This window comes from Cetorhinus maximus, chromosome 36 (genome assembly GCF_964194155.1).
Source record: "Cetorhinus maximus chromosome 36, sCetMax3.hap1.1, whole genome shotgun sequence".
NCBI classification, from domain to species: domain Eukaryota; kingdom Metazoa; phylum Chordata; class Chondrichthyes; order Lamniformes; family Cetorhinidae; genus Cetorhinus; species Cetorhinus maximus.
In genome coordinates this window covers 6,604,629-6,712,128 of record NC_135914.1, presented here as the reverse complement: position 1 = coordinate 6,712,128, position 107,500 = coordinate 6,604,629, and the positions used below count along the sequence as shown (strand labels likewise).

Genomic DNA, 107,500 nt, shown 5'->3' with positions numbered 1-107,500 from the left:
AGTGAGAAAAATAAGACATTGGTGTCCCTGGGGGTGAAATTCAGAGAGCAAAACAAGTTACGAGTGTGAGAAGGGTAGATATGAGGGGTCCTTTAAGAGGTGGCCTTGTAGAAGTAAACAGGATGGTCAATATTGTGGGACTGGTGGATTCAGATGATCACGATCATAGAAACTTATAGCACAGAAAGAGGCCTCTGCTGGCTCTTTGAAATAGTCACGCCCATCCCCACACCTCCATTTTATGTCTATAACCCTCTAAGTTCCTCATCACAAGAACACAGGAGGGCCACTCAGCCCATCGAGCCTGCCCCGCCATTCAATACGGTCCTGGCTGATCTCGGGCTTCAACTCCCACTTTCCCCGCTCGCTCCCCGCCCACATCCCTTCATACCCTGAGAGACACCAAAAACCTGCCTATCCCCAGCCTGAAATGTATTCAACGATGGAGCATCCACCAACCCTCTGGGGTAGAGAACTCCAAAGATTCACAACCCTCTGAGTGAAGTAATTTCTCCTCATCTCAGTCCTAAACGATCGGCCCCCTTACCCTGAGACTGTGCCCTCCCACTCGCCCCCCCCCACCCCCCGTTTTAGATTCCCAGACCAGCGGGAACAATCTCTCAGCGTCCACCCTGTCAAACCCCCTTCAGAATCTTAAACAAAAACAGAAATACCTGGAAAAACTCAGCAGGTCTGGCAGCATCGGCGGAGAGGGACACAGTTAACGTTTCCAGTCCGAATGACCCTTCAATTCTGTTGAAGGGTCATTCGGACTCGAAACGTTAACTGTGTCCCTCCCCGCCGATGCTGCCAGACCTGCTGAGTTTTTCCAGGTATTTCTGTTTTTGTCTTGGATTTCCAGCATCCGCAGTTTTTTTTGCTTTTTTCCCTTCAGAATCTTGTAGGTTTCAATGAGATCATCTTTCATTCTTCTAAACTCCAGAGAATATAAGCCCAATTTGCTCAGCCTCTCATCATAGGACACACCCCTCATCCCAGGGACCAATCTAGTGAACCTTCACTGTACTGCCTCCAATGCAAATCTATCCTTTCTTACATCTGGAGACCAAAACTGCCTTCACTTCAGATCCTTGTCATGACCGTATAATTTACATAATATTTTTCTGATTTATTGTAAAGTAGGTTTATGGAAGGTTGTGTTTTGTGCCTGTGTGTAAGTTAATTACATTTTGTAGCCAACCAGACTGCAAGTTGAAGAAATAAGGTGTAAAAGTGTCTTTAAAATGCTAAGCAGGCAAACATGTTTGGGTCCTTAGCATTTACGATGTGAAGAGATTTTGCATTTTTAGATGGATGAAGGGGGATTTGGATTTCAAAGGGATTTTAGGTTGTTGACAAATAGCCAGACAAGCAAGCTAAGAGATGTGTTTATTTTCCCTAAGGGTCACTGACAATATCTAGTGACAGCCTGGAGGTTTTTATGTTGCGAGGGAGATACAGTTTCGAAGGCTTATGAAACAATAGAATTGACATATTATGAAGAGAGAAAAACGTTTATAAAGAAGAATGAGGCTTTGTGTCAGGAGAAGGCATTGTGAGATCTAACAGAAGTGTGTGAAGTAGTCTTAATTAAGCCTCCAGCATTTGTGCAAACGTCTGCTGTCTACTGCAACTGAAGCTGGAGAGAGCCACTTTGAGTTCCACGGTCCAGAGTATTGTGTTAATTTGCTTGATCTGTTTTAAAGTCTAAAATCTATTTTTGGACCATTGCCTGAAAGGGGGTGTAACTGGGAGTCAGGTTAATTAGGAATTTTAGGAGCTGTTGTAGTAGCAATTTGTAGTCCTATGTATGTGCTTGAAATCTTTTCTTTTGTTAATAAATCTTTTAATTTAGGGTTTTAAAAAAATCTCTAAAAGTCTTGGTGGCCTTATTACTACCGAATTCAGGGCTCGCATCTCCAAATAAATACAAATTGCAAAACCATTGTGATAGCGGGATTGAGTTCCCCTCGTGGATTTGATCTGCCTGGCACACGTCATCTACCGCGTTATAACATCCTTCACCCCCTTTCCAAACCTCATGAATGTGATCCATGGGATCGGCTTCCAATAGCTTTTTCAGGTGGAGCGTTCCAGATCCCAACAATACCCCGAGTGGGAAAATAAAATCTCTTTGTCGCCCCCCTGCCTCTGGACCTTTTTTTGCTGGTTAATTTGCAAATGAATTCCTTCAAATTAAGGAACAAAAGGGGGACCTAGGTAAAAATTAACGTCAAATTTTGGACTGATATCAGGAAATTTTTCAAAGTAGTGAACAAAATGGACTCTTTGAGTCCCGAAGAAGAGTCATATTGGACCTGAAACGTTAAAACACTCTGTTTCTCTCTCTCTGCAGATGCTGCCAGACCTGGGTTGAGTTTTTCCAGCAATTGGACTACTGGGGATGGGTGAAATCCCCGGAATTATTTAATTGGTGGCGGGGCAGTTGTTGAGGCTTTCTGGAACGTTGGGCTAAGATTGGCGGCATGGCCTTTCTGTTCCTGTTTGTCTTGTCTAGAGTCCGCAGGTCACACGGGTCTGCTACCCACAGCAGAGGGGCACCAGAGTGTCTTACATTAATGGACCAGAAACCCAAAGAGTCAGGCTGAACGATCGATGGGTTCAAATGTACTTCCGGGAGGGAAATCTACCGCCCTTAGCAAGCCTGACCTACGTGTAACTCCAGACCTACGGCCATGTGGTTGACCCTTAAATGCCTGGAACCTGCGGGGGCTCACCACCACCTTCTCAAGGGCAATTAGGGACGGGCAATGAACGATGGTTTCATGGTCACCACCACTGTGATTCCACATCTATTAATTGGATTTTAAAGCCACCGTGGACCCAGGGCTCTGGAGAAGAGTCATACTGGACTCGAAACGTTAACTCTCTTTCTCTCTCCGCGGACGCTGAGTTTTTTCAACGTTTTCTGTCCTTATTCCCAAGAGCCTGGGCCTCGGGGATTATGAGTCCATTGGAGATGACCACAATGTCGCCCCCTTCCCCAGTTGGATTGTGTGTTTGCAATGGATAAACACATGGTGGCACCCTCTGCTCAGAGAGGAAACCAATCGCAGGATTCTTCACGATTCCTGACCTCGTAGCGAGGGAGGAAACACCGGACTGAATAACGGAGATCGTACTAATGAACGTTACCTTAATCGATGAGCGGCTAGGCCTGGTCTGGAGCGTCATGCGCAATCCTGGGCCCCAGCACTTTAGCGAGGGTGTCGAGGCCCTGGGGGAGGCTGCGGAGGGAGATTTACCCAGAATGGGGTCAGGGATGAGGGACTTCAGTTCACATGGAGAGACTGGGAGAAGCTGGGATTGTTCTCCCGGGAGCCGTGAAGGTGAAAGGGGGAGATTTGATCCGGGCGTTCCGAATTTCCAAGGCCTTTGGGATAGGAGGGAAGTGTGGCGGGGGAAATCAATAACCGGAGGACGTGTGATTAATATACTTAGCAAAACAGCCTGTCAGGCTGCTGAAATTAATACGACCCCTGTTTAAACAGATGCAGCGGTGCTCAGTTTCCAAAGTGAGGGACTTAAAATAGATTGCATTGAAAATGTAAATGCAGCCAATCTCTTTCCTTGGGACTTGGCAGAAAATAACTGCCCAAGCTGTCAGTTTGAAGGTTCTGGGTCCTGAGTCTAGAACTGGTCTTGGGTACATAATGCAGGCTGAGCCTGCACTGAGGGTGTGTCGCATGGAGGGAGGTGCTGTCCTTCACATCAGAGGAACATCTGCCTTGTTCAGCTAGATGGTAAAGATCCTGTGGCACGATTTGTAGGACAGCAGATATACTGACGTCCTGGACACCGCTTGTCCTTGATCTCATTATAGAGTCAGCCCTGGCTCAGGGACTCACCTCTCAGTCACAAGGTCAGGGGTCTGCGCACCAATTCAGACACTCGAACACAAAAAATCCAGGCTGACCCTCTGACAGGGTGATATTGAGGGAGCGCCAAACTGTCGGAGGGTCAGTGCCGAGGGAGCGCCGTGCTGTCGGAGGGTCAGTACTGAGGGAGCGCCGCACTGTCGGAGGGTCAGTACTGAGGGAGCGCCGCACTGTCGGAGGGTCAGTACTGAGGGAGCGCCGCACTGTCGGAGGGTCAGTACTGAGGGAGCGCCGCACTGTCGGAGGGTCAGTACTGAGGGAGCGCCGCACTGTCGGAGGGTCAGTACTGAGGGAGTGCCGCACTGTCGGAGGGTCAGCGCTGAGGGAGCGCCGCACTGTCGGAGGGTGAGTACTGAGGGAGCGCCGCACTGTCGGAGGGTCAGCACCGAGGGAGTGCTGCACTGTCAGAGGGTTTGAATGCAGATTTCAGCAGCCATGAATTTTGCCTTCCATTTCATCCCAGCGATACAGACTGCATTCAGGTGCTAGCGAAGTGAAACGAGAATATGAACATTACAGACAGCAAAGGCCAGATTAGCAATCCCATGCTCATGAAAGGCTGCAGCACCAAGATGAGTTCTCCCATCCAGTCCCCCATCCCAATCCCCACAGAGTGGGGAAAATAAACCTCAGCAAAAAGACGGAAAAAAACCTTCCAAATATTCACCAAAAACGGAAACTACTTGTATTCATAGAGGGCCTTTAGTGCAGTAAAGTCTCCCTCAGGGAACATTATCAGACAAAAACCTGACACTGATTAACAAAAAGGAGATATCGGAGACAGGTGAACAAAAGCTCGGTGAACGAGGTCAGTTTTAAGGAGCGTCTTAAAGGAGCAGAGAGAGAGAGAGAGAGAGAGAGAGCTGGAGAGATGTAGGGAGGGTGTTCCTGAGCTTCAGGCCCAGGCAGTTGAAGGTATAGCCACTTTGTCGGTATACCTGTGCTGGTAAGAGTTTGGCTGCTCACCTTCTGTGGTTCCGATGCTGAGTGCACTCCCAGTGAGGGATGGGTGTTTACCTCAGTGAGGGCCCAAAGGTACAAGCTCCAGGCCGCCCTCAATTAGCCGATCTCAACCTGCATTAAGCGTGCTATGGTCGCTGGTGTACTTCACCCAACCTCCTGTTCTTCATTGCGCAGTGGGGACTCGACCCTGCAGGCGTGACCAGATCAGCCACTCTCATCGCACCCACGGTGATACTCGATGGTCGAATAGCCTGGGCTCGAAGGAAGTTGAAAGGCCATAACAGCCGGGTGAGCTGTACCCCCAACAAGCAGCGAGCCCCACCGGGAGAGGTGAGGCTGTAAAATGCTAGCCGGAAGCTGACTGAGGCAGGGCAGAAACAGCGGCAGATACCCACACCCCCTCCCTGCCTCCTGGCCTCCCAACCAGCCAAGCCCCCCCCCAAGCTGACCGGTCCCATGCCCCAGGTTTTCCTGAGCTAGGAGGTATAGCTGCATTCAGACGCTGCGCTGCTGGGTGAGTAACTCATGGCAGCAAACGCCAGGAGATGGAAGCAGAGCTCACCCTGACTCTTGTCACTATGGCAACCCACTTTCACTGCAGATATTTCTGTGCATCACTTGCTTTTCCGTTCCGGGTTTCCTCCCCTATTTCCGTGAACCTCAAAGACGCAGACGGAGTCTGAATTGCCCAGTGTCCCAAACGTTCATGCGCCAGCCCTGGGATGGAGCGGCAGTTGGCTATTTGAACTTGGGGGGCATCGCGGTCAGGAACAATCCTCACCCAAGCAGCAAAGATGTGAATGATTCGTTCTGAAGCTGTGATTCATTGACAAAATGAATGGGATAACTATACTCTGTATCTAACCCCGTGCTGTACCTGTCCTGGGAGTGTTTGATGGGGACAGTGTAGAGGGAGCTTTACTCTGTATCTAACCCCGTGCTGTACCTGTCCTGGGAGTGTTTGATGGGGACAGTGTAGAGGGAGCTTTACTCTGTATCTAACCCCGTGCTGTACCTGTCCTGGGAGTGTTTGATGGGGATTAAATATTGGGCAGTTTATATATAAAAAATACCCAGGGGATGAAGAGGATGTGAGATTGAAAGAGTCTGGCTGAGACCCGGAACCTTTGTGCGGGGCGGCAGTTGCGGCCGAGGAGGGTTCGCGGGTCGGACCGGATGTGGTACCGGAAGTGGTGCGCGGACCCTGAGGGGGTGACGGAGCCGGGCCCCCGGTTGCTGCGGAAACGGGCGGGAGATGAGGCCTGGGGCAGGTAGAGAGGCCGGAGACCGGCTGTACCCCGGGGTGGGGAGAGGCTGGGCCTTCATCACCCGACAGTGCGGCGCTCCCTCAGTACTGACCCTCCGACAGTGCGGCGCTCCCTCAGCACTGACCCTCCGACAGTGCGGCGTTCCCTCAGCACTGATCCTCCGACAGTGCGGCGCTCCCTCAGTACTGACCCTCCGACAGTGCGGCGCTCCCTCAGCACTGACCCTCCGACAGTGCGGCGCTCCCTCAGCACTGACCCTCCGACAGTGCGGCGTTCCCTCAGCACTGACCCTCCGACAGTGCGGCGCTCCCTCAGCACTGACCCTCCGACAGTGCGGCGCTCCCTCAGCACTGACCCTCCGACAGTGCTGCGCTCCCTCAGTACTGACCCTCCGACAGTGCAGCCCTCCCTCAGTACTGACCCTCCGACAGTGCGGCGCTCCCTCAGTACTGACCCTCCGACAGTGCGGCGCTCCCTCAGTACTGACCCTCCGACAGTGCGGCCCTCCCTCAGTACTGACCCTCCGACAGGGCGGCGCTCTCTCAGCACTGACCCTCCGACAGTGCGGCGCTCCCTCAGTACTGACCCTCCGACAGTGCGGCGCTCCCTCAGCACTGACCCTCCGACAGTGCGGCGCTCCCTCAGCACTGACCCTCTGACAGTGCGGCACCCCCTCAGTACTGACCCTCCGACAGTGTGTTTTATGATTGCTCCTGTACTGTTGTAATATTGCAGTTCCCCCCACATGAGGAAATGTTTGATGCTCTCGCCTTCACTCCCGTGACAGAAACTCACCCAGGATCGTGCTTTGTCGTTGCAGAATAGTGGGCGTGATAATGCTGCCCGTTCAGAAGAGGAAGGCGCCGGCATCGCCTGGCTCACCGCAGAGGGCTAAAAGCGCCCGGACGGACGACCCCCCGGGCCTGCCCGCTGAACCTCCGGGCCGAGGAGGGGACCGTGGGAGGGGAGACTGTCGGAGCCGTGCCGCCCAGCTCTCCTCCTCGGGTGCACCGGCAGCTTCGGCCGGCTGGGACGTGCGGACGGAAGCACTGGCTCCTGAAGCTGAGCCTGGACCTGGGGCCGACGGCGAGGGCGAGGCAGCTCTGGAATGGCAGACTGGCAGCGCGGTGGGCCCCAGCCCATCGGACAACGCAGCGGAAGGCAGCAACGGTGAAACGGCAGAGTGGGTAGCAGCTCTGGTGGGACCACAAGATGATGCCACAGGGAACCAGTGGGCAGGTGAGAGCCATATGGTGTTTGAAAGAAAGGTTTGCATCTATATAGCGCCCTTCTCCATCTAGCAACACCTCCCAAAATGCTTTGCAACCAATGAGATACTTCTTTGAAGTAATGTCGGACAAGTGGCTGATCGTTGGAGTCAGCGACCTCCCACCTACAGCATTGACAAAGTGGCCACGCAGTCTGCTTTAGTGAAACTAAAGCAAAATACTGCGGAGGCCGGAAATTCCTTATAAAAACCGAGAGTTCTACAAATACTCAGCAGGTCAGACAGTACCTGTGGAGAGAGAAACAGAGCTAATGTTTCAGCTTTCGAACTTGCATCACAACATCTTTTTTAGTGACAAAACCAGAAAGTGCTGGAAAAACTCAGCAGGTCTGGCAGCATCTGTGGAGGGAGAAACAGAGTTAACGTTTCGAGTCCCTCTGAAGAAGAGTCATACGGACTCGAAACATTAACTCTGTTACTCTCTCCACAGATGCTGCCAGACCTGCTGAGTTTTCCCAGCTATTTCTGTTTTTGTTTCAGATTTCCAGCATCCGCTGTATTTTGCTTTTATCCTTTTTAGTGATGTTGGTTGAGGGATAAATAGTTGCCCAGGACTCTGGGGAGAACTCTCACCCCACGGTCTTCATCTTCCTGTTGTGCCCATGAGATCTTTTACATATACCTGTGATCGCAGAGGGCACCTCAGTTTAATTTCTCATCTCAAAGTTGGGTACCTCCAACACTGTGGTGCTCCTACATTCCGGTGCTCCCTCAGCACTGACCCTCCGACAGTGCGGCGCTCCCTCAGCACTGACCCTCCGATAGTGCGGCGCTCCCTCAGCACTGACCCTCCGACAGTGCGGCTGGCGCTCCCTCAGCACTGACCCTCCGACAGTGCGGCGCTCCCTCAGCACCGACCCTCCGACAGCGCGGTGCTCCCTCAGCACCGACCCTCTGACAGCACGGCGCTCCCTCAGCACTGACCCTCTGACAGTGCGGCGCTCCCTCAGTACTGACCCTCTGACAGTGCGGCGCTCCCTCAGTACTGACCCTCTGACAGTGTGGCGCTCCCTCAGCACTGACCCTCCGACAGTGCGGCGCTCCCTCGGTACTGACCCTCCGACAGTGCGGCGCTCTCTCGGTATTGACCCTCCGACAGTGCGGCGCTCCCTCAGCACTGACCTTCCGACAGTGCGGCGCTCCCTCAGCAGTGACCCTCCGACAGTGCGGCACTCCCTCGGTACTGACCCTCCGACAGTGCGGCGCTCCCTCAGCACTGACCCTCCGACAGTGCGGCACTCCCTCGGTACTGACCCTCCAACAGTGCGCCGCTCCCTCAGCACCGACCCTCCGACATTGCTTAAATCTCTGGAGTGGGGCTTGAACCCTTGACCTTCTGACTCTGAGGCGAGAGTGTTACCCACTGAGCCATGGCTGATAGTTTTACTGGCAGGAAAATCGGAAGACGGGTGAGGACCTGGGTGGGGGCAGCGTTGCTTCCAGTAACCCGTCTCCTCTGCATAAGTTGCAGCCGTCATCCAGCTGTATCCCTCCCCATGGGGACTGGTGGATAAGCAGCTTGAAGATGGCTTTGGTGAAGGAGTTGCTTTTGAAGCAGGTAGAGTCCTGGTCATTGGGGTGTTTGAGGGACAGATTCCAAAGTCGGCACTCTGGGTGGGTGGAGTGGTTGAAGGAGGTGACTCTATCCTCAGGGAGATTTTGTCTTGACTCTCTTTGTTGCCTGCCTGATTCGCAGCTCCTGCTGCCCTAAAGGCACACACCAGGAGGCTGAGGAGAGCAGCCTGACTGCCTCTCCATCCACGTGAGGGGAGTGACTTGTGTTGCTGCTCTCTGGGGAAGAGAACCTGAGTTTCTGCTGGATGGTCACACGGTGACGACTGACGTCTGTGGACACACTACTCCCAGTTAACCATTACTGAAGGAAGATTTTTGACAGGGCTGCCTCCAATGGCTCAGCTTTTGAAAGCATTGCCTTCCACTGGGCTGGAGTGACATTCCCAGATTCAGCAAGCATTTAGGAAGGTGAATCGAATGCTGTTTATTGCAAGAGGAATGAAATATAAAAGGAGGGATGTTTTTCCACAGTTAGTTTTGGTCTCCTTACTTAACGAAGGATATAATTGCCTTAGAAGCAGTTCACAGAAGGTTCACTTGACTAATGCCAGTGTTGAAGGGGGTTATCTTATGGGGAAAGGTTCGACCTGTATCCATTGGGGTTTAGAAGAGTGAGAGGTGATCTTATTGAAACATATAAGATCCCGAGGAGACTGGACAGGGTGGATGCTGAGAGGATGTTTCCCCTTGTGGGAGAGACGAGAATGAGGAGACACAGTTTAAATATGAGGGCTGTCCCGTTTAAGATGGTGATGAGGGGATATTTTTTTTCTCTGTGAGGGTCCTTAGTCTGTGGAATTCTCTTCCCCAGAGAGCAGGGGCGGCTGGGTCATTAAACGTTTTTAAAGCTGAGTTAGACGAATTTCCGACTGGCGAGGGAGTGGGAGGTTCTGGGCAGGCTAGGCAGGAAAGTGACGTTCAGGCCGCAATCAGATCAGCCCCGACCTTATCAAACAGTGGAGCAGGCTGGAGGGGCCGAATGGCCACCTTCTGCTAACTTTGTACGTTCATATATTTGTATTCCATAGCTGGCCTGCTTGCTCATCCCTCTCGGCCCAGCAGGACAGCAGCGCAAGCCTCTCCAGAGGCCCTGGTTAACCCTGACCCGGTTGGGAAGTGTTTGGATCGTGGGTCACAGTGGGGGTCAGGTCGGCTGTGATACGCCTCCAGGCCAAACGGCCTCCGTCTCTCACTCACCAGGCCCCAGGAGGATGCCTGCAATTAAATCCCAGCGCGTTTGGAAACGGAGGAGAAGGTTGGGAGATCTTGGAATTTTCCGATAGGTTACCGATTGATGTACCGATAACTGTTAACTGGCTCTGTTCTGTTCTTTTCAGGGAACCCATCCTCCATGAGGCAGGAGCTGGAAACACCTCCCGCGGTTACCAGTACCTCAGGGGCCCGGGCTTCCCCAGGCCCCAGTGAACAGCCCGGCCTCGCTGTAAGGCCAGAAGTGCCCTCCAGATCAGACAGGAGTCTCCCATCGCTGTCAGGGATGCCTGTCACGCATAAAGAAACCCCCAGTGACGACGAGAAGGACGAAGGAGATAGGAACCTGGTCATCACTATCGGTACGTCGCATGGGAGAAGGGACAGGGTTTGGTGCCATCGTAAACACCAGCTTTGCTTTACAGAGCACCCTTAACGCACCAAGGCAACCCAAGGCGCTTCACGGGAGTGTTATCCAATAAAAGTTGACACCGAGTGTCAGAACCCACATCAGGGGTGGGTAGCCAAAAGCTCGTTTTGACGAGCGTCTTAAAGGAGATTTGGGGAGGGGATTCCAGAGCCCAGACTGGCGAAAGCTCAGCTGCCAATCTTCCACAGGTTGACAAACAGTCTGCCCCTCCCTGTTGGAAAAACAACCCCTGGAGTTTCTCCATGGTGTGCTCTCGAGTCAGGGTGACTATCCCCCCCAATATCAAAAGGTTCCAAAAAGAACCTCTTATTTTGATTTTTGACCAGTTGCTCTCAGTTGCTCTGATGGGTGACGTGGACTTGAGGTGTTGGAGCGAGGGTAATTCCAATGTGAACCCACTCCTGAAAACCCACTCCCCGCTCTCCCCAAATACTGACCCACTCCCGGGGACCCCCCGTGCTAATGCTGACCAACTCCCCGGGGACCCCCTGTGTTAATGCTGACCCACTCCCCGGGGACCCCCGTGTTAATGCTGACCCACTCCCCGGGGACCCCCTGTGTTAATGCTGACCCACTCCCCGGGGACTCCCTGTGTTAATGCTGACCAACTCCCCGGGGACCCCCTGTGTTAATGCTGACCCACTCCCGGGGACCCCCCCCCTTAAATACTGACCCACTCCCGGGGACACCCCCCTTAAATACTGACCCACTCCCTGGGACCACCCCTTAAATACCGACCCACTCCCTGGGACCCCCCCCTTAAATACTGACCCACTCCCTGGGACCCCCCCCCCCCCCGTAAATACTGACCCACTCCCGGGGACCCCCTGTGTTAATGCTGACCCACTCCCGGGGACCCCCGTGTTAATACTGACCCACTCCCGGGGACCCCCGTGTTAATGCTGACCCACTCCCGGGGACCCCGTGTTAATGCTGACTCACTCCTGGGGACCCCCGTGTTAATGCTGACCCACTCCCCGGGACCCCCCTGTAAATACTGACCCACTCCCTGGGACCCCCCTGTAAATACTGACCCACTCCCGGGGACCCCCATGTAAATACTGACCCACTCCCGGGGACCCCCATGTAAATACTGACCCACTCCCAGGGACCCCCATGTAAATACTGACCCACTCCCGGGGACCCCCGTGTTAATACTGACCCACTCGCGGGGACCCCTTGTTAATGCTCACCCACTCCCGGGGACCCCCGTGTTAATGCTGACCCACTCCCGGGGACCCCCGTGTTAATGCTGACCCACTCCCGGGGACCCCCCTGTAAATGCTGACCCACTCCCGGGGACCCCCCTGTAAATGCTGACCCACTCCCGGGGACCCCAGTGTAAATGCTGACCCACTCCCTGGGACCCCCCGTGTTAATGCTGACCCACTCCCGGGGACCCCCCGTGTTAATGCTGACGCACTCCCATGGACCCCCTGTGTTAATGCTGACCCACTCCCGGGGACCCCCGTGTTAATGCTGACCCACTCCCAGGGACCCCCTGTGTTAATGCTGACCCACTCCCAGGGACCCCCTGTGTTAATGCTGACCCACTCCCGGGGACCCCCGTGTTAATGCTGACGCACTCCCGGGTACCCCCTGTAAATACTGACCCACTCCCGGGGACCCCCCATAAATACAGACCCACTCCCGGGGACCCCCGTGTTGATGCTGACCCACTCCCGGGGACCCCCGTGTTAATGCTGACACACTCCCGGGGACCCCCTGTAAATACTGACACACTCCCGTGGACCCCCCATAAATACTGACCCACTCGCGGGGACCCCCCCGTAAATACTGACCCACTCCCGGGGACCCCCATGTAAATACTGACCCGCTCCCGGGGACCCCCATGTAAACACTAACCCACTCCCGGGGACCCCCATGTAAATACTGACCCACTCCTGGGGACCCCCATGTAAATACTGACCCACTCCCGTGGACCCCCCTGTAAATACTGACCCACTCCCGGAGACCCCCCCCGTAAATACTGACACACTCCCGGGGACCCCCCCTGTAAATACTGACCCACTCCCTGGGACCCCCTGTAAATACTGACCCACTCCCGGGGACCCCCATGTAAATACTGACCCACTCCCGGGGACTCCCATGTAAATACTGACCCACTCCCTGGGACCCCCCCCCCCGTAAATACTGACACACTCCCGGGGACCCCCCCTGTAAATACTGACCCACTCCCTGGGACCCCCTGTAAATACTGACCCACTCCCGGGGACCCCCACGTAAATACTGACCCACTCCCGGGGACCCCCATGTAAATACTGACCCACTCCCGGGGACCCCCATGTAAATACTGACCCACTCCCGGGGACCCCCCTGTAAATACTGACCCACTCCCGGGGACCCCCCCGTAAATACTGACCCACTCCCGGGGACCCCCATGTCAATGCTGACTCACTCCAGGGGACCCCCTGTGTTAATGCTGACTCACTCCCGGGGACCCCCGTGTCAATGCTGACCCACTCCCGGGGACCCCCCCGTAAATACTGACCCACTCCCGGGGACCCCCCCGTAAATACTGACCCACTCGCGGGGACCCCTTGTTAATACTGACCCACTCCCGGGGACCCCCATGTAAATACTGACCCACTCCCGGGGACCCCCCTGTAAATACTGACCCACTCCCGGGGACCCCCCCGTAAATACTGACCCACTCCCGGGGACCCCCATGTCAATGCTGACTCACTCCAGGGGACCCCCTGTGTTAATGCTGACTCACTCCCGGGGACCCCCGTGTCAATGCTGACCCACTCCCGGGGACCCCCCCGTAAATACTGACCCACTCCCGGGGACCCCCCCGTAAATACTGACCCACTCGCGGGGACCCCTTGTTAATACTGACCCACTCCCGGGGACCCCCGTGTTAATGCTGATGCACTTTCGGGGACCCCCGTGTTAATGCTGACCCAGTCCCGGGGACCCCAGTGTTAATGCTGACCCACTCCCGTGGACCCCCCGTGTTAATGCTGACCCACTCCCAGGGACCCCCGTGTTAATGCTGACCCACTCCCGGGGACCCCCGTGTTAATGCTGACCCACTCCCAGGGACCCCCTGTGTTAATGCTGACCCACTCCCGGGGACCCCCGTGTTAATGCTGACCCACTCCCAGGGACCCCCTGTGTTAATGCTGACCCACTCCCGGGGACCCCCTGTGTTAATGCTGACCCACTCCCAGGGACCCCCGTGTTAATGCTGACCCACTCCCGGGGACCCCAGTGTTAATGCTGACCCACTCCCGGGGACCCCCTGTGTTAATGCTGATCCACTCCCGGGGACCCCAGTGTTAATGCTGATCCACTCCCGGGGACCCCCCTGTAAATACTGACCCACTCCTGGAGACCCCCCTGTAAATACTGACCCACTCCCCGGGACCCCCGTGTTAATGCTGACCCACTCCCGGGGACCCCCGTGTTAATACTGACCCACTCCCGGGGACCCCCCCGTAAACACTGACACACTCCCGGGGACCCCCCGTAAATACTGACCCACTCCTGGGGACCCCCCCGTAAATACTGACCCACTCCCGGGGACCCCCTGTGTTAATGCTGACCCACCGGGGACCCCAGTGTTAATGCTGACCCACTCCCGGGGACCCCCTGTGTTAATGCTGACCCACTCCCGGGGAACCCAGTGTTAATGCTGACCCACTCCTGGGGATCCCCGTGTTAATGCTGACCCACTCCCGGGGACCCCCTGTGTTAATGCTGACCCACTCCTGGGGACCCCCATGTTAATGCTGACCCACTCCCGGGGACCCCAGTGTTAATGCTGACCCACTCCTGGGGACCCCCGTGTTAATGCTGACCCACTCCCGGGGACCCCCTGTGTTAATGCTGACCCACTCCTGGGGACCCCCGTGTTAATGCTGACCCACTCCCGGGGACCCCAGTGTTAATGCTGACCCCTCCTGGGGACCCCCATGTTAATGCTGACCCACTCCCGGGGACCCCCGTGTTAATACTGACCCACTCCCGAGGATTGACTATAATTGATGGAAAACCTTGGGCTCCTCCATAAAACCAGGGGCTCGCTCCTGAATCCCCCTGTAAATAGTCGGCCATTTCGGACTGAGAGGAGGAGAGATTCCTTCACTCAGCGATGTGTTATGACCGACACAGTTGGTAAAGCTGAGTTATTTAAAAATCCCAGAGGGAAATTTTAGACAACTGTCATGACCTATAATTTTAAGTGTTATGTTTGCGGTGCGACTCTAAATTCAGGAATCAGACCACCAGTTCTCAAGGTTTTACATTATGCTAAAGGAAACATTTTATTAATTTACACAGATTAAAATATATATACGCATGGCTACAAATTGCCACTATCATAACTTTTAACAAACTCCCAAACTAATCTCCATTAAGGCAACAGCAACCCATAGACTTAACCAGACACCAGGCAAAGCATTTTCACCGTACAAATTCAAAATGAGGATTTTTCCACTTGGTTCCTGTGGGGAGAGGTGGAGGCCGACAGCTGCCTTTTGATCTCACATTGCCTCTGCTCTACACCGAGCGCTGCCCATTGAGTGTTAATTCTCATTGTATCAACAACCTCTGAACTAAACCTCTCTAACAATAAAACCCCTTTCATAGTACCAACTTTATTAGTAACATAAGCATATGGCTTGGTCTCTGCTAGAAAGGTGTCAGTTTTCACCCCACTTCTTAAATGCTTTATTCAAAAAATGCAAATGCACGCCATCTCCCTTACGTCCCAAAACCGGTACACATCAAAGCACCCAGACTAGCTGGCTTCAGTCCAATTAAGACACACCTGCAGACTAAACCTCTATTTTAAAAGAACGATATTTTCCAAAATATTATCTACATTAGTAGCTTCATGACAGACGAAGCACTCGCATAATAAGCGAATATAGGAGACGTGCAGTTTCTCTGGCCCTAGGAAGTTGAAGGTCTGAACTCTTTTGCACTTCTGCGAAGCAGTGACCTGAACCTCCCTCCTCCTCCTCCTCCTCCTCCTCCTCTTTTCCTGGTCCTGTCGTGACACCTGCCAATGAGACACCCAGTGAGCTGCTGTGGGGCTGTTTCTTCCTGGCTGGGGGAGCCTCAGGACAAAGAGTCGGCCGTTTCCGACCGAGACGAGGAGAGACTTCGTCGCTCCCAGGGTTGTGAATCTTTGGAATTCTTTATCCGCCAGGGCTGTGGATGGTCAGTCAGCAAGTATATTCGTGACTGAGATGGGGTAGATTTTTTGGCACCAGGGGAAATCAGTGGATTTTGGGAGCAGGTGGGAAGGCGAATTGAGGTTGTAGATCAGCCATGATCTAACTGACTGGGGGAGGCAATGGCCTAATCCTCCTATTTCCCCAAGTCTTGCTCAGGAATGTGAAACCCATGGTGCCCGCACTTCTTTACTTATTTATTTTTGCTGCGGTGCTTTGCAGAGGAGGGGGAGAGTGCGACAAAGAAGAGGAGGAAGAAGGTGCTGAAACGGGAGAGGAAGATGAAAGAGGGGAAGAGTGCAGAGGAAAGCCGGGCGGACTGTGACATCCAGCTGGACGACAGTTTTGAGCGAGCGCTGGAGGATGGGGCAAAGCACCACAACCTGACGGCCATCAACGTGCGCAACATCCTACACGTGAGTACCAGCCGCTACAATACTCTCCACGGCCAAACAGCCTGCCAACAACAACTGCTTGCATTTACGTAGCGCCTTTTAACGTAGCAAAGCATCCCAAGGCGCTTCACAGGAGCGTTAGGGGAAAAAAAATGTTTGGCACCGAGCCACTCGAGATATTGGGACGGGGTGGCCAAATGCTTGGTCACAGAGGGTCAGTTTTAAGGAGCATCTTAAAGGAGGAGAGAGCGCGAGAGGGACGGAGCGGTTTAGGAAGGGAATTCCAGAGCTCAGGGCCCAAACAGCTGAAGGCACGGCCGCCAGTGGTGGAGCGATGGAAATCTGGGGATGGGCAAGGGGCCGGAATTGGGTTAGAGGTGCTGGAGGAGGTGACAGAGATAGGGAGGGGTGTAGGGGCTGGAGGAGGTGACAGAGATAGGGAGGGGTGTAGGGGCTGGAGGAGGTGACAGAGATAGGGAGGGGTGTAGGGGCTGGTGGAGGTTACAGAGATAGGGAGGGTTGTAGGGGGCTGGAGGAGGTTACAGAGATAGGGAGGGTTGTAGGGGGCTGGAGGAGGTTACAGAGATAGGGAGGGGTGTAGGGTCTGGAGGAGGTTACAGAGATAGGGAGGGGTGTAAGGGCTGGAGGAGGTTACAGAGATAAGGAGGGGTGTAGGGGCTGGAGGAGGTTACAGGGATAGGGAGGGGTGTAGGTGCTGGAGGAGGTTACAGGGATAGGGAGGGGTGTAGGTGCTGGAGGAGGTTACAGAGATAGGGAGGGGTGTAGGGGCTGGAGGAGGTTACAGAGATAGGGAGGGGTGTAGGGGCTGGAGGAGGTTACAGAGATAGGGAGGGGTGTAGGGGCTGGAGGAGGTTACAGAGATAGGGAGGGGTGTAGGTGCTGGAGGAGGTTACAGAGATAGGGAGGGGTGTAGGTGCTAGAGGAGGTTACAGATATAGGGAGGGGTGTAGGGGCCGGAGGAGGTTACAGAGATAGGGAGGGGTGTAGGGGCTGGAGGAGATTACAGAGATAGGGAGGGGTGTAGGGGCTGGAGGATGTTACAGAGATAGGGAGGGATGTAGGGGCTGGAGGAGATTATAGAGATAGGGAGGGATGTAGGGGCTGGAGGAGATTACAGAGATAGGGAGGGGTGTAGGGGCTGGAGGAGGTTACAGGGATAGGGAGGGGTGTAGGGGCTGGAGGAGGTTACAGAGATAGGGAGGGGTGTAGGGGCTGGAGGAGGTTACAGAGATAGGGAGGGGTGTAGGTGCTGGAGGAGGTTACAGAGATAGGGAGGGGTGTAGGGGCTGGAGGAGGTTACAGAGATAGGGAGGGGTGTAGGGGCTGGAGGAGGTTACAGAGATAGGGGTGTAGGGGCTGGAAGAGGTTACAGAGATAGGGAGTGGTGTAGGGGCTGGAAGAGGTTACAGAGATAGGGAGGGATGTAGAGGCTGGAAGAGGTTACAGAGATAGGGAGGGATGTAGAGGCTGGAGGAGGTTACAAAGATAGGGAGGGATGTAGAGGCTGGAGGAGGTTACAGAGATAGGGAGGGATGTAGAGGCTGGAAGAGGTTACAGAGATAGGGAGGGATGTAGAGGCTGGAGGAGGTTACAGAGATAGGGAGGGATGTAGAGGCTGGAGGAGGTTACAGAGATAGGGAGGGGTGTAGGGGCTGGAGGAGGTTACAGAGATAGGGAGGGGTGTAGGGGCTGGAGGAGGTTACAGAGATAGGGAGGGGTGTAGGGGCTGGAGGAGGTTACAGAGATAGGGGTGTAGGGGCTGGAAGAGGTTACAGAGATAGGGAGGGATGTAGAGGCTGGAGGAGGTTACAGAGATAGGGAGGGGTGTAGGGGCTGGAGGAGGTTACAGAGATAGGGAGGGGTGTAGGGGCTGGAGGAGGTTACAGAGATAGGGAGGGATGTAGAGGCTGGAGGAGGTTACAGAGATAGGGAGGGCTCACGCTTTGACTGCTCAGTGGGATAATGGGGAGGCCTGTGTCCATTGAGCTCTACCCCAGCCAGAATCAGCAGAGTTGTGTTAAAAGGGAGGGGAAGGCATTAACGAAATGAGTCTGTTAATGATGTGACCTTTCTCTTGCAGGAGGTGATCACAAATGAGCATGTAGTGGCCATGATGAAAGCGGCCATCTTCGACACTGAGCAGCCACACCTGTTTGTGAGTGTCTCTGTGTGTGTGTCTGTCTGTGTGTGTGTCTGTCTGTGTGTGTGTGTCTGTCTGTGTGTGTGTGTCTGTCTGTGTGTGTGTGTCTGTCTGTGTCTGGGTGTGCCTATTGTGTGCACGTCTGTCCTCTGTTCTGGCTGAACGGGCACGAGCAGCAGGAGCCCTGCAAGCCGAGGCGGGCGGCCATGCTCTCCGAGGAGGCAAAGTCGATATATAAGGGGTGGGGGGGGGGAACATGGGCCTGCCATCCCGATGGTGAGGTTGTCACGTGATGGAGTTGTGTTGACATCAGGAGAGACAGGGTCTGCGATCTTGGTTATCTTTACTGTGCAGTTTTAACTTCACCTTTTCTTTTCAGGAACCCAAGATGACTCGCTCCAAACTCAAGGAGGTTGTCGAGAAAGGAGTGGTGAGTTATTTGTTTTTGCTGCTAGGCTTTTTTTAGAGTTTCTTTTTCTCTCCTGCCCCCTCACCCATCCTTCAAGTTTGAAAAGTGTAAGTCAGTGCATTTTACTCGGGTGATCTTTGGAATTGAAGTGTCTAACTGGGGTAGAGGAGTCACGGGTCCCAGATAGACTAACTGCTGAAAGTAGTGAGGTAGATTAACAGGCTTTTTAAAAAGTAAACCCTAAGCAATGTAAACAACGGGCAGGGGGGTGAGGGGGATAGAATTGAAAAGCAGAGAATTGATGTTACTCTTGTATCGAACCCGGGTTGGACCTCTTGGAGTATTGTGCATGGTTCTGGTTTCCCCGCTATACCAAGGACGTAGAGATGCTGGAGAGGGTGCTAAAGAGATTGAGAGGAATGATACCCAGAACTGACAGTTTTTGCCTCATATTGAACAGGCTGGGGCACTTTTCCCTGGGAAAGGGAAGGCTGAGGGGAGTGGGGGGGTGGTGATCTGACTGAGGCCTTGGAGATAATGAAGGGTTTGTGTGTGCGGTGTGCACACAAACGCATGCCTCTTTGTTCATGTCCTGACATTCAACTCTGGAGACTGGGTGTAGGAGTTCACCTCTGACTGGACTCACCCAGAGCTTGATTAATGTCGATTAGACGTGTGTCCATCGAAACAGCAGCTAATAGTATAATATATGCCTGTCACTTAGAAATGCTGGACTACCCAAGGCATTGTGTGGCGTTGCTGAGGATGTATTGTAGTGATGGGCATGGTTAGTATGTACATACATACGCATGTAAGAGTTAGGAGCAGGAGGAGGCCACTCGGCCCCTCGAGTCTGCTCCGCCATTCAATAAGATCATGGCTGATCTGGTTGTAACTTCAACTCCACATTCCCGCCAACCCCACCAATAACCTTTCATCCCTTTGCTTATCAAGAATCTATCCACCTCTGCCTTAAAAATATTCAAAGACTCCGCTCCCACCGCCTTTTGAGGAAGAGAGTTCCAAAGACTCACAATCTTCAGAGAAAAAATTTCACCTCATCTCGGTTTTAAGTGAGACATCCCTTATTTTTAAACAGTGACCCCACCTAGTTCTAGATTCTCCCACAAGAGGAAACATCCTCTCCACATCCACCCTGTCAGGATCTTACATGTTTCAATCAAGTCGCCTCTTACTCTAAACTCCAGTGGATACAAGCCTAATCTGTCCAACCTTTCCTCACAAGACAACCTGCCCATTCCAGGTATTAGTCTGGAAAACCTTCTCTGAACCGCTTCCAACACATTTACATCTTTCCTTAAATAAGGAGACCAATATTATACACAATATTCCAGATGTGGTCTCACTAGTGCTCTGTATAACTGAAGCATAACCTCCCTACTTTTGCATTCAATTCCCCTCGCAATAGATGATAATGTTCTATTAGCTTCCTAATGACCTGTTGTACCTGCATACTGATCTTTTGTGATTCACGCACTAGGACACCCAGATCCCTCTGCAGCTCAGAGCCCTGCAATCTCTCACTGCTTAGATAATAAGCTTTTTAATTCTTCCTGCCAAAATCTTCAATTTCACATTTTCACACATTATACTCCATTTGCCAGATCGTTGCCCACTCACTTAACTGATCTATATCTTTTTGTAGACTCCTTAATGTCCTCTTCACAACTTACTTTCCTACCTGTCTCTGTGTCATCAGTAAACCTGGCAATCATACCTTCAGTCCCTTCACCCAAGTCATTGATATAAATTGTCAACAGTCGGGGCTTCAGCACTGAACCCTGTGGCACACCACTCGTTACATCCTGCCAACCTGAAAAAGACCCATTGATGCCTCATTCATATGGAGAGCAAACCATTGTTACAAAGTGCCCTTGTCATAGGAACAGGAGGCCTTTTCCACCCCTCGAGCCTCTTCTGCCATTCAATCTCCTCGGGGCTGATTTACCCGCCTTGGTTCCCTACTCCTTAACCCCCTTACCCCACAAAAAAACCTACGCATGTTGGCTTTGACATTTACCATTGACAACCCCTGTCCCCTGTGACCAGCGTCAACAGTTTCCAGGGGGAGAGAGTTCCAGATTTCCACTCCCCCCTGTGTGTGAAGAAGTGCTTCCCGACACCACCCGTGGAGGGGCCTGGCTCTCTGTTCTGGGCTCTCTCTCTCTCTCTCTCTCTCTCTCTCCCTCTCTTGCTCTCTCTCTCTCTCTCTCTCTCTCTCCCCCCCGCCCCCACCTCACCAGAGGAAATAGTTTCTCTTTATCCGGTTGAATCCTTTAATCATCTTAAACACATCAATCAGATTACCCAGTAATCCGCTACCTCAAGGGAACACCAGCCTATTCTGTACAACCTGTCCTTGCAATTTAACCCTCTCAGCCCCAGGATCATTCTGGTGAATCTGCCCTGCGCTCCCTCCACGGCCAATACATCCTTCCTGGAGGCTCAGGGGCTGGAAGTGAATGCAGTCACTGCAGGTGGAGTGACAGATGGAATGCCCCACCCCGCACCCCCCACACAGTCATCTGACCAGGTCTTTGTGTAACTGTCACATAACTTCCAGTCCTTTTGTATTCCAGCCCCCGTGAAATAAAAGCCAAGGTTCCATTCGCTTTTTAAATTGTTTTTTGGACTGGGGGTTTCCACTTGGACCCCTCAAGCTCGCTCCCTCTCCTCTGTTCCTCGTTCCTCGTCAGTATAAAACAGAGCACTTAACATATTGCTGGGCCAAACTCTGTCCTGCGGGGGCTCAGAAATGTCCTGGTCGTGTGGGGTATCAGGAAACGGTTCCCCATTGGATATCCCGTGACTCCTGCTGGAAGTGGAAGTGAGTGCTTGCAGAGTGAGGGGATGATACCCCTCACGGTCATCTAGCCAGAACTTGTGCAAGAGGGTGGGGGGAGTGTGGGGCAGATGTGCAGAGCTGGACACAGTGAGGTCAGGAGTGAGGGAATGGGGTCTAAATATGTACCTCGCCTCGGTGTGACAGACAGTCATTGGTCTGACTTTATCCCTCTGCAGGTCCCCCCGACGTGGAATATCTCACCAATTAAGAAGAGCAAAGAGTCCAAGGTTTGTGAGATTGACTGTGTTTATTACAGCTTCATTACTGGATTTAGGGAGGCACTGACCAGCTGCCCACCCAGTACAGAATAATTTCAACAGAGGACAACGAGAACAAAAGGAAACTACCACAGTCACCAAGTGAGGGAGAGGGATCGAGTCTCAGTCACTGAGCGATGGAGAGGGATCACGTCTCAGTCACTGTGAGGGAGAGGGATCGAGTCTCAGTCACTGTGAGGGAGAGGGATCGAGTCTCAGTCACTGTGAGGGAGAGGGATCGAGTCTCAGTCACTGTGAGGGAGAGGGATCGAGTCTCAGTCACTGTGAGGGAGAGGGATCGAGTCTCAGTCACTGAGTGAGGGAGAGGGAACGAGTCTCAGTCACTGAGCGAGGGAGAGGGACCGTGTCTCAGCCACTGTGAGGGAGAGGGATCGAGTCTCAGTCATTGAGCGAGAGAGAGGGATCAAGTCTCAGTCACTGAGCGAGGGAGAAGGATCGAGTCTCAGTCATTGAGCAAGGGAGAGGGACCGTGTCTCAGTCACTGAGCGAGGGAGAGGGATCGAGTCTCAGTCACTGAGCGAGGGAGAGGGATCGAGTCTCAGTCACTGAGCGAGGGAGAGGGATTGAGTCTCAGTCACAGAGCGAGGGAGAGGGATCGAGTCTCAGTCACTGAGCGAGGGAGAGGGATCGAGTCTCATTCACTGAGCGAGGGAGAGGGATCGAGTCTCAGTCACTGAGTGAGGGAGAGGGATCGAGTCTCAGTCACTGAGTGAGGGAGAGGGATTGAGTCTCAGTCACTGCGAGGGAGAGGGATTGAGTCTCAGTCACTGCAAGGGAGAGGGATTGAGTCTCAGTCACTGTGAGGGAGAGGGATCGAGTCTCAGTCATTGTGAGGGAGAGGGATCGAGTCTCAGTCACTGAGGGAGAGGGATCGAGTCTCAGTCACTGTGAGGGAGAGGGATCGAGTCTCAGTCACTGTGAGGGAGAGGGATCGAGTCTCAGTCACTGTGAGGGAGAGGGATTGAGTCTCAGCCACTGAGTCAGGGAGAGGGATCGAGTCTCAGTCACTGAGCGAGGGAGAGGGATCGAGTCTCAGTCACTGAGCGAGAGAGAGGGATCGAGTCTCAGCCACTGAGCGAGAGAGAGGGATCGAGTCTCAGCCACTGAGCGAGGGAGAGGGATCGAGTCTCAGACACTGAGCGAGAGAGAGAGGGATTAAGTCTCAGTCACTGCGAGGGAGAGGGATCGAGTCTCAGTCACTGAGCGAGAGAGAGGGATCGAGTCTCAGTCACTGAGGGAGAGGGATCGAGTCTCAGTCACTGTGAGGGAGAGGGATTGAGTCTCAGTCACTGTGAGGGAGAGGGATTGAGTCTCAGTCACTGTGAGGGAGAGGGATCGAGTCTCTGTCACTGTGAGGGAGAGGGATCGAGTCTCTGTCACTGTGAGGGAGAGGGATCGAGTCTCAGTTACTGTGAGGGAGAGGGATTGAGTCTCAGTCACTGTGAGTGAGAGGGATCGAGTCTCAGTCACTGAACGAGGGAGAGGGATCGAGTCTCAGTCACTGAGGGAGAGGAATCGAGTCTCAGTCACTGTGAGGGAGAGGGATCGAGTCTCAGTCACTGAACGAGGGAAAGGGATCGAGTCTCAGTCACTGTGAGGGAGAGGGATTGAGTCTCAGTCACTGAGGGAGAGGGAATGAGTCTCAGTCACTGTGAGGGAAAGGGATTGAGTCTCAGTCACTGAACGAGGGAGAGGGATCGAGTCTCAGTCACTGTGAGGGAGAGGGATCGAGTCTCAGTCACTGAACGAGGGAGAGGGATTGAGTCTCAGTCACTGTGAGGGAGAGGAATAGAGTCTCAGCTACTGGGTGAGTGGGATGGAGTCTGAGTCACTGAGGGATGGAGTCTGAGTCACTGAGAGAGAGGGATGGAGTCTGAGTCATTGAGGGAGAGGGAGTGAGTCTGAGTCACTGAGGGAGAGGGAGTGAGTCTGAGTCACTGAGGGAGAGGGAGTGAGTCTGAGTCACTGAGGGAGAGGGAGTGAGTCTGAGTCACTGAGGGAGAGGGAGTGAGTCTGAGTCACTGAGGGAGAGGGAGTGAGTCTGAGTCACTGAGGGAGAGGAGTGAGTCTTGAGTCACTGAGGGAGAGGGAGTGAGTCTGAGTCACTGAGGAGAGGGAGTGAGTCTGAGTCACTGAGGGAGAGGGAGTGAGTCTGAGTCACTGAGGGAGAGGGAGTGAGTCTGAGTCACTGAGGGAGAGGGAGTGAGTCTGAGTCACTGAGGGAGAGGGAGTGAGTCTGAGTCACTGAGGGAGAGGGAGTGAGTCTGAGTCACTGAGGGAGAGGGAGTGAGTCTGAGTCACTGAGGGAGAGGGAGTGAGTCTGAGTCATTGAGGGCGAGCGAGTGAGTCTGAGTCACTGAGGGCGAGCGAGTGAGTCTGAGTCACTGAGGGCGAGCGAGTGAGTCTGAGTCACTGAGGGCGAGCGAGTGAGTCTGAGTCACTGAGGGCGAGCGAGTGAGTCTGAGTCACTGAGGGCGAGCGAGTGAGTCTGAGTCACTGAGGGCGAGCGAGTGAGTCTGAGTCACTGAGGGAGAGGGAGTGAGTCTGAGTCACTGAGGGAGAGGGAGTGAGTCTGAGTCACTGAGGGAGAGGGAGTGAGTCTGAGTCACTGAGGGAGAGGGAGTGAGTCTGAGTCACTGAGGGAGAGGGAGTGAGTCTGAGTCACTGAGGGAGAGGGAGTGAGTCTGAGTCACTGAGGGAGAGGGAGTGAGTCTGAGTCACTGAGGGAGAGGGAGTGAGTCTGAGTCACCGAGGGAGAGGGAGTGAGTCTGAGTCAGAGGGAGAGGGAGTGAGTCTGAGTCACCGAGGGAGAGGGAGTGAGTTTGAGTCACTGAGGGAGAGGGAGTGAGTCTGAGTCACTGAGGGAGAGGGAGTGAGTCTGAGTCACCGAGGGAGAGGGAGTGAGTTTGAGTCACCGAGGGAGAGGGAGTGAGTCTGAGTCACTGAGGGAGAGGGAGTGAGTCTGAGTCACTGAGGGAGAGGGAGTGAGTCTGAGTCACTGAGGGAGAGGGAGTGAGTCTGAGTCACTGAGGGAGAGGGAGTGAGTCTGAGTCACCGAGGGAGAGGGAGTGAGTCTGAGTCACTGAGGGAGAGGGAGTGAGTCTGAGTCACTGAGGGAGAGGGAGTGAGTCTGAGTCACTGAGGGAGAGGGAGTGAGTCTGAGTCACTGAGGGAGAGGGAGTGAGTCTGAGTCACTGAGGGAGAGGGAGTGAGTTTGAGTCACCGAGGGAGAGGGAGTGAGTTTGAGTCACCGAGGGAGAGATCCTCTGCTCCTTCTGAAATAGGATTGTGTGTCCTGCAGGCTCCACAGTTTATCGACATCCCTCTGGAGGAGGAAGATTCGTCTGATGAAGAGTACAGACCCGAGGAGGAGGAAGAAGATGAAACTACAGAAGAGGTAACTCCTCCTGTCACAGCCCCTCCCACCTGCAGCATGTTTGTGTGCACCCCCCCCAGCATGTTTGTGTTCACCCCCCCCCCAGCATGTTTGTGTGCACCCCCCAGCATGTTTGTGTGCACTCCCTCCTCAGCATGTTTGTGTGCACCCCCCCTCAGCATGTTTGTGTGCACCCCCCCCCCCCCCCCAGCATGTTTGTGTGCACCCCCCCCTCAGCATGTTTGTGTGCACCCCTCCCTCCTGCAGTATCCTGGTTGGGATTTGTGCATATGAGAGGCTGGATGGTGGCTCTTGGGCTGTTAGGGCACCTCTGTCACAGATTTCTTGCAGATTCGAGTGTACTGAATCTATAGAGGAAAACTGTTCTTGAGCTTGAGAGTGAGGTGTGTCCGGCCTGGGGAGAGGCCCTCCCTGGAAGCTGGTGTTGACTCCATTTTCTCCCAGCAAACCAGTGGTTGAGAAGAACATAGCAAACAGGAGAAGAATACAGCTCTTCAAAGCCCGCTCCACCGGTTGATAAGACCATGACTGATCCTTGCCTTCAACTCCACTCTCCCTCCCTATCCCCATGTCCCTCCATTCCCTCGGTATCCTAACATATCTCAACCTCAGTCTTGAACATACTCAATGACTGAGCCTCTAAAGCCCCCTCGTGTAGAGAATTGCAAAGATTCACCACCCTCTGGGTGAAAGAAATCTCTCCTCACCTTGGCATGCAATGGTCGAACCCTTATCCCTCTGATCCTAGACCCCCCCCAGTGATGGGGTAAGCAGTGTCTCAGCAGCTACCTTGTCAAAACCCTCTCCCAACCCTGTAGGTTTCAATGGGATGACATCATCTTCTAAAGGCCGGAGAGTTTCGGATCATGTACAGGTTGGGTAAACGCCTCAGGCGAGCAGGATAGATGGGGGACGTCTCCTTCCCTGAAGCACTAAGCTCCCTGCTTCTATCTCGGTGCTGAGCTAGCCGACCTCAGTCCTGCAACTTAAAGGATTTGAGGGGGAGAGGGCAGGGTGGGGGTAGGAGGGGTCAGTGTGATCTCAGTATGGGAGCGGGTTAAAACCAACCACAGTGCTTGCCGCTGATGACTATCCTGTTGACGCCGGCTGGCTGTGTGGAGAGGGGGAAGAGGGGATTCAAATTAAACTCAACTGTGATAGCCCCCATGGCCAAATAGCCTGCTTACTTGGGTAGGGTGCCTGGAGCTGGTGCGGGGAGGAGAATGTTTTCAGGAGAGGGAAAATGGAGGATGAAGATGGGAGAGGGATTTCCAAAAACTCTGGCTCCCTAAGTGCTCACAGGAAGAATATAAAATGGATCATTGTAGAAACAAAAAATAAGCAGGAGTTGAAAGAACCACAATTCATGAGTGGGAAGGGAAACAGTGCAGGTCAGTTTCTGAAAGATAGGGAATCAGGGTAATGTCCATCCTCCGTCAGATATACGACACTCGGTTTTTATCTCTGCAGCTTTGTTCAGTTTAGGAACCAGGATAGTTACCCCTTGTTGTAATTGAGGAATCTGCCTTGAGGAGGCGCTGTTTTCTTCCACCCTCAGAGGTGAACGATCAGAAAGGGGCATTCAGGGTATAGCTGGCTGGGATCCAGCGACAGGCAGAAGCTGCTGGCTGCCACCCCCCCCTCCTCCACCCACACCGCCTCCCGGTGTGTGTCATTGCTCTGCCTCTTTGTTCCCTTACTTTCCTCACCTTCCTGCTATCCACTTTCCATCTGTTACAGGGCTTCATGGAGAGCGACGCAGAGAGTACCACTTCCTCTCCTGCCGGAGGCCGCAGACCGAGGTCCAGGCAGGAGGCGTTGGAGACCGAGGAGGACAGTGCCTCTGCTGAGGTGAGTGGATTAACTTACAAAAGTTTTGACAACATAGAACAGGTGTCTCAGACCAGCTGCTCCCTGCCAGTGTTTCTGCTCAACACGAGCTCCCTCCCGCTGCCTCTTCATCTCCCCCCATCAACGTATCCTTCTATTCCTTTCTCCCTCATGTGTTTATCCAGCTTCCCCCCCTTCAATCCATCTCTGCGATTCACCTCGACCACTCACTGTGGGAGCGAATCCCACATTCCCCCCTACTCTTTGGGTAAAGAAGTTTCTCCTGAATTCTCCATTGGATTTATTGGTGACCATCAGTTATTGATGACCCCTAATCCTGGTTGGTCCTGCAAGTTGAAACGTCTGTCTGTCTGTGTGTGTCTGTCTGTGTGTGTCTGTCTGTGTGTGTGTGTGTCTGTGTGTGTGTCTGTCTGTGTGTGTGTCTGTCTGTCTGTGTGTGTGTCTGTCTGTGTGTGTGTCTGTCTGTGTGTGTGTCTGTCTGTGTGTGTGTCTGTCTGTGTGTGTGTCTGTCTGTGTGTGTGTGTCTGTCTGTGTGTGTGTGTCTGTCTGTGTGTGTGTGTCTGTCTGTGCCTGTGTCTGTCTATGCCTGTGTCTGTCTGTGCCTGCCTGTGTGTGCCTCTGTCCGCCCGCCTGTGTCTGTCTGTGTGTGTGTTTAATTTCTTGGCCCTTGTTTTTCTGTGTTTCAAAGAATTCGTTTCGGAGATATGCATGTTGCTGATAAGCTGTCATTTAATGGCCATCCACAGTTGCCCTTTGAGAAGGTGGTGGGTGAGCTGCCTTCTTGAGCCGCTGCAGTCCCTGTGGTGTAAGTACACCCACAGCGCTGTTAGGGAGGGAGTTCCAGGATTTTGACCCAGCGACAGTGAAGGAACGGCCGATATATTTCCAAGTCAGGGTGGTGAGGGGCTCGGAGGGGAACTTCCAGGTGGTGGTGTTCCCCATGTGTCTGCTGCCCTTGTCCTTCTAGGTGGTAGAGGTCGTGGGTTTGGAAGGTGCTGGCTAAGGAGCCTTGGTGAGTTGCTGCAGTGCATCTTGTAGATGGTACACACACTGCCGCTACTGTGCGTCGGTGGTGGAGGGAGTGAGTATTTAAGGCAGATGGGCTGCAGAACAAGGGGCTACTTTGTCCAGGCGGCTACTATTTTAGAGAATCTGCTGCTACTTTCTTGGCCATTTTTTGAGTGTAAACATTCTTTATGCAGCATGTGGAGACAGAGTCGGGAGGGCGACTTCAGAAAGTTGCTTCACAGCACAGCTTAGTGGCCAGAGCTGGCAACTGTACTGTTAGAGGTGTATTACTGTTTACATACAGGATTCCCATTTTCAATATTTACATTGACAAGCTCAGTGTTAAATGTTGTTAGAAGTATGACAAAGTATCGTAATAACAGGAGGTCTCTGGATATGATTTTTAACTCTCTGTGATCTCTCTCAGACATTACAGTTTTCAGGTTGAATCTCAGAATTTTAACAGCACAGAAGGAGGCCGTTCGGCCCGTCATGTCCAAACGAGCGTTATGACCTAGTGCCACCGGCCCTGCCTTTTTCCCCCGTACCCTCGCGCATTGCTTCTATTCAAATAATTATCTAATGCCCTCTTGAATGCCTGGATTGAACCTGCCTCCACCACACGTCCGGACAATGCATTCCAGACCCCAACCACTCGCTGTGTGGAAAAGTTTTTTTCCCCACGTCGCGTTTGCTTCTTATTCAAATCACTTTAAACCTCTGCCGTCTCGTTGTTGAAGCCCCGGAGATAAATTGGATGAGGATGACTGCAGGCTAAACAACCCTATTTTAAGGCCAAAGCTAAAGGCAAAGTACTGTGGATGGCTGGAAATCTGAAGCAAAGCTATGTTAAGGTTATGTGTTTTGGCCTTGTTTTTGTGAATCCGAAATAAATCCCTCCCTCTGCACTTGTAATGGCAACTGCCTATGTAAACATGTCACACTGTAATGATACCCTCCGGTCAATGGAGGCGCTGTTAAAGTCACCACTGGTGAAGGTGTGACGCTTACAAAGCCGGTTGCCATACCAATGTGGACGTAAAAATTTATAATGGCAAAAATATCAGCAGTGAGTGCAGAATAAGATTATTACAATACGTTATTAGAATGGTTCTTGGGCTGAGGGATGTCAGTCTTGTGGAGGGGTTGACGTTGTTTTCCTGAGCGCAGAGAAGGTTAAGAGGAGATTTGACGGAGACGTTTAAAATCGTGAGGTGTTTAGGTGAAGTAAACGAGGAGAAATTGCTGATGGGCTGATCACTAGAGGGCACAGACTTACGGTGTCTGGCGAAAAGAGCCAGAGGCGTCATGAGGAACAGCCTGACCACGGCGAGCGGCTAGGATTTGGAATGCGCTGTGTGATAAGAGTGAGGAATACAGATCCAACCGGAATCTGCAAAAGGCAACGGGATAAATACCTGAAGGGGAGAAACTTGCAGGAGCCTGGGGAAAGAGCCAGGGAGCGGCTCAAACCGGATTTCTCTCCGAAAGAGCTAGCGCCTGCTTAATGGGTAGAATGGCCTCCTGCGCTGTGCTATCCTGTGATATTGCAGGGATATAAAATAAGGCTTTTGAAAGGAAAAGCGGGTTCGGTTGGGTCGTGTTGCGTGACGTTTTGGTCTCCGTCGCTCCCATGTTTTTTTTAGCTCCCGGGTGCGTCCGAGAAGGAGAAGGGGGTCAGCCTGGCCGCGAGGCACCTCAGCGTGGAGACGGTTCCCATGGGGCCACCGCCGCTGCCGCCCAAAGCCAAACACAGGCCCACCAGGGACAGCAGCTTCATGGAAAAGCTTCATGCTGTGGACGAGGAACTGGCGTCGAACGAGGTCTGCATGGATTCCTACCAGGTACAGAGACCACTCCGTGCTCCCCGGGGGGGTATCAGCTTAATAACAGCAACAGTGCAACACTTATATATGCAGCACCATTAGGCTACTAAAATAACCCCAGGCGCTTCACAGGCTTGTACATCAGACAAACTCTGACGCTGAATCACACCAGGAAATATTAGGGACAGGTGACGAAAAGCTCCGAGACAGGTCAGTTTACAGGAATGTCTTTAAAGGAGGAGAGAGGGGGAGAGATTTAGAGAGGGAATCCCAGAGCTTGGGTACCCAGGTAGTCCCGGATCCCTCCCGGAGCCACAGCCCGCTCTCCCAGAGTTGGGCCCCCAGCCATCTTTGACTAAGTTCTCGCACACCCTCCACACCGGCAAGGAGAGAAACCTGCATTTCTACACCATCTTCCCACCATCCACTGGCGGAGGGATGGGAACCGGAGGATGTGCAAGTGGTTGGAATCGGCGGAGCGCAGAGATCTCGGAGGAGTTTGGCTAATCCCCCTCGAAGAGCTCCTGTGCCTCCCTTCTGCCATCGGGTGCCCATTCTCATTCACATACCCCTGTTACCTCTCCGCAAGACTGGGCTGTTCCTTCGGAGTAGGTGGCAGGGGTGACACTGCACTTGTGCTTGGATTGGCCCCGCTTGAAGCTGTTCCCCCCTCCCGGTACTCCCCTGCTCGCCATTCAAAGATCCTACTTAGCCTTTGTTCACTGTTGTGCTGATGATTAGATTTGAAGAATCGCTCCCACGGGTCTGGGTTAAAGGCACTCCCCCCCATGACCTGCTGGAAAGGTCTAAGCTGTGCCTCAGTAGGGAGCTCTCTCTCTCACCTCGAGTCAGAGGTTGTTGGTTCACGCACCCTTCTCTCCGGAGACGCGAGTGCACAAATTCAGGCTGACAGTCCAGCGCCGTACTGAGGGAGCCCTGCTCAGTCAGAGGGGCCGCCTGTCGGCTGAGCTGTTAAGCCGAGGCCCCTTCTGCCCTCTTGGATGTAAGATCCCATTGCACTATTTCAAAAAAAAAAGCTGGGAGGGTGGTGGGGGTGAATGTTCCCCAGTGTCCTGGGGCCAATACTTATCCCTCAACCAACGTTGCTTGATTGTGGGATCTTGCTGTGCGCAAATTGGTTGCTGATTTCCCTCTGTGACAACAGTGGCTGTGCTTTGAAAGCGCCGTGGGGAGAGCCCCCCGATGGTGGGAAGTCGGTGTAGAAATGCAGGTTTCTCTCCTTGCCGGTGTGGAGGGTGTGTGAGAACTCAGTCAAAGATGGCCGGGGGCCCAACTCTGGGAGAGCGAGCTGTGGCTCTGGGAGGGATCCGGGCCCCGTTACAGCGAGTTACAGGGGAGATTGGGCTGGGGGAGCGGGGAAGGATGAGAGACTGTCGTCTTCAGGTAAAGCCTATTGACCGCAGCGTTGCTCTGGCTTTCTTGTTAGTCCCTCGATGACCGTTTGATTGCGTACCGCACCCGATCAAAGTGGCCCCTCACCAACGTGTCCCTGGGGCTGCTGGAAGCGGAGCTGAAAGCGCCCGATACCACGGCGGACATGTACGATCAGGGCACACAGGACGATGTATACTGGCAGAGCTGGATGAAGGCTGTGATGAATGATCTGGATTACGAAGGTGAGCCTATGGGGATGAAGGTGACTTATCTTCTCTGTTTTCTTGCCTCCTTCTAGGAGTGAGCCCCTGCGAATACTCAGCGATTCCCTAGAAGACAGCACAGCTGCAGTCTGTAAAGTAGTGTGTACCTGATCACTTAACTACTGATGCCCATTGAAGCTCAGCGGAGTAGCTGTCTGCTCCTAGTCACAAAGTTGTGGGTTTGAACCCCACTTCAGAGACACATTATGGGCTGGCACTCCCTCAGTGCACTATTGAAGGAGCGCCGCACTGTCAGAGGGTCAGTACTGAGGGAGTGCCGCACTGTCGGAGGGTCAGCGCTGAGGGAGTGCCGCACTGTCGGAGGGTCAGTACTGAGGGAGCGCCGCACTGTCGGAGGGTCAGTACTGAGGGAGTGCCGCACTGTCGGAGGGTCAGTACTGAGGGAGTGCCGCACTGTCGGAGGGTCAGTACTGAGGGAGTGCCGCACTGTCCAGAGACAGTAACCTGAGGTGACGCTGTCAATGTGGGAGTGTGAGGGTGAAATTTGCTGACTGGAGAGGTTCTGATTTCTTCCCTTGTTCTTTGCACTGTTCCCTGTCTCCCGTCCCTGTCCAGATGATGAGGATGATCCTGAATACAACTTCCTGGAAGACCTCGATGAGCCGGACATGGAGGATTTTCGGAACGACCGGGCTGTGCAGATTACCAGTACGGAGAACTCGATGCCTTGTGTGGGGATTCGGGGAGAAGGGGGAAGTAATTCGGGGAGGATGTCAGGAAATTAGGGTATTGAGGGTGAGGGGTCAGGAAATAGGGGAATTGGGAGGAGGGGCAGGAAATGGGGTAATTGGGGTAGAGGCAGTAAATGGGGTAATTGGGGGAGAGGGCAGTAAATGGGGGAGGGGCATTACCCCCTCTACCCCACGGCCCCCCCCTTCTGGCCCCACCTCCCTTCCGGCACCCCCCCTTCCGATCCCCTCTCCACCCACTCCATCCTCTTCCTCCTTCCCTCCCCCCCATTCCCCCTCCTTCCCTCCCCCATTCTTCCTCCTTACCTCCCCCATTCTTCCTCCATCCCTCCCCCCATTCCTCCTCTTCCCTCCCCCCATTCTCCCTCCTTCCCTCCCCCCATTCTCCCTCCTTCCCTCCCCCCATTCTCCCTCCTTCCCTCCCCCCATTCTCCCTCCTTCCCTCCCCCCATTCCTCCTCTTCCCTCCCCCCATTCTCCCTCCTTCCCTCCCCCCCATTCCCCCTCCTTCCCTCCCCCCATTCCCCCTCCTTCCCTCCCCCCATTCCCCCTCCTTCCCTCCCCCCCATTCCCCCTCCTTCCCTCCCCCCATTCCCCCTCCTTCCCTCCCCCCAATTCCCCCTCCTTCCCTCCCCCCATTCTCCCTCCTTCCCTCCCCCCATTCTCCCTCCATCCCTCCCCCCCATTCCCCCTCCTTCCCTCCCCCCCCATTCCCCCTCCTTCCCTCCCCCATTCCCCCTCCTTCCCTCCCCCCCCATTCCCCCTCCTTCCCTCCCCCCATTCCCCCTCCTTCCCTCCCCCCATTCCCCCTCCTTCCCTCCCTCCTTTCCCCCCCACTCCCCCTCCATCCTCCTTTCCCCACCCCATTGTGATAACTGTGAGCAGGAATATGTTGGAGTTCAGTTTCTTTGAATTTGTGGATCAGTGGGATGCTGCAGGTTTGCTAATAGTCTTCCCTTTTCCACTGTCTCCCTCCAGAAAAGGAGGTGAATGAGCTTATGGAGGAATTGTTCGAGACGGTAAGTTTTGAAACCTGTTTTCCCTTATGATTTTCTTCCCTTTGTTTATCTCTGTGTGTCTCTCTGTGTGTCTCTCTGTCTGTCTCTCTGTGTGTCTCTCTGTGTGTCTCTCTGTGTGTCTCTCTGTGTGTCTCTCTGTGTGTCTCTCTCTGTGTGTCTCTCTCTGTGTGTCTCTCTCTGTGTGTCTCTCTCTCTCTGTGTGTCTCTCTCTGTCTGTGTGTCTCTCTGTCTGTCTCTCTCTGTCTGTCTCTCTCTGTGTGTCTCTCTCTGTGTGTCTCTCTCTCTCTGTGTGTCTCTCTCTGTCTGTGTGTCTCTCTCTGTCTGTGTGTCTCTCTGTGTGTCTCTCTGTGTGTCTCTCTCTGTGTGTCTCTCTCTGTGTGTCTCTCTCTGTGTGTCTCTCTCTGTCTGTGTCTCTCTCTGTCTGTGTCTCTCTGTGTCTCTCTCTGTGTGTCTCTCTCTGTGTGTCTCTCTCTGTGTGTCTCTCTCTGTGTGTGTCTCTCTCTCTCTCTGTCTCTCTCTCTCTGTCTCTCTCTCTGTCTCTCTCTCTCTGTCTCTCTCTCTCTCTGTCTCTCTCTCTGTGTCTTTCTCTCTGTGTGTCTCTCTCTGTCTGTGTCTCTCTGTGTGTCTCTCTCTGTGTGTCTCTCTCTGTGTGTCTCTCTCTGTGTGTCTCTCTCTGTGTGTCTCTCTCTGTGTGTCTCTCTCTGTGTGTGTCTCTCTGTGTGTCTCTCTCTGTGTGTCTCTCTCTGTGTGTCTCTCTCTGTGTGTCTCTCTCTGTGTGTGTCTCTCTGTGTGTGTCTCTCTGTGTGTCTCTCTGTGTGTCTCTGTGTGTGTCTCTGTGTGTGTCTCTCTCTGTGTGTGTCTCTCTCTCTCTGTGTCTCTCTCTGTGTGTCTCTCTCTGTGTGTCTCTCTCTGTGTGTGTCTCTCTCTGTGTGTGTCTCTCTCTGTGTGTGTCTCTCTCTGTGTGTGTCTCTCTCTGTGTGTGTCTCTCTCTGTGTGTCTGTCTCTCTCTGTGTGTCTGTCTCTCTCTGTGTGTCTGTCTCTCTCTGTGTGTCTGTCTCTCTCTGTGTGTCTGTCTCTCTGTGTGTCTGTCTCTCTGTGTGTCTGTCTCTCTGTGTGTCTGTCTCTCTGTCTGCCTCTCTGTCTGTGTCTCTCTGTCTCTCTCTCTCTAACTCTCTCTGTGTCTCTCTCTCTCACACACCCCCTCACCCCCGCTCACACTCTCTCTCTCGCGCGCGCTCTCAACGTGCCAACTCACATAGGGCTCCAGGTCTAACCCTGTTGCAGAGATTGATATACTGCTCTGCCTCACCACCACCTTCTCAAGGGGAAATTCGGGATGGGCAATAAACGCTGGCCTTGCCAGGGACCCACATATCACAAAAGACTAATTGGAAAACAAGCTTAGGTTAGCATCGAGTAGCTGATAAAATGATGGAAAGCGTCCTGAGGAATAGGCTGGAGGAATAAAAGAGAAGTTTTGCATTTTTAAAGTTCTTTCATGGGCTGTGGGCCTCGCTGGCTGGGCCAGTATTTATTGCCCATTCCTAATTGTCCCTTGAGAAGGTGGTGGGTGAGCTGCCTTCTTGAGCCGCTGCAGTCCCTGTGGTGTAGGTACACCCACTGTGCTGTTAGGGAGGGAGTTCCAGGATTTTGACCCAGCGACAGTGAAGGAACCACTGATGTAAGGTCAACGTTGGAATGGTGGGTGACTTAGAGGAGTACTTGCAGGTGATGCTGGAGTTGTCACCTTGCTTTATGCGGTGCCTCATCATGTCCCAGAGCGTCTCCTATCCAGCGGCTCACTGTTAGTGAGTGGCAGCACTCACCTTGGGGTTCAGAAGAACAGGATTCTGTCTTACAAACCACCACCACTTCTTTTCTCACTTTACGAAGCAAGACAGTAGAAGCCCTCGTGACAGAGCCCGCTCCTCTTTCAACTTTTGTCAAGTTGAAAAAAGGCGAATTAGAATGTTTTCTGAATCACTAATAGCTCAAGCGCAGATATTAAAAACTAGTCAAAGAAACAAATGGATTTTTGGCTTTTCGCCCAGGGAACTGATGGGAGTAGAAGAGGAGGCAATGATGCTTCATTTGTACAAAGCCTTGGTCAGATTCCCTCCCACCTCAGTAATTGTGTTATGTTGTACAGTGCACCTCCGCTGGCGGGAGGGTATCATTACATTGTGACATGTTTACATAGGCAGTTACCATTGTGAATGTGGATGGAGGAACTTACAATGGAAAAAATTGAAAGAATGCAGAGGGAGGATTTTTAATGCATTTTAAAATGAAGTGGCAGTTAACAATTAAAAGATGTTGGGTACATACACAGCTTCTTAACGTCTCACCGTGTTAGGTCACGCTCCTGTTGTCAACATTTCTTATTGAGGCTTCAGAATTATTGTTTAGAATGAAAATCCTGTGTGTAAACAGTAACGCTGTGGTGGCAGGCTCTGGACACTAGGCAGCACTGTGATACGAGTTTCTGAACTCTGTCTCAGCTTCTACATTTAAAAACAATGCTTGCGTTTGTCGGCAGAGTAGGAGAAATTTGATATCGCTTTTCTCTGTGACGTGGACTATCTAGGTTGCTCCTTTTGGGGGTGGGGTCGTGGGTTCTGACATTCTTGTTGTCTCTCTCTCTCTCTCTCTGTCTCTCTGTAGTTTCAGGATGAGATGGGTGTCCCAGATGTAGAGGAGGAAGGAGGAGATGACGATGCCCAGGAGCAGCTTCACAACACGTTTAATACCCCTCAGGCAATGCGGTAAGAACGAGTGGCGGGGTGGGAGTGGTTCCTTGTCATAACTCTCAACTTTGGAACACCGGTGTGCGACCCCTGCAAAATATGACGTGCAAACCCTCCTCTTCCTCACTCCACCATTCCTTTCCCTGTTCCTGGGGTGCAGGTTCCGTAGGCGCTGATCACCTTACCTTGCTCAGCTGACCAACTGGCTGACCTTGGCTCTGTGATGCACGTGAATGAGCGCTGACGATCACAGCCAAACCTAGCCTACCATCCCTCTTTGTTAATCCCAATAACTGTATGTTGAGGATCAATGAGACTGAAGCTAGCCTGTACCTTAAAACAGGTTTATTTCCAAGCAAAGTAAAGTCACAGACTCTCCCAGGCACCGAGCGAGCTGGTTTATACGCTCTTACAATGATTCCCTAATCCTTCCCCGACTGGGGGCAGTTGTGCTGAATGAGAAATTTAAAGCATGCATTTCATTGCAACACACAAGTTCAACATTAACGTCTCTCTCCCTCCTTTAAGATGCTCCTTAATTAAAACGTACCCTCTTTGACCAGGCTTTTGATCACCTGTTCTAGTATCTGTGTGGCTCGGTGTCATTTTTTTATGTTTTGATTCACACTCCTCCTGTGAAGCCCCTTGGGACATAACACTGTGTTAAATGTGCTATATAAATACAAGTAGTTGTTGTTGTTGTTTGAAGTGGTCTGCTGTTCTGAGTGGGCTGACCAATTTGCATTCAGGAAGCTCCCATCAATAGCAGGGTTCAGCATTTGACCTGCCGTTGGTCTGGCAGTGTCTGTGGAGATGCCACTATCAGCACCAGCTTGAGTCTTCGACATTACCATTAACACTGCCTTTGTCCTGTGTCCATGACATCACTGTCAAATTTCTCCATAGCTCCCACCTACCCCTGACCTCCTATTTTACTCCACCTGCCCCCCACCCCCTCTCTTAAACAGTATAAAATCCATCCCATTTCTACTTCTCTTTAGTCCTGAAGAAGAGTCATACGGACTCGAAACCTCAGCCCTCTTGCTCTCTCTGCAGGCGCTGCCAGACCTGCTGGGCTTTTCCAGCTTTTTCTGTGCTGATTTCAGATTTCCAGCATCGGCAGTGTTTTGCTTTTATCCGACCTGTTGCTGGTGTTGTTTGAGGAACAGCACGCCAGGAGATTGCCCTGCTCTTATCCCAGCAGAGGCCCGGGACCCTCAGCCACTCGCCTGGGTCGAGAGGTTTGCCCTGTGAGGGGAGACTGAGCAGAAAGGGGCCTTATGCCCTCTGGAGAATTTAGGACCGTTCCCCTCGGAGGAGAGAAAGTTGAGAGGAGATTTGATAGAGGTATTAAAAATCACGAGGGGTCTGTCCGGACAGAGTCGACAGGGAGAAACTGTTCCCCTTTGGCAGAAGGATCGAGAACGAGAGGGCCCAGGTTTAAGGTAATCGGTAAAAGAAGCAACGGCGACACGAGGAGAAACTTTTTAAACGCATCGAGTGGGTAAAGTCTGGAACTTTAAAGCCTGAGTGTGTGGCGGGAGGCAGGTTCAAAAGGCGATCGGATTATTATCCAAAAAGGAAGAACGTGCGAATGGTTATGGGGAAGAAGGTGGGGGAGAGCAGCAAGTGCAGTGCTCATTGGGAGAGCCAGTGCAGATGCGTTGGGCCGAATGGCCTCCCCTCTGTGATTCTCTATGAGAGTTTAGGAGAACGAGAGGCGCTCTCGTTGAAACCTGAGAGATGCTGAGACAGGGTAGAGGCAGACAGGCTGTTCCCTCTGGCTGGAGACTCCAGCACTAGGTGGGGTCACAGTCACAGGTTCAGGGAGATGAGAAATCTTTTCACTGGGAATGTGTTGTCAATCTTTGGAATCCTCTACCCCAGAGATACTCAGTTATTGAGTATATTCAAGGCTGAGATTGATAGATTTTGAGTTGCTGAAGGAACCTGGGATGTTGCAATTGAGATAGCCCGGCCGCGATTGTATTGAATAGCGGAACAGGCTCAAGGGGCTGAAGGGTTCACTCTGCTCCCGTGATGTTAAAGACAGTTATTGGTGAGAAGGCGTTGGGGAGTGGATGGAGACCTGAGGGCTGAGTGAGGTTGACGCTAAGCCTCTTATTTCAGAAATGAAGTAAGAATTTGATCCTATCGCCTCCTTCTATAATGGGACAGTGCAGCCCCAGCTCTAGCTGCTGCTGTTTGGGAGGGGAGGCACAGAAAATACTCGGACACCCCCTGTGCAGAGTCTGAGCAGTCAAAAGAGTGATAGCCGCAGACAGCACAGGCAGAACGAGTGACATGTCTTCATTGTCAGCCCGGTCGAGAGAGGGGGACGTGTGTGAGGTCGATAAGTTTTATAATAACCTTTGCGCTGCTGGATAATATAGGCCGTGTTTAAATGGCAACATTGAGGGTTAAACATACACGTTCAAAGGAAGGTCAGATTATCCCTGTCTCTGTCCCTGTCTCTCACCCCCTCTCACCGCGCCCCCTCTCGTTGCCCCTCTCGCCCCCTCTCGTTGCCCCTCTCGCCCCCTCTCGTTGCCCCTCTCGCCCCCTCTCGTTGCCCCTCTCGCCCCCTCTCGTTGCCCCTCTCGCCCCCTCTCGTTGCCCCTCTCGCCCCCTCTCGTTGCCCCTCTCGCCCCCTCTCGTTGCCCCTCTCGCCCCCTCTCGTTGCCCCTCTCGCCCCCTCTCGTTGCCCCTCTCGCCCCCTCTCGTTGCCCCTCTCGCCCCCTCTCGTTGCCCCTCTCGCCCCCTCTCGTTGCCCCTCTCGCCCCCTCTCGTTGCCCCTCTCGCCCCCTCTCGTTGCCCCTCTCGCCCCCTCTCGTTGCCCCTCTCGCCCCCTCTCGTTGCCCCTCTCGCCCCCTCTCGTTGCCCCTCTCGCCCCCTCTCGTTGCCCCTCTCGCCCCCTCTCGTTGCCCCTCTCGCCCCCTCTCGTTGCCCCTCTCGCCCCCCCTCGTTGCCCCTCTCGCCCCCTCTCGTTGCCCCTCTCGTTGCCCCTCTCGCCCCCTCTCGTTGCCCCTCTCGCCCCCTCTCGTTGCCCCTCTCGCCCCCTCTCGTTGCCCCTCTCGCCCCCTCTCGTTGCCCCTCTCGCCCCCTCTCGTTGCCCCCTCTCGCTGCCCCTCTCGCCCCCCCACTCACCGCCCCCCCCGCTCTCCCTCTTGCCCCCTCTCGCCCCCTCTCGTTGCCCCTCTCGCCGCCTCTCGTTGCCCCTCTCGCCCCCCCTCTCGCCCCCCCCTCTCGCCCCCCCTCTCGCTGCCCCTCTCGCCGCCCCTTTCGCCGCCCCTTTCGCCTCCCCTCTCGCCGCCCCTCTCGCCGCCCCTCTCGCCGCCCCTCTCGCCGCCCCTCTCGCCGCCCCTCTCGCCTCCCCTCTCGCCGCCCCTCTCGCCGCCCCTCTCGTTGCCCCTCTCGCTCCCTCTCGCTCCCTCTCGTTGCCCCTCTCGCTGCCCCTCTCGCCCCCTCTCGCCCCCTCTCGCTGCCCCTCTCGCTGCCCCTCTCGCTGCCCCTCTCGCTGCCCCTCTCGCCCCCTCTCGCTGCCCCTCTCGCCCCCTCTCGCTCCCTCTCGTTGCACCTCTCGCCCCCTCTCGCTGCCCCTCTCGCCCCCTTTCGCTGCCCCTCTCGCCCCCTTTCGCTGCCCCTCTCGCCCCCCTCTCGCCCCCCCTCTCGCCTCCTCTTGTTCCCTCTCGTTCCCTCTCGCCCCCCTCTCGCCGTCCCTCTCGCCGCCTCTCTCGCCCCCCCCTCTAGCCGCCCCCCTTGCCCCCCCTCACCCCCCCTCGCCCCCTCACCGCCCCTTGCAACGCCCCTTGTGCCCCCTCACGCCGCCCCTCTCACCCCCTCATGCCCGCTCGCTCACTGTCTTTCTTTCTCAGATATACTGTCTCAGCTTCTTTCTTGCCATTACCATCCTGTTTGCCTCTTGCTTTCCCTTCTGTGCGTTGCTCAGTGTCCTGGTCTCTCTCTGCCCTGGTCTCTCCCTGTCCCGGTCTCTCCCTGTCCCGGTCTCTCCCTGCCCCGGTCTCTCCCTGCCCCGGTCTCTCCCTGCCCCGGTCTCTCCCTGCCCCGGTCTCTCCCTGCCCCGGTCTCTCCCTGCCCCGGTCTCTCCCTGCCCCGGTCTCTCCCTGCCCCGGTCTCTCCCTGCCCCGGTCTCTCCCTGCCCCGGTCTCTCCCTGCCCCGGTCTCTCCCTGCCCCGGTCTCTCCCTGCCCCGGTCTCTCCCTGCCCCGGTCTCTCCCTGCCCCGGTCTCTCCCTGCCCCGGTCTCTCCCTGCCCCGGTCTCTCCCTGCCCCGGTCTCTCCCTGCCCCGGTCTCTCCCTGCCCCGGTCTCTCCCTGCCCCGGTCTCTCCCTGCCCCGGTCTCTCCCTGCCCCGGTCTCTCCCTGCCCCGGTCTCTCCCTGCCCCGGTCTCTCCCTGCCCCGGTCTCTCCCTGCCCCGGTCTCTCCCTGCCCCGGTCTCTCCCTGCCCCGGTCTCTCCCTGCCCCGGTCTCTCCCTGCCCCGGTCTCTCCCTGCCCCGGTCTCTCCCTGCCCCGGTCTCTCCCTGCCCCGGTCTCTCCCTGCCCCGGTCTCTCCCTGCCCCGGTCTCTCCCTGCCCCGGTCTCTCCCTGCCCCGGTCTCTCCCTGCCCCGGTCTCTCCCTGCCCCGGTCTCTCCCTGCCCCGGTCTCTCCCTGCCCCGGTCTCTCCCTGCCCCGGTCTCTCCCTGCCCCGGTCTCTCCCTGCCCCGGTCTCTCCCTGCCCCGGTCTCTCCCTGCCCCGGTCTCTCCCTGCCCCGGTCTCTCCCTGTCCTGGTCTTTTTCTGTTACTTTGTGCGTACGCTCAATCACACGTTCTCTCTCTTTTGCATGCTGTCTCACATTCTCTCTCTTTCCCTTCCCCCTCCTCTCTCCTGCACTCTCTCAAGTGCTGTCTTCCATCTGTTCACTGCAGAGTGAGCCCATTGAGGCCCCACATGAGGTTCCTGAGCTTGGCTTCCCTTTGTGTTTTTAATAGCCGCCCTGAACGTGACTGCCTGCCTGCTGGACTGTTGTCCTTGTTGACGGACCTGCTCAGAGTGCCCATTGATTAGGCTGTTCCCCCTGCACACAACCCCATAGCTTGTTAGCTGAGGCAGGCTCTCTGAGCAGACTGTCTGCAGTGGCACTGCTGCTGAGGCTTTCACGTGTCCCAGATCTGCCAATGTGGGTTGATTCCATCTGCTTTTACCAGCCTGTTCATGTGACCTCATTAAAAACATGCACCTCTGCATAACAGAACCAGGCTTGCTCAGTTCTGCAGCATCTTTCTAATGTTACAATCTGTTAGGGACCATTAACGTTTAACAAAGAAATTGAACATCCAGCAATTTACTGACAGAACTATGGCACAGAATTTCACACATTTAAACAAAAATAAACTTTATTGTCTATAAGAATTGAACAAAGCAAGTGCTGTTAACTTAACACTATAGCTTATAAAGATGTATGGTATAAAATTAGTTCTACTTTTTTACTCCTTCCCCCCCCCCCCCCCTCCTCTCAAGAGTCCCCTTAACTTATGATACCTTGAAGGTCCATTCCCTTTTCCTGGGACTAATCCAAGAGGTAAGCCACAGCCCTCCAGAATTTACTTTTATCCTCCTCTAGTAGTACAACTGTTCTTCCGAGGGAAGATTCCATTACTTTTTTTTTATTCACTCATTGGATGCGGGCTTCACTGGCTGGACCAGCATTTATTGCCCATCCCTAGTTGCCCTTGAGAAGGTGGTGGTGAGCTGCCTTCTTGAACCGCTGCAGCCCATGCGGTGTAGTTACACCCACAGTGCTGTTTGGAAAGGAGTTCCAGGATTTTGACCCAGCAACAGTGAAGGAATGGCTGATATATTTCCAAGTCAGGATGGTGAGTGACTTGGAGGAGAACTTCCAGGTGGTGGCGTTCCATCTATCTGTTGCCCTTGTCCTTCGAGATGGTAATGGTCATGGGTTTGGAATGTGCTGTCGAAGGAGTCTTGGTGAATTCCTGCAGTGCATCTACTAGATGGTGTACACACTGCTGCTACTGTGCATCGGTGGTGGACGGAGTGAATGTTTGTGGATGTGGTGCCAATCAAGTGGGGCTGCTTTGTCCTGGATGGTGTCGAGCTTCTTGAGTGTTGTTGGAGTTGCACTCATGCAGGCAAGTGGGGAATATTCCATCACACTCCTGACTTGTGCCTTGTAGATGGTGGACAGGCTTTGGGGAGTCAGGAGGCGAGTTACTCGTTGCACGATTCCTAGCCTCTGATTAGCATTTTGGCTAAGCGACCCTCCACCTTGTTCGGGTTGCCGGCAGATATCCAACTGTCTTCCCACAGCTTTCCATGGTGACTGTTTTCTGCAACAAGGTTCTGTGAGGACCACTGTAGATTCCTTCCACTTGCTACCAAGCTAGAGCCGACCTTCCAACTGCCTTTCCCTCAAGAAATGCAAACTGAACTGCCTGCTTCTGTCAGCAAACACACACAGATAAATTAAACGAAAGAACCTTCTACTCAAGGCTGCACCCTGATTCACTATCTCCATGGTAACATGGCATGCTTTGAGATGTTTCAACCAGAAATGCAAACAGATTATTTTACCTCCAATCCATCTCTTTGATTCTAACGGATATGAAGAATTTATATTTCTGTTGGGTGTAATTGCCCTCCATCCAGAATCTCAGGGCCTGCTTATCACGGTTTGATCTGGCAACTTTTTACATCATTTTAAATCTTCTATTGAATTGAGAGTCGGCCTTCTGGCTTCCTTACGAAACCGGGGGTGGGGGGGTCATTCATTTAAGTTTTACACCTATACCACTGACCTTGCAAGATAAAGCTTACCTTTTAAGTGAGCTAAACCCAGGCTTGTCTGAGTTGCATTTACGTCAGAGTTGCTTATCAGTTTCTCAGTCTGGTGTCCCCATTTGTTACAGTTTAAACTTTAAATCCTAAAGCCAAAAGTTATGTTCTAAAACATATGAATGATGAACCTAGACATTCACAACACTGACAACAGGTGATGGAAGCCTGCATCGAAACTTGTTTCAATCCCGGTTTTTACCTCTCTCAAAGTCTTCCTGGGGTAGTGGGCACACGCTGGTATCCTGGACAATGCACAATACTTTAGCAGTGAGACCCAGCCGGTGAATGTCGGGTGGGTGATCGACCATGGAGGGCATCACAGCCCACATTGATCTATGGCCCTGCTCCATATCTGTGTGGTTTATATCAGTGGGGCTGATGCGTGTCATTTGGGGAATTGTCACCCTGGATGGTCAGCCTCCTCTCTAGCACAGGGTCACTCAGACTGACTATAGGGCCTCCTCCCTGTCTCCCTCCCCCGGCTCTCGCACGCTCCCCGCTGCCTCTTGCACCCCCGCCTCCCGCGCCCTCGCGTGCGCTCGCTCTCCCCACCCTCGGGTAAAGGGATCCCATTCTGAGACACACAGACCTGAGTGTTTCTACTTTGCTCTGTGCTCGTTTCGCTAACCTCAACCGAAGCAGCACCAAGAGTGGTCTCCTCTCCTGTTAGGGCTTCCTGAGCCTTTGACTGACCCGTCGAATTCTCTCAGCTCTTGTATCTCTGAAGCGGGTGTGAGCCCCATCTCCTGACGTCGTCGTGTGGGTTTGGTGCTTGCTCTGAGTTTGATGTGGTCGGTTTCCTGGGTGATGCACAGTGACAGTCGGGAGATGCTGATTGTTTTCAGCTCCTGGACGTACCTGGTGACGGTGAGAAATCGCTGGAGGCTTCGAAAATGCTACGGCCTCAATATAAAATGTTCAAGAAAAATGGTGAGCCCTCTTATAATCGAGGGCCATAGGCACTTCCGAGTGGACTCCATTTTGTGTGGCAAAAGTAATGAAACTGCAGCTGTTAAAGTAGTTTGGAAGTTAAGGTGGGTTTAATTTTTTACCCCCCCCCACCTCACCTTTCTCCTTTGCTTCCTCACATTGTGTGAACAATGGGAAATCGAAAGGTTGTTGCTGGATGGGACGTGTTGTCTGTCCGTGTGATCTGAATGGCACTGCACGTGTTTTTTATTAAACCCCGGCGCAGGTTTGAGGAACCGCTGGCGAACATACTGACTGAGCAACACCGGACGGTGAAAGCCCAGATCGAGCAACTCCGGCAACGGAAAGCCAAGCACCAGGCGTCGGTCACAGAGGTCAAGCCCGCCGCCAGGAGGAGCCAGCAGCCGGAGACGCTGTTCCTGGACCAGCAGCAGAAACTGCAGCTTCAGCAGCAGATGCAGCAGGTAAATGGGCAGCCCAGGCTGCGTTCATCTGAGGCACCCAAGCCTCTGTCACCGCTTCATCGGTCTCCCCCCCCCCACCGACCCGGCTCACCCTGCCGCTGCTCGGTCCGGCTGGGCAAGTGCCAGTCACATTCCTTCCCGTTTTGAGGCAGAAGATATTCAACTGTGGAGGGCGTCCTTTCCTCACCGGAAATCCCTCGCTGAGCAGCGATCAGGAACGGGGACCCTGGCTGCCCCCTCCTCCTCTTAATTCCCCCCCGCCCCCTGCAGTTTAGGTGAACTATCCCAGTCACCCCGGTTCCTTTCTTCTCTAAAATCAGCTCATTGACCCTGGGGTTAATTCGGAGAGGGATTGTGAGGCTGTTTCTCCCCCCCACCCCCGGCTGCGGAGTCTAGAACACGGGGGCACGGTCTCAGGGTAAGGGGTCGGCCGTTTGGGACCCGAGATGAGGAGAAGTTTATTCACTGGGATGTTAGTGAATCTTTGCTGTTCTCTTACCCCAGAGGCTGTGGAAGCTCAGTCAGCGAGTGGATTCAAGGCTGGGATAGAGAGACTTTTAGACACTAAGGGGGCCAAGTGATAGTGCAGGAAGGTGGGGGGTGAAGCAGATGATTAGCCCGGGATAGTACTGAATGGCGGGTGAGGCTCGAGGGGCCAAACAGCCTGCCCCTGTTATATTTTTATGTTCCTGCAAGTCTTGGGGAAGCAGCTGGGAGGTTGGGTTAGCGGGTGTGTGGAGGTCACTGGAAATAGTGTGCTGAATCGAAGGGTAAAAGTCTTCTGCTGCTCCCGATCCTGATAGTTAAATGTCGGACCCTGGAGGCAAAGTCAACTTGTTCCCTTCTCCTCCCCCCTACCCCCCAGCCTGTCCTGTTCCCTTGGTAATGATCATGGTGCACATGAGGTCTGGAGGGGTGGGGGGTGAGGCAGGGTGCAGTGTTTTGGGCATCAGGAAACCATTCCCTTCAGGGCAACATTGTGAGATGGAAAAGAGGAAACTCATCTGTTTGGATCATGTGCGAGAGGAAAGTGCTTTGCCGCTGAATAATTTGTGTCCTATCAGATACTTGGGTCCTGTCAGCTTTGTGCAGCCCATATGGCGCACCCTCTGTCACCGATTGAACTATCTTGCCCCTCAGAAGCAAGTCGAGGAAGCAGGAGGTGGATGAAACTGGTTTGCGTTCTCTACGTTAACTGAGAAAGCATGGTGAGACTATCTGTTTCCCCCACTTCCTGCTGCCACCAGTCACCGCACCATGTAACACAGAAGCAGGCTGTCGGGCTCATCATGTCCGTCTCCGGCTGTTTGACAGAGTCATCCTATTAGTCCCACGTTACACCCCCCCCACAAATCTTTCATTTCAAGTATTTATCCGATTCCCCCCCTCTTTTGAAAGTTCCTATTGAATCTGCTTCCACCGCCCTTTCAGGCAGCGCCTTCCAGATCACAACAACTCGCTGTGTAAAAAAAAAAAAAATTCTCCTCCTCTCCCCCCGCCCCCCAACAACCCCCAGTCCTTTTGCCGATTCCCTTCAATCTGTGTCCCCTCTGGTTACCGACCCTCCTGGAAGACAGTTTCCCAATGGAAACAGTATTTCCTGCGTTGGAACCCCCGGTGATTTTTTGAAGGCTTCGATTAAATGAAATGTGCTGTCTTGTTATTGTCCCCCGCAGCACGTCCAGCTTCTCACCCAGGTCCACCTTCTCACCAGCATCAACTCGGGCCTCAGACAAGAGGCAGCGACGTCCAGGCTCTTCCTGGTGAGTGTTGGGGCTGAGCCCTGCCTTCGAAGTACGTGCCAAATAACCCTGGGAGTGACTCCGACGCCCTGTCTCACAGCACCGAGAGAGAATCGCGTAGAATTTTTGCAGCGCAGCAACAGGCTCCTGAGAGGGTTTTTAAATGTGGACAGAGAGAGAGAGAGAGAGAGAGATGTAGGACCCTGGGGAGAGGGCTGAAGGGTGGGTGGGAGAGGGGTCAGGGTGGTGAAACTTTTGGGAGTTGTGGCGGGGGGAGGGTCTAAAAGGCCATTGGAGATCCCAGATTTGGGGACAGGGAGTTTAAATTCAGTGTGTCGGAGTTTACTGAGGGTGGAGGCAATGGGTGGGCTAACAACAAACCGAATTTATATAGCGCCTTTGATGCAGGAAGGCTAGCAGACAAAATTTGACACCGGACCACGGTAAGATATTGGAGCAGTTTTCAAAGTGGGCGTGTGTTGGGAGCAGAATGAGGAGGAGAGAGGGGGCGGACAGGTTGTAGGGAGGAAATGCCGGAGCTCGGGGCCCCAGGCAGCTGGAGGCACGGCCGCCAGTGGTGGTGCGATGGGAATCGGGGAACGGGCAGGAGGAATTGGAGAAGCGCAGAGACCTACCGCCTGTCTTACTGCCACCTTCTGAGGCTCGGGGTCAAAGTTTATGTGATTTAAGCTCCTGTGAGGCACCTTGCTTAACGACACTTTCTAAGTGTTGGCTGCTGCACCAGATGAATCTGTGTACTATGTGCAGTTCTAGCCTCCACACTTAAAAAGAAGAATAGACTTGTGTTGGAGGCGGTACAGTGAAGGTTCTCTAGACTGGTCCCTGAGATGAGGGGGTCGTCCTACGACGAGAGGCTGAGTAAATTGGTTTTATATTCTCTGGAGTTCAGAAGAATGAGAGGTGATCTCATTGAAACCTACAAGATTCTGAGGGGGTTTGACAGGGTGGACACTGAGAGACTGTTCCCCCGGTCGGAGAATCTAAAACACCGGGGGGCACAGTCTCGGGGTAAGGGGGCCGATCGCTTAGGACTGAGATGAGGAGAAATTACTTCACTCAAAGGGTTGTGAATCTTTGGAATTCTCTACCTCAGAGGGTTGTGGATGCTCCATCGCTGAATACATTTAAGGCTGGGGACAGACAGACTTTAGCTCTCTCAGGGAGTCGAGGGATATGGGGAGGGTGGGAGAATGGAGTTGAAGCTCGAGATCAGCCAGGGTCGTATTGAATGGCGGGGCAGGCTCGAGGGGCTGTGGGGTCTACTCCTGCTCCTATTTCTGGTGTCCTGGTTGCCCAGGCAGTGTGAGAGCATGCAGCCAATCCTGTGTGTTGTGTGTGTGTGTGTGTTCCCCTTCAGAAAGAGCTGGACAGCTTTGCGGAGAAGGCCAGGGAGCTTTACTTGACCAAGGAGCTGGATTTCAGCTCCACGTTTTCGCCCTGCAACTTGAGAGAGGCGCTGGCGCTGGTCGAGGAGTTTGATAGCAGCGTTAAACCCCATGTGAAGATCCCTCCGCCAAAAGATGACCAGAAGATGAACAGACGATGTGAGTTGAGTGATTGTTCTCTGGAGGAACGCCTATGTTGATACAGCGCTCACCTACTCTCCCCACCGCCTCCCCGTCTCTCTCTCAAATCTCTCAGCACTCTGTGTGCGCCATGATTGTTGATGTATTATATCAAATTACAGAGTGTTCGTAGCCCAGCATGCTGCCGTTTATGTTCCACACCTGCCTGCCTCATTCCCCACCGCTCCGTCTCACCCTGTCAGCACAGCCGGCTGTTCCTCTCCCTAACTTCCCCTTAAATGCATCTCTTCCTTTTGTCACAACCAGTCTCTGTGGTAGTGAGTTCCACATTCAACCCACTCTCTGGGTCGAATGAAGGCAAATGTGGCAGCCATTTTGTACATAGCAAGATCCCACAAAGCAGTGGCGGCCAACAACTATTCCTAGTCAAGGCTGGGAGGAATCCACCCCCCCCACTTCCCTACCACCATCACCTCCCTCGCTCTCTCGTGCTGTCGCTCTCTCGCCCTCTCGCTCTCTCGCCCTCTCGCGCTGTCGCCCTCTCGCGCTGTCGCCCTCTCGCGCTGTCGCCCTCTCGCGCTGTCGCCCTCTCGCGCTGTCGCCCTCTCGCTGCCTCGCTCTCTCGCGCTGTCGCTCTCTCGCTGCCTCGCTCTCTCGCTCTCTCGCGCTGCCTCGCTCTCTCGCTGCCTCGCTCTCTCGCTGCCTCGCTCTCTCGCTGCCTCGCTCTCTCGCTGCCTCGCTCTCTCGCGCTGTCGCTCTCGCGCTGTCGCTCTCTCGCCCTGTCCCTCTCTCTCGCGCTGTCCCTCTCTCTCGCGCTGTCCCTCTCTCTCGCGCTGTCCCTCTCTCTCGCGCTGTCCCGCTCTCTCGCGCTGTCGCTCTCTCTCGCGCTGTCGCTCTCTCTCGCGCTGTCCCTCTCTCTCGCGCTGTCGCTCTCTCTCGCGCTGTCGCTCTCTCGCGCTGTCTCGCTCTCTCGCGCTGTCGCTCTCTCTCGCGCTGTCGCTCTCTCTCGCGCTGTCTCGCTCTCTCTCGCGCTGTCTCGCTCTCTCTCGCGCTGTCTCGCTCTCTCTCGCGCTGTCTCGCTCTCTCTCGCGCTGTCTCGCTCTCTCTCGCGCTGTCTCGCTCTCTCTCGCGCTGTCTCGCTCTCTCTCGCGCTGTCTCGCTCTCTCTCGCGCTGTCTCGCTCTCTCTCGCGCTGTCTCGCTCTCTCTCGCGCTGTCTCGCTCTCTCTCGCGCTGTCTCGCTCTCTCTCGCGCTGTCTCGCTCTCTCTCGCGCTGTCTCGCTCTCTCTCGTGTGCCGCCTCTTGCGCGCCCAGTTTCCAGTCCACTGACCACATTGCAGGAGAAACGTTCAGTTCCAATTGCTGGGCATGCAGTCACTTTACGATTTGTCGTCTGCTTATTGTCAGTTTTTAAGGGCATCTCCTTTTGTCGCACAGTTGACGAGTCCAATTATTTGCCAAAAGAAGTGGCGTGGATCCTGGCCACCAGGAAAGTCTTCATGTACCCGGAGCTCCTGCCACACTCTGTTCTGCAACCCAAACATCCAAAGGATAAAATTTGGTTCAGTAAAGGAGAAGACAAGTAGGTTCCTCGCGGTGCGACGGTACGCGGTACCTGCTAGCAAAGGGAGTTGGTGGGGTTCCTGTCTCTCTCACCCTGCCTGCTCCCCTGCCTCTTGCTGGGATACAGATCCCTGGGCAGCGATCAGCTGCCCCTGGCTGTCCCTCCAAATCTCTCCCCAGCCGTTCAGTTGGAAGGGGATGGGGATGGGTTAGTGGCTGAGACGGTGACTTTGAGCAGTATCCTTACAGATGGAGTTCAGTGTGGAAAGTGTGTGGCTCATCCCTGGTGCATCCTGAGAAGGATGGATGAGGTTATTTTCGAAATGACGAGAAGCTGGGAATTCTGGCAGAGCAGAGGGACTGAGGGGATGGGTACAGGATTCTCTAAAAGCTTCTAGGACAGATACAAAAACATAACACAGCAGAGCAGATTCACTAGAATGACCACCCCTTAATCTTCTATTCTTAAGGGAATATGAGCCTAGTCTAGTCTAGTCTTTGCAACCTGTCCTGGTAAATTAGCCCTTTAAGCTCCGGTATGTTTTGTATTCATTTTCGGAATGTAGGCATCACTGGCTAGACCAGAATTTATTGCCCATCCCTAATTGCCCCTTGAGAAGGTGGTGATGAGCTGCCTTCTAGAACCGCTGCAGACCTTGTGGTGTAGGTGCACCCACTGTGCTGTTAGGGAGGGAGTTCCAGGATTTTGACCCAGTGACAGGGTAGTGTCCTCAGCCCAACCATCTTCAGCTGCTTCATCAATGACTTTCCTTCCATCATAAGGCCAGAAGTGGGGATGTTCGCTGATGATTGCACAATGTTCAGCACCATTCGTGACTCCTCAGATACTGAAGCAGTCCATGTCCAAATGCAGCAAGACCTGGACAATATCCAGGCTTGGACTGACAAGTGGCAAGTAACATTCGCGCCACACAAATGCCAGGCAATGACCATCTCCAACAAGAGAGAATCCAACCATCGCCCCTTGACGTTCAATGGCATTACCATCACTGAATCCCCCACTATCAACATCCTGGGGGTTACCATTGACCAGAAACTGAACTGGTCCAGCCATATAAATACTGTGGCTACAAGAGCAGGTCAGAGGCTGGGAATCCTGCGGAGAGTAACTCACCTCCTGACTCCCCAAAGCCTGTCCACCATCTACAAGGCACAAGTCAGGAGTGTGATGGAATACTTTCCACTTGCCTGGAGGAGTGCAGCTCTCACAACACTCAAGAAGCTCGACACCATCCAGGACAAAGCAGCCCCGCTTGATTGGCACCACATCCACAAACATTCACTCCCTCCACCACTGACACACAGTGGCAGCAGTGTGTGTACCATTTACAAGATGCACTGCAGGAACTCACCAAGGCTCCTTAGACAGCACCTTCCAAACCCACGACTGCTACTATCTAGAAGGACAAGGGCAGCAGGTACACGGGGAACACCACCACCTGGAAGTTCCCCTCCAAGCCACTCACCACCCTGACTTGGAAATATATCGGCCGTCCCTTCACTGTCGCTGGGTCAAAATCCTGGAACTCCCTCCCTAACAGCACGGTGGGTGTACCTACACCACAGGGACTGCAGCGGCTCAAAAAGGCAGCTCACCACCACCTTCTCAAGGGGCAACTAGGGATGGGCAATAAATGCTGGGCCCAGCCAGTGATGCCCACATCCTTACAAGTGAATTTTTAAAAAAACGGAGCTTAAAGGGTTAATTTACCAGGACAGGTTGCGCAGACTAGACTTGTACTCCCTAGAGAATGGGAGATTAAGGGGTGATCTAATCGAGGGGTTTAAGATGATTAAAGGTTTCCATGGGGTCGACAGAGCGAAACTATTTCCCCTGCTGTTGGGGGGCAGAGTCTAGAACAAAATGGGGGGGCAGAACCTTCAAATTCGAGCCAGGCCGTTCAGGGGTGACGTCAGAAAGCACTTCACACACACAGGGGGGTGGAAACCTGGAACTCTTTCCCCCAGGAAAGCTGCTGAGGCCGGGGTTCGGGTTAATTAAATATATACAGATGGAGATGGATAGATTTTTTTGGGTGGGGGTGGGCGTGGGGGTGGCGGTGAGGCCATTACTGGCTTTGGGACCAACTTGGGTTGAAGGAGGCCATGATCTCATTGCACGATGGAGCAGACTCGAGCAACTCAATGATGCTTCCTCTGGTCAGGGTCAGACAGCCCTGTTCTGTACTTGTGATGGTCTGGGTCGAATTATTCCACCCCCTCCCCCACCCCTGGCCCCCTGTTATTCGGTAACCTGTTCTGTTTATCTCTCTCTGTTTCCTGGACTTTGCAGTTTGCTGGTCCTGGGCTTGAAGCACTTTGAGGGAACAGACTTCCCTAAGCCGCTGATCAGTCAGTACCTCATGCCCCCCAAGACCTACCATCAGCTGTCTGTCCGGATCAAGAATCTGAGTGTCAGCCGCGCTCCGGACAACGTGATCAAGGTGAGTGAGGTGTTCGGGGTGGGGGGGGTGGGGGGGGGGGTGCCTTTTCAGCCAGCGTCTTGGAATGGTCGCCGCCAGCAACAGACCCCAGCCTGCACCCTCCCCCGCAACCCCCATCCCTAACAGCACCTCCCGATGTCCTGGGTGGTGACTGAGAGAGCACGCTTGTGGATGTGGTGGGAGGATCGGGGCGACTGCTGGTGTGAGGCCCGCTGCACTTCAACCGCTCGCCGGCTGTGTTTGACCATAAGAGGGGCTCCAGCTAACCCTGGCTGCCCCCCCTCCTTGCAGCCTCCGTGATCAGTATCCACTGGAGGGGCCTCTGAGCTTTCGCCAGGAGCGGGAACCCCCCCTAGAATACTCCCCCTTCCCCAATGTCCCCTTTAACGTTTGAAGATGTCCCAGAATCGAACAATCTGTGACTCTGAGCCTCGTAAGGAGTTAGTCATTAGGCGCACGTGGCCAAACGCTTGGTCAGAGAGGTTGGTTTCAAGGAGGAGAGAGAGTCAGGTGTGGCTCACCACTGCCTTGAATACAACTGAGGGTCTCGCTCGGCCATTTCAGAGGGGCAGGTAAGAGCCAATCCCACTGCTGTGGGTCTGGAGTTACAGGTAGGCCAGACCGGGTAAGGACGGCAGAGTTCCCTCCCTTAAAGGACATTAGTGGACCAGATGGGTCTTTACAACAATCGGTGAGAGTTTCGTGGTCACCGTTACTGAGACTAGCTTTTTATTCCCGATCTATTTAATTAATTGAATTCAAATTCCCCCAGCTGCTGTGTTGGGTTTTGAACTCCTGTCTCTGAATCATTAACCTCAGCCTCTGGATTACCAGTTCAGTGACATAACCAACACATTAATGTCCCTCTGTGCCCAAGGCTTGGTTGTCAGCGATACAGATCGGGGCCATTGGAGGAGTGCAGGTATCCCAGAGGGTTGTGCGGCTGGAGGAGCTTGGGGCTGATGCCATGGTGGAGCTTAGAAAATGAGGATGAGGATTTTAAAAATGGAGGCCCTGGCAGACTGGGAGCTGAGGTGGGCCAGCGAGCACAGGGGATGTCGGGGGGTCCCGCTCCTGTTGTGAATCAGCAGCAGCAGCAGCACGGCTCGGAGTTTCCCAGGTTCTATCCATGGTCTGTGCCGAGGGGACAATCATCCTGAGCGTCCATGGGCTTGGGAAGGAGGCTGAGTGTGCAGCGTGACAATTCCCCAACCCCACATATTGAGGGGATGGACAGAGCAAGGCAAATGATCACCCGCTCAACAGTCACTGGCTGGGTTTAAATTTCAGGGCTGGAGGGGGTCACAGCGGAGGGGAAGGATTTGAACATCAGGATAAGGATTTTAAATTGAGCCGCTTTGGGGAGCGAGTGGTTCAGCCAAGGTTACTGATTGGCGCTCTGCTGTTGTGTGTTCTCCAGGATACCAGGGCGGGGAGTCAGACACTTCACTTTTTTTCTCTTGACAGCTTTACAAGAAGAGGAAGATGGTGCTGCCGATGCCAAGCCTGTTCACAGCCGTGCATCCTGAGGACAGGTGTCCGCCCATTGAGAGAGAGGAGAACAAGCTTCCCTTCTGGCTTCAGGTGAGCACTGAAATCATCCTCATCTTCATCAACCGGCGCCATTAAGGTGAAGGATATCGCTGTTAGGACTTAGCACACTGTCCCCATCAAACACTCCCCGGACAGGTACAGCATGGGGTTAGATACAGAGTAAAGCTCCCTCTACACCGTCCCCATCAAACACTCCCAGGACAGGTACAGCACGGGGTTAGATACAGAGTAAAGCTCCCTCTACACCGTCCCCATCAAACACTCCCAGGACAGGTACAGCACGGGGTTAGATACAGAGTAAAGCTCCCTCTACACTGTCCCCATCAAACACTCCCAGGACAGGTACAGCACGGGGTTAGATACAGAGTAAAGCTCCCTCTACACTGTCCCCATCAAACACTCCCAGGACAGGTACAGCACGGGGTTAGATACAGAGTAAAGCTCCCTCTACACTGTCCCCATCAAACACTCCCAGGACAGGTACAGCACGGGGTTAGATACAGAGTAAAGCTCCCTCTACACTGTCCCCATCAAACACTCCCAGGACAGGTACAGCACGGGGTTAGATACAGAGTAAAGCTCCCTCTACACCGTCCCCATCAAACACTCCCAGGACAGGTACAACACGGGGTTAGATACTGAGTAAAGCTCCCTCTACACTGTCCCCATCAAACACTCCCAGGACAGGTACAGCACGGGGTTAGATACAGAGTAAAGCTCCCTCTACACCGTCCCCATCAAACACTCCCAGGACAGGTACAGCACGGGGTTAGATACAGAGTAAAGCTCCCTCTACACCGTCCCCATCAAACACTCCCAGGACAGGTACAGCACGGGGTTAGATGCAGAGTAAAGCTCCCTCTACACCGTCCCCATCAAACACTCCCAGGACAGGTACAGCACGGGGTTAGATGCAGAGTAAAGCTCCCTCTACACTGTCCCCATCAAACACCCCCAGGACAGGTACAGCACGGGGTTAGATACAGAGTAAAGCTCCCTCTACACTGTCCCCATCAAACACTCCCAGGACAGGTACAGCACGGGGTTAGATACAGAGTAAAGCTCCCTCTACACTGTCCCCATCAAACACTCCCAGGACAGGTACAGCACGGGGTTAGATACAGAGTAAAGCTCCCTCTACACTGTCCCCATCAAACACTCCCAGGACAGGTACAGCACGGGGTTAGATACAGAGTAAAGCTCCCTCTACACCGTCCCCATCAAACACTCCCAGGACAGGTACAGCACGGGGTTAGATACAGAGTAAAGCTCCCTCTACACCGTCCCCATCAAACACTCCCAGGACAGGTACAGCACGGGGTTAGATACAGAGTAATGCTCCCTCTACACCATCCCCATCAAACACTCCCAGGACAGGTACAGCACGGGGTTAGATACAGAGTAAAGCTCCCTCTACACTGTCCCCATCAAACACTCCCAGGACAGGTACAGCATGGGGTTAGATACAGAGTAAAGCTCCCTCTACACCGTCCCCATCAAACACTCCCAGGACAGGTACAGCACGGGGTTAGATGCAGAGTAAAGCTCCCTCTACACTGTCCCCATCAAACACTCCCAGGACAGGTACAGCACGGGGTTAGATGCAGAGTAAAGCTCCCTCTACACTGTCCCCATCAAACACTCCCAGGACAGGTACAGCACGGGGTTAGATACAGAGTAAAGCTCCCTCTACACTGTCCCCATCAAACACTCCCAGGACAGGTACAGCACGGGGTTAGATACAGAGTAAAGCTCCCTCTACACTGTCCCCATCAAACACTCCCAGGACAGGTACAGCATGGGGTTAGATACAGAGTAAAGCTCCCTCTACACTGTCCCCATCAAACACTCCCAGGACAGGTACAGCACGGGGTTAGATACAGAGTAAAGCTCCCTCTACACTGTCCCCATCAAACACTCCCAGGACAGGTACAGCACGGGGTTAGATACAGAGTAAAGCTCCCTCTACACTGTTCCTGCTGTAATGTGCTGTGCCTGAAAGGGAGGTGGAATCCGATTGAACGGTGACTTGAAAAGAAAACTGGTTAATTATTAAAAAAGGAAACATTTACAGAGTGAGTGGGGAAAGCTGGTGTCACTGTGCAGCTCTCTCAACGAGCTGGCACGGAGCACGATGGGCTGAATGGCTTCATACTGTGTGTTTCTCTGACTCTTCTGCCTTGGGGAGTAATTCTGTCCTTGTCTTTTATTACAGAGGAGTTTACCGTCCATCTGCCGGTGGTTTGAGCAGAGTAAAGCCGAGGCCAGATGTGGCGGTGAGGAGCCAGCGGGCAGTACCGAAGCCGACACCAGCTGCCCGGACTCTGGGCTCCCTGAGGGAGCAGGGGGACCGGGGCCAGGGGGCAGTGGGCGGTCAGCGGCTGCCCCCCTGCTGATCCCCCAGGACCTGGCGCTGCTGCTGAAGCCCAAGGTCAGCCACCTGATGAAGAAGGAGTTACGCTGGCGCAAACGCAGGCCCTCGGCGGGCAAGCCGGTCCTGATTCACCCAGCGGTCAAGAAAGTGCCCTCCAAGCAGCCGGGACCCCTGCTGCCCCCCAAGCAAGGCGCTCGACCCCCTCCTCGCCTGATCCAACCCGCTCCTTCGGGCCTGTCGGTGCCCGTCATCCCCATCCCCCAGGCTCAGGGCGTCCCCCCCCTCAGCGTGAACAAGCCCCCCCCTCCCCCTTGGCTGAACCCCAGCTCCGCCGGCAGGAAACCCCGAGGCAGGCGGCCCGGGAGGAGTGACCCGAAGATCAGGCGCCCCCGCCCTGCCCTGCTCCCCGTCTCCATCCAGAGAGCCCCGGTCATCCTGACCGTGCCGGCCGGCGTGAAGCTGGTCAGCCTGACCAGCGGCTGCAACGTGATCGACGTCCCCGCCGGGCAGACCCTCCGCGTGGCCACCATGGTGGTGGGCCCCACCGCCTTCACTTGCCCCGTGCAGCCGCCCTCCGCCGGCTCCCCCGCCCACCCCGCCGCCCGCGACGCAGCCCCGCCCGGCCCAGCGGGACGCCAGACCCCGGGCGAGAGGGCTGCAGCCCCCGGCGACAACCCGCCCCCGGGCGGAGGCCCGTCTGACCCACGAGGCGCGGAGTCGGAGAGCAGAGTGGCATCCCCTCGCCGCGCTGATCCGGGGAGCGCCGCCGAACTGCCTGCGAAGAGTGAGGCTGCGGAGTGCGCCGGCCGGAGGGAGGGGGAGCGGGCGAAGGAATCCCCCAGCCCTCAACCCGAAAACGCGGGTGGAACTTGCAGCTCGGCCTCCGAGGAGCAGGCGGTGAAAACAGAGCCAGCAGAGGACATGGACACGGGGCCAAGTAAAGATCTGGCCACCCCCACCGGGGTCGCCGGGGAGAAGGAGCCGCCTGAAGACTTGGAGCAGCCACTGCCCGTGGACGAGACAGGGAAGGAGCCCCTCGGGTCGGAGAGCCCGTCAGGAACCCCTCATCGGGAGCCCCCGAGCACCGCTGAGAAGCCACAGGTCGTGCTGGGCCTCGGTCAGGAGCTGGACGTAGAAACACCCCTGGACAACCCGAGCCAACTGCTGCAGCCGCCTGACTCCGGAGCCCTGGCGGAGAAACCTTCTCCAGAGGGACGGGTATCAGCCACTGAGGGGGATGAAGAGGAATCGCCCAGCTCCTCTGGGCAGGCGAAGGCTGATGGGGAGCTTGCGGAGAGGCTTCCCGAGAAATCCGATGAGGCTATCAGTGCTGAGGAGTTGGCAGTGAGCCCGGAAGACCTGAAAACTCAGATGGACAAAGCAGATAAAGATGGACAGGAGGAGGATGATGATGAGGATTTTGATGACTTGACGCAGGATGAGGAAGACGAAGAAGTGTTATCATCAGCCTCGGAGGAGTCTGCACTCTCAGTCCCGGAGCTCCAGGTGAGAGGTTTGAAGGCAGAATGGATGTTGTTATGGGGGTGAAGCGTGTGTCCATCAGTGTTATGACCGACACAGTTGGTAAAGCTGAGTTATTTAAAAACCCCGGAGTAAAACTTTAAACAACTGTCATAACCTACATTTTTAAGTGGTATGTTTGAGATGCAGCTCTAAATTCGGGAATCAGACCACCAGTTCTCGAGAGGTTTTATATTAAACTAAATGAAACATTTTATTAATTTACACAAGTTAAATATATACACATGGCTACAAATTACTACTATCATAACTTCTAACAAATTCCCAAACTAATCTCCAATAAGGCGACAGCAACCCATAGACTTAACCAGACACCAGGCAAAGCATTTTCACCGTACGAATTCAAAATGTTCCTTTCACTTTGGTTCCTGTAGAGACAGTTGGAGGCTTACAGCTACTTTGACCTTACATAGCCTCTGCCCCACACACACAAAACTGCAATTGATTATAAATAAAAATAGCTGGAAAGACTCAGCGGGTCTGACAGCATCTGCGGAGAGGAACACAGTTAACGTTTCGAGTCCGTATGACTCTTCATCAGAACTGAGGAAATCTAGAAATGAGGTGAAATATAAGTTGGTTGGGAGGGGGGGAGGTGGGACAGGTAGAGCTGGATAGAGGGCCAGTGATAGGTGGAGATAACCAAAAGACGTCACAGACAAAAGGACAAAGAGGTGTTGACGGTGGTGATGTTATCTAAGGAATGTGCTAATGGTGACATTAAGGGTAGAAAGCAGGACGAGCAAGTGACAGATAGTCCTAGTGAGGGTGGGGTGGGGGGAAGGGATCGAAATAGGCTAAAAGGTGGAGATGAAACAGTGGATGGAAATACATTTAAAAATAATGGAAATAAGTGGGAAAAGAAAAATATATTGAAAAATATAAATTATTGGAAAAAGGGGGATCGGAAAGGGGGTGGGGATGGAGGAGAGAGTTCATGATCTGAAGTTGTTGAACTCAATATTCAGTCCGGAAGGCTGCAAAGTGCCTAGTCGGAAGATGAGGTGCTGTTCCTCCAGTTTGTGTTGATTATATCCCGCTCATCTCATTGAATGTAAATTCTCATTGTATCACCAGCCCCTTTGAACTCCACCTCTTCTAACAATAAAACCCCTTTCATTGTACCAATTTTATTAGTAATACAAACCTATTGCTTGGTCTCTGCTAGCTAGGTGCCAGATTTCACCCCACTTCTTGAATGCTCTATTCAAAAAATGCAAATGCCCTCCATCTCTCTTATATCTCAAAACTAGTGCACATCAAAGCACCCAGACTAGCCGGCTTTAATCCAGACTAAACCTCGGTTTTAAAAATAAAAATATTTCCCACCAATATTATATACACTAATAGCTTCATGACAATCAGGCAAAGTCCATCTCTGAGGTGGCGCATGTGTTTGGTGGATGGTGGAGATCCCACAGTGCTAGTTAAGGAAGTGTTAGGAGGTTTTCCCCAGAGTCTACATAACGCAGGTCACTTCACTGCTCACTCCACGTGAAGCGCTGATTCCCTCAGATCACCTCTGTTTACTCAGCCGCGTTTAGGCTGGACAGCTGCTGAATTGATGGCGTTTGGGTGGTGTATTCTCCAGCCCTTATAAAAGGGGCAGTGTCCCAGAGATTCACTAGTTGGACTTGATTATTTTATTCGTTGACGGGATGTGGGCGTCGCTGGCTGGGCCAGCATTTGTTGCCCATCCCTAGTTGCCCTTGTTCCGTGAGCATTTAAGAGTCGACCACATGGCTGTGGGTCTGGAGTCACATGTAGGCCAGACCGGGTAAGGACGGCAGATTTCCCTCCCCTAAAGGGGACATTAACTGAAACAGATGGGGTTTTTACAACAATCGGCAATGGTTTCATGGTCACCGTTGACTCCAGATTTTTATTGAATTCAAATTTCACCATCTGCCGTGGTGGGGTTCGAACCCAGGTCCCCAGAGCATTACCCTGGGCCTCTGGATTACTAGTCCAGTGACAATACCACTACACCACCGCCTCCCCAGACTGAGTGTTAGTTGAGAATGGATGCAGAATAATCTTTTGTATTAAAATGGATTCAAGGTGAGTTCAGTGATTGCTCGGGTTCTGAAACTGGCAGTACCGAAATTTATGATCACTTGAGTTTTGCAGCAGTTATGATTCCCTAGATTAACCTGTTTAGACTCCTTCCCTCATAGGGAGTGCCTGAATGTCCCGATTTCTGGTGAGGGCAAGGTCAGGTGATGCTTCCCTCAGTCGAATATCTGGCTGACGTCATCTGGCCTCGCAGGTAGTCAAACCTCCCCATCACATTTAGTGGGGGGTGGGGAAGTGGTGGAGGGTGGTGGGGTAATGCTCCTGATGAGGGGCAGGATGTAAAATGGGGCTTGTCAGCTGCCTGGCTGTTAAGATATTTTACTGGCATCTTTGTCACGCAGGAGACCATGGAGAAGCTGACGTGGCTGGCCTCAGAGCGGAGGCTCAGCCAAGAGGGCGACTCGGAGGAGGAGAACTCGCAGGAGGAGAATTCGGAGCCCGAGGAGGAGGAGGAGGTCGAGGGGCTGGACCTACTGCAGAAGGAGACGGACGGGGGGGCACGAGAGATGGCAGAGAAGGAGTTGCAGGGCACTGGGTTCCCCACCACGCGGGGCGAGGTCAACACGGGCAGCTGCTTGCGAGGTAGGTTTCCCTCCTTGTACATGCTGGGCGGAGCCAGGCGGTGGACACACTTGGGCTGTATGCTGGGCAGTGCCCCCCTCACCCTCTGTGGGTGCAGACTCTGCTTGATATAGCACAGCGCCATGCCAGTGAGAGGGAGGGAGGGACACTACAGTCAGTCCCAGATCCCCTCCCTGGGGTAGTGGGGGGGCGAGGGGGAGCAGTGGGAGGGAGGGAGGGATACTACAGTCGGTCTCAGACCCCCTCCTGGGGTAGTGGGGGGGGTCAGGGGGCGAGGGGGAGCAGTGGGAGGGAGGGAGGGATACTACAGTCGGTCTCAGACCCCCTCCTGGGGTAGTGGGGAGCAGTGAGTCTGGGATCCTGATGTTCTGATCCCTTGTGCCTTTGTTTCTGGTGAGGGCAGGATTGGGTTCAGAGGTGATGCCATCACTGGCCGAATGGCCTTCACTATTCCCAAGGCTATTAATAGCCTTGGACTTGATGTCCAAACTCACCCAGAGAGCATTGTCAAGTAGGTAAGCGACTGGAATGTGGCTGTCGTCTGTTTGACCTGCCCCCAGTTCGAGGGAATCCTGTCCGCTGCCCCCCTCCCCCACCCACCAGTTATACACCCTGGAGGAGGTTTCCCCACACACAGGCAGTACCATTTAAACAGACTCTCACTGGGATGGGATCTTTATAGACGTGTTGACCTCTGCCTTTCCTTTTGCTTAACATCTTAATTTTCTCTCCTCTATACTTCAGCCGCGCCCTCATTTCATCCTCCTTGTTCTCTTCTGTGGTTCTCTCTCTTTCCCTCGCTCTGAATCTCTCCTTCTCCCTCTCTCTCTTTTCACTTGTCCCGTGGTGTCTGTCTCTTTCTCCTTGTGAGCCACTTTTCTCTCTTGGTCTGTTTTGTTCTCCATCAGTTGCATTCTCTTCCACTTCCTCCCCCTCCTTCCCTCTCTCTCTGTTCTGGGGTGTGTGTGTATGTCTCTCTCTCCCCCCTTGTCCTGTGATCTCCCTCCCTCCCTCCCTTGTCCCTCTCTCTCTCTCTCTCTCGTCCCGTGGTCTGTCTCTGTCTCTCTCTCTCTCCCTCCTGTAGATGTTTTCTTTGATATTTTGGCTTCCAGATGGTTCAGAGTGGGATCACTAGTGTCAGTGCTGTGAAATAGTGTGACTCACATTAGCATCACTCCCCACCACTGCACCCACACCTGACCGTTGATCTGATCTGTGTTGCTGTGAGGAGATGTGAAGAGCTGGGGATAGTTTACACACGCTGCCTTATCTGACACACAGCATCCTGACTGGTTTTCAGGAAAGAGCTGGGAAATGGGAGTGGGGGAACACTTTGTAAATGAATAGCAGCCTAAATTCCAGAGGGTTGAGGACCATGCTAGCCGGGGGGTCCCACACATGCCTGTTGCCCTTTTAGAATGTACAGAACCCTGAGTCCGATCCGAATGAGATTCCTGACAGGATTTTGTGCCTTTCTCCCGTTTCCAGGTGAAGTTCGGAAGCTGTCGGGAAAAGGCAAGGCCTCGTGTCGGTCCCGGGCAAAACGTGGGAGGAGGCGAATCAGTAAAGATACTTCCAAACTCTTACTGCTTTACGACGAAGACATTCTCAACAACGACCCACTCCGGGAGCAGAAGGACATGGCGTTTGCACAGGCATACCTGAGCAAGGTGAGCAGGCGTACCTGAGCGAGGTGAGCGGGCGTACCTGAGCGAGGTGAGCGGGCGTACCTGAGCGAGGTGAGCGGGCGTACCTGAGCGAGGTGAGTGGGTGTACCTGAGCGAGGTGAGCGGGCGTACCTGAGCGGGTGTACCTGAGCGAGGTGAGTGGGTGTACCTGAGTGGGTGTACCTGAGCGGGTGTACCTGAGCGAGGTGAGCGGGCGTACCTGAGCGAGGTGAGCGGGCGTACCCGAGGAGAGGTGAGCGGGCGTACCCGAGGAGAGGTGAGCGGGCATACCCTAGGAGAGGTGAGCGGGGGCACCTGAGCAAGGTGAGCGGGCGGACCCGAGGGAGGGTGAGAGGACGTACCCGAGGAGAGGTGAGCGGGCGTACCCGAGGAGAGGTGAGCGGGCGTACCTGAGCAAGGTGAGCGGGCGGACCCGAGGGAGGGTGAGAGGACGTACCCGAGGAGAGGTGAGCGGGCGTACCCGAGGGAGGGTGAGAGGACGTACCCGAGGAGAGGTGAGCGGGCGGACCCGAGGAGAGGTGAGCGGGCGGACCCGAGGGAGGGTGAGAGGACGTACCCGAGGAGAGGTGAGCGGGCGGACCCGAGGAGAGGTGAGCGGGCGTACCTGAGCAAGGTGAGCGGGCGGACCCGAGGGAGGGTGAGAGGACGTACCCGAGGAGAGGTGAGCGGGCGGACCCGAGGGAGGGTGAGAGGACGTACCCGAGGAGAGGTGAGAGGACGTACCCGAGGAGAGGTGAGCGGGCGGACCCGAGGGAGGGTGAGAGGACGTACCCGAGGAGAGGTGAGCGGGCGGACCCGAGGGAGGGTGAGAGGACGTACCCGAGGGAGGGTGAGAGGACGTACCCGAGGGAGGGTGAGAGGACGTACCCGAGGAGAGGTGAGCGGGCGTACCCGAGGGAGGGTGAGCGGGCGTACCCGAGGAGAGGTGAGCGGGCGGACCCGAGGAGAGGTGAGCGGGCGGACCCGAGGAGAGGTGAGCGGGCGGACCCGAGGAGAGGTGAGCGGGCGGACCCGAGGGAGGGTGAGAGGACGTACCCGAGGAGAGGTGAGCGGGCGTACCCGAGGAGAGGTGAGCGGGCGGACCCGAGGAGAGGTGAGAGGGTGGACCCGAGGAGAGGTGAGTGGGCGTACCCGAGGGAGGGTGAGAGGACGTACCCGAGGAGAGGTGAGCGGGCGGACCCGAGGGAGGGTGAGAGGACGTACCCGAGGAGAGGTGAGAGGGCGCGGGGGCTGTGATGAATGATGAATTGGTCACATTTTGTACCACAGGGATGTTTCTTATATTTATTTCTATAAGTTTTCTTTAGCTGGTCTGTGTGAATTAGGCTCATTGTTAAAAGCTGGTGGGGTACGCTGGCTGCTGGGTCTCTACCCACCCCCCCTCCCCAGCTGTCCAGCTCAGCTCTGGCTATCAGAATGTGGGAGTTGAATTGGTTCGATCACTGGGCCCGCTGCCTGATCCTGTCTCCTTTATCTCCTGAGGTGCGAGAGGCTTTGCAGGACGTTCCTGGCAAGTATGAGGAGTTCCTGAGGATATTGTACGACTTTGAGACCAACCCTGACCAGCGCACGGCCGTCGACCTGTATGGAGACCTGTGCGATATCATCCAGGACTGGCCCCAGTTGCTGAAGGACTTTGCGGCCTTTCTTCTCCCTGAGCAGGCCCTGCAGTGTGGACTGGTGAGATTATCGCCTTGGTGAGGGTGGGAGGGGGGGTGGAGCTGAGACTGGGAAACTCTTCACATCCCAGGGAACACACAATCAAAGTAAAATGGGAAGCCGGGGGGAATTTTCCCCCATCTCAGCCATCACGACGTTGGCTGCAGTAATTGTGCTCTGGGACCTCTTCCCCCCCACCACCACCTCACACCTCAGGAAGGGAGTAATGGCCCTGGAGGAGGGAGCAGTGCAGATTCACTGAAAGGCTTACAGTTTGAGGACGGGGCCTGACTTTGGTTGCCTCAGATTAAGAAGGTTAAGCAATGACCTACTGAGGTGTTAAAATGGGAGAGTCCAGACCGAGGGAGGCGATGGGTTAATGTCGGAGTTCGGGGTAAAAGCAGGAAAATCTGCACACATCACGGGTAGTGGACACCTGGAACTCTGGAACCCTCTTCCCACCACCCCCGACACCCCCGGAAAGATTTTTGAGGCCAATCAAAAATGTTAAAAGCGGAAATGAATAGATTTTCTGGATTAGGTTATGAAGGGTTACAGAGTGAATGGAGCTGTGGTGGAGATCAGCCACGATCCAATCGAACAGCAGAACAGGCCTGGGGGCGAGGGCGTGGTGGTGCTGAGCAGTCTCCAGCTCCTATTTGTGGGATCACTGGGGTAAGAGAGTAAGGAATGAATTTCTGAAGTCAGAGTATGGTTACAATGAGAGGGCACTTGCCTTCTTACCCTGACTATGGCCCATCTAATAATTACCCTCTTTCCCCCATTTCACCAATCCCTCACCTACTCTGGGTCTATCCTGGCTCCCCACAGCTTTTGAGTGATAATTAAAAGCCGTTTGTGTGGAACTTTGCCGAAATCCATGCAGCATTGTCATGACAGTCCACATGGGCTGAGCCTTCCTCACAGGGTCCAAACTGAAGTAGTTTTGCTGTACCAGGCGACTCCTGCTATGCCTGACAACTGCATTATTTCGGGTGCAATGGAAGTAAGACTGGATATCTGGAGGTAACCCCTGTGGGGACAGTGGACCGGATAGGTCGATGTAATCACATACGCAGTTTGTTGCCAGCTCAGTTAGTTCTTTCCCTCGACTGCAGAGCTCAGCATAACATTTATAAACGCTAACGTGGACTGACCGGCTGCAGGATCACATGGACGCTTTATTATTATCCCTCCGCTGTGGATGAGAAACCAGCAAATCCATGAGGCAATCGCAGACTCGCAGCCCAAACCCCATCATCTGATCACACGGAGCCTCGAGCTGCTTATGTTCAAACTCTCGAGCAGCCCACCCACCCACCCACCCAGCTGCCTTTTACTGTGACCATTTGGTCCTTGTACAAGGGCAGCTGTGGCTACACAATAAAGTATGTCTCTACGTCAGGGGAGCATAACTTCCGAGCGGCATCTACCATTCTCTCAGGAGGTAACGAGACTTCTTTACCTGTTTACCACCTTGTAATCAAGGGTCCTCAACTCAATGCCGAAACACAGTTCCATAAGACATAGGAGCAGAAATGAGGCCATTCGGCCCATCGAGTCTGCTCCGCCATTCAATCATGGCTGATAGGTTTCTCAACCCCATTCTCCCCGTAACCTTTGATCCCCTTACCAATCGAGAACCTATCTATCTCAGTTCACTCTGCTCTTTCTGATATCCCTCTATCTTTCGCATAGCTTATTTCCAATACTCTGTTAACCTTTTATAAACCCATCAGCTTAATATTTAAAATGGTTTTCTATTCATTCACGGGATGTGGGCGTCACTGGCTGGGCCCAGCATTTATTGCCCATCCCTCGTCGCCCCTTGAGAAGGTGGTGGGTGAGCTGCCTTCTTGAGCCGCTGCAGTCCCCTGTGGTGTAGGTACACCCACCGTGCTGTTAGGAGAGATCGCCTGAAGCGGCCCGGTTTATTCACCTCACGATGAGGCTAAAGGGTCGACGCCTGCCACCCTTTTTGAACTGGGCCACCCTGAGCCTGTTTCCAGTCTGCTGGGACCTCCCCAGCATCCAGTCATCCCCTCAGAATGACTGTATTTTAAATCTCCTCTCCGGCCTTGGGCAAGTCCCGTCTTATCTCTGGGGTTTATCCAGCTTCAGCCTTCATTCTGCCTGGGGAGTCCATCTCACTTGTATAGAGATCGTTAATTTGACACTGCGATCCCTCCCCTTGGAGTCAGTGTGGTGAGGGAGGGGCTGTGGTGTAGTTGCTGTGTCTCTCAGGGTCGATCTCGTGAGCTCAGAGCAAGTAATTAATCACAATATCCTGTTCTGACTCTCTCTTCCCCTCCTAAAGGGATATTAATGAACTCATGGGTTTTTTCTAACAATCCACCAGCTTCAAGAATTTTATGTCTAGGTTCTTTAAGCTGAATTCAAAATGCACCCCCCGCCCCCCCCATTGACCTCAATCAGAATATAGAAGCAGGAGTAGGCCATTCGGCCCCTCAAGGCTGTTCTCCATTTGGTAAAACAATGGCTAATCTTCTACCTCAACTCCACTCTGCTGCCCTGCCCTGTGTTCTCTGGGTTATTAGATCTGAGCTGCTGGGTTCATTGCCCGGTTACAGAGCCATGACGTCACTCTACCCTGGAGTTATCGGACGAGGGGTAGCCACCTTGGCGTGACTTCTCCGGCCCGTCACCCCAAGCCCCCTCTCCGCGTGGGGAAAGGTCCAGGCTTGCTCTGTGCACGTGTCCGTTCGCTTGCTGCGTCTCAGTTGGGTGTCTGTGTGTGAGAGACCGTGTCTTCTTCCTTCAGTTCCAAGAGCAGCAGGCTTTCGACAAGAGCCGCAAGTTCCTTCGCCAGCTGGAGATCTGCTTTGCTGAGAACCCGTCCCATTACCAGAAGATTATCAAGGCCCTGCAGAGCTGCATGGTGTGCTCTCCACCGGACATAGCCGAGGTGAGGTGGGGAGCAGGGCTCAGCGGCTGCTACTCTCCCCTTCGGAGCAGCTGAGGTGCCTTGTCTGCCTGGCAGGTTTCAGTAGGTCATCAGCACTCTCGCTGTCGACTCACAGACAGCAATGGTCTGTTATAGTGGTGAGCCAAGGTAGGGAGAGATATCAGCTTTAGGAGGGCAGAGGAAACTGCAAGGCTGGGGAAGGTTCCTGCTCTCTCTAGACTTTTAATCAATGGCCTCTTTAATGCCACATATGCTTTGGGATACGGAGACTTTGCACAGGAACAGTGAAGGGACATTTTTCTCTTCCTGTTAAAGCACAATGGTAGGGCGGTGTGGAGGGAGCTTTACTCTGTATCCGACCCCGTGCTGTACCTGTCCTGGGAGTGTTTGATGGGGGCAGTGTAGAGGGAGCTTTACTCTGTATCTAACCCCGTGCTGTACCTGTCCTGGGAGTGTTTGTTGGGGACAGTGTGGAGGGGGCTTTACCCTGTATCTAACCCCGTGCTGTACCTGTATTGGGAGTGTTTGATGGGGACAGTGTAGAGGGAGCTTTATTCTGTATCTAACCCTGTGCTGTACCTGCCCTGGGACTGTTTGATAGAAACAGTGTAGAGGGAGCTTTACTCTGTATCTAACCCTGTGCTGTACCTGTCCTGGGAGTGTTTGATGGGGACAGTGTAGAGGGAGCTTTACTCTGTATCTAACCCTGTGCTGTACCTGCCCTGGGACTGTTTGATAGAAACAGTGTAGAGGGAGCTTTACTCTGTATCTAACCCTGTGCTGTACCTGTCCTGGGAGTGTTTGATGGGGACAGTGTAGAGGGAGCTTTACTCTGTATCTAACCCCGTGCTGTACCTGTCCTGGGAGTGTTTGATGGGGACAGTGTAGAGGGAGCTTTACTCTGTATCTAACCCTGTGCTGTACCTGTCCTGGGAGTGTTTGATGGGGACAGTGTAGAGGGAGCTTTACTCTGTATCTAACCCTGTGTTGTACCTGCCCTGGGAGTGTTTGATGGGGACAGTGTAGAGGGAGCTTTACTCTGTATCTAACCCCGTGTTGTACCTGTCCTGGGAGTGTTGGCTGGGGACAGTGTAGAGGGAGCTTTACTCTGTATCTAACCCCGTGCTGTACCTGCCCTGGGAGTGTTTGATGGGGACAGTGTGGAGGGAGCTTTACTCTGTATCGAACCCCGTGCTGTACCTGTCCTGGGAGTGTTTGATGGGGACATGTAGAGGGAGCTTTACTCTGTATCTAACCCTGTGCTGTACCTACCCTGGGAGTGTTTGATGGGGACAGTGTAGAGGGAGCTTTACTCTGTATCTAACCCCGTGCTGTACCTGTCCTGGGAGTGTTTGATGGGGACAGTGTAGAGGGAGCTTTACTCTGTATCTAACCCCGTGCTGTACCTGTCCTGGGAGTGTTTGATGTGGACAGTGTAGAGGGAGCTTTACTCTGTATCTAACCCCGTGCTGTACCTGTCCTGGGAGTGTTTGATGGGGACAGTGTAGAGGGAGCTTTACTCTGTATCTAACCCCGTGCTGTACCTGTCCTGGGAGTGTTTGATGGGGACAGTGTAGAGGGAGCTTTACTCTGTATCTAACCCCGTGCTGTACCTGTCCTGGGAGTGTTTGATGGGGACAGTGTAGAGGGAGCTTTACTCTGTATCTAACCCCATGCTGTACCTGTCCTGGGAGTGTTTGATGGGGACAGTGTAGAGGGAGCTTTACTCTGTATCTAACCCCGTGCTGTACCTGCCCTGGGAGTGTTTGATGGGGACAGTGTAGAGGGAGCTTTACTCTGTATCTAACCCCGTGCTGTACCTGTCCTGGGAGTGTTTGATGGGGACAGTGTAGAGGGAGCTTTACTCTGTATCTAACCCCGTGCTGAACCTGTCCTGGGAGTGTTAAATGGGGACAGTGTAGAGGGAGCTTTACTCTGTATCTAACCCCGTGCTGTACCTGTCCTGGGAGTGTTTGCTGGGTCAGTTTGTGCTTTGTAAATTAATATCACACTGCTCACCATTTCCTTCTTAAAATGGCTGATTGAAAAGATTCTTTTCTCCCTCTATTTCTCTCTCTGCCTCCTTTCCTCTGTCCTGTCCCCTGACCACTTCCTTCTTCCCTGCGCATGTAAAGCTGAAGGTGCAGGTGTGGCAGCTGCTGAAGGGCCATCACCACCTCCAGGACGAGTTCTCCCTGTTCTTTGACAACCTGCGGCCACCAACCAGCAGAATGAGTGACTTTGAAGAGGTGAATTGGACTGAGGACAAGGAATATGAGGTGAGGAGTTGGAGCAAAGAGGCTGCACCCAGCCTCCTGACAGGTCCAGGGGGCCCTTTGAGGATATCTCTTCGGGGGTGTGGGGTAGAGCTGGGGGTTAACAAACAGGGAGTGTCCCCTCCCCAAACGCACAATGGACCGGGGGGTATCGGAGGATAGATACCCCCTGCCCCATGTTGTGACTGATCAACTGAGTTAAGGAGCAGAGAAATAATACCAATTTACAATCTTTTTGCAATAAATCTGTTGAATTAATTGTTGACTAATGATGGCAGTCAGCAAATGTATTGCCTCCTCCATTCCTCGCCCAGCTTCGAGCCCCCACCATACCCAGGGTGAGTTCACTAATCCCCATCGCAGCCTTGCTCCAGTAATGGATGGGAGTGGAATGCCAGTGGAGGGGTGAGAGTGACAGCCTCCGACATCGAGACTGAGTTCCACTGGGTACGTCATCGAAGCCAGGGCTACCCTCGGTCAAAGGTGGACCTGCAGTGATCGGACTCCCGCCTGACACACAGGAAAATGATCGTGGTCACTGGGGAGCAATTATATCAGTTCCAGATAATCACTGCAGGAGTTCCTCAGGGTCGTGTCCTCAGTCCAACCATGTTCTGCTGCTTCATCAGTGACCTTCCTTCCATCTTAAGAGGAGTGGTGGGGGCTGTTCACTGGTGGCTGCACGATGTTTGCCTTAATTCACAACTCCTCTAGCTGCAACAGCTTACACCAAGCCCTGAGTAACAGCCAGACTTGGACTGACAAGTGACAGGTTCATATTTGCATCACATATTTACTACATAGAATTTACAGCACACACACAGCACATCTGCTCTGTGCTGATGTTTCTGCTCCACACGAGCCTCCTCCCACCACCCCCCTACATCTCACCCCATCACCCTACCATTCTTATTCCTTTCTCCCTCATGTGTTTATCCGGCTTCCCCTCAAATGCATCATTACCTGGTGATGACCAGCTCCATTCCTGTCATCACAATCTGAGTGACTGGGGCCTCAGTGATGAGAAACATACCTACCAGCCTGGAAAAGCCTCTTCACCATATAGAAGTTGCCCGTTAGGTGTAGGATGAATTACTCGCCATCTCCCCACAACTCTCACCATTCCGACTTGGCCAATATTCCTTCTTTGTTGCTGGATCGATATCCTGGAATTCTCTCCACCCACAGCTAACAACACTGCGTGCGCACCACTGTACCACAGACTGCAGTGGTTCACAGAGAGGATCTCTCACTGTAACAGAGACTGCAGTAACTCAGGGAGAGGGTCCATCACTGTAACACAGACTGCAGTGGTTCACAGAGAGGGTCCATCACTGTACCACATACTGCAGTGGCTCAGGGAGAGGGTCCATCACTGTACCACAGACTGCAGTGGCTCAGGGAGAGGGTCTCTCACTGTACCACATACTGCAGTGACTCAGGGAGAGGGTCTCTCACTGTACCACATACTGCAGTGTCTCAGGGAGAGGGTCTCTCACTGTACCACATACTGCAGTGTCTCAGGGAGAGGGTCCATCACTGTACCACAGACTGCAGTGACTCAGGGAGAGGATCTCTCACTGTACCACATACTGCAGTGTCTCAGGGAGAGGGTCCATCACTGTACCACAGACTGCAGTGACTCAGGGAGAGGATCTCTCACTGTACCACTGACTGCAGTGACTCAGGGAGAGGGTCTGTCACTGTACCACAGACTGCAGTGACTCAGGGAGAGGGTCTCTCACTGTACCACAGACTGCAGTGACTCAGGGAGAGGGTCTCTCACTGTACCACAGACTGCAGTGACTCAGGGAGAGGATCTCTCACTGTACCACTGACTGCAGTGACTCAGGGAGAGGGTCTGTCACTGTACCACAGACTGCAGTGACTCAGGGAGAGGGTCTCTCACTGTACCACAGACTGCAGTGACTCAGGGACAGGGTCCATCACTGTACCACAGACTGCAGTGGTTCACAAAGAGAGTCCATGAATACGTTTTTGGCGACTGTTTTGAGATGAACAGTCATTACCTGCCTTCTCAGCAGTGCCCACAGCCTGATAACTAGACAGTTAGCACAAAAATGGGATGTCGTTTGGAGTGGTACAGGTGCCAGCTTTGTGTGGTCACAATGCCAGTCTGCCTATTTAACCCCTATCGACCTGTCTGGGTACAGAGGCTCTGACAGACAGCAGACAGCCTGCTGTAAGCATAGCCCAGGCTTGGTGTCTCTGAAGGCTCCGATCTCCAATTGGAAGGAGCCACGATCAGTGTGTGTGTCCCTGTTGTGGTCACTGTACATTCACACATTAAATCCCAGCCTGGGCATTGCTGTAATGAGCCAATATAAACCACAGCTGTAATACTCAGTGAGGTGTGTGGGGAAGGGGTTCCTTTGGGTGGAAGACACATGTTTCAATAGAAGCTAAGTGTCATCTCAGCCTCTGCAGAATCACCATCCCAGGCTGCCCTTCACTCTGGTTGCTTTGTGTTACAGTTCGATGGGTTCGAGGAGGTCGTGCTGCCTGATCTCGAGGAGGAAGAGGAGGTCCAGAAAATGGCACCGCCTCCCAGAAATAAAAAGCGGAGAGAGGGGCACACGCACGATAAGGTACTGAGGGCGAGGGCTCGATACTCTTCACTGAGGGCGAGGGCTCGATACTCTTCACTGAGGGCGAGGGCTCGATACTGTTCAGAGGGCGAGGGCTCGATACTCTTCACTGAGGGCGAGGGCTCGATACTCTTCACTGAGGGCGAGGGCTCTATACTCTTCACTGAGGGCGAGGGCTCTATACTCTTCACTGAGGGCGAGGGCTCTGTACTGTTCACTGAGGGCGAGGGCTCTGTACTGTTCACTGAGGGCGAGGGCTCTATACTGTTCACTGAGGGCGAGGGCTCTATACTGTTCACTGAGGGCAAGGGCTCTATACTGTTCACTGAGGGCGAGGGCTCTATACTCTTCACTGAGGGCGAGGGCTCTATACTGTTCACTGAGGGCGAGGGCTCTATACTGTTCACTGAGGGCGAGGGCTCTATACTGTTCACTGAGGGCGAGGGCTCTATACTCTTCACTGAGGGCGAGGGCTCTGTACTGTTCACTGAGGGCGAGGGCTCTATACTCTTCACTGAGGGCGAGGGCTCTGTACTCTTCACTGAGGGCGAGGGCTCTATACTGTTCACTGAGGGCGAGGGCTCTATACTCTTCACTGAGGGCGAGGGCTCTATACTCTTCACTGAGGGCGAGGGCTCTATACTCTTCACTGAGGGCGAGGGCTCTATACTCTTCACTGAGGGCGAGGGCTCTGTACTGTTCACTGAGGGCGAGGGCTCTATACTCTTCACTGAGGGCGAGGGCTCTGTACTCTTCACTGAGGGCGAGGGCTCTATACTGTTCACTGAGGGCGAGGGCTCTGTACTGTTCACTGAGGGCGAGGGCTCTATACTGTTCACTGAGGGCGAGGGCTCTGTACTCTTCACTGAGGGCGAGGGCTCTATACTGTTCACTGAGGGCGAGGGCTCTATACTCTTCACTGAGGGCGAGGGCTCTGTACTCTTCACTGAGAGCGAGGGCTCTATACTCTTCACTGAGGGCGAGGGCTCTGTACTCTTCACTGAGGGCGAGGGCTCTATACTCTTCACCGTACAGTGGAGTGGGGCATGGGGTTGATTGAGAATGGGGATCATTCAGAGAGAGGGACCAGTTGGTCTGGGTTCACGAGTCACTATCTCGGAGACAGTTCCCAATGGAGAATACCCATTCTCTCAAATCTACAGAAGTTGAGTGGGTGGCTTACTCCCTAACCCACTCTCTTAGACTCTCCCCTGGGCTGGGGGAGACTGACTCTCTAACCCACTCTCCCCGGGCTGGGGGAGACTGACTCTCTAACCCACACTCCCCGGGCTGGGGGAGACTGACTCTCTAACCCACACTCCCCGGGCTGGGGGAGACTGACTCTCTAACCCACACTCCCCGGGCTGGGGGAGACTGACTCTCTAACCCACACTCCCTGGGCTGGGGGAGACTGACTCTCTAACCCACTCTCCCTGGGCTGGGGGAGACTGACTCTCTAACCCACACTCCCTGGGCTGGGGGAGACTGACTCTCTAACCCACACTCCCTGGGCTGGGGGAGACTGACTCTCTAACCCACACTCCCCGGGCTGGGGGAGACTGACTCTCTAACCCACTCTCCCTGGGCTGGGGGAGACTGACTCTCTAACCCACACTCCCTGGGCTGGGGGAGACTGACTCTCTAACCCACACTCCCCGGGCTGGGGGAGACTGACTCTCTAACCCACACTCCCCGGGCTGGGGGAGACTGACTCTCTAACCCACACTCCCCGGGCTGGGGGAGACTGACTCTCTAACCCACTGTCCCTGGGCTGGGGGAGACTGACTCTCTAACCCACTCTCCCTGGGCTGGGGGAGACTGACTCTCTAACCCACACTCCCCGGGCTGGGGGAGACTGTCTCTCTAACCCACACTCCCTGGGCTGGGGGAGACTGACTCACCCTGGGCTGGGGGAGACTGACTCTCTAACCCACTGTCCCTGGGCTGGGGGAGATTGACTCACCCTGGGCTGGGGGAGACTGACTCTCCCCGGGCTGGGGGAGACTGACTCTCCCCGGGCTGGGGGAGACTGACTCTCCCCGGGCTGGGGGAGACTGACTCACCCTGGGCTGGGGGAGACTGACTCTCCCTGGGCTGGGGGAGACTGACTCACCCCGGGCTGGGGGAGACTGACTCTCCCCGGGCTGGGGGAGACTGACTCTCCCTGGGCTGGGGGAGACTGACTCTCTAACCCACTGTCCCTGGGCTGGGGGAGACTGACTCACCCTGGGCTGGGGGAGACTGACTCTCCCTGGGCTGGGGGAGACTGACTCTCCCCGGGCTGGGGGAGACTGACTCTCCCCGGGCTGGGGGAGACTGACTCTCCCCGGGCTGGGGGAGACTGACTCTCCCCGGGCTGGGGGAGACTGACTCTCCCCGGGCTGGGGGAGACTGACTCTCCCCGGGCTGGGGGAGACTGACTCTCCCCGGGCTGGGGGAGACTGACTCTCCCCGGGCTGGGGGAGACTGACTCTCCCCGGGCTGGGGGAGACTGACTCTCCCCGGGCTGGGGGAGACTGACTCTCCCCGGGCTGGGGGAGACTGACTCTCCCCGGGCTGGGGGAGACTGACTCTCCCCGGGCTGGGGGAGACTGACTCTCCCCGGGCTGGGGGAGACTGACTCTCCCCGGGCTGGGGGAGACTGACTCTCCCCGGGCTGGGGGAGACTGACTCTCCCCGGGCTGGGGGAGACTGACTCTCCCCGGGCTGGGGGAGACTGACTCTCCCTGGGGTGCGTTGAGCTGTAGCTCTGTTCATGATCCTTTGTTTACTTCTTTCCCCAGAGCCTGGACCCTAAGACATTGAAGGGTAAAGATTCAGTGAGCACAGGGGCACAGGAGGCTTCAAGCCCACAGCCTGCAGTGAAGGATCTGGTGAAAGGCTGCGATCCCATGGAGGAATATCTGGAGGAGCCTCGAGCTCAGGGTTTGAACAGCAAGGACAGCTCAGCTCACGGGGCTCGTGCTTCAGGTATGTGTGGGAGCCAGTGAGCGAGCATGTGTGAGTGAACGTGTATGGGAGCGAGCGAGGGAGTGTGTGCCTGCACGAGAGAGAATGTGTGTGTGTGTGTGTGTCCGCTCAGTGCATCAGTTGTGTTAGAGTCTAAGACCTGATTGGTGAGCGAGCCATGGTAATAGTGTTGGAGGAAGGCCCTCACACATTGCCCCCTGCTCACTGGAGCTGTCACCCTCCCTCCCTCAGTCCATTTCCATATTCCACTCCAAATCTCCCTCATCAGTGTCTCAGTGTTTCCATATTGTGTTTCGAAGGGGCACCCTGCTGTTGCGATACAGGTTCATGGAGCAATCAGACCCAAGTGTTTACTCATCCTCTCTCAGCCTAGACAGTAAGCCGACTCTTTGGCTATGGAGGCATCACAGCCAAGCCTCAGTTCCCTGTAAAAACCAACTCCCCCATAACCCAGGGTGGGAGTGAGTCTCAGTATTAGATAGACCCCACTACTGCACCCCCCCTCCCCCCCCTCTCCCCCCTCCCCCTCTGGGTCATTGGACTTGTAGCCATTGATAGTGAAGGAAGAATAATGGGAAGATGGTGGTGCTGAACCAGACACATCTGGGATGACCTCATGGTCTGTGTCAGCTTGACCACAGCACAGGGGCTGGGATTGGTCTGAGTGGCTAGACAGGGAGAGGGGAGGGAAGGCAGTCACCTAGTGACCCCGGCTGGAAGGCCTGTTTTGGTGGACATTGGGTGAAAAAGACCTGAAGGACTTTCCTTGTAGCATCTTTCACACCTTCAGGACATCTCAAAGCACTTCAGAGCCAAGGGCCAGTGAGAGACAATTTTAAAGCATAGGAACAGTGCGTAGCAAGGTTATAAATAACCAAATGATCTGTTTGAGGTAGTGGTCAAGACCAGAGCAAACTCCCTCCCCCACTTCCCGCTGCTGCTCTTCCAATAGTGGCCATAAATGTGAAAGAGTTCTGGGTTGATTGTGATGCCCCTCATAGTGAAATAGCCCATGAACACTGACTGGGCTTTTTCAGGAGGTGCCTGGAGCCAGCGGGATTCAGCACCTTCAGGAGAGGGGGCGATAACATTAAAAGACCTGTAGACCTTAGTGCGAATCTGTCAGGCCCTCATTGTATCTTGGCCAACCTCTAATCTCCCTGTTGTCCTCCTCTTGCAGGCAGGAACACTCCGAGAGCCTGTGGGGAACCATGGAGGAGTCTGCAGGCCCCGGGAAATGGGTGCTGTTTGGAGGAGGGAGACGAGAATGAAATCAGAGCCTTGCCAAGGGGTAACGAGGCTCCGATATCCCCTGTGGGTTCGACTGACGAGACCTGGAGCCCCCCGAGTGAGGGGGAAGGCAGCGAGACCCAGGGGCAGGAGGAGCCCGAGCCGGCAGGGGAGGCACTGGCTGATGGCGCGTCCCCCGTGTCCCATCCCTCCGCTCCCGGCTGGTGCCGGGAATCGAACAGGAGGAAAGGGGGCTGCTCCTGTAACACCAGCTCCCCAGAGACCGGAGCCCCGGAGAAGGAACAGGAATCGGTGAGCCTCAGGCACGGACAGAGGCGAGCGAAGGAGACAGCGGCTTCACGGGAGGTGTCGGAGGGAGAGGACAGAGCGAGGAGAGGCGCAGTGAAGGAGGGGTCCCCACCCCGGTGCCCCTCACCGGCAGGGAGTGAACCGCGGGAGGCCGGGGACACAGCAGCGCAGGTGCCCAGGCCGCGGACCGCTCCACGGGACGCAGCACTGACCAGGCTGGCGCTGGTAAACCGGGCGGAGGCAGTGTCGGGAACCCGGAGCGGCGGCGGCGGCGGTGCCCAAGCTGGAGCTGGGCGAGGGAGAAGCAGCACCGAGCGGGCGGCAGGAGCTCAGGCCCGCTCTGCCGAGACTCCTCCGCCGCTCCCACATCCCGAGGGTGAGCAGGCGCCAGGTGGCGGAGCGGCGCCTGAGAGGGACACGTCACCTTGGGAGACGGGAGCGCGGAGAGGCAGGAGGCCGGAGGAGGAGAACCGGACGGCGGACACGGTGACTGGATTCGCCCACAGGGAGCGGTCCCGGAACGTCGCCGGCCACGCCTCGGTCAAGTTCGCCACCGCTGGAGCGCAGGTCCGCTTCATGAATTGTCAAAAACTGTCCGACCTCTCGCCAGTGGACCTGCAGCTAACACTGGCTCACAGACCCTCGCGAGACGGGAGCAGCCAGGACACCGCTGACCACCACCCTCCAAGGGGGCACGCTGCCGCCGCTGTACCCTCGACAAGACCGTGGGGGGCGTGGGACGGAGCAGTCCGAGAGACCCCAGCTGTGTCCGGGAGACAAAGCCCCTCTCTGGGCACCTGCTCCGACAGCTCCCTCCATCAGACAGACAGCAGAGGGGAGTCCGCGGGCGAGGAAGATGAGCAGTACAGACAGGCCCAGGCAGCGGTCGGTGCCAAAAACAGCTGCCTCAGTTCGACAGGAGAGCGCGTGGTGCTGTGGACACGGTAAGAACCTTCTGACCAGCTCCTCACTCTCTCTCTCTCTCTGTGTCTCCGTGCTACATAACAAGGTGACCTGCTTCACTCCGTGTGATGCTCAGTCGCTGGTAGCTGTATAACAGGGTAGCCTTGCCCCATTTGGCCATTGTCTGTGCTGTGGATGGGGGAAACATTGCAAACCGCTGGAGTAGTGTGTTAAGACAGCCTTAGATGTGATCCAAGTGCAAACCCAGCCAGGCCTGCTGGGAGGAAGGAAGTACCACTTTCTGGTATCATGTAATGGGTTTGTTTTGTCTCAACCATACCCATGGCAGCAATGAGGGAAATGCCCTAATTCAGCAAGTATTTGGCAGTCTTATTCAAAAATGTGTCAGTATAGAGGGAGCTTTACTCTGCATCTAACCCTGTGCTGTACCTGTCCTGGAAGTGTTTGATGGGGACAGTGTAGAGGGAGCTTTACTCTGTATCTAACCCTGTGCTGTACACGTCCTGGGAGTGTTTGATGGGGACAGTGTAGAGGGAGCTTTACTCTGTATCTAACCCCGTGCTGTGCCTGTCCTGGGAGTGTTTGATGGGGACAGTGTAGAGGGAGCTTTACTCTGTATCTAACCCTGTGCTGTACACGTCCGGGGAGTGTTTGATGGGGACAGTGTAGAGGGAGCTTTACTCTGTATCTAACCCCGTGCTGTACCTGTCCTGGGAGTGTTTGATGGGGACAGTGTAGAGGGAGCTTTACTCTGTATCTAACCCCGTGCTGTACCTGTCCTGGGAGTGTTTGATGGGGACGGTGTAGAGGGAGCTTTAATTGAACTGGGGCAATCCCAGAACTGTGCAATTGAAATGGGAATGTGGACCATCTCCAGCACTGATGGCCTGCCCTTGGTGAGCTCCGTAGGGAGAATCTGTGAGCAGTGTCACAGGGGGGAGAAGCAGATGCATGTGTATCAGTGACAGGAACTGTGCTGTTTGATGTGTTGCAGGGAGGCCGATCGAGCGATTCTCACAGCCTGTCGTGAGAGCGGGGCCAATGAAGAAACCTTCAGTGAGGTGGCACAACAACTCAACAAGTCAGCCCAGGAGGTGAGTGAGACACTTCCTCAATGAGCCTGGCTGCATACATAAGAAATAGGAACAGGACTAGACCATTCGGCCCCTTGAGCCTGCTCCACCATTCAATAAGATCATGGCTGATCTGTTTGTATTTTGAATTCCACATTCCCGTCTAACCCCCGATAACCTCTGATTCCCTTGCCTAACAAGAATCTATCTACCTCCGCCTTAAAAATACTCAATAACCCCGCCTCCAGAGGCAGAGAGTTCCAAAGTCGCACGACCCTCAGAGAGAAGAAATTTCTCCTCATCTCTGTCCTAAAAGGTCCAGTCCTAATTTTAAAACAGTACCCCCTAGTCCTGGACTCACCCACAAGAGGAAACATCCTTTCTACATCCATCTAGTCGAGACCATTCAAGATCTTATATACTTCAATCAAATCACCCCCTCACTCTTCTAAACCCCAGTGGAGACAAGCCCAGTCTGTCCAACCTTTCCTCATCAGACAACCCACTCATTCCAGGTATCAATCTAGTAAACCTCCTCTGAAATGCCTCCAACGCATTTACATCCTTCCTTAAATAAGGAGATCAAAACTGCACACAATATACAAGATGTGGTCTCACCAGTGCCCTGTATAACTGAAGCACAACATCCTTACTTTAATGTTCAATTCCTCTCGTAATAAAGGATAGCATCCCATTAGCCTTCTTAATTACTTGCTGTACCTGCACACTAACCTTTAGTGACTCATGCACTAGAACACCCAGATCCCTCTGCACCTCGGAATTCTGCAACTGTTCTCCGTTCAAGTAATGAGTGTTTTTTTATTCTTCCTGCTAAAGTGAACAACTTCACATTTTCTCACATTAAACTCCATTTGCCAGATCTTTGCCCACTCACTCAACCTATCAATATCCACCTGCCAACCTCCTCATGTCTTCACAACATACGTTCCTACCTGTCTTTGTGTCATCTGCAAATTTAGCAACCATGTCTTCGCTCCCCTCATCTTTGTCATTGATGTAAATTGTGAAAAGTTGAGGCTCCAGTACAGACCCCTGCTGGACTCCACTCGTCACATTCTGCCAATCAGACAAAGACCCATTTATGCATGTTCTCTGCTTTCTGCCAGCCAGCCAATCTTCTACGCTGACTAACATGTTACCAATATCTACAACTGGTAAAAGGATGCTTAATGTGTCTGTCACTACCTGCTGCTGAGCACGTTCATCCAGCTTTACAGACCTGGCTGTGTGCCCCTCTGACTTCACCTGGGACAGTGGTGTCCCCAGGGCTGGGGGGGTCAGGGTACACCAGCCAGAATTCTGAGGCTCTGCTTGAGATCAGAACCGAGAATCCTTCCTCCTGGAAACTGAACGGAGTGCCGAATGGGAATCAGATTAGAGATTGCAAGGACAGCTACAGATTGAGATAGTCCACAGGATTCAGTGGTTGCTGCACTCCCAGATGAGAGGGGATTGGTTCTGTGCATTATTAAATCGAGTTTTACTTTTGAGAGTGTAAGACTTACACCGACAGTAAGTGTGTGGGGTAGCGTCTGCCCTCTTCCACAGCAATTCCCATCGCTCCACTGTTGGCAGCCGTACTTCAGCTGCCTGGGCCCTCAGCTCTGAATTCCCTCCTTCAACCTCCCCACATCTCCCTCTCCTTTAATTTGCTCCTGAAACCTACTGTCCCTAATATCTCCTGATGTGACTTAGGGTCAAAATCCGTTGGATAATTGAACCTGTGAAGCACCCTGGGATGTTTTTGTTGGTGTTAAAAATGCAAGTTCTACAGGCCTGCGGGTTAACAAAAGTGTGTCTGCTAACTAGGTTTCACAGAGATTTCGGGAGCTGATCCAGTTGTTCCACACCTCGGGCAATGTCAGCACTGACGAGGAAGAAGACGCTGTGAACAACAGTAACCCAGAGCAGCTCGCCGATCACCCGGTTTCAGATGAGGAACAAGACTGATCTTTCCCGGTGCGTACACATCGCAACGGAGGTGACATTCCTGGATGCAAACCTTGTGCTGCTGTGAACAGGAGCTGTGTGGCCGATGAGAAGGAACGACCAAAGCCGGCACAGAATCCTTACGAGACTTGACTGCTGTGTGCCCTGTCTGGTGCTGGGTTGTGTTAGATGATTGCGGGAAGAGAGAGAGAGAGAGAGGAGAGCTCTGAACTGCACCACGTCCTGCAGTCCAGTGTGTTGTGTTTTGTGGATGTCCTCAAGCTGCTGCTGCTCACTTGCTGGACCTTTCTCGCTGTGAGCATTTTAACCTCTGTGCTGGTGTCAGGTCCATACGTGTATTCCTAGCCCTGGTTTAATGAGCTGGCACAGTCTGGTTGTCCCCTATTTACTGAAGAGGCACTTTGACAGGGCGAGTAGAAATTGCTGGCCTCAATGCTCCTCTAACAAGGAGCTGGAAGCTCACCCACAGCTGAGACCAGCTCTCAGTCTGTGTTGCTGCTGCTGATATTGCTGATCCTCCTAGGAGCCTGTCAGGCCTTGGGTGAGTCTCCAAGGTTTGATTGTACTGCCCTCTGCTGGGTTACAGACCTGCAGTAATACTGAGGCTCGGTTAGTGGCCATGTTGTATAACTGCACAGTTCCCATGGTGATTTGAGTGCTGGGTAACATGCAGCAGTTGGGCTGTCGCGTCACTCTCAGTTTGTATTGGAGCCCTCATGTTCTGTTCTGCTGCTGCATGTGATTAGCGGACGATCTGTCTCCCCCCCCATATTGTGAACTTTGAAGCCCGAGTGTGGAGGGGGTGGAGCTGCACCGTGCCCTGGGCTGTACACAGTGTTATTGTTCCCTTCCTTAGGCAATGGAAGCTTTTAAACAGAGGCTGCCTTGGCCAGCGGCGATCCTCTGCCAAGGCACTAAAATCAGTGAAATAATTCAGACGTGATCATGGTTTGCAAATTTGAAAGTATATTTTCTTCCGGGTGGAAGTATTGCACTGAGGACCGGCTGCTGCAGCTCTCAGGGCAGAAGAATGGAACAAGCTGGGGCTTTTAAACAGTCAGAGATTGCAATGGTAATGTCACCTCAGCTGGAAGGGTTATTTTAAACAGCCTAAAGCACCTGGTCCCCCCGCCCCCTCACACCTTAACGTAAGGGAAGGAAAACATCAACTACTGGCTGTTCTGTGCAATGGACCCAAAGCTTGGGCAATGATTTATCACCAGCTGGTGCCAGATAAGTCTCCTTTCTATTGATGCTGTGAATATATATGTGTAATGTATCCCTTGTATATCTTAAGTTATAGTGACTGTGTAATATATATGTTTGTATTCCTAGAATTGTGTGTAAGAGTCAAACATAGCGGAATAAATCTTTTCACATGGTTTTAGTACTTTTCGATAAAGTGACAGGTGCAGCATGGGGTTAGGTACAGAGTAAATCTCCCTGTTTGGACGCTGTCTAATAATAAACAGACCGTAACCGTGGAACAACAACAACAACTCTGTACAGGACGTGAGTGACCTGCTGGATAAATGGCGACTGTGGCGTTTGCTGGCATTTGAAGTTTTAATGAAAAAAAGAATCTACCTCATCTTCCATAAATAAACTTATAACATCAAGGTCAAGGTATCAGACAGTGCCATCGTTTCCTGACGGGTCAGGCTTTTAAATGCTGGTTCCCTTAGCCAGTTCCAATTTTGACTTGTTGGTGGAGAGAACATCAACCTTTCCGACAGAGGGGGACGAAGTGAGAAGGCTGTTTGCAGAAGAGAAGGTTTCCCCCCTCATTGTTGAACACGGTTTGTTGCCCATTACTCTGGTAGAACATGCAGGAGTTGGTGGGGGTGGGGGTTGCGCAGGGGTTACAGCAATCTTTATTCTGCGTCAGAATCATCTGATTCATCCACCTCAAAGTTCATTTTGTAAGACTGGGAGAGGGTCTTGAGCTCCTCCAGAACCTCTCTGAAGTCGTCCAGCTCAGTGCCAGCGGACAGGAAGGTGCCGAACTTGCGAAGGTTGAGGCGGCTCACCTCCCTGTGCAGATTGCGCAGGACACTGTGCAAGACCGGAGATGATTGCAGAGCAGTCAGCACAGGGATACTCTCGACAGCTGGGGAGACAGAAAGTGGCTTATTCACTCCAGTGTAGAACAAACACCATTAGTGCCTTAAGCTATTCCACTATCGCCACCCACCACCCCCCCAAAAAAAATAAATTTAACTTTTCTCTTAAAATAAAATATCAGCCCCCGCAAAGCACTGCTTGTTGCTGAGCCCATCCAGCTAGAACAGCAACGTGACTGTGAAAGCAGCTCGACAGGCTAGGCACAGGGCCACGCTTTCAGCCCAAAGCTTGTGAATCTTTGGAGTTCTCTACCCCAGAGGGTTTGTATATTTGAGGTGGACCCAGGGAATCAAAGGATAGGACAGAGGAAGCCAAAGATCAGCCACGATTGTACTGAATGACTCCGACTTTTTTTTTTGTTCTCGTCAGGGTTACTTCACTGGATGAACTCCTTAAAATGCCAGTCTCTTAACTCTATGCACTGCACCAACCCAGCATTCTTCAGCTATCACTCACCGCTTGTTGATGTTAGGCCGCTTCCTATGAGCTGTCCCTCTTTGTTGAAGGAGGGTGTGAAAAACTGTGGGTATGGAGTAGTCACTTTACATGGGCTTTGAGCCAGATGGACAGCGCTGAGGAACAAGACAGCATTAGTCACACATCAACACTACCATTGTACACAATCCCAATGGACCCAAACCCCTTTCCATTGTACACAATCCCAATGGACCCAAACCCCTTCCCATTCACTCCCATTGTACACAGTCCCAATGGACCCAAACCCCTTTCCATTGTACACAATCCCAATGGACCCAAACCCCTTCCCATTCACTCCCATTGTACACAATCCCAATGAACCCAAACCCCTTCCCATTCACTCCCATTGTACACAATCCCAATAGACCCAAACCCCTTCCCATTGTACACAATCCCAATGGACCCAAACCCCTTCCCATTCACTCCCATTGTACACAATCCCAATGGACCCAAACCCCTTCCCAATTAACACAAGCCCAAGGTAGCAAACCCCTTCCCATTTTCAGCTTTGGCGTTAAGTGGTTCACATACCTCAGTGCAGTTGGAAAGTGGCTGTGCAGAAATGTGCTGAGCACGTCCTCCCCTGTAGGACAAGCGTGTAATATGGAAGTCCCTTTCACCCCGGGAGGTAGGTTACTAAAGAAAAGACAGACATGGTGAGCTTTACAATAATAACATTTCACTGATAGTAAGCATAAATGTAAGTAGAGACCACATCAACTTGTATTGTCATTGTAGTTCCAGTACAGTGTAATGTTGCAGTACCAGTAATGACCTGTGTGAAATTTTAACACTTGTCACCACTTTAGCCGGAAAAAACACAATTGAACGAATTTAGATTCTGCCACTGAGATTGGAGAATCATTTCAGCTGCACAGCACAGGAATACAGCTCTGGGGGCACACAGGCCCATCACCATGTAACACAACACGGATATCGTACTGGTGGGAACGGGTCTGTCACTGTATAACACTGGGGTACAGTACTAGTGGGAATGGGTCTGTCACTGTATAACACTGGGGTACAGTACTAGTGGGAACAGGCCTGTCACTGTATAACACTGGGGTACAGTACTGGTGGGGACAGGTCTGTCACTGTACAACACTGGGGTACAGTACTGGTGGGAACGGGCCTGTCACTGTATAACACTGAGGTACAGTACTGGTGGGGACGGGTCTGTCACTGTATAACACTGGGGTACAGTACTGGTGGGAACGGGCCTGTCACTGTGTAACACTGGGGTACAGTACTGGTGGGGACGGGTCTGTCATTGTATAACACTGGGGTACAGTACTAGTGGGAACAGGCCTGTCACTGTATAACACTGGGGTACAGTACTGGTGGGAACGGGCCTGTCACTGTGTAACACTGGGGTACAGTACTAGTGGGAACGGGCCTGTCACTGTGTAACACTGGGGTATAGTACTGGTGGGGACGGGTCTGTCATTGTATAACACTGGTACAGAACTGGTGGGGACGGGTCTGTCACTGTATAACACTGGGGTACAGTACTGGTGGGGACAGGTCTGTCACTGTATAACACTGGGGTACCGTTCTGGTGGGGACGGGTCTGTCACTGTATAACACTCTCGTTGCTATAAGAGTTGGATGGGAATGATTTAAAAAGGGAAACTTCAACATTAACTCATCAGGATCAGACTCACCTGACTTGTCGTTCGCTGCTGACTCCTCGGATCACCACAGACTGGGCAAAGCATCGGGTCTCCTTAAAATCCCCACATGGAGACAGTCCAGTCCATGGCAACTCAGAGTGTTGGCTGCAGAGTACATCTGGCAGAGTGTCCACATCCCTCACGGGGAATGGAATGCTGGCAGATGCAGTGATCACCTGCCCCAAGAGACAACCACACGTCAATAAAATGACAAGGAGAGGGTTCCAGGAGGGAGGGAACAATGTACCGAAGAGTTTGACACGCTGTCAGATCACATAGTACACCTCAGTCTGGATGGCTTTACAAGGCTTGTCGCAATCCCTCACACGATCCACATCACTCAGGTTGGTGCAGTGTTTCCTTGCTTTATGGAACTGACGGAGTGCAGGCCTTCCATGTGCCAGACAGGCAAGGCTTGAATACTAAGTGTTGTCAGGCTATTCGACTGTGAGCAGCATCACCACCAAGTCTATGCCATGGCCGCAGGCCCTGCAGCTCGACAGTGAGCAGCAGCAGCAGCTATCCAGGCTGAGTTTGGGTGCCACAGTTCAGGACTCTGCACAGCTTTAGCTCTCACTGGATGCAGTCGTCAGGAATCTTCCCTTTCTTGTCTGTATGTGAACACTATCACAGGATAATAACTCTCTGCAGGGTGTGGCCTCTCTCTCTCTCCTGACATAACAAGGCTGGAGGGCAAGGAGCAACCATCTCACCCACACCAGGAGACCATGGGTTTCAGCCCAAACAATGTCCTGAGTCTATGACGTACAATGTATTACGACGCCCACATCCTCCCCACACCCGCTACGGGGTCTTCCCCCATCACCCGCACCCCCATCCCCCTGCACGAGGGAACAGGCCAAAACCCTCCATCCCTACCGCTCACCTGACATCTCACAACCTGAGCAATTCCTACATGTGCAGCATGAGTCGTCATAACCGCGAACAACAATTTGTCGTTTTGGGAGCAAGATTAGTGCTCCTGTTTCCACACACAACAGCGTGCTTGGATTTTCAACCCTAGCAGGCCGGGGGGGGCGGGGGGGGGGGGGGGGGGGGGGGGGGGGGGTGAAATCAGGAGAGGAACTGGCCAGACGAGACGAGACTGAAAGCTTTCCAGCTTGGGAGCAGAGATCACTGCGTTGGTGTCATATCAAAAGCAGTGCCATTCCTTTCATTAACTCTGCCGACTCTCTTCTCCTGTGACAAACGTAAGTGTCTGAGGCAGGGCCGGCCGGGGGCCCGGAGGGGCGGGGGGTCCATTGCCCCAAAGGTTGTCACAGACACTCGTGTTTGAGTGAGAAGCACTGCCCTGCGGCCTGGACACAGTGCGCCGTTCCTTCAACACCGCTAAATCGTACTTTCGGACTGGAAGATGTGGACCATACCTTTCTCCCGGACTGGTTGAGTGCATCTGTTAACTGTGTGAGTGACACGGTGGAAGGCTGCAGTCGATACGGGGTGGTCAGCGTTTCCAGGGCAGTGGCGAGCAGTGCGCTGCTGTGATAATTGAGAGACGCCTGTTCAGGGAAAGAGGAGGAGAGGTGATTAAAAGCTGCGATGGGTCAGAGGCTGAACAGCAGGAATGGATGGGAAGGAACAGGCTTCAAACAACAGTGAGCCATTTCACTAGAAAACACTTGGGGCAAGGCAGGGCAGCGAGACAGATGTAGATAGCTCTCTCACTGCTAGAACCCGGGCTCCAAAGCAGCTCAGACAATTTGACAATCCTCCCTCGCTCCTTCCATTTCTCCCTCTGAATACTGGTAAGCGTAATGTAAAATGAGTTTGGGATATCTCGAACCAATTCTTATTGGGTCCACCAAAATTTGGCAAGCTTAGGCCACAGGGTGACTGGTGCTAGTTTAGGAATGAGTGACACTGGGTCCAACGCACACCATTTTGGATGTTGGCAGCATATTCAAGCATTGGGGATGGCCCTTAATCCTCCTCTCCGGCATGTGTCTCCGGACAGTGACCAACAGCAGGGAACTGGGCTGATCTTTTTCCCCCTTCATAGGGCATCCAGCACGGATCCTAAAGAGCGAGAAGAGCAGAGAGAAGAGACGTTTCACACCAACCCGCACAGTCCGCTACATACTCACGTCGTACATGACATGTGGGAATGTGACTGGTGAAGGCCGTTTCCGTCCCAGGGCATTTCGGTTCAGTGACATCGGACAGAAGATGGAGCTGCGACTGGATAAGTGCACAATCCCCATGACCGAATTCAGGAGCCGATAGACCTCCTTCACTGGGTTCTGCAGAATCGAGGGAAACCAGCATCAGGGAAGTTGCACTGACATAAGTAGGGTCGGAAACAGACGCGCGTGATCTGCACAGTGCCTCCCTCCTAACCGCACCAGGAAATGAGAAGCATTGTGTGAGCTTATACCTGCAGATGTCTATCAGTCGAACCTCCAGCTTGCTTGGTAGTTGCGGGGGGTGGGGAGGCACACCTACAGGATCAGGTAGTCTTACTCAGTTAATGTAACGCCGATGTTATCACCCACAGCATTCTAGCTAGGATTAGCCAACCGTACACACTGGGAGTTATAACCTGGCTCTAGTGCTCAGTGTTTGGTACGGAGTGTGGTAGACACTGCGACTAGTGACTGTGGGGCCACTCCTCTTCTTACTCACCGTGTCCGTGTATGAGGTCGGGGTGAAACCACACGTGAATATGCCTTTGCCTCCGTATTCATCGTTCAGCAGCTCCACCACCTTGGCCGAGAGGCCAGAGAACCCGTCCTGCAGGTCACACAGCACTTGGAACCCCTGCCGAAAGAGCATAGCATTAATCGAGAACAGGCTGCCCCACAACCTGGAGTAACACTTGTAGTCACACGCTGCCCATCACGGACAACGCGGCTGAAACCGATCTTTTTGAAAGAGTGTCAGTTTTACAATATGAACGAGCGGTCAGTCAATCAGGGTGTTTACTGAGGGTGGAACGTTGGCCAACATGGTGGCAGAACATCACTGCACCCCAGCGTTACACTGCGTCACTTGTACTGGACTCCAGTTTTAAACACTGAAAATGCCTGCTCCAGAAAGCTTGGGAGGACAGGATTTCAAGTTGTATTGCTGGATGCTTTCAGTCAAAGTGGAAATAAATATCGCCCACTCGCCATCACAGTGCAAAAACCAGAGAATTACTTTACTGAAGCCCTATGGACAGAAATGCATTATTCAATGCTTCTGCCCAAGTAAAATCTTCCCCTCTCTCGGTCTCTGAAGGGTGGAGCACCTCTCCCTCTTGGAGATACCCCATTTTCTGCCTCACCTTGGGTTGGACCCAGAGTCTGGACCCTATTCATCCCACAGAGATCCCGGACTCACCCTCCTGTGGTTTGTGTCTGGACGGAGGTAGTAAGTTCAGACAACTGGTGCACAATGGGAGCTGGGGTGGGGAAGGGGGTGGGGGAAGAGATTTCCACACTTTACTCCACAAACACGGTTAACAAAAGAATGGAGAAACCAGTGGTATTCATGTCACCCCTCACCCCCAACCAAATTCTTCCAGGTGGGGGTGTGGTTAATTGCATTCCTCATCCACAGGCTGCTCAATCCCGAGCAGCTCACTGACCAAAGGCGCCCCTGAGAAAAGGGGCGGCAGACGCAGCCTTTCGGGAGCTTTGAGAAACGCAACGCCTAAATTCCTGCCTCTTTCCTGTACACGCTGTATATTGACAGCGTCTGTTAGGACAGCTGGAGCTGGGCCTTGCATTCTCTTGAGGCAGTTGTGTGAAATCCCCACCGCTCCAATACCTGGAGGTAGTCGCACTCTTCGATGTAGAAGTGCAGCCTGTCCTCAAAGTCATCCAGAAATGAGGGATCGCGGACGAGCTTCTCGCCAAATCCAAACGCTTCAAACCGATCGGAAGCGCTGTGTGCATTAATAAAAGGAACACAGTGAACTCGTAGAGCACAGTTGCCGTACTGAACTCTCTTAACGATGTTTCAACATTCCCCTCCCCTGTGTGTCACTCGGAGCTGATTTACCTGCCGTGGTTGTACTGCTGGATGACGGAGATGGTCTTTGGGTGCAGATGCACCCTCAGATAGTCTGACCACACTCTGACGTTGCTCTCCAGTTGGTAGGCGCTCTGGGACAGGTCAAGGGGTCTCCCAGCCACAGGCCTCGGTGCAGGTCCTGTCGAAACAAACAAGTGTTAGAAGAAGCAAGGGTTGCGGGTGGAGGGGCAGGAGGGGTGGGTCTACCCAGCAGCAGCCAGAGCACGGACGGGAGGCAGAGTTACTGACACTCCCCAGAAAGCTAGGTTCAAAGTCACTCACTTTCCTCCCCTTGGAATGCTGTCGAGTCGAGATTCCTATTGGAGTCCACCTCGCCCTGAGGGAAGACAACATAAAGTAGGTCATAGAGTCAAGGAGCGGTTACAGCACAGAAGGATGCCATTTGGCCCATCACAAGCATTCACATACAGCCTCATCGGACTGGTCCGAATTATCCCAATAAACTTGCCACACAATCAATATCTTGGGCTGAGCACTGCAGGATGCCACCATCAGCAATCGGATGCATGGCCAAGTGGTGGGATTTTGGTGATCTGAGGGAGGGATATTGGCCCAGGTCACTGGCTTTAAACTGTGCAATGGGATCTTTCACACCCGCCTAAGCTGCTGGAACTGGGGAGCTGGGACTCTGGTTACGAAGAAAACTTCTTCACGTCACCTCAGAGTCTTTTAGCAAGCACCTGAATTCTGCATCATTAGAACATACGAAATAGGAACAGGAGTAGGCCATTCGGCCCCTCGAGCCTGCCCCACCATTCAGTAAGATCACAGCTGATCTGTTTGTGTTTTGAATTCCACATTCCCATCTACCCCCCGATAACCTCTGATTCTTTTGCCTAACAAGAATCTGTCTACCTCCGCCTTAAAAATACTCAATAACCCCACCTCCACCACCTTCTGAGACGGAGAGTTCCAAAGTCGCACAACCCTCTGAGAGAAAAAAAATTCTCCTCATCTCTGTCCTAAAAGGGTGACCCCTAATTTTAAAACAGTGCCCCCTAGTTCTGGACTCCCCCACAAGAGGAAACATCCTTTTCCACGTCTATGTGTCTCTACTTAGGGATCTTTGTGCTGCTGGAAACAGAGTAAATAAGGAGAAACTATCTAAACCATTCCTGGTTTTGAACACCTCTAATAAATCTCCTCTTAAACCTTCTCCAAGACGAAACAATCTCAGCTTCTCCAGTCCCTCCACGTCATCTCAGTCCCTCTCCCCTGGTCCCATCCCGGTAAACCCTCCCCTGCACCCTCTCCGAGGTCCTTGTCGTCCTTCCCGGAGGACAGGGCCCAGAATGGGACACGATACTTCAGCTGAGGCTGAACCAGGGATTGGTAAAGAGTTTAACACATCTTCCTTGCTTTTGTGTTCTATTCCTTAATTAAGAAAGGCAACAAAGACCCTGTGTGCTTTTTTTTCAACTTGCCCTGCCAAGATTTCTATACAACCCGCCTCTCCCTATTCCATTAAAATTGTATAATTTAGTGTAAATGGCCTTCCCTCATTATTCCTACTAAAATGAATCGCTTCACATTTCTCTGCATTAAATTTCATCAGATAGACGTCTGTCAATCCATTTCATGGATCTATTCCCTCTCTGAAGCCTGTTCGCACATTCCTCATGGTTTATCCCATTGCTCAGCATCGTCACATTTGCAAACTTTGAAATGATGTTCTTTACATCAAACAGCAGTGGCCCTAATAACCGTGCCCCAAGGGACAACACTGTATACTTCACTCCACAGTGAAAGGCAACTGTTCATCAAACGTAGGCAGGGATTCACTTCAGGGGGGTATGAGAGCTGAGCTCAGTGCTCACTCCAGTGGAGTCCATCAGCGTACGTTCTCCAGCCGCTAGTGGACAGTGATCAGGAGAACTGCTTGCAGGAGTGGCAGTGTCCAGTTAAGGTTAGGTAACTCAGACCCATCCTGGGGGCACTGTGCTATATAGAGCCCAGTATCACACAGGGTATTGCCCCCCCACCTCCACTCCACCCTTGCCGTGCCCCCTGCCCACAACCCCACTTAAGACACCAGGAGGAGTTGGATTGTCAGGGCTTTGAGTGCAATCCAGTCCAGGACAATGACTAACAGCAGCAGTGAGACCCATCCTAAAACAAGCTGAGCTAGGTGAAGCTCAGGTTTAGAAAGCTCCAGCCAGAATGGGGGGGGTTTGTGGGTGGGGTCAGTTACCAGCTGCAGTCACTGCTGCAGCAGCTGCTGTCTCAGGCAACAGGGCAAGCGCCCTCTCTTTGCTGGCCTTACTGTTGCCATGGTGATCGCTGGTAGTCGAGCTCATGGTGCAATGGGCAGAGTCTCACTGGGGAACAGCAGAGATGCACAAGGTTCCTCCCCTTCCCCAGTTATTTAACCAGGGTTCTGATTCAGGCTGTTTCCTTGCCCAGTTCCAACGAACAGGTCTCGACACTCAGACCGGTCTGAAGCCGTGGCTCCGACAGCCTATGATGTGCTGTCTAAGAGGTTACCTGAAAAAGGGGACACCGCCTCCTCCCCCTGCCAAGTGGCGGAGGAGGCAAAGCCGCAGCCAATGTGGCACTGAGGCACACCGAGCAGCAAAACGGAAGCTGGTCAGGTAGCATAGAAAGAAAGTATGTCAATGTTTCAGAGCAATGATCTTTCACCACAGCAGCGAGGTCTGATGTTTATCCAGCCATCTGATCTCAGCCAGTAGGGCTGCTCTGAGTGTGGAGTTTAAAACCCTTTGATCATTTAAGGGGTACAGGCCATAGTGGTTGTGTTTGAGGGCTGGTAACGCAGATGCTTGGATTCACGATCTGCAGACACTGAGTTCAAATCCCAGCCCACCACTTGGGGAATGTAAATGCAGTTAATTATATCAATCAGAATATAAAGCTAGTCTCAGTCATGGTGCCTATTCAACTGGGGGATTGTCATAAAATCCCATCTGGTTCACTCCGGAGCGGCACACGGCGCCGGGTAAACTCTGGAGCGGCACACGGCGCCGGGTAAACTCTGGAGCGGCACACGGCGCCGGGTAAACTCCGGAGCGGCACACGGCGCCGGGTAAACTCCGGAGCGGCACACGGCGCCGGGTAAACTCCACTTTACAGGACACAGCCGGTCAGCCAGAAGGGAAAGGCTTCAACATTAAAAGTTGAACGGGAGAGGAACACTTACACTCAGTCTGTCAAGCTGCTGTAGAAACTGGTTCTTTATTATTGGATCTTCTTTGTGCACTGACAGATTCCCCTTCCTGGATTGAATGAAAAAGGAAAAGATTTATCATTTATTGGGTAATTATCAGTTTCAAGTCTAAACCCCCAAACCTCTCTCATACATTCACCAAATCATAATGAGTTCTCTCAGAGTTTCTATGTCCCCGGGCTGGGAGAATCAGTCTGGGTCCGGGTGTTACAGTTAACTCTCTGTCCCTGGGCTGGGAGAATCAGTCTGGGTCCGGGTGTTACAGTTAACTCTCTGTCCCCGGGCTGGGGGAATCAGTCTGGGTCCGGGTGTTACAGTTAACTCTCTGTCCCTGGGCTGGGAGAATCAGTCTGGGTCCGGGTGTTACAGTTAACTCCCTGTCCCTGGGCTGGGAGAATCAGTCTGGGTCCGGGTGTTACAGTTAACTCTCTGTCCCTGGGCTGGGTGAATCAGTCTGGGTCCGGGTGTTACAGTTAACTCCCTGTCCCTGGGTTGGGAGAATCAGTCTGGGTCCGGGTGTTACAGTTAACTCTCTGTCCCTGGGCTGGGAGAATCAGTCTGGGTCCGGGTGTTACAGTTAACTCTCTGTCCCCGGGCTGGGAGAATCAGTCTGGGTCCGGGTGTTACAGTTAACTCTCTGTCCCTGGGCTGGGTGAATCAGTCTGGGTCCGGGTGTTACAGTTAACTCTCTGTCCCTGGGCTGGGAGAATCAGTCTGGGTCCAGGTGTTACAGTTAACTCTCTGTCCCTGGGCTGGGAGAATCAGTCTGGGTCTGGGTGTTACGGTTAACTCTCTGTCCCTGGGCTGGGAGAATCAGTCTGGGTCCGGGTGTTACAGTTAACTCTCTGTCCCTGGGCTGGGAGAATCAGTCTGGGTCCGGGTGTTACGGTTAACTCTCTGTCCCTGGGCTGGGAGAATCAGTCTGGGTCCGGGTGTTACAGTTAACTCTCTGTCCCTGGGCTGGGAGAATCAGTCTGGGTCCGGGTGTTACAGTTAACTCTCTGTCCCTGGGCTGGGAGAATCAGTCTGGGTCCGGGTGCTACAGTTAACTCTCTGTCCCTGGGCTGGGAGAATCAGTCTGGGTCTGGGTGTTACAGTTAACTCCCTGTCCCTGGGCTGGGAGAATCAGTCTGGGGTCTCGAGCTGATCAATAGGCAGTCATTTCCACTGGAACGTGTTGGGGACTGCTCAGTTGCAACAAATGCCCCTACTGTAGGGTACTTGCTGCTCATGCACAGGAATGAATGAAGCGTTCAGGAGAGGAGGGATGGGCAATAAAGCTTAAAGACGTGGTGATCACTTATCTAGAACACAGTGTGCTGAGTTTAATGCTTACCACGTCAATGCAGGTTTTGTCTGACTGACACCGTACAGGGCTCCCTCCTGCTTTAGACTACTCAAACTCCCTGCAAGACACAAAGCCAACCCATTACTGCAGGCTGCCGCGATACCTTAGGTGAATGATTTACTGTTTCCACCAATGCAGCCAGTGTTTCTCAGCCTTCACTCCTGTCATTGCTTGAGTGGAGGTCTTTTACCCATATCCAGTACCAGAGACCACACCGTCACAACAGACTGCACAAAAAAACAGGCTCAAGGGTTAGATTACATAAGCTATGTCTGTATTTCATGGAACATAGGAACAAGAGCAGGCCACTCAGCCCCTCGAGCCTGTTCCTCTATTCAGTGAGGTCATGGTTGATCTAACTCCATATCCCTCAATACCCTTGGCTAACAAAAAAAAGTGATCAACCTCAGATATAAAATTAACAATTGTTCGAGCATCAATTGCCATTTGTGGAAGAGCGTTCCAAACTGCTACCAGCCTGTGTGTGCAGAATCATTTCCTAATTTCATTTCTAGGAGGTCTGGTTCTCATTTTAAACTCTGCCCCTTGCCCTCGACTCCCCCAGCCAGCAGAAATAGTTTCTCTCTATCTGCTCCCCTCAGTTTCTTGAAAACTTTATGAAGTCAGCTCTTCATCTTTTAAATCCTGGGGAATACAGCCCTTGTCTACGTAACTCTCCTGGTAATTTAACCGCTGGAGTCCAGCTACCATTCTGGTAAATCTACACAGTACTCTCTCGAAGAACAAGAATTCCTTCCTAAAGTGCAGAGCCCAGAATTGTTCTCAGTAACTCCAGGTGTGGCCTAACCAGGACTTTGTTTAGCTGAAGTGTGACTTCTCCCTCCTTGTATTCTAACCCTTCAGATATAATGGCCGGCGTTTGATTATGCTCTGTAGCTCTTCATGACAGGTTAATGATTTATGTACTTGGAGTCTCACCGAAATCTCTTTGAACCAGCGCTGTTTCTAACTTGTCACCATTTCGAGAGTCCACCTGTTCTTTCAGCCCTGACGTTTGTACAGGTTGGAATCCATTTCGCCCATTCACCTAATCTGTTAATATTTCTTTCTCATTTCACACTTCCGTCTACACAGTTTACGATGTCTCCTATCTTGGCGATCGGCGAATTTGAACGTGTGGCTCTCTATTCCAGCGTCTAAGTCGCTGATGAATACAGGGGATAGTTGAGATTCCCACACAGATCTGTGTGGGACACCAGCAGTCACATCCTCTCAGTGAGATTACCTGCCTGTTACCCCTACACTCAGTCTCCTGTCACTCAGCCAGTTTCTGAAGCGGGTCAATGATTCACCTTCAATCCCATTCGCTTCAGCCTGAGCTAACCTGCTCTTAGGAGGGACTTTATCAGACACCTTCCTGAAGTCCCTAGAACTAACATCTATAGACATTCTCCTGTAAATCACTTCAGTCACCACTTCAAAAAATTCCACCAGATTCGGCAGGCATGACTTCCGACCCTTTACAAACCCAAACTGACAGGCCCTGACCAGCTGAGAGTTTTCAGGGTGTTCAGTCACCTTATCCTTCACTATAGACTCCAGCCATTTCCCAGGAATGGTGTTAGAACTTCCTGGTTTCCCCCCCTCTCACACATTTCTTAAAAAGCAAAACACGCTCAACTTTCTAATTGGAAGGAATGATTCCCGAAGGGAAGAGAGCTTTGGAAGATCCGTGTACCTTTGAGGTCCATGAGGATGAGGCGGGGGGTGTAAGTGGGCTGGCCCTGCAGTGTCAGCCCTTCTCGGAACAGAACGTTGTTGCTGAGCTCAGAGTACGGGTTGCTTGGCTCTGCATCGTAACATAAGGCAGCATCCTTGACAGGGAGAGAGAGAGAAAAGAGGCCAGGCCAGTTATTTGTATAATTTATTGTACATGATTGCACAGCAATTCCCAGTTAACTTCAATGTAACTAAACCACAGCACTGGTGACACCTCACTTTGTAAACATTTACTGGGCAATGGGGGGGGTAAAACCTTCAAAACTGCTGGTCGGGCTAAAGAGAGTGCCCGGCTGGGCAGTGGGTAAAGACACCCCCCCCCCCAAACAACCCCGACAGAGCCTCCCCCGCCCCCACAACCCCTCACCCCTGACAGAGCCTTCCAAACCCCCCCACAACCCCTCACCCCCGACAGAGCCTTCCAAACCCCCCCACAACCCCTCACCCCCGGCAGAGCCTTCCGTCTCCTCCACCTCCCTACATCACACCGCCTCACCCCACCCACCCTTCCCATCCCCCACTCCGCTCCCCAACCCCTCACCACTTCCTTACCCTGCTCCTCACCCCCACCCCCTCCTCATCCCCACCCCCTCCTCCTCACCCCCACCTTCTCCTCCTCCCCCACCCCCTCCTCCTCCCCACCCCCTCCTCCTCACCCCCACCCCCTCCTCCTCACCCCCACCCCCTCCTTACTCCCAACCCCGCCTTACCCCCTCCTCCTCACCCCACCCCCTCCTCCTCACCCCCACCCCCTCCTTACTCCCAACCCCGCCTTACCCCCTCCTCCTCACCCCACCCCCTCCTCCTCACCCCCACCCCCTCCTTACTCCCAACCCCGCCTTACCCCCTCCTCCTCACCCCACCCCCTCCTCCTCACCCCACCCCCTCCTCCTCACCCCCACCCCCTCCTTACTCCCAACCCCGCCTTACCCCCTCCTCCTCACCCCACCCCCTCCTCCTCACCCCACCCCCCCACTCCTTACGCCCACCCCGTCCTTACCCCTCCTCCTCACCCCCACCCCCTCCGCCTCACCCCCTCCTCACGCCCTCCTCACCCCCACCCCCTCCTCACGCCCTCCTCACCCCCACCCCCTCCTCCTCACCCCCACCCCCTCCTCACGCCCTCCTCACCCCCACCTCACCCACTCCTCCCCACCCACTCCTCCTCACCCCCACCCACTCCTCCTCACCCCCACCCCCTCCTCACCCACTCCTCCTCACCCCCACCCCCTCCTCACCCACTCCTCCTCACCCCCACCCACTCCTCCTCACCCCCACCCACTCCTCCTCACCCCCACCCACTCCTCCTCACCCCCACCCACTCCTCCTCACCCCCACCCCCTCCTCACCCACTCCTCCCCACCCACTCCTCCTCACCCCCACCCACTCCTCCCCACCCCCACCCACTCCTCCCCACCCCCTCCTCCTCACCCCCACCCCCTCCTCCTCACCCCCTCCTCACCCCCACCCCCTCCTCCTCACCCCCACCCCCTCCTCCTCACCCCCACCCCCTCCTCCTCCTCCTCACCCCCACCTCCTCCTCCTCACCCCCACCCCCTCCTCCTCACCCCCACCCCCTCCTCCTCCTCCTCACCCCCACCCCCTCCTCCTCACCCCCACCCCCTCCTCCTCACCCCCACCCCCTCCTCCTCACCCCCACCCCCTCCTCCTCACCCCCACCCCCTCCTCCTCACCCCCACCCCCTCCTCCTCACCCCCACCCCCTCCTCCTCACCCCCACCCCCTCCTCCTCACCCCCACCCTCCCCACCCCCTCCTCCTTACCCCCACCCTCCCCACCCCCTCCTCCTTACCCCCACCCTCCCCACCCCCTCCTCCTTACCCCCACCCTCCCCACCCCCTCCTCCTTACCCCCACCCTCCCCCTCTCGGTAATGTCCTGCCGCTAACCTGTACGTTCCACCAGTGAGTGCCCACGAAGTTGCTGTAGTGGCCGAGCTGCAGAGTCACCACCTCCCGGCTCACACTCCCCATCGGCGCCGCCACCCAACACCAAACTTTCAACCGAGAAACCGCCTCCGGCCCCACTGCAACCTAACCCGGCGGCTGCCGCCCCGACAATCCCATTGGCTGGGCCGCACGTCACTCAACCTCCAGCCCACAGCTGAATGGGCGGGCCGCCCGTCATGTGGGCGAGGGTCCCGCCCCGGCTGGTCCCGCCGACCTCATCAAGCTCGGTTGCGAGGCCGCGCGTGCCCTTCCGCCTCTCTGATTGGCTGGCAGCGGTTAACGGCTCCACGTGTGTCACAGGAATAACAGTCCGGCCTGCTACAGGGAAACAGCAGCTCCCGTTCCCTGTGCCCAACAGTATAAAGGAGGCTAATGGGATGTTATCCTTTATTACAAGAGGGATTGAACATTAAAGTAGGGATGTTGTTCTTCAGTTATACAGGGCACTGGTGAGACCAAATCTTGAATACTGTGTGCAGTTTTCATCTCCTTATTTAAGGAAGTATGTAAATGCATTGGAGGCGATTCAAGAAGGTTTACTAGGTTGGTTAGGAACCTTTCCTAATTTTACTTAGTTCTGTTGAAGGGTCGTGAGGACTCAAAACGTCAACAGTTTTCTTCTCCGCCGATGCTGCCAGACCTGCTGAGCTTTTCCAGGCATTTCTGTTTCTGTTTTGGATTTCCAGCATCCGCAGTTTTTTTGTTTTTATTACTAGATTGATGCCTGGAATGAGCGGGTTGTCTGATGAGGAAAGGTTGGACAGACTGGGCTTGTTTCCACTGGAGTTTAGAAGAGTGAGGGGTGACTTGATTGAAGTATATAAGATCCTGAACGGCCTTGACAAGGTGGACGTGGAAAGGATGTTTCCTCTTGTGGGTGAGTCCAGAACTAGGGGGGCCACAGTTTTAAAATTAGGGGGTTGCCCTTTTTAGGACAAAGATGAGGAGAAATTTCTTCTCTCTCTCTCTCTGAGGGTTGTGCAACTTTGGAACTCTCCGTCTCAGAAGGCGGGGGGTCATTGAATATTTTAAAGGCAGAGGCAGACCGATTTTGTTGCCTAACAAGAATCTAAGTTTATAAAAGCAAAAAAAAACTGCAGATGCTGGAATTCAGAAACAAAAACAAAAATACCTGGAAAAACTCAGCAGGTCTGGCAGCATCTGCGGAGAGGAACACAGTTAACGTTTCGAGTCCGTATGACTCTTCAACAGAACTAAGAAAAAAATCAAAATTTATTGGAGGTAGACGGGAATGTGGAAATCAAAATACAAGATGATCAGCCATGATCTTATTGAATGGCAGAGCAGGTTCGAGGGGCTGAATGGTCTACTCCTGCTCCTATTTCTTATGTTAACCTGAAACGTTAACCCAGTTTCTCTTTCTATAGATGCTACCTCACCTGCTGAGTTTAGCCAGCATGCCTTTGTGTTTTTATTTCAGATCAGCAGTATTTTTTGCCTTTGTAAGGAGGCTATTCAGCCCATCATACCTCTGCTGGCTCTTATGGAACATAGGACTCAGCAGCAGGAATAGCCCTTCGAGCCTGCTCCACCACTCAATAAGATCACGGCTGATCTGGTTGTGGTCTTAACTCCACTTTCCTGTGTCCCCCCCATAACCTTTGCCTCCTATAGAAAAGTTACAGTGCAGAAAGAGGCCATTCAGCCCATTGTGTCTGCGCCAGCCAAAGAGAGAGTAAAAAAGAAATTTGTCACTCATTTTTAATTCCACTTTCCAGCCCCTGGTCTGTAGCCTTGCAGGTTCAGCTGCAGGTCCAGGTGCCTTTTAAATGAGTTGAGCGTTTCAGCCTCAATCACCAATTTAGACAGTGAATTCCAGACGCCCATCACCCTCTGGGTGAAAAAGTTTTTCCTCATGTCCCCTCTAATCCTTCTACCAATCACCTTAAATCTATGCCCTCCGGTAACTGACCCCTCAGCTTGGGGAAACAAGTCTTTACTGTCTACTCTATTTCGGCCCCTCATAATTTTGTACACCTCAATTAGGTCGCCCCTCAGCCTCTCCTCTGTTCTAAGGAAAACAACCCTAACTTATTCAATCTTTCCTCGTAGCTGCAATTTTCAAGCCCCGACAGCATTCTTGTAAATCTCCTCTGCACTTTCTCCAGAGCAAATATGTCCTTCCAGTAATGTGGTGCCCAGAACTGTACACAAAATTCCAGATGTGGCCTAACCAGCATTTTACATAGTTCCAGCATTACATCCCTGCTCTTGTATTCAATACCTCATCCAATAAAGGAAAGCATTCCATATGCTTTCTTTACCACCTTATCCGCCTGTCCTGCCACCTCCAGGGCCTGTGGACATGCACTCCAAAGTCTCTCACTTCCTCAACCCCCTCTTAATAGCCTCCCGGTTATTGAGCATTTCCTGGCTTTGTTTGCCCTCCCCAAATGCATTACCTCACACTTTTCCAGATTGAATTCCATTTGCCACTTTTCCACTCAGTCAACCAAACCATTTATATCATTGTGGAGACAACAGCTGACCTCTTCACTATCAACTACACGGCCAATTTTCGTGTCACCTGCAAATTTCCCAATGATACCTCCCACATTTAAGTCTAAATCATATATAAATACAACAAACAGCAAGGGCCCCAACATTGAGCCCTGTGGAACACCACTGGAAACCACCCTCCATTCGCAAAAACATCTATCGACCATTACCCTGTTTCCTGTCGCTGAGCCAATTTTTGGATCCAACTTGCCACCTTTCCCTATATCCTATGGGATCTCATATTTCTGACTAGTTTGCCATGTAGGACCTTGTCAAACGCCTTACTAAAATCCATGCAGACAACATCCACTGCACTACCTTCATCAATCCTCCTCGTTACTTCCTCAAAAAATTCTATTAAGATAGCAAGACACAATCTTCCCCTAACAAAACCATGTTGCTGTCCCTGATCAACCCGGGTCTTTCTAAGAGACAGTTTATCCTGTCTCTCAGAATTGATTCCAATAATTTGCCCACCTCAAAGGCAATTAGGGATGAGCAATAAATGCTGGCCTAGTCAACGACACCCACATCCCGTCAATGAATAAAAAAAAACCCCACCGAAGTCAGGCTGAGCGGCCTATAATTTTCTGGCCTCTCCCTTGCACCCTTTTTAAATAACGGTACAACATTCACACCCCTGGTACCTCTCCTGAATCTAGTGAGGATTGGAAAATGATCCTCAGAGTATCTGCTACTTCCTCCCTGGTTTCCTTTAAAAGCCTGGGATACAATCCTGGTGATGGAACCATAGAAAAGTTACAGTGCGGAGAGGGGCCATTCAGCCCATCGTGTCTGCGCCGGCAAGGAAGTCAGTCCCTCCAGTACTTCCTCTCTCGTTATGCTTGTTGGATCTAACATTTCAATATGCACCTCCTGCGTGCTGTGGGAAGTCAGAGACACTTCCAGTGTCCAGGGCGACCACGTGTGCAGGAAGTGTCTCCAGCTGCAGCGACTGGAAATCCGCGTTTCGGAGCCGGAGTCACTGTGGGAGCATCCGCAAGGATGAGATCTTTGCGGAGAGCGCGTACAGGGAGGCGGTCACACCTCAGATAAAGAGTGTACAGGCAGAAAAGGGAATGGGTGACCACCAGAAAAAATTTGGCCCAGGCTGTTAAAGGCAGGTAAGTGCACGAGGTCCCTTGGGTCCATCTCCCTCTCTCTCAAGATTTTCCGTATTGGATACTGCTGGGGGAGATGGTTTCTCAGGGGAATGCAGCAAGAGCCAAGTCTTTGGCACCACGAGTGGCTCAGCTGCACGGGGGCAGGGGGCAGGAGAAAGATTAGGAGAGCAATAGAGGGATTCTATTGCAAGGGGAACAGATAGACGTTTCTGCGGCCACAGACATGACACCAGGATGGTCCATTGCCTCCCTCGTGCTAGGGTCAGGCATGTCACTGAGCGGTGCAGGGGCATTCTGAAGGGAGAGGGTGAACGGCCAGAGGTCCTGGTCCATATTGGTACCAATGACTTAGGTAAAAAGAGGGATGAGGTCCTGAGAGCAGAATAGACAGAGCGATGAAGTAAATTAAAAAGCAGGACCTCAAAAAGGTAGTAATCTCAGGATTAGTCCCAGTGTCATGTGCTAGTGACATCAGGCATAGAATAGACCAGATTAATGCGTGGCTGGAAAGATGGTGTAGGAGGGAGGGATTGGGACCGATTCTGGGGAAGATGGGACCTGTACCAGCTGGACAGGTTGCACCCCAGCAGGACCGGGACCAATATCCTCACAGGGGTATTCACTAGTACTGTAGGGAGAGGGTTTAAACAAGAGGGGCAGGGGGATGGAAACCTGAACGGGGAGACATGAGAGGGAAACAAAGACGGGAATGAAAGACAGAAAAGTAGAAAGCAAAAGTTGAAGGCAGAGTAAACAAGGGTTAGCAACGAATAGGGCCATAGTACACAAAAAGATGTGTCAAAAAGTCTAACAGCACCGTATCTGAATGCACAGAGCATTCGCAATAAGGTAGATGAATTAACAGCGCAAATAGATGTAAACGGGCACAATATCATTGCGATTACGGAGACGTGGCTGCAGGGTGACCGAGGCTGGGAACTGAATAGCCAAGAGTACACGATATTTAGGATGGACAGGCAAAAAGGAAAAGGAGATAGCGTGGGCATTGTTAAGGATGAAATCGGTGCAATGGTGAGAGGATATTGGCTCAGAAAATCTAGATGTAGAATCAGTCTGGGTGGAGCTAAGAAGCAACAAAGGGGTAGAAAACATTAGGGGGAGTTGTCTATAGGCCTCCAAACAGTAGTGGTAAAGTAGGGACAGCATTAAATAGGAAATTAGAGATGCATGTAACAAGGGTGCTACAGTAATCACGGGTGACTTTAATCTACATATAGACCGGGCAAACCAAATTAGCAATAATACCGTGGCAGATTAATTCCTGGAGTGTGTGCGAGATGGTTTTATAGACCAGTATGTCGAGGAACCAACTAGGGAACAGGCTATCCTAGATCTGATATTGTGCAATGAGAAGGGGTTAATTAATAATCTTGTTGTGAGGGGTCCTTTAGGGAACAGTGATCATAACATGATAGAATTCTTCCTTAGGTTGGAAAGTGAAGTAGTCCAATCCGAAACTATGGTCCGAAATCTAAACAAGGGAAACTACAAAGATAGGGAGTGTGAGTTGGCTATGATAGATTGGGGAATTTCATTAAAAGGCATGACAGTGGATGGGCAATGGCCAATATTTAAGGAGCGAGTGTATGTATTGCAACAGTTACACATTCCTTTCTGACGCATAAACACAACAGGAAAAGCGGCCCAACCATGGCTAACAAAAGAAATTAAGGATAATATTAGATCCAAAGAGGAGTCATAGTTGCTAGAAAAGGTAACAAGCCTGAGGATTGGGAGCAGTTTAGAATTCAGCAAAGGAGGACCAAGAGATTGATTTAAGAGGGGAAAAATAGAGTATGAGAGTAAACTTGCAAGGAACATAAAAGCAGACTCTAAAAGCTTCTATAAGTATGCAAAAAGAAAAAGATTAGTGAGGACAAATGTAGGTCCCTTACAGTCTGAAATGGGAGAATTTATAATAGGGAACAAGGAAATGGCAGAGCAATTAAACAACTACTTTAGTTCTGTCTTGACGGAGGAAGACACAATAGGACTGAGATGAGGAGAAACTTCTTCACTCAAGAGGATGGTGAACCTGTGGAATTCCCTACCACAGAAGGCTTGTGGAGGCCAAATCACTGAATATATTTAAGAAGGAAATAGATTGCTAACCTCTAAAGGCATCAAGTGTTATGGGGACAGAGTGGGAGTATGGCGTTGAGATAGAGGATCAGCAATGATCATATTGAATGGCAGAGCAGGCTCGAATGACCTGCTCCTGAATCTAATTTTCTATGTTTCTACTCCTCTTTAACTACAATGTCTGCATCATCCCTCTCCTCAGTGACGAAGAAAGGACTCATTGAGAACCCTGCCCACATCTTCAGCATCAACGTATAATAAGTTACCATGTACATCTCTGATAGGCCCTACCCTTTAGTTATTCTCTTGCTCTTAATGTACTGGTAAAACATCTTTGGGTTTTCTTTGATTTTACCTGTTTGATTGTATCCTCTCTTTGCTTTCCTGATTTCCTTTTTTACTTCACCCCTGTACATTCTAAACTCCTCTAGGCTTTCTCCAGTATTAAGCATTTTGTGACCGTCATAAGCTTTCTTTTTCTGCTTTATCTTGGCCTGTTATGCTTCTGGATAATCAGGGGACTCTAGATGAGGCAGCACCACCCTTGTTTAATTTTGTGGGGACATGTCTACACTGTGCCCGCACAATCTCGCTTTTGAATGCCTCACACTGATGACAAGTTTCTAACAGCTGTATCCAGTCCACTCTCACCAGCTCACCCCTCAGCTTTGTAAAATTTACCTTCCACCAATTTAGAACTTCTACTCCTGTTTTGTCTTTGTCCTTGTCCATAATGATGCTAAATCTAACTATATTATGATCACTATTTCCAAAATGGCCCCCGCTGCTACTCCGTCCACTTGCCCAGCTTCATTCCCTAAGACTAAATCTAGAATTGCGCCCCCTCTCACTGGGCTTGTTACGTGCTGGATGAAAAGAGTTCTCTTGAATACAGTTCAAGAATTTTGTACCCTCTGTGCCCATCATACTGTTTATATCCCAGTTGATATTAGGGTAGTTGAAGTCTTCATTGCCCTATTGTTTCTGCACTCAGAAATTTGCCTACATATTTGCTCTTCTATCTCCCTCTCACTATTTGGGGGTCTATAGTACACTCCTAGCAGTGTGGCTGCCCCTTTTTTTATTTCTGAGGTCAACCCATATGGCCTCATTTGATGCTTCATTTAGTAGATCATCCTTCCTCACAGCTGTAATTGATTCTTTAACCAATAGTGCTACACCCCCCACCTTTTTGTTTTTACCCTCTCTCTATCCTACCTGAAAACTCTATATCCAGGGATGCTGAGCTGCTATTTTTTGCCCCTCTAAGCCAAGTTTTCATTATGGCGATGATATCATGTCGCTATATTTCTAGCAATGCATACACCTTTTAACACTGCCAAATTCCGTGCTGTACATTTTTTAACCTGTGCTGCTTCTGTCTTTCAGAGTCACTCACTAATTTTCCCATCTCCCGTTCCCTGCTCTCAATCTGCCTTTGGGTCCCTGTCCCAAAATCTGTCCAGAATAAAGAACAGAAAATGCTGGGAAAAGCTCAGCAGGTCTGGCATCAGCTGTGGAGAGAGAATCAAGAGTTAACGTTTCGAGTCCGCACAACTCTTCTTCAGAGCTCCGAAAAATCTGTCCAACTGTGCCTCGGGTAAATTCAATTGTCCAGCTTTCTAGGGAAAAGGATTCAACGTACGAGCGACCCTCAGAGAAAAAAATAGAAATGGAGATGAGATTTTTTTTTATCATTTATACTGCCAGGGATCGAATACAAGTCGTGCTTCGGCCTGGTTAGACTGCACCTGGAGTTACTGAGCTGTTCTGGACATCGCACCTTAGGAAGGATATACTGGCTTGGAAGGAGCACGGTGTAGGTTTATCAGAATGATCTCCAACGGTTACATTACGAGGAGAGATCACACAAACTAGGGGTTGTGTTTCATGGAATGTAGGTGATTTTAATCATTTGAAAAAAATTGATCGGAGACCAGGAAGAGAGAAACGACTTGCACTGATTGTAGAGTCCGGGAGAAGGAGGCAGCCAAAAAATTACAGCCCCTTTCGAGAGTGAAATTAGGAAACACATCTTTAAACAAAGGCTGGTCAAAGTCTGAACCTCTCTTCTGGAAACAGCAATTGCTGCTTTATCAACTGTGTGAATTTTAAATCCCAGATAGACTTTTGTTATCCAAGAGGACAAAGGGACATGGGGCAAAGGCAGGTATACAGAGTTAGGTTGCACATCAGCCTGGCTCTCACTCAACAGTGGAACAGGCTCAATGGGTCAAATGGCCTGCTCCCATTTCTATCTAATTCCTCCCAGCCCTGTAATCGCCTTCCCCTTCAAGTTTAAATCCAATCCCTTTTTGAATCTGCTTCCATCACTCCTCGTAAGCTATCCACTCCAGATCACAGCAACTCACTGCGTTGCTAGATCTGTTTGAAATCTATCCCATTTAGCACGATGGTAGTGCCAGACAAGAAGATGGAGAGTATCCTCAATGTGAAGACGGGACTTTGTCTCCACAAGGATTGTGTGATGGGTCATTCCTACCAAAACAATTATGGACAGATGCACCCGTGACAAGCAGGCTGGTGAGGATGAGGTCAAGTAGGTTTTTCCCTCTTGTTGGTTCTCTCTTTTCCACCACCCACCGCAGACCCAGTCTAACAGCTATGTCCTTTAGGACTCGGCCAGCTCGGTCTGTGGTGGTGCTACCGAGCCACTCTAGGTGATGGACATTGAAGCTCCCCATCCAGAGTACATTCTGTGCCCTTGCCACCCTCAGTGCTTCCTCCAAGTGGTGCTCAACATGGAGGAGCACTGATTCATCAGCTGAGGGGGTGGGGGGCAGTGGTAATCAGCAGATTTTCTTGCCCATGTTTGACCTGATGCCACGAGGCTTCATGAGGTCTGGAGTCAATATTGAGGACTCCCAGGGCAACTCCCTCCTGACCGGATACCACTGTGCCGCCACCTCTGCTGGCCTTGTTCTGCCACAGGGACAGGACATACCCAGGGATGGTGATGGTGGTGCCTGAGGCACTATCTGTAAGGTATGATTCTGAGAGTATGACTATGTCCGGCTGAGACAGCTCAGCCAATTCTGGCACTAGCCCCCAGATGTTAGCAAGGAGGACTTTTGCAGGGTCGACAGGCAGGTTGTCGTTTCCGGTGCCTAGATCGATGACGGGTGGTCCATCTGGTTTCATTCCTTATTGACTTTGTAGCAATTTGATACAACTGAGTGGCTTCCTGGACTATTTCAGAGGGCATTTAAGAGTCAACTACATTGCTGTGGGTCTGGAGTCATGTGTAGGTCAGGCTAGGTAAGGATGGCAGATTTCCTTCCCTAAAGGGACATTAATGAACCAGATGGGTTTTTACAACAATGGTTTCATGGTCACCATTACTGAGACGAGCTTTTAATTCGAAATCCGATTTAAATTCCACCAGCTGCCATGGTGGGGTTTGAACCCATCTCCCCAGAGCGTTAGCCTGGGCCTCTGGATTACTAGCCCAGTGACATTACCACTATGCCGCCGATACTAGCCCAGTGACATTACCACTATGCCGCCGTCTTCTCTCTGTGGGCAACACATACAGGGAATCTTCACTCCAGCTCGAGTGGGTATTGTCAGGGGTGTGGGCAGGTAAAATCCACCACAATGAGCCCAAACGCTTCTTCACACCACTGGGCAGTGATCAGCCGCAGGGACCTGGGATCATTCTGCAGCCTCCTTTCCTAAGGAATGCTTTGGACTTCCTAATCCCTCCAGTTCCACCACCAAAACACTTTGACTCCAGGCAATTAAACACAGGAAACTACTTTAATTGTACTTGGATGTTCATTAAAGCATCTGAAAAATGGAGGTTTCAGGATGAACAGACATGCAGTAATGGTATAGAAAGCGACATTCCAAACGGTTTGTATAAGATACTCCGTTTGTGTATCGAGTGGTATATTTTCACACCGCTGGTCCTGCATTCCCAATGCTGGTCCCACGCGAGTCTATTCAGAGTTTCTCTGACCAATTCAAACACAGCAGAAATGCGGAACTGAGTGGAGGAAGGTAGACAGTGACGGTTCCATAGGCCAGCAGACCAAGGTTTGGATATCTCCGCTTGCAAGGTGTGGGAGTGAGTTGTGCGTTACTGTGGAAGGTTTGGATATCTCCGATGACAAGTTGTGGGAGTGAGTTGTGCGTTACTGTGGAAGGTTTGGGATTGTCGGGCTGAGTGAGTGGAGTGTGGAAGCTAACCACGGAGCAGATTTTAAATTCCCACCAGCTGCCTGACAATGCAGCCGTGCAAAGGTTGGGCAAATAGCCCTCATTTAAATGCCAGAAGAGCAGCCGTGTGTCAGTGGGGTTGGCACAGACCATTCTCGGGGGTTTGGATAAGGTTTGGGTGGGGGAAGGGGAAGCGAGGGCGAAAATATCACCATGAACCCAAGTCCTGGACGATCCTTCAGACTCTTTCCCTTGTCAAAGGAGGCAGCGGTTCAGACAGGTCCAGGCGGCAGCAGAAGCACCGATTCTCAGAGGGGGCTGCAGATTCTGTCGAATATCCCTGGGTTATAGTTGCAGAGGAAGATCAACTCCTTCTTCCCCTCTTCTGTACAGGCTGCACGGAAAGAAAAAAGTGATTAATCAGACAGCAGCTCCCACGGCATCTCTACAAGCAGAGCAACCCGACTGAAACTGGCAGAGCGCTGGCTGAGTTAGCAACATTTCAGGCTGCGGTGTCTCTACCCTACAACCAGGCTGTCAGCATCAGCCCTCAGAGTAAGGCCACAAGGTATCTTGGGAACAGTTTTTTGTTCAGGACTTCATCCTGAACAGATTTGTTTCAGACGCCAGGTTCCTGCTGGTATGGTACTTACCCACAGGAAGAGCCTGGAAGAACAGTCTCATTAAACCCCAGGTCCTCGTGTGTTAAACTCTACCCCATTGTCCTGGTCTGCAGCTGCCAGCAGTGGAGAGGGGGCATAAAAACATTTGCAAGGGTGGAACTCTCTCCTCCAAACCACTCACCATCCTGTCTTGGAAATATATCGGCCGTTCCTTCACTGTCACTGGGTCAAAATCCTGGAACTCCCTCCCTAACAGCACTGTGGGGGTACCTACACCACAGGGACTGCAGCGGTTCAAGAAGGCAGCTCACCCACCACCTTCTCAAGGGGCAATTAGGGATGGGAAATAAATGCTGGGCCAGCCTGTGAAGCCCACATCCCATGGAAGAGTAGAAACAGAATGCCAGAGCTGAGAGGTTACGTCTATCAGGAAAGGATAAACTGGCTGAGACTGTTGGCTTGTGAAAAGAGGAGGAGACCTAATGGAGGTCTTTTGCATTCGGAAAGGTTTTGTTGGGGTAGACACAGAAACCAGGTTTCCGCTTGTGGGGAAGGGAAAACCAAGAGGCCATCAATAAGAGACAGTCACTAATAAATCCAATGGGGATTTCAGGAGAAACTTCTTTACCCAGAGAGTGGGGAGAATGTGGGACTCGCTCCCGCGGGGAGCGGGGAGAATGTGGGACTCGCTCCCGCGGGGAGAATGTGGGACTCGCTCCCGCGGGGAACGGGGAGAATGTGGGACTCGCTCCCGCGGGGAGAATGTGGGACTCGCTCCCGCGGGGAGAATGTGGGACTCGCTCCCGCGGGGAGAATGTGGGACTCGCTCCCGCGGGGAGAATGTGGGACTCGCTCCCGCGGGGAGAATGTGGGACTCGCTCCCGCGGGGAGAATGTGGGACTCG

At 53.1% G+C, this 107,500-nt stretch overlaps 3 protein-coding genes across 5 annotated transcripts in view; 1 reads left to right on the top strand and 2 right to left on the bottom strand.

Annotated features, from left to right (window-relative positions):
• The first annotated feature begins 6,034 nt into the window (after positions 1-6,034).
• gon4lb (gon-4 like b) lies at positions 6,035-80,874 on the top strand. Of its 3 annotated transcripts, XM_078534110.1 has the most exons (31): positions 6,035-6,133; positions 6,951-7,369; positions 10,331-10,564; positions 16,062-16,255; positions 18,336-18,410; positions 18,775-18,825; positions 21,847-21,897; positions 25,250-25,345; positions 27,086-27,196; positions 29,851-30,048; positions 31,478-31,667; positions 32,265-32,357; positions 33,376-33,416; positions 36,081-36,181; positions 44,216-44,414; positions 46,091-46,177; positions 47,535-47,721; positions 49,139-49,283; positions 51,579-51,729; positions 53,197-53,313; positions 55,499-57,163; positions 59,617-59,857; positions 61,346-61,527; positions 63,028-63,225; positions 65,987-66,130; positions 68,266-68,409; positions 70,902-71,015; positions 73,799-73,985; positions 75,166-76,468; positions 77,443-77,542; positions 79,352-80,874. In XM_078534110.1, the coding sequence occupies exons 1-31, from the start codon at positions 6,039-6,041 to the stop codon at positions 79,490-79,492; spliced, it is 7,254 nt and encodes a 2,417-aa protein (XP_078390236.1). In that variant the 5' UTR covers positions 6,035-6,038; the 3' UTR covers positions 79,493-80,874. The 3 variants fall into 3 exon arrangements, with proteins under 3 accessions (XP_078390236.1, XP_078390237.1, XP_078390238.1); XM_078534111.1 differs by lacking the exon at positions 65,987-66,130; XM_078534112.1 differs by lacking the exons at positions 65,987-66,130; positions 68,266-68,409.
• Positions 80,875-81,039: 165 nt separating this feature from the next.
• Positions 81,040-96,145, bottom strand: msto1 (misato mitochondrial distribution and morphology regulator 1). Its single transcript, XM_078534113.1, has 14 exons — positions 95,985-96,145; positions 94,036-94,171; positions 92,325-92,394; positions 90,962-91,037; positions 88,066-88,120; positions 87,772-87,922; positions 87,538-87,655; positions 86,410-86,544; positions 85,872-86,027; positions 85,155-85,286; positions 83,758-83,942; positions 82,625-82,729; positions 82,073-82,188; positions 81,040-81,602 (listed from the first exon to the last, which is right to left on the bottom strand). The coding sequence occupies exons 1-14, from the start codon at positions 96,066-96,068 to the stop codon at positions 81,367-81,369; spliced, it is 1,755 nt and encodes a 584-aa protein (XP_078390239.1). The 5' UTR covers positions 96,069-96,145; the 3' UTR covers positions 81,040-81,366.
• A 10,005-nt stretch (positions 96,146-106,150) lies between these two features.
• Positions 106,151-107,500, bottom strand: part of dap3 (death associated protein 3) — a 22,487-nt gene continuing 21,137 nt past the window's right edge. Inside the window, exon 13 of the mRNA XM_078534151.1 lies at positions 106,151-106,367. Coding sequence (XP_078390277.1) covers positions 106,282-106,367 — 86 coding nt within the window. The 3' untranslated portion in view covers positions 106,151-106,281. The remainder of the gene's footprint in view (positions 106,368-107,500) is intronic.

What these genes read in the sequence shown, in the direction of transcription:
- gon4lb (XM_078534110.1), top strand. Translation starts at nt 6,039, where the DNA reads ATGTGGTACCGGAAGTGGTGCGCGGACCCTGAGGGGGTGACGGAGCCG. An exon ending in AATACCCCTCAGGCAATGCG is followed by an intron (nt 36,182 to 44,215) that starts GTAAGAACGAGT and finishes ACCCCGGCGCAG; the next exon opens with GTTTGAGGAACCGCTGGCGA. An exon ending in CACGGGCAGCTGCTTGCGAG is followed by an intron (nt 59,858 to 61,345) that starts GTAGGTTTCCCT and finishes TCCCGTTTCCAG; the next exon opens with GTGAAGTTCGGAAGCTGTCG.
- msto1 (XM_078534113.1), bottom strand. Translation starts at nt 96,068, where the DNA reads ATGGGGAGTGTGAGCCGGGAGGTGGTGACTCTGCAGCTCGGCCACTAC. An exon ending in CTCACTGGTGGAACGTACAG is followed by an intron (nt 94,172 to 95,984) that starts GTTAGCGGCAGG and finishes CTCCCTGTCAAG; the next exon opens with GATGCTGCCTTATGTTACGA. An exon ending in AGCATTCCAAGGGGAGGAAA is followed by an intron (nt 87,923 to 88,065) that starts GTGAGTGACTTT and finishes TTGTTTCGACAG; the next exon opens with GACCTGCACCGAGGCCTGTG.